The 144,179-nt window shown below is 35.8% G+C and overlaps 1 pseudogene; it reads right to left on the reverse strand.

Annotated features, from left to right (window-relative positions):
* Positions 1-2,164: 2,164 nt before the first annotated feature.
* Positions 2,165-3,226, reverse strand: LOC129024971 (actin, cytoplasmic 2-like; annotated as a pseudogene).
* Between the last annotated feature and the right edge of the window lie 140,953 nt (positions 3,227-144,179).

Below are 144,179 nucleotides of genomic sequence, written 5' to 3' on the forward strand. Positions count from 1 at the left end.
AAGAAGAAGAAAATTGTTATGTGGTCACCCTTAAGTTACTTTACCTTACCTTTTTATTTCTAATTATGTCCATTATTGGAATTTTCCAAATGCCAAAGAGACTGAGTTTTCCTATACTTATATACAGAATATGTAAGATTAATGGGCAACGAGAGTGGCAGCTGTCTGTCTTTTCCTATATATATATGCACTTTTGGCAACCCTCTTACCTTCATGTTTTATTTCCAAAGTAGTTTAAATCTTAGATCTAAGAAATAACTTCTTTCTGAATTTACACCAAAAACAGGGAATCTATTTAGACTAGTTCGAGCATGTAAAACGTTTTGAACTTTGATGAAACATGGAAGAGTTTCTGCTGTTTTCGCATTGATAAGAACCATGTGCATTGTACTAGCCTTCCTTTAGTATTTTGATACAAACTTTCCTCATGCATTCATTAAATATCAACATATAGCTTTTACACACTGGCAAAATAATAGAGCTGACGCTTAGCTTGGTGCTTCATATTTTTCTCTGAATTGAATTGAATTTTGATTTGATTTAATATTACAGTCCATTTTACTGGCATGTACTAAATGTGTAGTGTTCTATTTATTGTAATTGAGGACCTTGTTCTGTGATCATCTTTTTGAGCACTCAAGAAAGAACATGAGTAGGTATAAGTACTGCAAACACACTGGTCATCGAACATACCAATGAGTAAAAGGTGAGGGGGTTGCTGATAAAGGAAAAAGAAGTACCTTTGTTTCAATATTTATTGAGGATTGTTTTTAATGAAGTGTTCTGTCTAAAGTGGAAATACTGCTCTTTTTGTCCCTCTTCAAAATCTCTTTAGTAGGTCAAATTGCTGTTTGTGGCTGTATCTTCATCGTTTAGAGATCTTGGAAAAGGCTGAAGGCCTAAGCTTAGTTATTAATTAAATATTATATTGGTGTTTTGTTTATTATGACAGGACAGAGTAAAATCCATTAATATGAAAGAGGAAGAGGAATGTCGATCCATTGTACCACTTGGTGGGTTTGTGAAACTAATATTTCTGATAAAAATATGGAGAACATATTTGCAATGGGGTTTGGAAAATGCAATTTTGGTATCATATGCCATGATTTCCATATTGGAGAAATGAAAACTGTTGAAGCATGCCAGAGCTACAAATGCTTTCCCTTTCCCTGTGGGAAAAAAATCTTACTGTGTGGGATCAGTTTGGGGCATGATGAGTCTCAGAATAGCCACACCTAGCCTGAGCAGGCTTAAATTTGCCATCCTAGTTCTGCAGATTATGCTAACTTAATAAAATAAAAATAACCTAACACACACCTAACAGCACGTCACTGAAAACATCATTGTTTTAATAGTAACTGCATTTTCATTATTCCAATATATATGAAACCACTTTTCAAAGTAGTTTCACATCATTATCTTTTTTTTTTCTGGTTATGGCAGCACTTTCATTTTTTCTTACAGAATGATGTGTTGCTGGGGCCTCATGTTCTCACATAACAGTAGAAAACCAAAGTCTGTTATCATGTCTTAAAGAATCAAGAATTGTATACAAAAAGCCCTCACAAAAATTTAAAGGATGAATAAATTTACAGGTGTAAGTGCAAACTGCTTCCAACTCAAGGTAAGTAACAGTGCATGGTGTTCTGGCAGGAAAACATCAGGTAAGAAACGAAGCGGCATCCTACAGCTTGGACTTTTCCAATCCTGAGAGACTGGCAAGATAGAAATGACAACTGGTTCAGGAGCCCTTGCCAGCCTCTAGAGAAATCCCATGACAGCCATGACACTTTAATACCCTCTGCAGATTGGAGACTACTGGCTACTCAGGCTCACCAAGTCATGGACTTGTCTCTCACAAGCATGTTCTTTCCTCAGCCATGAAGTGACCCAGCCACATGTACTAAAGGTTGAAATCAAAGGTATGTACAGGGTATTAAACAAATGACTAGGGAATAGTTAACTTGAATACAAGGTTAAAATCAGCAAGAAGTTCTACAATCCAGTCTTGCTATCAGATATAAGCTTCAAGGACAAATTTGTTTTCAAAGGCTTATTACAGTTTTATGAGGCTAGCATGAGGTGTATACATGTGCCAGGGGCAAATTTATACTTCTGAATTAACCCATGCAGCAAATGCTACGAGCAACTGCCCGCAGTCCATTTAGAAGCATTTGCAGTGGATGATGGAGGGGCCTGACTCGTGGCACTCCTGCTTCCTAATCCACATCTACTGGAAAGTGGACAGCGAGGCCAGGATGGAGCCGCAGATGCACACCAAATACTTGCAGTCAGCGGGGAGGTGATCTTCTTGGTGCTGGGTACCAGGATGGCGATCTCCTTACGCAACCTGCCCATGATGCCTGGATACGTGGTGGTGCTATCGGACAGCACCATGTTGGCGTACAGGTCCTTGTGGATGTCATCATCATACTTCATGGTGGAGTTATTAGGTTATTTTTATTTTATTAAGTTAGCATAATCTTCAGAACTGGAAAAGCGCCTCCAGACATCAGAACCACTCATTGCTAATGGTGATCACCTGGCCATTGGACAGCTGGTAGCTCTTCTCCAGGAGAAGGAGGATGCAGTGGTGGCCATTTCCTGCTCAAAATCCAGGGTAACATACCATAGCTTCCCTTGATGTCATGCACGATCTCCCTCTCGACTGTTTTGGTGAAGCTGTAGCTGTGCTCCATGAGGATCTTCATGAAGTTGTTGGACAGGTCCCGGCCAGCCAGGTCCAGACACAGGATTGCTAGGGGAGGGTATAGCCCTCATAGATGGGCACTGTGTGGATGACCCCATCTCCAGAATCCATGATAATACCAGTGGTGCACCCAGAGACATAGAGGGACATTACAGCTTGGATGCCCACATGCATGGCCAGGGTATTGAAGGTCTCAAACATGATCTGAGTCACCTTCTTTCTATTGGCCTTGGGGTTCAGGGAGGCCTCAGCAGCACGGGGTACTCCTCCAGGGCCATGCACAGCTTGTTGTAGAAGGTATGGTACTAGATCTTCTCCATGTTGCCCCAGTTGGTGTCCATGCATTGCTGGATGGGGTACTTCAGGGTCAGCATCTGGCTTGCTCTGGGTCTTGTCACCCATGTACGAGTCCTTCTGGCCCAGGCCTACTATCACACCATGGTGCCAGGGGCACATGACGATGGAGAGAAACATGGCTCAGGGGGTGTCTCCCCCAGCAAAGCCAGCTTTGCACATGCCAGAGCCACTATCAATGATGAGCCAGCAATCTTTTCTTTCAGTGAGATCGGTGGAGGAGTGGGGAGGTGGAGCGTAGACCATTTGCAGCGAGTGAGCCACATCATTATCTTATGCTTTCCTTCCAACAACTTTTAGATAGATAACCGGGGCCCCACTGCTGGGCTTGTTTTAGAGGCATAGAGAAAAGCTCAACTCTTGTTCTTGATTTCCTTCTCTTACATTCTTGACTATTCCTTCTTTATCCTGCCCCTTCATCCTCTTCCTCTATGAAGGCTTTTCATATCTGTAACATAAAAAGGATTAACTCACTCTCGTTTTAAACAAAGGAACAAAAACATCATCCTATTCTTCAACAGCATCCTTCTTTTTTTCCCCGCAATATTCCCAATACAACCAGCCCTGTGCCTCCATTGCTCTTTACAGCCAAGCGTCAGGAGAGGGGGCCTCAGCCACTGTGTGAAGATTTCCCTCGCATTCCCTCCTTGAATTTCTCAGTCCCATTGTGAGTTCTCTTCAGTGCTGGCACTGAGATCCATCCCCTGCTTCTTCCAGCTCTCTCTTCCATCTTGGGCAGCTACTCTCACCTTTTCAGGGAGCTCAATCTAATTTGAGGCTTCTTCCTCCAAAACTGCATTTCTGTCCCAGCCTCTCTTATACAAAATCATACACAACTTACACACATATACACACACACCAATTTCCAATATATTCAAGTCAGCTTCCTGTTAAAAATGGATTACCAACTTTCCTTGATGACATGATGATCAACCTTGTTGCTCAGGCCAGATTTCTGGGTCAAGTCTGGGAATCTCATCAGCTTTCATCATGTTCATTCTTCAACAACACGTGTTTTGTTAATCTTATCCACTCAAATTCTGTCAATTACAATTTTGTTTTTAAAATTCAAATGTATTTCCTCGTTTCATCCTCACAGGCACTATGTTATTATAAAGTCTTATCTTGCTTGCATTATTGCAACAATGTTCTAACTGGTATCTTTGCTTCTAATTTCCCTTCTTTCCAAATATCTATACTCCTGCCAGAGTGGTAGTGGTGTTTCTAACACTTACCTGCTTAAAACCCACTTATTTTTTTCTTACCACCTTTCAGTGGAAAATCCGAAGTCTTTAATACCTAACAAGAGAAACTTTTTGATTTGTTTTAGCCTCTTTCCAACTCTTTCTCCTCATTTCCCTTGCATATTACCCTATAACTGCAACGAACAACCTGAAGTTCTTAGGATATTTTCAGTCATCTGGTATCCTTGCTTGAAATGTCCCTAAACTGGGTTAATAAGTGTCTTTCCTGAATTCATGTATATTAGGCACCTCAGAATGTTACCTCATTAGGAAGTAAGTCTTTTTAAAATTGCATATATTTAAGGTGTGCAACAGGATATTTTGACACACATAGTGAAATGATTATCACAGTCAAGCAAATGAACATATCCATCACCTCAAATAATTCCTTTTTGTGTGTGTAAGGTAAACTACCTAAAATCTCTCTTAGCAAGTTTACAGCACAAAATACAAGATTATTAACTCTAGTCCTCATCCTATCCATTAGATCTCTAGACTTCTCCGACATCATTGCAACTTTGTGCCCTTTGAGCTACTTCTCCCACTTTCTTCTCTCTCTTTGCTTCTGGTAACCACCCGTTCAGTTCTTCTGTTTCTATGTACTCAACTTAAAAAAAGAATTCCACATGTGATATCATGTGGTATTTGTCTGTGTTTGAATTATTTCACTTAGCATAATGTCCTCCAGGTTCATCGATGTTGTTGCAAATGGCATCCTTTTCTTTTTAAAGGCTAAATAATACTCCATTGTGTATATGCATGTGTGTGTTTACATTCTTACATATATAGGTCTCACAGTTTATCCAGTCATTCATTGGACACTTTGCAGATGTAATTAGTTAATAGGAAATCATGCTGGATTAGGGTGGGCCCTAAATGCAGTATCACTGGTGCCCTATAAGAAAAAGAAAAGAGACACAGAGACCCTGACACACAGGGGAGAAGGCCAAGTGAAGGCAGATGCAGAGACTGGAGGAAGGTATGTGCAAGCTGAGGAATGCCAAGGATCACCAGCAACCACCAGAAGCTAGGAGAGACGCATGCGGTGGATTCTCTCAGAGCCTGGAGAAAGAGCCAACTCTGCCAACACTTTGATTTCAGACATATAACCTCCAGAACTGTGAAATAATAAATTGTTTTTGTTTAAAGCCAACCAGTATGTGGTGATTTTTAAAGGCAGCCCTAGGACACTAAGTTACCCTCCCCCAATTTTCTCCCAATTCAAAAAGCCTTCAGGGGTAGGGCGTGGTGGCTCACGCCTATAATCCCAGCACTTTGGGAGGCCAAGGCGGGTGGACTGCCTGAGCTCAGGAGTTCACGACCAACCTGGGCAACATGGTGAAACCTTGTTTCTACTGAAATACAAAAAATGAGTTGTGCGTAGTGGCAGGCGCCTATAGTCCCAGCTACTTGGGAGGCCGAGGCAGGAGAATTGCTTGAACCTGGGAGGTGGAGGTTGCAGTGAGCCGAGATCATGCCACTGCACTCCAGCCTGGGCGACAGAGTGAAACTCCATCTCAAAAAATAATAATAATTAAATAAATAAATAAGAGCCTTCAGGACCTCCCACAGGTCAGGGTGGGGACCAGCTTCTGGGCACCATGTGCTTCTCTGTTCTATTGCCATGTGAAAGCCACCAGCCAGTGAGCTACTTGAGGGCAACACATGATCCTTAGCACTCTGCCTGCAGTGTCCAGCACAGTCCCTGGCATGTAATGGGACAGTTTTTTGTCAGTTAATTGCATCCGTGAAATGTCTTTTTAATCCTAGTATTTTGTTTTGCTGCATTTTGTCTTTAATGGCAGACGTAACTGAGGTATCCAGTGTGTCCTCAATTTTAACTTTCCTTTTGAGAGGCCCTAATGAATAGCTGGCTGTTCTTTAGGGACGAAGTGCTGCAGTCAATTGAAAATCCAGTGTGGCAGTTGGTTACTATTTCAGCAGAGATGAGTTTTTCTGATTCAATAGCTGGCTTTGTGGCAGGGGCATGGAAGAGGTGTAAATGTGGAGAGTGGACTGGGCCCCAGTCCACTAGAACTTGTGGACATATAGGAGCTTTCTGTTCTGAGTGAGTGAGAGTAGTGGCCACTTTAGGGGAAAAGAAACTTATTTTCATGGCTGAGGCTCCTACACCAAAAGACTGATTAATGAGATACAAGCATACAAATTTGCTTAATATAAGTTTTGTGTGACTTGGGAGCCTTCATAAGGAAAATGCCCAGAGAAACAGGTAAACTTGTAAATTTGTATGCTTAGGTTTGATGGAGAGTGAACAGTTGTGAGGAAGTATGCAAAGACAAAGGGAATGTGATCTAATGGCAATAAACTGGGGGGGAGCTTAGCAAGATCTGTTTGTTCTGATCCTTCTCTGTGTCCCTCTGTCTCCAGGAATAAGAATGTCCCTTTCCTCCAGATCAAGGGAGGATACTTTTGGAATTAGGGTCTTATGCTCTGCTTCAGAGGAGAAGTGTGGGAGAAGGTTAGAGAGCAACCTTCCTAGGCTTTATGACCTGCTGTAAGGGAGAAAGGTGAGAATAAAGTAAGGGTGACTGTCCTGCTTCTGCTTTCTCAAATGCCAAGGTGCCATATTTGGGAGAAGCATATCCTGAACCCAACACGGGTACATGATTACCTGCAATAAGTTCCTGGGAGTTGGGTACCTTTCTTCTTTCAGTGGTTTCATATCTATGGCCACCTTCCACTCCCCAAACACTCCCTACCCCTCCTCCTTTTCCCCCCATACACATACAGAACATTGATCTGCTGCTTCTGAATGTTCCTCAAATATGCCAATATATATATTTTTTACTATAACTGACTAATCTTTGGTGAGTGTCATTTCATTCTTCTCTTATGTATGACTATAAGTAAAAGATAAGAGATGAACATTTTATTTTCTCTGTTACTAAGTCCATTCCCTTTTGATTTATCACAAGATAAAATGAATCTCAAAAATCTTAACGAAGTTGGTAGTTCCAGTGCACATTAAGAGAAAATTGTCTTACAGAAAAAATACACATCAACTATTTGGTTAACTGATGAGAAACTAAAGGCCAAGTTTGGAAATTGTTCAAGTTTTCTATGAATATTCATAAATAATTAACTTGCATCTCAATTTAGAACCTAACAACAGTTCATTTCAATTTTTAAAAAAATCCGAGTTAATTATATGCTGAGGTCTCCTTGCTGGGTCCTCTCTCCTAGTGACAATTGAATAACTGCAGTTGGTGACAATAACCCTGTGTTTCTGTGGCGTTCACCACATTGCTGTGTAGCTGGAGGAAGATACATAATGAAACTCTTTGAAGGACAGCTGGCTTCCTAAGGGGTGCTCTCTCCCTTTCCCTACTCCCAATCTTTTCCTTTGGGGGTAAATTCCTTTTGTTCACACTTTTTACTGAAAGTGAAAAAAAAAAAAAAGTGTGCAAATTAAGAGGCAAGAAAAAAAGAACCTGCCCTAAAGTAAATACATGGTGAAAAACGAGATAGGTTTATCCTGTTGGAATTTTCCATGCCTTGAGAAGCAGATGCTTAGTCCTGTGAGGGATGCAGAGATTGCAAGCCTCCCAGGGTAAAAAAAGAAAAAGAAAAAGAAAAAGAAAAAAAATTCAGGAAGAACTCAGTCTAACCGGACGAAGGGACCCCTGTACTTTGTGAAAGAAGGCTGCATAGAAGAATCAGAGCCCTGGGCTGTCAGAGGGAGGCCATTCGGGGACTGCCCCTTTTGTCTCCTCGCCTTGTATGGGCTGGAGGATGGAAAAATTGTGGACAAAAGGCCCAAGGAGGGCGGAGGGTCGGGTCTGAACTCTCGAGGCGCAGCTCTCAGCGTTATTCACCATGCCACGTTTCCGCCGAATGCTCCTGTCCAGTTCCCAGCCCGGGCCGGGTGCCGACGGCGGGGTAACACTGCCATCTAGTGGCCATCTCTCCCCTGCCAGCTGGCTCTCAGTGCCCTCTTGCTGGCTCGGTCGTTCCCTCACTCCCCCTCTCTCCCTTTCTCTCTTACTCTCTCTCCTATGCCCCTGTCTCTCTTTCTAAAAAAGGTTTTTTATCCTGTCAAGGAAAAAAAAAAAAAAAAAACCTGGCTCTTGGAAAACAACCAACTCTGTTGGAACTCAGAGATAATAATCAGTTTCTCTGGGCTTGTGAAATTGGCTCATTAAGCGTGCTTTTTAACCGAAAATATTGGAAGCGATTAAGTCTGCTTTACTGAGTGGGCATGAAATGGCCAACCTTCGGCCACCCACAGCTCCTAGGTGCCTGGCGCCGTTTTATGCATGCAGCGTAATGTCTTTACTTGAAGTGCTGTTTATTCATCACCTGCTTATTTATCTCTTTGCATTTGGCAGGCACATCGATCAATGTTAAACTGTCACACAAGGTTATTTTTCTTTTACATAACAGTATAGGCCTAAGGTAGTGGCATATTAAAAGTAATAACTTTCTAACTTGTAGCTCAAGATGACAGCCCCATTTTTACCCGAATATATTACAGCAAGGAATTCCTCATTCCGTTCTCCCTCCCCCTCCCTCTACTTCACTAGTACTCAGCTCTTCCAAGGTCAAAGGCTTCATTCTGTCTAGCCTCCCTCCCACTTTGCATACCACTCAGCTTCCCCTTCACCTCCAGTTATCTCCACCTTTTAGGCTGATCCGCCCACAGAGAACATTCTGTGCACCTGGTATACACATCTTGCTTGTCCCTCTTTATGACGACATTTACCCCTTTGCATAAAGATGTGAGGGCCAGCTGATCTCTGGAAAAGAAGTAAAAAACGACTTCATATGATAGGGAGAGTTGTGATGGTCTCATTTCCATCTCCACAGACATCTCACTAAATGTAGTAATATATTTGGCTTTAGAGTTATAATAAGCAACAACAACCACAGACCCTATGAAAAGAATCGACGGAGAAACATCTGAAAGCAATGGTATTGCTTTGAAGCAACTGGTGTGGTTAGAGGCTGTTGAGTCCACTTATTTTCTTCCTCCTTTCTTTGGTTTTAGGTTAATTTGTGCCCAGTTTGTGATACTTCCTTTCTTGGCAATAGGCCAAGAAAATGTTCTTAGTGCAAACAGGTTTTCTTTTTCTTTTTTTTTTTTTCCCTCTCCAGTCCAGCCTAAAAATGCCTACAGATGGGATATCAAATCTTTTTAGTATCACATTTCAAAGTGGCCCTTAGAATTTCTTCCTGTCCTTGATCTCTCCTTTTGAATTTCAAGTCAGACTTAGATTCTGTTGCTAAATATGTTTCGGACAGTGGTTCTCTGATACAATGCTTTGATAATCTTGCGTACACAGCAATTAAGTGTCTTAGCATAGTAGACATTGTTGTGGTACAACTATTCTTGTGAACTAAGGTACCACATCCATTCTGATAGTCTCTCTCTGTGTGCACCAAAATAACTCATCTAGAAAGCAGGAGGAGGGAAGTGTAAGTGGTTAAACAAATGTGGTCCAGTAGACTACTGAAGTACCTGCTTTGGAGGCTCACAGGCTTGTCATTGAATCTGGCCCACCTTTTGGATTTGCTTATGCATTCCTATGCATAGAAAGATGGTGGAATACTGATCTATGGTGATGTATTTTATCACGGGTAGCACAGCCCCAGAAAAAAAGCATGTCCATTAAAAAAATGCAGCCCGGCCTGTGTCTGTGCTCCTACGATCAATATTTGCATTAAAATGGTTTAAATGTATGTGGCGCAGAAGCTGTCCATTCTTTCAACCTGACCTGCTGCATCGATTAGGGCTAGTGATAGAGGGAGAAAGAGCAAATCAGGCGAGGAAAAGAATTAAAAGGAAAAATAGAAGAAAATGAAAGCTGTCGCTATGAGTCCTGTAGGAGATACACTTTAAGCCAATCATGGATGCCATATTTACTCAGCAGCCCACTCTGCAGGAGAATGCACCCTCTCTGTATCTCTCATAGGGCTATTTTGTCTTTTAAAAACCAACAGAAGGATTTCTGGTTGTCTCTAAGACTGGGCAACTCAGCAGCTTGTGATTAAGAGCCCAATGTTTCCGAGTAGCTCTCTGGACTTAGCTACTTTTCTTACGTGTGTGTGTGTGTGTGTGTGTGTGTGTATGTGTATGTGTGCTTCAGCAGTCCATGTGTGTGAACTATAATTTGTTGGGCTAAAAATCTCTTTAATAAGAATTATAACCACCACTTATTAATTGATTATTTTGTACCAGGTATTGCTAAGTGCTTTGCAGGGATTGGTTGATTGATGGTAGCTATGTGGTAGCAATACATTGATTCTTTAAGGCTGCCTTATATACTGGTCATTCTGATCCCATGTTTAGTTGGCATCCAAGGATGGATTTGTAACTAGTCCTAAATCAAACCATCAGTAAAGGGCAGTAGCTCTTCAAATCTGGATCTCTGATTCCACAGCCCAGACTCTTAACCATCATGCTGGGTAATGTTCATTGTGGATGTCTTATCAAAGTAAACATCACACTTAACACTGTGTATGAAGAGATATAAGGCCCACTTTATAATATTGGGACCCATTGTCATATTACCATAGACACTTTCAATTATTTGGTGCACAAAATATTTTCAGTGGAAACATGGATGGAAATTATCTCCAAGAAAAGGCCAACGAATAATAAGAGCAGAGATGCAAGGTGTTAGTACTTTGTTTACCTTCTGTTGTGGCAAAGAAATAACCCATATATATCTTGCTTGTTGAGGTGAAGCAATCTCCAGAAATATGGAAGTTTCTAAAGGGAACCGCTTCAGGGAGCTCATTCGGGGGTTAACTGGACTGGAGTATGAGGACTATAATATATGTGTCTAGACACATAGTAATAGGCACTAAATGAATACTTGTTCATATAATATTCAAGACATATGTGTTAAGTAATTGCTGTTGAAACCAGTGCTGGATAAGCTATTTCATAATATCTAAAAGCTGATTCCATAGTTAAGGATAAAAGCAGACATGTGAAATAGTTAAATTCCTTCACAAGACGGTATGCGATCTTAAATTTGATCTTAAATTTCCATAATGAGCCTTATAGAAAATAAATTTATGAGGAATTTAGAAAATGGAGAGTGTTGGGAGGTGGAGTGTTTGAAGAAAGCCTTGTAGAGTAGGACTTGAAGATGAGTGGATAGAATGTACATAGGAAGATAGAGGATATTCAGAATAGAGAAATATGTAAGTACAGTTTGGAATTTTGGAATGAGTATCCCTGCTGAAGCTAATGTTTAGTTGTCATAGGCTACTGGATTAAGTTAAGCCAGACCACAAAGACCCTGAAGGTCAAGACTGGACAGCTGAATGCTTTTGAATTAAGTATTTTCTTTTATTGTCTTGGGGAATCAGGCAAATTTGTCTGCTGAAATTACAGCTTGGAAATTTGACCTACTTAGGGCATTGCTTGGAGCATTGGAGTTTCAAACAAGCCCTTCACTCTAAAGCAAGAATCTCTTGATACTTTCATTTTCTCAAGGATGAAAAGAAATTAAAAGTAACACATGTGAAAATTTTACTTATGAGGCTAACTTGAAATAGGAGAATTACCTCAAGAGAGCCACAAAAAGGTAAAAGCAATTTTCCAAATCTAAAATTGTTAGAGCAATGTGTTGACAAGTTTGCTTTTTACCAAAACTGTACATAAAAAGACAGCTTATCAGAGAGATCAATTTGTGTGCAATAGTCATTCACATTAGAAAAAGATTATCTGTATGTTTCCTTTAAATAGAAGTCCCTTTGTACATTTTAAATGTGGTTCGATGTACTAAACTAAGTACAGCCAGAAACAAACAAACAAACAAACAAAAACACACACACACACTGAAAACAATCCCACAAACAAACATAGTTTTTAAAGGAAGTCATAGCTTATCAACTCGTTCATAGAGCAAGGTATATATACTTACAAGTTGCTACCACAACTCAGATTGAGTTGGATAATAATGCCAATGCATTACAAAGTCACAAGTGAATTTCTGATTTTAGGAAGGCTCTACATGCTTAGAAAAATGGGTTCCGAGGGATATCCATGTGAGAAGCTGGGTTTGAAATAACAGTGAGAATAGTATCTCACCACAGGACACTTTAGGATGAGCCTTTGTGTAATAGGTCCATATAGGATCTAACATTGTCTTACCTTGTCTCATTTTGAGTGAGTCCCTTTGTTTGCCTCTCAGTTTTTCTGATTCTTCATTAAAGAATGAAGTTTTGTATCCTACTAGAAGGTTCTCAAAGAGCAGTTCCTGGAAAAGTAGCATCAGCATTACATGAGCACCTGGTAGAAATGCAAATTCTTGGCCCTCACCCCTGAACTACTGAATCAGAAACTTGAGGCGGAGCTCAGCATTCTGTGTTTCAACAAGTCCTCCAGGTGATTCTGATGCAGGCTGAATTTGGGAATCACTCTCTTAACTTCCTAAAGTTCATCTTCTTATGCTCTAACACTCAAAGTGTTATAAATACTTTTGATTTAAATTCATGGACAGTTTATTTCTACACAAATAATGCTAAAGGCCTTTGCTTTTATAGCTTTGCTTGATTTGCATAGCTTTTTTGTCTTTTGCTGCTGGTGGCACCTGCAGTGTCTCCCAGTTCTGACGTTTTACCCTCTAGCTTTATTTCCCAGCCAGCTGTATAGGGGGCCCCAGGTTACCTGAGCAGAACAAGATTGTAAGGGCTTGCTGGCTTGCTTGCTTGCTTTTTTTTTTTTTTTTTTTTTTCTTTCTTTCTTTCTTTCTGGCAATTTTTCATTTAGGGATTTTTTTAAGAAATGAATTTCTATATTTGAAGTAGTATTCTAGCTAGGTCAGATTGCTTGAAGTTTGATCGTCAGATAATAAGTTAAATGATATTTATCTATCACTTGAAATAAAAATTCTTTTTAGTTAAAGACTGGTAAGTCTCAAAATCATCTTTCTTAGGGATCATTTAATTTCAGTTGGCTTAAGATGGTATTTGTATTAAGTTAACAGGGTGCTAATTTAACATCAGTTTATAGTCATTTGAAGCCATTTTCATTCATTAAGAAAAATCTCTTTCTAGATTAGATTATCATAAGGGTTTGAATAGCAATAGGGATTCTTCTGTCCAGGCCTGAGGATTTTCCAGATGAATGCACACTCTTTTTTGCTGTACTGTTGAGAAGTGTAGTGTTTTTTTAAACTATACAGCAGGGCACTGACAGTGGTACCCAGCTTTGCCTTGGGCAGAAAAAAGAAAGAAATAAAACATCTCCACACATATTCTGCATTGTGTTCATATACTGGCTCTATAATATTTTATGATTTATATAATGCTAGTACATATGATAATTTCTACATCCTGATTTATAATTTCCAGAACATTTTGGATATTATATCCAATGTCAAAATTCTTGTTCACTTTGAAATTTTTAAAAATATTGAATCTAGTGAAATGTTTGCAGCCTGACTGCATTCAACACCAAAAAGTACATGAAAAAAAACAAAATATATGTATCCCCATTTAGTTTCCAAAAAGGCATGAATTGCAAAGGATCTTAGAATATTACTTAATTTTTTTTGAGGAAGAAGAAAGACATTTTCTGTTTAGAGCGCAGAACATGCCCCAACTGTTTCATGCACTCTCTAAACCAGGCTGCCACCCCAGTAGTCACTTACAAGCAGTTGGAGACTTTTACATTTCCTTCGTCCATCCCAGGTTTTTCCTCTCCCACATCCAAGTCTTCTAGTTTCCTTTGTTTCTCTGGCTTTGACTTTCAGGGCCATCTAAACAACTGGAGAAAAATGACCCTCTGGACACTTGGAATTCACTCATCCAAGTTTTGGCCTCAGAAGGCTGTACCCTTAGCCACTTGGACGATGCTCTTCATAAACCCCTATTTAAAGTGGTTTTCACTAGTTCAACCTTCAGAACAAATGAGGAAAATGAGAATATAATGATGAGTCAGTACTAACTGGACATGAAGGACCTTCCTGCACATGTAGGCCCTCCTAGTCTAGCAAAATATTTGCAAGTCTTTTAAAAGAATATATTCTTTTGCATATTATAATATTTAATATATATGATATGCAATATAATATATTTAATATTATATACAATATTGATATTATATTATAAATATCTAACATTATAATACTCATATTTGTGTAATTTTTACTTTTTGTGATAGAAGATATATCTGTGATTAATTATAGAACTTTAACTGTATAATACATTTGGCCACAGGTTTACTTGAGCTGAATTAGTTTCAAATAATCTTTTTTGCTTTACATTTGAAAGTAAATGAACTCCCAACCATTTAACAGAAATGGTTGAATTGGCTGAACTCTGTAAGCACCTCTTTCTCCGTCTGGTGGTGCTCAAGTGGAGAAGATTCTTGACTTATCAGAGAGGTTAGGAGGTAGAAGTGACAGATCTGCATGTGGATATTGTATTACTCTACTTTTCCTTGTGACATTCTAGGTTTTATATAATATAAATCTATTTCTAAAACTCAGCAACGTGTCATTAATATATGATGCTTTCAGCAACATTTCTGAAGGTTGAAGACACAACAGTACATTCCCTTAAGGAAATGAAAGCTTCTCTGAGTGGGTTTCTAACTTTCATGGAAACGTGAATTGAAAGTTTCAGGAGAATGCAGGGCCAAAATAATAGGTAAGATTAATGTGAATTGGAGATTATGAAAGCCAGGCAAATGATACAATTATAATAAGCCATGCAAATTAGGTTCAAAATTTAACTTTTCTGCAAATCTTGATTTTATTAGCTTAGTACTCAGAGTACCAATTTAATTCCTACCTACGTTTTACTTATTGAATAATCTGGACTGTGAGAAGAAAAAAATCCACCATTTTCTAGTAGAACAGCAATTAACTTACCTCTTTAATTTCTAAAGCTATTTTGAACAGAAAAATCTTGGGGACAGATAAAAGAAAATAAAAGATCTTCATGGAATGGAAACGCTTCTGAAACTTCTCCAGTTTGTAGTCTTTTGAAAGAAAAAAATCAGAAAATCCTAAGACAAAGCATACAGGATCTTAACCATTTTTCACTGTGATTTTCACCTGGCTTTTCAGGATGCAGGTTTTGTTGTCATTAAAATGTTTATCTCTAAAAAAAAAAAAAAAAAAAAAAAAAAAAAAAAAAAATCTTGAGAGACAAAGTAAGGCATTGCCCTAGTTTCTAACAGAAACAACAATAGTTAAGAGAACACACTCTGGCAAAACTGAGTTCAAATTTAATATTTTCTAACAGTGTAACTGGGATTGGATTTAATTGAATTTAAGTATATGTCTTATTTTTTATTTAATATACTCATAGAAGAGGAGCTGGCCAACTTCGGCTCATGGACCAAATTCAGTTGGCTTCCTGTTTTTGTAAATAAAGTTTTTTGGAATTCAGTTATGTTTACTTGCGCACATATTGTATATGGCTGCTTTCACCCTACCAAGGCAGAACTGAGTAGCTCTAAGAGACCACATGGTCCCCAAAGCTTAAAATATTTGTTCTCTGATTGGCCCTTCACAGAAAAAGTTTGCCAACCCCTATCAAAGATTGTATTTTATTGATCTTAGGATCCCACTCTCCACTTTTCTTGAATGAGGTTGGTTACTGGAAACTGGAAAAAATGTAGTCTCCTATCACAGGAGGACAATACATTGGTAGTCGGAACTTGAATTCTTTTTGTGTTCCTATCACTTCTCTCTTCCAGCTTAAGAAAATTATGTTACTGCTGTGTAATAGGAGAAAGTTGGTTTGTTTGATTTCTAAGGTCATTCCCTTCTTCTCTCCCTACTTTCCTTCATTACTTGCCTATCATTCAATTTGTTCCTCATTATATTCACTGAACACAGCCTTCCCTTACCACTCTTGCCCAAATTACCTCCTCCTTCCTCTGAATTCCATAGCATTGGAATGTAATCATAGATTACATGTTGGTGCTTGTTTCATATATGTGATACTATTATTTGTTCTTCTTTATTATTTTAAGTTATAGGTCCCTAAGAGTAAAAACTATATTTTTTCTTTTCATATCTTACCACAGTTGTGTTTGAAATAGCACTAAGTAATTATCCTTTTGTTTGTTTTTGGTATTACGGAACTTGCAGGACTTATAAACAGTTTTCTCACATGTTGTGAAATGACCTGAACCCAATATTATTTGCATTTATGTAAAAGCAGTTACGCTTTATTAGGAAAAGCCACTGTAGTTGACAGATTTACATGAATAGAGACAGGAAGTGGACTGACATAAATACTAGTCCTAAGAAGAGAAATTAGAGGATGCAGTGAATGGGTTATCTTGCTCGAGTAGGAAGAAATTGCAGAAACAGCCATGGAGATGATAGATCCGTATTGGAGATCTAGGATTTATATGCTTAAGTCAGACCAAAATGTTTAATTTTCATTATATTAGTGAGAGAGAAAATACAAGGTAATGCTTTGTGCAACATTGTGTACAAAGAAAACACACTGACTTATGATGGAATTGTTAGCTAATGTTGTTAATATTTATTGATTTCCTCCAATATACTTCAAGGTTGATTAGAAAAATACAAAATATATAGGTCTTTCTTTTATCCCATTTGATGGAGCCAAAATGGACCACTCTCCCCTTCACTTTCCTTCCTGGTTATTTAATTTTTAGTGATTTAACCATTGGAAGAAAGTTTGAGGTAAGGATTTATGCGGTTATTGTTACTACCTTTTTCTCATTGATATTTAAAATGAGGAAGATCATTTTATAGCTCTTGTGGTACCTTTGTTATTTGATTTAGATATCCTGGCTGTTTATTCGAGTGTTAGAGATAAGTGTTCCTTATTAGGCAAATGACTAGCTAAAGCATCAGCATGCAGGAGTTGTAGTTATTTGAACTACATACAACATCAAGAGATAGACTCATTAAATGGGAAGGTTTGAAAATACAGAAAACTACACAAATACCTTTTATTAATTTCAAGAATATCAAGGATTGATAGCAATTTGTGTATCTCTGTTCCACAAATGATAAAACATGTTTTAAGAAGAAAATGAATTTTCATATGATCAAGCAGAAGTTGCTTTTTTGACTCAGCAATTCCCTGAAATACCTACCAATAAATAATAAAAATGTACATTTAACTTCATTTTTAATTACTATTATCTGTGAACAACACAGATTTGAACTTTCCAGGTCCACTTGTTTGTGGACTTTTTCCCCTTTGGCCATTCGTGAGAAGGCAAGACCAACCTGAAGACCTTTATGACGATCCATTTCCACTTAATGAATAGCAAACACATTTTCTCTCATGATTCTTTTAATAACATTTTCTTTTATCTAGCTTAGTTGATTGTAGAATACAGTATATAATACATATAACATTCAAAATATGTGTTAACGTACTGTTAATGTTATTGGTGAGGCCTCTGGTCAGCAGTAGGCTGTTAGTAGTTAAGTTCTGGGGATACAACATTTATAAGTTGGGTTTTTGACTGCATGGGGAGTTGGCACCTTTAACCTCTATATTGCTCAAGGGTGAACTGCACTTGTTGGATTCATACAAGGTTCCACATATGGTCCAGAGCACATAGAAGAAATTACCCAGATCCCAGGAAGCTGAATGTATCCCTTAGTCTGTGAAAATAATACTCCATAAGATATACCCACAAGACCCCTCTCTATACCTACCCATTCTTGCCCAACCTGGATAACATTCAAAAGATGGGGCTGTGCATGGTATGTGTATATGTGTTTATTATAGCAGTACATCTTAAGTTTTTCAATTAAATTACCTCTTTATAGTGAAAGAAGTTCTAACTGAGTCTTTAAAACATTTCCTGGATGTCCTATATAAGTTTCTGTCTACAAGTGTTGTAGGTATTAAAGAATGATAGAGCTTTTTTTTTTGTCATAAAATGTTTAGGTTAAGTGCAATGTGTCATTTCTCTTGGTTTAGAAAATTGAAGACAATATGGAATGAAATAAACTTGTTTTATTTACATACTGGATAAAAAATCTTTGTCTAGAATTTAAGGATGCTAGGGATAATTGTCTAGAATTTAGGGAAGCTAGGGGTAATTGAATTAATTGAACATTCAATTAAAAATCTCATGCCAGTTAGAAAATGTCTTAGCAATTATTCAAATAAGAATACAAGCCAGTTAATATGACATGACTGTGGTTGAATAGGACAAAGAAAAAGTATGGAGGAAACAACATCTTATGACATAATGGCTACACATACACCAACATGCTGAATTAATTTTCCATTTGATTTCTGAATATAAGAATGGCAATTAGAGTAGCAGAGTAAATAAATGAATAAATGTATCATTTGTGAATTGGAGAATTGAGATAGTGTTTAGGAATTCTTGAGTAACATTTCATGATACAGACAGAAAGAAACTCTGCCTTTGAGCTGAGATGTGAAAAAATGTAGTGAACTCTCCTCATTTGAATCAGATTGATGATTATTCATCCTAGGATCAGAAACCAAATTCGAGGCCATGAAAGGCCAGATCAGAAGGACACACTTCCTTTGCCTTCTCCTTTTCTCACTTCTACTCTGATCTTCTCTTCATCTTTCCTATCACTCCAACACCCATGGAGACCAGGAGAATCTTGGAGCTTGGAGCCTTGTTCTCCCATCCTGCTCCATCCAGTCAAGGCCACTCTAGATAGGATAAACAATGACATGACTGTGTATTTTCCAACCTTTAGGGGAGCTGCGTTGGCCATGTCTGTCATGCCAGTGAAACACAGTTTTCCACTAACCTTACTTCAGTTGATGGAAGAACAAAATCATTGAGTCATAAAACTCATCTGGATTTCAAATCCGTCTTTGAGATAATGTAAACTGTTGTTCTTGGATGCACCCCAGGGACCACTGCTTAATTTCTCAGATCATTTTCCCCTCTTAGGTTGTGTATATACCAGTCCCTCTATAGTTCCCTTATGAAACTGTGCATTTTTTAATACTGCAAAAGCAGAAAAAAATCACTTTTTTGGTAAATATTCTTTCAGTAGAATTGCAATCAATGTAGTCAGAGCTAACAAGCAGATGGATGTATTTGAATGCCATTATCTTGTGTACAATGATATTATCTGTTTCATGAAAAATTCAGTAGTTTGGGCTGCTTTAGTGAAGGGAAGATGGAAGTAAAAAAATAGCAAGAAAAACATGATCAGACTCAGAATCCCTGAGGGGGTCCCATTGCATCATTTAGCAGGAGAATGAGCAATGCAGGAGGAGCAGTGATGGCGGAGTTACTGTCTGTGCTCCTTATGGCATTCTTGGCTTCAGGTCCCACTCAAGCCCCACAGCTGTAGGTGGGAGCTCCTGGGCCTGCTAAAGCATCACACCGTGACATTTTTATCATCCGTCTAAGAGAAGAAAATAAATTTGCTAACAGAATAGAGCTGGCAGGCTCATACTACCTTGTCATATTCCAGACACCTCCTGGTCTGGCCTGAGCCAGAGCAAAGTAAAGTGTGGGCCAGAAAGTGTATGATGGACACGGAGTAGACTTAACTTGTTGAGAGAAGAATGTGGGTTTTCTGAGAAAGGAATATGAATGTCTTTTATTGGAGATTTGAGAAATGAAAACACTTGAGCTGCAGGGAGGCTGTGACCTTAGTTTTGTTCTCTATAGGCAAAGATATATTGACAAAAACAAAATGGAGTTGAATACTGTCCTGATTTTTTTTTTGTATAATGTACGTTGTGAGGAAAAAATATTTCTATTGCCTGATGATTGAAATACAAACTCCTTGTAGACCTTATTAAAGGTGACATCTACCTAGTTCTCCAAATAGGCTTATCTTTTTTCTTTGAATATATTATATACCTTAATCCATGCCTTTAAAAAATTTGGCTTGAAAAATCCTGTCCCAATATCCCAGGATCTGGGCCCTTTGATATCCTGTCCTTCTATAAAACCATATTGCAAGTTTCATTATTTCAGTGAATGTTTCCTGGGTGATTATTTTTCTTTCTGAATGTCTATTACATATGGTTTATGTTGTGTATTTCTTACAGAGCAGGCACCATCTTGTATTGCTTATGACACTTTGCATGTCCCAAATCGAGCTATGAGACACTTGAGGTTAATCTTAGTGACTGCAGTATATAATAAAATGCCTCAAACACATAAGACACCTAGAAAGTGCAACTTATTGATATTACAGATGAAGAATGGCATAATTCATGTTTCTGTAATTAAATTCTGTGAATGATGACATGGATATTTGCAGGGAATGCAAAGTATTAATATCACAAGATTTCTTATAAATATGTCCCTTTTATCTTAATATGAAGAACTTTAAAAAAAACTTGGTTTTGTTTTTCTCCCTGGGATACTACAATTAAGAAAGATTGTTATGTGAATTAGGTTTTTCTAGGAAAAATAATACATGACTAACAGTTCAATGTAGGTACCCTCAGGAAATTTTAAGAGAAGCACAGAGCAAAAATACATGCCATACACAGATAAACACATACATAGCATAAATATAACATAGACTATAAGTAATAATACATATTTCTATTATAGTGATACTAGGCACATTATATGAATATTTGCTCTGGAGGAAAAATTACTGCACTGATTGTTGAAGTCCTTTTCAAGTATGAGCATGGGCAGGAGGAAAATTCATGATCTTTTCCAGTGGGCAGATATTTCCAATACCTGGATTCCACAGCCTTAATCTTCTCCTTGACCCTTTCTTTGTATACCTTTTCTTGTGTCTTTTCTTTTACCATTCCAATTTTGAGATTTTTCTCACCTTACTCCATCTCATTCTAACTTCTATCTTTTCTTCATTTTCTGCTCCTCTCTTATCTCTTAAAGAGTAATAAGTGTAAAATTTCATTGGACATAATTATTTAATAGTTTTATTAAAATAATAAGCAATTTTAAAATCATCCTGCTGATATTACATCCTTTCCTTTTTAACTGCTACATTAAAATGACAATGTCTTTATGTCTCTACATATTTCATTAGCAATGAAATTAACATGAATTTCATTCTAATATTAATAGCTTGAGTAAAGTATACTTTAATTTTTTACCTCTAAGTGATGCATCAGGAGAAGTGATGAAACAAAAGATTTTTCTTTATTATAAAAAATGTGGTCATTTTTATTAAAGAAAATCTCTCTCAGCTATGTGGTAAAAATGAGACTGGAAGTTAGATATTTTATAGCTATGTCTTTTACAATTTGTAGATAAATGAGTGTACTATATTTAAACTCATGTAAAAATTGAGTAGAAATGATCTGAAAAGCACAGTAGCTAAAAACAGGGTCTTTTTTTGTTTTGTTTTTGTTTTGTAGGATGCCAACTGGGTATGGTACTTATGCAAAATTCTAGCAAATGGAAAGAACCAGAAAATAAATATTAATAAATCACATTAAACTATGTAAGTCAATGGACTCTTTTATAAAGAAAGCATATTTGATACACTTATTGATTACAGATAACTTGAATATAGTAACAGAGATATACGTGAGCAGATCTGACAAATAAGGTATTTAATCTTCCTTTTCTGATTTCCTGACTTGTAAATATGTTAAGAACTGTGTCTTTAAATATGGCCTGGTGTATTAGATAGGATATAGAATATAAACTTCTTAAAATGTTGTTGACCAAACATGAAAAAATTTCCAGATTTAATGAGATTTATGTTAAGAACACTGGCCAGTTGTTGTAATGACAATAAATGACACCTGAGTATAAGATCACCAAAAACATGTCATCATATTTCTTGAGGCAAATTTTAAAGAAATATGCTCTTGTGGTTAGTATGACTGTTGGTGAGACTAAGACTGTCATTGTTCTGGCTGAGGAGGCAAAGTCTGTGTTACGTGTTTTGTTGTATCCAAGGTTCCCAATACAGTGGAGGGCTTTGCTAAATAGCCTTTTCAGGGGATGTGGACTTTAAAAATAAAGGTGAACTGTTTGCTCCTTTCCTGTGAAATATCAGCTACACTCTAAAATAATGTAGAGTATCTTTAGATCTTGAACCAAGCACATTATGTATATTATTTTAAATTCTCTTGTCACTATATAATAAATTGAGGAGACTATATTGACACTAATTTGCCATTCATTTAGCTCTCAAAAATGACAGCTTTCACTCCAAAGACTTGTAAGCAGTGTTATTCTGCCTGTCCTATCATTACAAACAAATTAAAATTCAAGATTGAAATATTGTTATCAGTTGAGAAAGCTGCCAGCTCTTAAAGAAGAGCCTATCTTTCATGATAAGGACACACTTGTACCCTTTGGAGCAAAAAACTGCAGCTATACATTCCTTATTTTGTATGATTTCACTGTTTTCCAGAGGCTCAAGGAAGGTTAGAAAGGAAGTTATGGGATTAAAAAAAATATTTAATCTAAGTTGTAAAGGAGCTTGGAACCATAACACAAGCATCATAATTAACTTTAATAATTATAAATGTAAATGCAGACAAGCCACAAGGTTTTAATGGTGTGCCACATGCTTCTGCTAATTATTTTAGAGTTTGGACACATTCAGTGCCAGCTAATTATAAACCCTGCTATGGAAATCATCTGTTTATATTAGACTTATTGATCTCTAGTGTTTAAGCAATATGAAAAGGGAAATCTACAATGCTGGACCATCTGCTTTGTATTCCTAATTGCTTTTAAGGAATCAAATATATAAATAGTCAGCTTTTTATATATTGGGCTTCTAACTCTTTCAACAGACATATAGTACAAACCCAAGTGAATTTTAAAAGCCTATTTGAAGTGTTGCTTCCCTGGCTCCTCTCAAATACCCTTCACCCCTTGCCCACATCATATTTTCCTCTGACCTTTCTGCAGATCTCCAAAGCACCTTCTTTTCCCCCAGATCTCACAAACTGGTCATGGTAACTGAGACTTGAGATGCTTACCATCTTCTAATTACACCTATTCTTTTACTTTCTATAAACAAGTCATTTTCCCATCCCCCATTCCCTTATAACCATGAATATTACATCATGAGTGCAGAAGAGGATGGCAAGGAAAAAAATGTCCAGGTGAATGTTTTTCTCTTCTGGGAAATATTTCACTTTAGGACAAATTAAATTTCCTGGTGTGTAGAGTGGATGCTCAGTGGGACCAGAGCAGTGTTACTTCTCAACCCTAACAGTCCTGGCAGGAAAGTCTGCTCTTAGGGTACATCTTGTGATTCTACATGGAGGTTGAGATTAAATGAAGAAAGAGTTGACTTCTTAGAATAAAGTTGTTCACTTCATCCATCACTGCCTACATAGCTATTATTAAAAAAGATTAAAAAAAAAAAAAAAAAAGAGTGTTCAACTCATTGGCTGAAAATATCCACACCCTGGAAAAGGTTGCCTGCTTGCTTTCTTTCTTTCTCTTTCTTTCTTTCTTTCTTTCCTTTCTTTTTTCTTTTTTCTTTCTTTCTTTCTTTTTCTTTCTTTCTTTCTTTCTTTTTCTTTCTTTCTTTCTTTCTTTCTTCTTTCTCTCTTTCCTTCTTTCTCTCTTTCTCTCTCTCTCTTTCTCTCTCTCTCTTTCTCTCTTTTTCTTTTCTTTCTTTTCACGGAGTCTCACTCTGTTACCCAGGTGTTGCATAATGCTCTAAATAAAAGAAGATTTAATTAAAAATGTATCTGCTACCATCAGTAATATGCAGTCATATGTCCTGGGCAGTACTTAGGTGGCAAACTCCTCACCCTAATGTTTGTTAAAATAGCTAGTTGTGTTAGAATGATTGTGACTTTTCTGCAAAGAATTATCTGTTAAAAATCTGCTCCTCTGAAGTATTTTATCTACCCCTCCATAAAGGCTATACTCATTCTGCTTTTTTCTGAAGTTTCGAATGGAAGTTCTATTACCTACCACTTAGCCTGGTACTGTTGACTACAAGATCTCTGAGTTTTAATCTTGGCACATATATAATTTTAAGGCAGGCCTTCTGTGTATTCTAAGTTCATTTTAATCAGAGTTACAGGTTCCATTCAGTTCCTCAGTGAAAAAGAGAATATTCAAAGTCAGAAAGGAATTAGGAGCTTTTTAAAAAGGTGCTTTAAACAGCTCATGTTCCCCAAGCCCTCAAAGAAAGTTACAAATCAAGAGAGCACAATTGGCAGCTACATTATCAAAGACCTTCTGATAATGCTACCATTAACATTGAATAATATTGTTTAATGGGCTTTTTAAAAGCAGCCATCCTTTGGATCTGACACTTCAGCATGATTATCTTCCATTCCCGTTTAAGGCTACAACAATCCAGTGATAATTATAACATCCGTTTCCATCTGGAGTTCAGGGGACTCATACATGTGAATATGGAGAGACAGCTGAGCATCTTTGGTTTAGAAAGTGGACATTAATTTGAAATTTGTGACAACTGCCATTTTTATTTTAGTTTAAATAGCCTATCTGAAATATCCTCTCACCAGGTCTTTTTTGCCACTAGCAGGTTGTGGCAGTTTTCTACATAAATTGGCCTCATGATTGTGCTTTTATGGACACTAAAAATATAAAAGAAAAATCATTATCACTCACATTTTCTTTCCTGTAAACTGAGATAATTTCAAAGACACTATTTGGTCATTTCCTATTAATTGTCATTTAACAAAAATCCAAACATCTTAGCATTAAATTCATTCATTTCCTAATATCTCTCAATTTGTTTCTAAGAAGCAAGCATTCTCATTACTAGTTGCATTTTTTACAAAAACAAAAACAACAACAACAAAACAGGGTCAATGACAGTGCTTGATGCATAGTAGTGCTTCAAAATTTTTCAAGTGTTGTTGAATGGATGGTTTTGCAAATATTTAAACACTCCATTAGGATTTCTATTTAAGTGAAGTTTTAATGAAATTTTTATTAGGTGAAGAATTACTAGGTTAAGCCATATGAAACTGTGTTTTTGTAGGTAAAGAAATCAAGTATCAACAATTTCGTATGTTCAGTTTAATACATTCGAAGACAATAGCCTTCTCTCTGATGTATCTTCTTGGTAAATAAGAATGTTTTTGTTTTTTTAAAATGGAATTAAATCATTTTTCTACCTTAACTATAGTAACGCAATGAAGAAAGCCAAAAATGGCGGGATCGGTCTAACTGAAGTAAAATATGAATTTTATTGATTAACTGTGTCTATTTTGTCAGCTACAAAGGGTGGAAAATTTACATGCGCTAAAACAAGTTTTTTGTTTTGACAATTATTAATCTAATTACAGACTCTATTACATACTTTAGCTGAGGATTTGATATCAAAGTCACGTTTCTTTCTGGTAAGACCTTTCACCGACTTGCATGGCATTTTCTTCCACTGGGAAATCCCATCTCAAGAGTTGGGTTGAATTGTGTCTGTTGAGTCAAATCTAAATCCTATAGAATTGTCTACCTGTATATCTTCGATATTTTTGGCAGTCCTCTTCTTAAGTTTATAGAAAAATTAGCATATTAATGGTGAGATCTATAACCTTTGCTTGATATCAGAAATTTAGACTGGAGGGATATACTGTGATGAAATGATCTGCAGTAATGATTTAAAGTTCTTGTGTGTTGCTCCTGAATGTTATAGCTAGCAATGGGTGCACTGATTCCTATAAGACATTTTAGAAATGTGCTTTCAATTGCGTTACATACTTTCTACCTTGACTTCAAGATGGACTGGTCGTGCTTAGGAATTCTTGGGGATTTATATTTATTAGCTTAAAAGGATATACTATCCCATGAACCCACACTTTCAAACTAGAATGGCTACCACTTTCTCACACATTCTTCATTTTGAATAAAACCTGAATACTAGTCACCTGAAGGAGGCTAAATATTATCAGAGTAGTAAATTTGAAATTCATTTCACTCTCTTATTTTTTCTTTATAAATCACATATACTGATTGTCTTTTATTTTTCATTTATATAGCTAAATATTTTAAACTTTTAACTCTGATTAGCATTAATAATGTTACTAATTTCATTTTTTATAGTGAAAACCATTGGGGGAAAATGAAAACTCAGTAAATTTCCTTCAATGAGGGCTGACTCTCCTAGTGTGAGAATGAGAATCCAATCAGCCCTTTGTGAGGCTGTGATGTCCTCTAAATATACAAAACATAGGATGAGATAATTGAATTTGGTCTCTGGGGTTCCAAGAATAGCACAACCTGGGAATGCTGGTGTCCTCAAAAGAGCAGGACAAAATTGCCACTCATATAATTCATATAATCCTCATTTTCAAACTCGATTCAAAGTTTTGCACTAGAATCCCACAAACAGCATTCTTTAGGTAGTGAGAACACATACACCTCCTTCCTTTTTTTTTTTTTTTTTTTTAAAAAGAAGGTACAATAAAGAAGGGATGGTTGTGCCATTTTACATTATTTCCTTTATATTACAATGGAAGCTCCCAAACTAAATTTTGAGTTTCAGGCAAACACATTGTGAAATAGCCAAGATATTAAACTCCCCTAAGTTAAGAGGATCTTGGAGTGACCTCCAACTGTAGTGTGGCTTCTGAGGAGCTATAATTAGGGTTCATGAGATGAAATCATGCAATTCTGGTTAGCGTTTGACTCATCGCAGAAGTCTTATTGCGGGGAACAAATGGGAATATTTTAGAGTCGTAAAGTGAATGATAGAAACTAAACTTTTATCTTCTTTGATTACATGGTAGAAAGGGTTAAAATTCTCTATGTAGATCACTGAAGTTTTATTATATAAGATGACCTTAGGAACTGTCATCTCCCTTGAATTTATACAAAGAATTCAAAGTAAAGGTTTTCTAGGTTACACTTCTTTTTTCAACCCTTTGTCCTGTCAGCTCAGTCCTTGATATCTTCATCTGCCGACATGCCCAGATGTGCAGTGAATGTTGATTTGAGCTGGCCCCTCAACCCCTCCCTGCTGGTGTCATTAAAACCAGGGAGGCAGCGGCTCCCCTGGCATCTTTGGCACGGCTTGGCTTTACACTGCGGACTAAATTATTGATGAAGAGCACTTCTGTCGCAGTGTGTTTTACCCACCTTTAAATGAAACAGTGCGGATTGAGCTGTCACTGCCTCCTCACTCCCTGCAACTTCTACATGACATTTATGATGTGGTTCAGATTGCACCGAAGCAATTAATTTCCAGTAGAGTCTGCACTCAGAATGAAGATCCCTGACAATTACTGAGGGCTGGTTTCTCAATGAGCACACGACACACTCATCAATACCGTACACAAAAGGAAAACATCAAAATATATGTAAAGATGTCTCTGGGATTTGAGATCCTTTTCTCCTCTTCAAATCTACTTGTGGATACTGACTTTGTGTCTGTATTGTGCATTTGGTTCCCCTCTGTCCTTTTCTGAAAAGATGGGTGGACTTACCTTCCCAGCACATATTTTAGATATGTCTGCCAAAATTGTTTAAAAATTGTGTTGGCTACTGTGTATGCTTATTCTATTTGAAGCTTTTGTCTGTTTTTGCTAATAAGGTATTCTATGATATTTGCATTTAGTTTCTCAAGTGATTCTGTGACCCTCACTTATTTTTCAGTTCATCCAATGAATGAAATAAGCAGCATATATATACATATGTGTCTCTGGGTAGATGTATACTTGAGTATGTGTACATATGCATGTGTATATACATACATAAACATATTTTTAAAAGAACACAATAAATATTTACAAATATATGAAATTTAATATTTGATCAATTATAATAATTTTTTGCCTGTTTCTTTTAAAAAATTGTAAAATATTCAGATTAACTTGGAGAAGAGTGATCTTCATTATATAACATTTTAAAAGACATAAATTTTAGTATTTTGAGAATGAGATGATGTCAACCTAGGCTATTCAGATCATTTTAAAAGTTCTTCAAAAGATTTTGTTGAATAGATTTAAAAATATTTGTAATTAGACTATCTATTCTTCTGAAGGCTTGAATATAAATTATCTTAAATATTTCCCCTGGCGTCCTGTTTGTCATTGTAATTTCTGCAGTTAACTTTTCTTTCATAGGTAGTCTTCTGTTTTGTCCGTACTGCTTCATACTCAGCAAAAGTGTATTCTAAATTAATGAGTTTTTAATTTTAAGTTTTCTCATTTAAATGCCTTGCTCCAGAGCCAGTGGTTAAAATGCGCATGTAACTTGGCGTCATTCCGTGCTGAGGTGCTTCTGGAAAGCAGCAGCATCATTGTCTTTATTACAAAGGCACTATACAGCTAAGCATTAAGGAGTGGAGACTTCCAGTGGACAGGAAATAACTTGTGTACCGGGAGATGGCAGTTTGATTAGGTATAACGTATCAATCAGTTAATGGAGGAATCTGGATAACCCCAAGAAACATCACCACAACCTTATGAAAATCCAACAGTGGGTTAGGAGGCACTTTGTATGGCAGTGTACTTTCTCTTATGCCTCCTGTCCTCAGTACAGCTACACTTCTAACATTTGGTGGCCAAAGGACGGGAGAATACTCGGTGTATTTTCCTATCTCAAATTTGATATTTTTCCAGCCCTGTTGAAATCAAGAAAGATGAAATATCTCTCCTTAGTATTCAGAATTTAATCTCATTCATTTTTATCTTTAAGACTATTTATTGTAACAAATCATTTTTTCAGTACTTCAAGAGATGATGGTTCAGAAAGATAGATTTCAGGGAAAAAAAATCCCATCTTAGTATTACCTACTCTTGCCTCAAATAATACCTATATTTCAGAGAGAGAAAGATACAGTCTATTTTGGGGTAAGTTACAAAACAACAATAAGCCCAAAATGATAACCCACACTGGTTTTGATCAAGATAATTTGGACACACTTGTATGTATACTCAAATAAGTCGATTATACTAATTAGTATTATACTAAATAGTATTATGCTAATACTATTTGGGGATATCTTTGAGTAAATTATACCTTATTGATCTAAGAAGTCTATGAGAAGACTCCAAAATTAGAAAAAAATTCTAATTATGATTTATCTAGAAAATGATAATCATGATACCTTTTTGGCGCTTATCCCACTTACTACCCACCAAGCTTTATCTCTTTAATTACAATGACTTTAAAAACAATTTTTGAATTTTTAAAATTTTTTTTAGAGACATGAGGTCTTGTTATGTTGTCCAGGATGGACTCAAATTTCTGTGCTCAAGCAATCTTTCCACCTAAGCCTACTAAGTAGCTGGGACTATAGATACATGCAACCATGCCTAGCTCACAATAACTTTTTGAGACATTTTATCATACTCATTTAACAGGTGAGGAAAGCAAGGCTTAGAGAGGTTACATGATTTGCCCAAGGCCACAGAGTCACTAGCAGGAAAGTCAGTATTCTAACCTAGGTCTTCCTGATAACAAAGTCTACCATTTACTGGTTTACTATACTAGATTCTTTGCATTTCTTTTAAGATTCACTTAAACGCCTTATTGTGGTGGGTATACCTTACTCAGTTTTATATGGTTCTTCATTTCTAGAGTTATTGATTATTACTTATGCAGAATAAAAATGGTTAAGCTATTCTAGTCACTAGTTTAATTTTTGACTTTGTAGTTTGAATCCAGGGCCCATTCTTCACCTTTCTCTCTCTCATGTAATACAGATAGTGGAGACTGGTTGCCTACTACCAATGGATACATAAAACCACAACCAATTGACTGTTCTAAAACTGCACAGTTCATGCTTCAAAGTGTTTGTTTATATAGAGAAAGTAAAAGCAAAAAGTTCTAAGCTTCCAAGCTTAGACTATGTATCTAATTATACAAATAATTTATACTAAAATGCCACTATTATTTAACATTCAGACAAAGTCTTTTCCTTTTAGTCTCCATATTGTATCTGCATCCCCAGTAAATCACGGATTTTAAGACTTTCATTTCTTCCTGTCATTTTAATTCCTTCCACTCACGTTGTGTCTCTGTAATTGGCTTCTTTTGGGCCACTGAGTCAGATAACTGGAAGTCTTCTAAAATGAATTTGACAAAGACTTTGGGCAACCCAGCAAATCATCTTCAAACTGTTGTATTTCTCATTGCCCCATGGACAAGAAGTTGTGAATAAAATGTTTTCTCATTACATTGGAGTTGTTAATATAAAGAATAAGTAAATAAATTTACTTGTTACAGGCTGAAAATCTGACTATATATTTTAAGAAATTTAACCTTGTGGGGAGGGGGACAGGTGGGGAATCTCTCTGATACTGCGATACACTTTAGTAGAGATAGAATCTGAGTTTAGAGACCTGAAGTCCACATCAAAGGTGTTCTATTTACTTGTTCTATAATCCTGAGCAAGTCAATTAGCATCTGAAACTGCTTCAACATCTATAAAACGAGGATAGTTTTGTCTTTTGAGGTTATTAGAATTTTGAAAGGAGGTAATATATGTGGGGAATATTTTCAATGGTAAATTGCTAGGTACATATTAGACTATTTAAAATGATCCATGCAAGATACAATTTATATATCTACCATGATATGTAAGAACAGAGGTGGCAGCCTAGGGTAGATACAGTGTCTCTATGCTCTGTCCTGGGACCCAGTCTCCTTCTGACTTTCTGCTCTGCCATTTTTAGCTCATGGCTTCGATCCTCAGTGTCATCTTATAGCCTAAAACTGACTGTTAGAGGTCTAGTCATTACATGTGCCTTTCAGGCAGACAGTAGGAAGGAAAGGGGAAATGACCAAAAGAGCCAAAAAGGAAGACCACGGGAAAAAGTATTTTCCTAGAACACCATCCTATGATTGCTGCCTGTAATTTGTTGTGAGGCTGGAGAATGTTTTCTTTTAGCTGGGTACATTACTGGAATTCTCTTGGTAAATGAGAAGATTATGGATATTGTGTAGACAACCAGTGCCCTATATCTTGGGATTATGTGTGATTTAGATTTTCTCTGCAGTAGACTATGTGGACTACAGTTCAAGGACTATATTTATTTGATACAATGGTGGTAATTAAAACAAACTGGTGTATAATTTTAGCCTATTAAATCATGTTACCCTAAAGATTAAATCATGTTACCCTAAAGATTTCCAAATTGGATGTTTTTCAGTTACCATTTGTAAATTTACTAGGAATGCTCTGATAATTAACATTGAGTGTCAACTTGATTGGATTGAAGGATATGAAGTATTATTCCTGGGTGTGTCTGTGAAGGTATTGCCAAAGGAAATTAACATTTGAGTCAGTGAACTGGGAGATACAGGCCCATCCTCAATCTGGGTGGGCACCATCTAATCAGCTGCTAGGATAAAAGCAGGCAGAGGATCTTGGGAAGACTAGACTGGCTTAGTCTCTGGCCTCCATCTTTCTCCCATGCTGGATGCTTCCTGCCCTCAAGCATCTGACTCGAAGTTCTTCAGCTTTGGGACTCTTGGACCTTTGACCACAGACTGAAGGTTGCACTGTCAGCTTCCCTACTTTTGAGGTTTTGGGACTCAGACTGGCTTCCTCGCTCCTCAGCTTGCAGACGGCCTATTGTGGGACCTTACCTTATGATCATGTGTGTCAATACTCCTTAATAAATTCCTCTTTATATATACATCTATCCTATTAGTTCTGTCCCTCTAGAGAACCCTGACTAATATAAATGCTTTATTTATAAAGATTACATATATATAGTATTATTTTGATCACATTACAGTCATCTTTGAGTTAGGGCAACAAACATGCACTATGAAATAAGATTTACTTCTTTTACAGAAAATGATGCCAATTTTAAAGAATAAATTTTAGCATGGGATACTGGGCAGTTCTAGATTCTTCTAGCATTTATTGAGGCTTAACGATGCTAGTAACTTTACTTGAAGTTTAAATGACTTATTTTTCCAAGTGATTTCAGAAACCCCTAGAAACTCTGCTAAATAAAATGAGTCAATAGAGTTAAATGAGTTAGTTAATATATGTGAAACACTTAGAACAATATTAAGCATAAAATTAACTTCTCCATAGCTATAGCTTTGTGCTGCATTAGTATTAGTGTTAAAATGGCTCTAATAAATATAGTAATGCTTTTTAAAGGCAGAGGGTTAAAAATGTTGAAGGAAATACTATCCTTCGTCCACATCTTATATAATAGAAAATATTAATTGATCTATACCTTATTTGATAAAAAAGTTTCAGAAAGATAATGTTCAATACATTTCCCTCTGTTTCATTCTCCAAATTTCAAAAATTAATATGCTTACTACACAGACATAATTATATGACATGTGAAGTATAATTTTCCTTGTAGCATGTGCAATGGATATTCATCATGCTTTTTGCTTGTCCAACATGTGAAGCCTGGATAGGGTGAATGTCTCCTTTGCCTGCGTCTTGGCAGACAACACTTTTCACTAAATACAATGTTAGGTTAAGTGTCTCCCAGTTCTCAGTGAGTGAAGCTGTAGACATCTGATGTACTATCATTGGATACTTCAGCCTGGGATTTTGAATCTGCGTGATGACACAAAGATGTTGGGCCTGTTGAGGGACTAATCATGGAGTTGAAGCAGAGTGAGAATGGGGCTATCCCAATGGCATGATATGGTGGTGGTCTCTGCTGCCTCCCACACACACTCTGTACGTTCCTGTGTACTTTCCCGGCTGTTTGTCCAGTAGGTCCATCAATTTTGTGAGCCTCCACATATCCTTCCAATAAATCCATTTTCTGTTTTAAGTTAGGCAAATCTGGCTTCTGTTACTTGTAATAAGAACTTTGATTAGCTCAATGTGAACCAAAAAATTGAGAAAAAGAAATATTAGAACTATATGAAACGTGAGAAATGAGAACCACTTCTTGGGTAGACATTGTCATTTAGTGAAATTATAATTCATTCCATTGTAATTCAGAGAAATGTTAGAAGTCATAACACTATGCATACTTTCCTTTATTTTTTCTTGTTACATTTTTAACAAAAATGGAACCCACAGTTTGGAAGTCACTTTTCCTTAAATTGCTTGGCATACTGAAGTGGCCATTATTCTTGGGTATTCAAGCAAACCCAAGGAATCTGGGCTTATTTGTTTTATGAATACTAGTGAAAAAAGTGACAAACATTTCCTCTTGGTTATACTGGTAATATGGCTAATGTTCATTACATGGTTATCTGTTTTTCAATGAGAAAGAGAAATGAGCTTCGGATATGAATGTTAAACCTTCTAATGACAGAGTTTTCTGATCAAGGCAAGTGTTCCCTTTGTAATCACTTCTGCTGGCTTTCCATAAAATACTAGGGAGATTACTATGGTACTGATATGGTTTGGCTTTGTGCCCACCCAAATCTCATCTTGAATTGTAGTTCCCATAATTCCCACGTGTTGTGGGAGGGGACCAGTGGGAAGTAATTGAATCATGGGGACAGTTTCTCCTATACTGTTCTCAGGATAGTGAATAAGTCTCATGAGATCTGATGGTTTTAGAAGGCATTTCCCTTCTCGCTTGTCTCTCACTCTCGTTTTGCCTGCCCTTTAAGACACAACTTTGTTCTTCCCTCACCTTCCGCCATGTTTATGAGACCTCCCCAGCCACATGGAACTGTGAGTCCATTAAACCTCTTTTTCTTTATAAATTACCCAGTCTCGTGTATGTCTTTATCAGCACTGAGAATGAACTATTACAGGAACTCAGTAATGTCTGACAGACAGATTGAACCAAATACCCAAAGAAATCAGAGGATTGTTCATTTGCTCCTAAAAAGTATAAGCAATGTTAGGAAGCATGTAGGTAATACTACTATACTAACAAATGTTTAGGGAAAATTTCTTATTTGATCCAAATTAGTCTATTTAGGACAATTTGTGTTATACTACCCTTCCAGACTGTACCCCTTGATGTGTAGGAAGATGTAAAGAAGTATGTGTGAAATATTACCTGTGAAGGGAGCAATGTGTTTCCATAGACCTCTGTTGTCTCTGAGTAAGCAACCACTAGGGAGAAATAAGGGTCATGTGTCATATACACAGAGCCAAAGTACAGAAGATTTATGACTTAGTGAATATGTAGATGTTGTAGTGTTCTTGGCCAAGCTGGCAAGCTGTCCTTGAGTACATCTGAGGTTTCATGTTAAAAACAAAACAACAAAACAAAATAAAACAAAACAAAAACTTCAAAAAGAGAAAGAGACAAACATATACATGCTGTTTCTGAACACAGGGATAGTCTCTGAATTCACAAAAATAATGACTGCTCATCCTGTTCTCTTGGGAGAGTGGGGTGGGAATTTCCATATTTTGCTTTTGAGACACTTTCAGAGCCATGTACAGCCATAATTCATATATCATTGGATTAAGAGGCATATGACTCTAGTATCAGTAAGAGCCTGTGTAGTAGATTTGCTGATTTAAGGAAAAGAAAAAGAAAGAACTTAGGGCCTCATTTGAGACAAGTCTTTGTACTTCAAAGAGCAGAATGACAGGACAGAGCATCTATTTGCTGCATCTTTTACCAAGGAGAGAAATAATATATCTCACACTGATTAACCTACTTGTGCTTGTTAAAATTTTAACTTTCGTTATGCCTTTATGCTGTTGTCAGGTTCTCTCTGATAAGGAGCATTTTAAAGATGTTTTGGCATTTCTTAGGAAGATGATTGATCCTGAAGAGTTAAGAGCTGATAGCCAGAGGAATATTTTGTTGAGGAATGGATACTGCAAAATGTCCTGGCAAGAGTTACTCATTTTATTTACAAAAGCTGACCACACTTAGCCATTGGTACCTACTATGCAGCAGTTTTATTTCCCAGCACTGGCATTCTACTAGTTATGATGTCTGTAGTATAATACTTATATAGCAATATTTTCCCTCTCTTGCTTCTCATGATCTTTGGACAAAGCTCATATTCCAAAATGTTCTGTTGATTTTATCCTTTGGAGATTCTTGAACCTTGTAGCTCATGACACCCACTTAGACCATTATATAGCTATGGGGTTCAAAGAGAGAATTTTCTGAAGTATGCATTGACTTCCAAAATATTCTGCACCATCCTTATATTGCTATTCTTGGAGACTGTCCATTTTTCAAAATATAAGAATTTTTGGCAGCATAGGTAACAAAGTTACATACCTTTGGAGTAATTCCCAGCTCTCCCTCATCACCTTCACATCCAAGTTATTTGCTTTATCCTTTTGATTTTACCTTCTAATGCCTCAAGCATCCCACCAATGCTTTCCATTTGGACACTGTTTCCACTTATATTTACATTACTGGTCTGGAGTACCACAATAGGCTCCTAACTGAGTTCTCCATTTTTCTTACTAATTCGAAAGCATATTACTGCTAGATTAAGTTTCTTAAAACATAGATCTGAATTTATTGACTCATTGATTAAAACTTCATTTATTACTGTCCCAGATGTTTCAGTATTCCTAACTCTTGCCTCATGCCCCTCCCCTTGAGTTTAATTAAGATATTTGCTTTTCTCTGAACATTTCCTGTCATCTCCTGACTCTATGCCTTTATTCATGTCTTTTCCTCAAAACTAGAGTGTTCTTTATCTTTATTGTTTCTCTTAAAAGTCCGGTCCAATTGCCAATTCCATGTAAATTGTAAGCTCTTTCATGAAGATGCCTTGATTACCATACCTGAATGCCACTTATTCCTTCTTGTTTGAATCCCCTTGGATTTGTTAGTAGTGATCCTATGCCATCTACTCTGTCATAGAGAAATTTGGGTACTTGTCACTCTGCTTTCTCTATTATGAGTTCTTCAAAGGCAGGAACTCTTTGTTCTTGTATTTTTCTCCTATATTTTCTAAACATGCATCTAATATTGTAGAAGCTTATTCATTGTATAGAATTTTTGATAATCTAGGGTAAAAAAGAACATCCTTTTAAAGTCAGCTGACCTAATATTAACACAAAATTCTATGACTGCTTTATTTTATGAGAATAAGTTTTCCACGAAGTCCATAAAGCAAAGGTATACAAAATGAAAAAATATTTTAAACAACAGAGACTGTGGATTCAGTTTATTTAACCCTGCATATACCTACCTATATTTTAGATTCTATTTATTTATGACCCACAAAGTAGTACGTCATTGTCCTTATAATAATTTTTATCATTTTGATCTCAGAGGCTTTGTTATGGAACTTTGTAAAGTGAGAAACATTTTCTCACGTATTACCCACATTTTCCTCCTGTCTTATGGAAGAAGAATCGTTCCTGTGTCTTTCCACAATTAATGCCACCATCTCTGTTTTCTTAAAAACTATTTTTTTCTGTCTTTTCTGAGATTCAGTACCATAAAGTCTTTCTTCTCTCATGTCTTTAAATTCTTTTCCTTACTGCTTCCTTGTAGTCTAAAAATGTGCTCAAGTCTTTACATACGTTAACCGCAGTTTTCTTTAGCTACTATTATATTTTCCTTTTTTTTTTCCAGCACCACCAAACTTTTCGAAAACAAAGTCTATCCTGAAGGCCTCAATTTCTCCACTCCCCATTCGTTCAATGTAGTTGAGTTCTAAGTTATCTCTCCACTGACACTGCTTTTAGAAAAAAATCTCACTTTTTTTTTTAAGATCTAGGCACCTCTTTTCAGTTCCAACTCAAATACTTTGTGTTATTTTGAGAAAGTCAGCAACGTCCTTCTTGAAACTCTTTTCTGCAATACTACTTTTGTGTGATCCTTCTCTTTCCTTCTTTTTCTTTCCAACTAGTACTTACATAATACTGCCTAAATACATTGTGCTTGACAAAATGAAGATAAAAAGGTATATACTATCCTTGTGTTAAAACTTAGTCTCAATGGATAGACAACATACATATTATGCATAAAAAGTTATATAATGAAATTTCAGAGTTAAAATAATCCCCATTTCAAATGAATTTCATATTTGAGCTAATATATAAGCATTTTAACTGGTATTACTTTATTCAGAATCACTCAACTTTCATACTTGTTATAAATTTTTCAAAATTTAACTTTAAGTTTGAGATACAGGTACAGGTTTGTTATATAGGTAAACTTTTGTCATGTGGGTTCATTGTATAGATTATTTCATCAACCAGGTATTAAGCCTAGTATCCATTAGTTATTTCTTCCAGATCCTCTCCCTCCTCCCACCCTCCACTGTCCAATCAGCCTTATTGTGTGTTGTTCCCCTCTATGTGTCCATGTGTTCTCATCATTTAGCTCCCACTTATAAGAATATGTGGTATTTGGTTTTCTGCTCCAGCATTAGTTTGCTAAGGATAATGGCTTCCAGCTCCATTTGTCTTCCTGCAAAGGACATGATCTTTTTAGTTTTTATGGCTGCATAGTATTCCATAGTGTATATGTACCACATTTTCTTTATCCAGTCTACCACTGATGGACATTTAGTTTGATTCCATGTCTTTGCTATTATGAATAGTGTTGGAATGAATATATGTGTGCATGCATCTAATAGAATGATTTATCTTCCTTTGGGTATATACCCAGTAATGAGATTGCTGGGTTGAATGGTATTTCTGTTTTTAGGTCTTTGAGGAATCACCATGGTGTCACTCTTCGCAGAACTAGAAAAAAACTATTTTAAAATTCATATAGAACCAAAAGAGAGCCTGAATAGCTAACGCACTCCTAAACAAACAAAAAAAAAGCTGAAGCATCACACTACCCAACTGGAAATTATACTACACGGTTATAGTAACCAAAACAGCATAGCACTAGTACAAAGACAGACATATAGACCAATGGGACATAACAGATAACCCAGAAATAAGGCTGCACACCTACAACTATTTTTGACAAATCTGACAAAGACAAACAATGGAAAAAGGATTCCCTACTTAATAAATGGTGCTTGAATAACTGGCTAACCATATGCAGAAGACTGAAACTGGACCCCTTCCTTACACCTTTACAAAACTTACTCAAGATGGATTAAAGACTTAAAACACAAAACTATAAAAACCCTGGAAGACAACCTAGGTAATACTGTTCAGGACAGAGGAACAGGCAAAGATTTCATGACAAAGACACCAAAAGCAAGTGCAACAAAACAAAAATTGACAAATGGGATCTAATTAAACTTAAGAGCTTCTAAACAGCAAATGAAACTATCAATAAACTGACAACCTACAAAATAAGAGAAAAAAATTTTAAACTATGTATATGACAATGATCTAATATCTAGCATCTATAAGGAACTTAAACAAATTTACAAGTAAAAACCAAACAATTCTATCAAAAAGTGGGCAAAGGACATGAACAGATACTTTTAAAAAGAAGACATGCATGTGGCCAGAAATCATATGAAGAAAAAAGGTCAGTGTCACTGATCATTAGAGAAATGCAAATCAGAACCCCAATGAGATACCACCTCCCACCAATCAGAATGGCTGCTATTAAAAAGTAAAAACATAACAGCTGTTGGCAACGTTGCAGAGAAAAAGGAACACCTACATACTGTTGTTGGGAGTATAAATTAATTCAACCACTATGGAAGTTGGTACTTTTTAATAAAATGAGTTAAATTTTACTAAAACATTCACTATGAATGTGGTGTTCATATATATATATATATATATATATATATATATATATATATATATAAAGAGAGAGAGAGAGACGGAGTCTTGCTCTGTCACCCAGGCTGGAGTGCTGTGGCGTGAACTCAGCTCACTGCAACCTCTGCCTCCTGGGTTCAAGCAATTCTTCTGTCTCAGCCTCCTGAGTAGCTGGGATTATAGGCACGCACCACCACACCTGGCTAATTTTTGTATTTTTAGTAGAGATGGGGTTTCGCCATGTTGGCCAGGCTGGTCTCAAACTCTTGACCTCAGGTGATCTGCCCACCTCGGCCTCCCAAAGTGCTGGGATTACAGGTGTGAGCCACCGTGCCTGGCCTCATGTAAACATTTTCAACATTACTCCAGCTACTCCATAAAATCAACTCTTTGGCAATATCAGAGCTCTCCATATTTGGGTGACATGTCCAGCCAACTTGGACTGCTCATCACTCCCAAATGCCCATGAAACATTTTCCCCCTTGTCTTTTGATCATATTATCATCATTACAGTGGAAGACAGTCTCTAAGAAGGCCCCAGATGATCCCTACCTCCTGATATTCACATCTATGTGTAATATATAGAATATGGCAGAAATGATGTAATGTCAGTTCTCGGATTAGGTCTTTTCACCTTGAGTGTTCTCTCTCTCCCTCACCCAGAGGAAGCCAGCTGCTTTGTCATAAGGCATCCCTGTAGAAAGGCCCACATGACTAGGGACTGAGGCTAGCCAATATGTGAGTTATCCTAGAAGTGGAAGCTTTCAGATGAGACTGTAGCCCCAACCAGCAGCTTGATTGCAATCCCATGAGAGACCTTGAGTCGGATTCCTAATCTACAGAAATTATGACATAATAAATAAAACGTTTGTTGCTTTAAGCTACTAAATTGTTGGATAATGTGTTATGCAACAAGAAGTAACTAAGGTATCTGCTTAAAATAGCCTTACATTTTTTTTTTTCTTGAGACAGAGTCTCACTCTGTCATCCAGGCTGGAGTGCAGTGGCACAAGATCGGCTCACTGCAACCTCCGCCTCCCGGGTTCAAATGATTCTCCTGCCTCAGCCTCCTGAGTAGCTGGCACTACAGGCGTGTGCCACCATGCCCAGCTAATTTTTTTGTATTTTTAGTAGAGACGGGGTTTCACTGTGTTAGCCAGGATGGTCTCAATCTCCTGATCTCATGGTCTGCCCACCTCGGCCTCCCAAAGTGCTGGGATTACAGGCATCAGCCTCTGCGCCCAGCCCGCCTTACACTCTTGTTTAACCATCAGTAATATACCAGTTCTAACACTTACTACTCTCTACCTACTTACTACTTGCTGAAAATGTTTCCTTCTTCGTCTATATTCCTATAATATCTAGTTGGTGCCCTTCATTGTCATGTGTCACCTGCTTCCTCATTTATGTCCCCAAGATGATAAATATCTTTAAGTAATAGCAACTGGTTCATATATTCCCGTAGCACCTAGAAAACTGATATTCACACCCATGTGACTTGAATGTGTGTGAGTTTAATGTCTATTTGTTGAATAAGTATAACAAAACTATGCTTGGTTAATCATCAAAATAAATGTAAAGAACAATAATTATCATAGGATGAGAAATAATTACCTTAATGTTTATGGTAAAATTGTTTTATCAAAAAATGATACGCAGAGAGGAGTGGCAAGATCATATGGAATGAATATGACTGAAATTGCAGAGAAACTGAAAAGAAGAGAGGATGTTGTGGGACGAGTTAACAACTGGTTGGTAGGCACGAAGAATTTGAATGAATGCATAGCTGAACAGAAGCCCAAGCCAGGTTCTGCTGGGTGTTTTAGTTTTCGATACAATGGTTGGTACTTCTAGGGTCTCCAGGAGGCCTGTACACATGGCAAAATACAGCTGAACTGCATTTAACATAGCACAGAGTACTTGTTTACTAAATATTTTATTCAACTTGAAAATTTAAGGTGCGAGAGTGATATTCAGCGTATTAGCTGGTAAGTGCTGAACTTTATAAGCAACTTGAAGGCCCTAATGTCATTGAGCAAGCATATAGCAAAGTTTAAGTCGTTTAGTTAGAGTATTCTGGTGGTGATGTACAAAATTAGATAAAGGGACACTGTTAACTGAGAATAATTAGGTAGCAACTAGTTAAGTCATGAACTTATAATAGACTTATATGTATTTATATTGGGCATTCTATTTCCAAAATCTGAATAACTCTCTTAGTTAATAGACTCTTTTAAAACACACCATTAAAATATACAATTAAAACTTAGTTGATCCTTGTAACTACAACTAAATTCTTTATATGGGCTTAAGGGAACAGCTGTATTATTTCTATCCTTTTACTTTTAGAAAGGAAATAATAAGTTAGTATATGCTTTTATTGCTGGCTCTTTAGAAGTTTTACATACAATGGGAAGTATGTGGAACCAGCTAATACCTGACCCATACTTATGCCATATAATAAACTTTTCAAAAATTCCAAGCACCTTCAAGACTTTTTTTTCTTTTTTCTTTTTTTTTTTGAGACGGAGTCTCGCTCTGTCGTCAAGGCTGGAGTGCAGTGGCGCAATCTCGGCTCACTGCAAGCTCCGCCTCCCGGGTTCACACCATTCTTCTGCCTCAGCCTCCTGAGTAGCTGGGATTATAGGCGCCAGCCACCGCGCCCGGCTAATTTTTTGTATTTTTAGTAGAGACGGGGTTTCACTGAAGACTTCTTGAAAGCTTACAGATCATCAGAATGTTGAGTGGAGGGATTTTTTTTTAAATAACATTTTTGTGGAGATAGGGTTACAAAAGAAGGACTATTCCAGATGGCAATAGTCTGTGACTTGAAGACATTTACTATCTTGTGGGAAAGGATTGGGTATGACCAATTTGATTTATCTACTTTCTGGTCTCAATAATGCATAACATAGGAGATAAAATTAAATTAAATCTATATCAATTCCGGTATTTCACCTATGCTTAAAAAATGAGGACAATGAAAAAGATAAATCTACAGCTACGAGATTAGTGTTAGGAGTGGATAAAGGAAGACTAGAAAGAAGAAATGAAAGTGAGAAAGAAGTGACTAAAGCATGGGAGGCGAAAAGAGCAAACACAAGGTTGAAGGGTAAGAGTGACTGAGGTCAATGTGGAGTCAAGGGCGAGAATCCAAAACGAGCAGGAAATATAACCAGTGAGAAAATTAGCCAGATGGGAGGAAGAATCAATTGATCTGTGATAAAAGAAGGAAATGAAAGAAGAGAGTGAAAGAAGAAAAGAACACACTTAGGGCTTAAACAGTACTTTTCATTTTCAGAAAGCTTTATAAATATTAACTAATTAACCCTCATTTCAGCCCTGGGCATAAGCAATATTATCATAGTTATTATTATTAATAACTGAATGTAAAAGGGGTCAGAAAGGGTTAGACACACAAAGCTTTAAATCTTGTACATGTTATTTTATTTCTCTGACATGAAAGCAGTAGCTAGAAGGAAAGTTTTGTTTCAGATTCTTGTAAATCCATTATTACTGGATGAGAACCGCATTTATTTTGCTTCTCCCACCTTAATAGGCCATAGGATCTGAAGACGTAGTCTGCATCTGACTATCAAGAATTCTTCACCTGCAACTCATCCTTGATGGTAGGACTAAACAGAGAGCGTTAAATTCAGTGTCAGGACTTAAGATTGACAGGATTGGTAGTATTATTTCTAAGAACAACGTGTAACTTCTCCCGATTACTATTCAATTGCAACACGGCAGTAGAAACCAGTTGCCAGTTTATGGTAGCAAATAACACTCATTGTGTTCGTTTTGGAGCCTTTCTCTTTTCTTTGATTCCACTGAGGCAGGATGGGAACTCTCCATTCAGGAACAGTTTAGTTCCAGCTTGCTGAACACACTCTTGCTTTTCTGGAGGGAAAAATATTACAAAATGGATTGAATACATCTTTAAATGTACATAGTGGAATTCATTTCTTATGCCAGTTAGAACAAGCAAACAGCCACATGCCTGTAATAATGTAAATTTTGCTTTCATTATGACCCTACATCCACAAGCTAATTACACTGCAGATACAAAGGCTGTCGACTTTCCTTCTCTGGAGTGATAAAGGAGCCTGCTGGGTAAAATAGCCACTACTCATGTTATTTCTGGACATATCCAAGCTACTGCAAGATGTTCCTTGCTTTAAAAGTGAATTTTAGCATGAATTCATGCAGTATTTAAAAAAAACAGTGACAGTTATTGTAGGGGGTGCAAATGAAGTATATGTTGGAGTTGAAGGAAGATTGTTTCACTCCCCTTATTCCAGTTTGCCTTTTTTTTTCTTTTTAGCAAAACAAATTTTCTACAGGTTGATTTTCTTTCCCTTTCGTGCACACTACATGCCACTGCGTTTCTTAAATAGGATTCCCTAATCCTTACAAAGGGTTTTTCAAAAACAATTATAATGTAAAATTCACATGCATAAAATAATTATGTAATTTATGATGCAGAAGTGGCCATCTCTTCTCTTTTATGTGAAACAAATCAGACAAATATTTACTGAATTTGAAAAGTAAAGATAAACTATTAATTGATCATTTTGTTTAGGTAAAAATATCTTTGGCTCCTTTGACATATTATTAGGATCTTAAAATTCTTTAAGACATGATACATAATTCTTAAATTTCAAAATAAAAAAACTTTCAATTCCACTTTCATTATTCTTTTACTTTAAAATAATAAAATGAATATGTCAAGGCTAACAAAATAAAACTTTAATAACATTTTTTTCCAAATTAACATAACTATTCTAGATCTAGTCATTACTTGACATATATATTGAAGCCTGCAAATTTCACCAAGAAATGTGTGTGCTGTAAAGTGACAAAATAATTTGGATTGAAGGACTATAGTTTGCAAATAACTTTTCACAATTTCTTGATATTACTGATACCATAACAAAATCACTGTGATTTTAAAAAGTATTGTTAGTATGCAATAAAATTTCCTAAAATAATTTATTTTGAACAAAAAACGATTTTGGAGGTCCTATTCTACACCTGTTAATTTTTTGAAAACTATAGGGATATATAAGAAGCAAACTTTTGTGAGTCTGTGCCCACGAACAATATGTAGTCTTCATAAACTGTAAACTGAAATATATGAAATGACTAGAAAATTGCTTGGAATGCCTAGCTACATGACATTACATTGTAGAGCTTGAGAGAAGAGGGCAATCAAGGTGGATTAGTGACATCTCAAAATACATTATGGAGCTACATCTAAAATTATAATTATATGATACTGTAATTAATTGTGGGAATAGTACCTTTTAGAATAGCACATGCTCTTAGAACCAGTAGACGAAACTATTTCCAGTGTCATAAACAGTATACATTCTCTACAAATATTTCTAATTAGGAGAGTAGGACATTTCCTTTAGATTTCTTTTAGTCTATCAGGTAAGGAATTTATGTCTTCTGAAATGGACTGATTTTATTTTGCTCAGGGAACTGCTACAGGAGCAATCTCTTAGGTTTTGCACATTACAGAACTTTACATAAAACACTTTAGTCTTTTATTTCAAACTCATATTTAATGAGATGTGAATTAAAAAGTCTATTTTTGATTAAATCACTACATTTGAGACTCTCTCTCCCCACCAAAAAAGGAAGGGCAGGGTAAGGGATGTTTGTGCCATAATCAATTACAGAGCTCATTATTTTAAAAATATATCTAAAATATTTCATAAAAATTTAAAGAATAACTTTAAGATTTATATTTGAATAAGAGCTTGAAATATATATAATATATATATGCACATTGAAAAGAAGAAAGGGACAGGTATATCATTAATGATATTTCTCAAATTATATGATTATATAGATGAAATAAAATTAACGAAGATCATTAATGACCTCTACTTAAAAAAAAAAAATGACTGAAAAGTGTGCATTTGCTTTCATTTAGGAGGGTACAAGTATATCATGACCCATCGTGGAATAGCTAGATGATACATTCTGTCATTTTTCACAATTCATGAATTGAGCATTAAAGACAAAATAAATGGTATATATAATATGCAACAAATAATTTTGCCATATTAGGAGGTGAATTTAGGGGGTTTCTTTAGTTTAGAGTAGCCCTCTCCCCAAAAAGAGAAACTACCACCAAGAAATTTCTAGAATTCAGTCTTCTAAACTGGTATGGTAGATGGAAATATTTTTGTTTCTGGAAAAAATGCATAAGGTGCTATTTCTCCTGGCAAAAATATGAAAACATGAACTGCATGATTTTTTTCCCAGCAAGCGACTGATCTCCACATACATCTATCATTATTCAGCTTCAAACTAAAAAGTCTTATTCTGAATACCAATTCCTATAAACTATGTAGCTCTCAATTATGGAATCTGAAACTGCTGGTTCCATGATGATAAAGGAACATGCTGTTTGAAAGACCACAATTTGACTGCAAGTAATCAATATACTATTTGGAAAGAAACCTAGATGTGCAGTTTTATTTAGAAATGCTGGGAGCACTGCACTGAAGCCTTCTCCACAAGTCTGGCGATGTCAGGTGGCTCTTTGTCAGTCTTCTTTACGCCTGTTCATTTTCAGAGACACCAGAAAATTTTCTTGTTCACTGCCATTAAGAGAAGATACCTCTTCTGTAATTTTCAGGGAAGAGGACAATAATTTGTAGCTAAATGTATTTTCACTTTTATTTTTCTTGAAGCTTCCTTACATTGTATGCTCTGAAATGGAGACAGTAAAATGAAGAATTTGAACTTCTAGGCCAGAAACATGCAAATGCTTTGGATGAAACTAACATTTGTCAATTTGAGTTTTACAAAATTGGTGTAGCATTTAATTCATTCTTTTAATCAAAGAGGAAATGTCATGTTTACTGAGCATCCGGGATTGTGGTTGAAACATGATTATGAAATGTGAATCCTTTTAATAGCCCTAGATTGTCCTTCTCTTTATTTTTATATCTGGGAATATGGAATATCAAAGAGGTTAAGTACTTCAGGTCACACAGGTTAAAACAACCACAAGAGACAGAATTTGAACCTGATTCTCTATCATCATAAAGCCCATAAAAGGGCCTAACTACTACTGCCAAGGCATCTAAGGTACAGTGCCTAGAATGACCTAAGAATCTATTGTATATTCTATATATGCCCCATTTTCTGAAGCTTGTTAAATTGCCTGAAGAAGGATATTACAGTGAGTTTCCTTCATTAGAAATTTCACCAGAATTTTGACAAAACCACAAAGTCAAGGTGACTTCATGATATATTAGTTAATATAGATTCATATTTGAATGGTTTTCTTTTTTTTTTTTTAGATGGAGTTTTACTCTTGTCATCCAGGCTGGAGTACAATGGGTCAATCTTGGCTCACTGCAACTTCTGCCTCCCAGGTTCAAGCGATTCTCCTGCCTCAGCCTCCCAAGTAGCTGGGACTACAGGCGTCTGCCACCACTCCTGGCTAATTTTTTGTATTTTTTTGTATTTTTAGTAGAGACAGGGTTTCACCATGTTGGCCACGCTGGTCTCGAACACCTGACCTCAGTTGATCCACCTGCCTCGGCCTCCCAAAGTGCTGGGATTATAGGTTTGAGCCACCGTGCCCAGGGAGTGGTTATTTCCTTGTGAGGCTTGGCTGATCTGGAAAGAATGCATGTTGTGTTGGCTGAAGGGGATAAGATGACAAAAATGGGATAGGGAAAGGGAGCAGCTAGGGAGAATAGAAAACAGGAAAAGGAGTCTTCCTTGGATGACCTTACAGAGAATTACCTGAACTCCTAAGCCATACGAATGGAGTGAAGGGAATCTCATATTAAAGAAAAAAAGAAAAAGTTTTATCTGGGCTTTTCCCTTAATTAAATTAGGGCCATTTGACTAACTACCTGAATAATGGCATCAGGAAGAAAAGAGCAGACGGTATGAAAGTTTTTTCTGTTTGTTATATTTAGAGAATGTTTTGCAATTCTTTCAGTGTCACGTTAGAAGGCAGCATCATTTGCACAATATGAATTAGCCTCAGAAATTTCTAGGCACATTCACATTTAAAGTAAGATGACTTTATTTTGGTCAGGCTGGTAGAGTCACTGCTTTGTCTTGTGTTTCCTAAACCTTTCCTGACAGCGTGCTAGGTAAGAGTCCTCCCATCCTATTCCCTCTGCTTGTGGGACTTTTATTGAGATGGTGGGACAGCTCAGCCAGGTGCCAGTTTGACGCTGTGTGGCTGTAACTTAATATTCCTCAGTAACTCTGCTTTGGAGTTAGGGGCTATGGGAGGTATTCGTTAATCCTTCACAATTTCTGCCACAGACATTTTTTAACTCTCTTTAGAATGTAAGAGGTATGAGAGGACCTGGTCAGGCCTAAGGCAGCCTGCAGTGTGGTGGGACTCCACCCTTTCCCTTTGCCACGGCTCCATTTACTCCTTTGGAATGTGCCGATAATTCCCAAGGAATAGTAATAGGTTTTCAGCGGAATATTTTGTGGAAACGGAGCTCTTTTGGTCTGGGGTTCATGTCTTGACGAGGCCAGGAAGATAAAGCGGACTGAGGGGCTGAGATGGTCTGTCTCTCGTGGAGTTGGAGTACCCTCTGCTGTTCAAGAGAAGAAGTGCACTTACAGATAGCTCTAGCCAGTGCTTTCTCCAGATAAAGAAAAACCTCCAAAATGCTTCTTAGAAAACCAGATAGGTGCCCTCAGAAGATCGCTGAGCTTCCGGCTTCATGCAATTGTCGGGGTTTTGACTCTTAAGGAAATTCCATTGAGACTGAGTATGCGATGAGACCAGAGCCTATGAGGAGGGTAGTTTTTCTTTGGTCATAAAGTGTGGTATAAGCAATAGTTCTAGAATGATAAGTATTTGGGTTATTTTTCATGTGTTCGAATGCCACCATAAAATATTCTTTTTTGTGTGTAATCAATCTTTTGATATCTGAGAAACCTGGATTTTGTAATTCTAGTTTTGGAGGTTTCTGAATATCTTCTTTTGAAGTGTTTTTACGTGTAAAGTCAGCATTGAAAATTGTTCTCGTGGCAAGTAGTTTCTTTTCTTTTCCTTCCTTTCTTTCTTTCTTTCTTTCTTTCTTTCTTTCTTTCTTTCTTTCTTTCTTTCTTTCTTTCTTTCTTTCTTTCTTTCTTTCTTTCTTTCTTTCTTTCCTTCCTTCCTTCCTTCCTTCCTTCCTTCTTTCCTTCCTTCCTTCCTTCCTTCCTTCCTTCCTTTCCATTTTTTTGCCTTACTTTCTAATGTATTTTGTTATTCTCTGCTGTGAAATAGCTTATTTCTATATAGTCCTGTAATTTATAAGCACTTTCACACAATCTCATCATAGCAGCTCTGCGATGCAAGCCACATAGTTCCCACTTTATAGACAGAGAATCAAGGCCAAGATCATGTCCAGATATGCAGGTGGCCTCAGAAGTGAGCACTGTGTCAGATTTTCTAAGACAGGAGTAATAGTGGTTAATTCTTTAGTGACTACAATTTGTCAGCATTATACTAAAGATTTTTAAGCATTACACATTTATTCTTCATGTCAACTCACAGGTAGGTATTATTATAACTGTCACTTCATAGATATGCAAATAATAATCTTTAAAGGTTAGCAATAGTTAAATAGCCAGTAAGTGAAAAAACTGAGTTTTAAATGTGGTGCATCTGACTCTGGAGGCTCCAATGTGTGGCGAACTTTTGACATATGGAGAAAAAGACATAAACCTTGACCTCAAGCAGTTTAGTATTTTTTGATTGTGGTAAAATACACATAACTTAAACTTTACAATTTTAGCAATTTTTAAGTGTAAAGTTTAGAGGCGTTACACACATTGACATTGTTGTGCAAGAATCACCACCATCCATGTCCAAAAAGTTTTCATCTTTCCAAGCTGAAACTCTGTACCCATTAAACAATAACACCCATTCTCCTGTCCCTCCAGCCCTGGCAACTACCATTCTGTTGTCTGTTTCTATGAATTTGACTACTTTAGGTACCTCATATAAGTGGAACCATACAATATTTGTCTTTTTGTGCCTGGATTATTTCACTTAGCATAATGTCTTCAAGGCTCATCCTTATTATAGCATGTGTCAGAATGTCATTCTTTTTAAGGATGTATAATATTCCATTGTATTTATATACCACATTTATTTATTCACTGATCAATGGATGTTGGGATGTTTCCAGATTTTCAGTATTATGAATAGTGTTGCTATGAACACTGATGCACAAATACTTGTTTGCTTCCCTGATTTTAGTTCTTTTGCGTACATACCCAGAAATGAACTAGCTGGATCATATGGTAATTCCATGCTTAGTTTTTTAAACATAGAACTGCCATACTGTTTTCTGTGGTAGTTACACCATTTTATACTCCCACAAACAATGCTTAAGGGCAGTAATTTCTCCACATCCTTGCCACTTATTATTTTCTATTTTTTTTAAAAAAAATAATCATCTTAATGAATGTGAAGGGATAGCTTGCTGTGGTTTTGATGTACATTTCCCTAATGATTAGTGATATTAAACATCTTTTTATGTTCTTAGTGGCCAACTATATATCTTATTTTGAGAAAAGTCTATTCGAGTCCTTTAACTGTTTTTAAATTGGGTTGTTGTTGAGTTCTATGAGTTGTTCATATATTCTGGATATTAAACCCTTATTAGAATATGATTTGCAAATGTTTTATTCCATATGTTGCCTTTTATACTCTGTTGATAGTAGCTATAGAAAGATAGATGTTGTTAGATGTGCAGAATTTTTAGATTTTGATGAAGTGCAATTTATCTCTGTTTTCTTTTGCTGCCTTTTGGCATCATATCCAAGATCTTTGCCAAATCCAATGTCATGAAGTTTTTATCCTATGTTTTCTTTTTACAGTTTTATAGTTTTAACTCTTACATCTCTTTACATGTCTTTAATCCATTTTGAATTAATTTTGTATATGGAGTAAGGTACGGGTCCAACCTCTTTCTTTTGCATGTGAATATCCAGTTTTCCTAACATCATTTGTCAAAAAGAGCTACACTTTTCTGATTGAATATCTAGCATTCTTGTCAAAGTCATTTAGTTATATATGCGAGAGTTTATTCCTGGGCTTTCTATACTATTCCATTGATCAATATGTCTGTCTTTTCCTATTACACAGAAATTTTGCTCTTATACAGTGCCAGTTTTTACCAAAATTTGTTCCGATTAGAGTTTTTTCTTGAAGCCCAAACATTCTGTCAGTAATGTAATTAATGAAAAAGAAAAATCAATCTAGTTTTTCCTTGTATTTATGTGTTATGCATATAGGTGATAAACCGAATAACTTAAAGTTTTAATTTACAAATAGATAAATTGGTTTGATGTGATATGGAAACAACTATATTTCTCAAAGTTTTTTTAACCTGTGTATAGAAGACTAAAATTTTCATCTATTCATTGTATTCATTAGGTCTAACAGCTGAATTCTCCTAGTCAGGTGGATTTGGGTAATGTAGTTTGTCCTATTTGTTTACCTATTGCTGTAGCTTGGATGTTTGATGCCTCCAAACCTCATGTTGAAATTTGATCCCGTTTTGGAGGCTGGACCTAATGTAAGGTGTTTGGGTCATGGTGGTGGAACCCTCCGGCATAGATTGATGCCTTCCGTTGGGAGTGAGTGACTTCTCACTCTATTAGTTCTTATGAGAGTTGGTTAAAAAGAACCTGGCACTTCCCCTGCCACTTTCTCTCTTGCTCTGTGGTTTCTGTAGGCACTAGTTTCTTCTTCCAATATAGTGGAAGTAGACTTAGGCCCTCACCAGAAGCTGAGCAGATGCTGGCACCATACTTCTTATACAGTCTACAGAACCATAAGCCAATAAACCTCTTTTCTTTATCAGTTGCCCAGCCTCAGTTATGCCTTTAGAGTAACACCAAATGGACTAAGACACCTATTCAGCTAGGTAATAGCCATGGGACAGGTTTAAAAAAATAAATTTTTAATACTTAAACAAATACTTGAAAAGAATAATACCAAAAGTAGACCAATTTTACCTATGACTATAGATGCACAAATATTAAACATAGTATTATCAAATTCTGATTTTTAAAATGAAAACTATACCAAATAAGGTTTAATCTAGAAATTTAGAGATTGCAATCTATAACCCTTTTTCATCACACTACATGATCATAAGAAAAAGACTGTGAAAACTTTCTGATAGATGATTTAAAGGCATTTATAAATGATTTAAAGGCATTTATAAATGTAACATATAGTCACGATTCAAAAATTAAAAAAAAATAAAAAACAACTTTCAATGCACTAGAGATGGGGACCCGCATTCCAAAAAAGGATATGTGTTTAAAAGCAACCGCCAATGCCTACTGAGTAGAAAAGGCAAAAGGGTATCTCTCATTACTGTCATTATCCGTCACAAAGAGAAAGTTCTAATCAATACATAATATCAAAATTAATACTAAGTATATTTAAATAAAAGGAAATAACCATAGCATCTATAAGTAATAATTTTGTTGACTTGGAAACTGAAAGATAATCAATTTAAAAACTGTTCAAAAATAATATTGAATTAAGGAACATGGCCAGTCATGATTTTAATGTAAAGAATATAAACATATTCTGTAAATACTGAATACTTACTAGGAATGGATAAACATTTTGGTCACAATAGTAATTTCTATTTTCATCCCTTTCTCACTGATTCTTTCACAAACATTAATTTCTTTTTCTATTTACTATTCTATTCTATTGTATGACTATATATTTTGGACCAGAACGACACTGCCTTAATTATAACTTTATCATACGTCTTGATATTTGGCAGGCAAAAGTCCCTATTCCCCCATTCACACCACTAAACTAAAGATTTTTTTTCTGGTATTTTAGGCAAGAGTATTTGGGTTGTTCTTTAAACTGAGTTTTAGAGTCACATAGTTCCATTAAAAGAATCCCAATAGGGGGCCGGGAGCAATGGCTCACATCTGTAATCCCAGCACTTTGGGAGGCCAAGGCATGTGGATCATGAGGTCAGGCGTTCAAGACCATCCTGGCTAACACGGTGAAACCCCATCTCTACTAAAAATACAAAAAATTAGCTGGGCCTGGTGACGGGTGCCTGTAATCCCAGCTACTCGGGAGGCTGAGGCAGGAGAATCTCTTAAAGCTGGGAGGCGGAGGTTGCAGTGAGCCGAGATCATGCCACTGCACTCCAGCCTGGGCGACAGTGTGAGACTCCGTCTCGAGAAAACAACAACAAAAATAAATAAAAATAAAAAACCTATTGGGATTTTTGGTCATAATTCTATACTCACAGCATTTTTGCAGTAGAAGCACTGTAGGCCTCAGCTAGTCCAATTTCTCTCATTGTAGACGTAAAGAAAAATGCCCTCAGACTCCGGATACTGAATCCTTCAGTGGCGCATAACAGAGTTTACTTCTATGCCCATGTTATGTCTCTGCAAGAGACAGATATGAAAATGGAACTTTTTCTCTAGAAACAGGATAGAAACAGTTGTGATATTCAAGAAGGTTGGATTCAAGAAAGGCAGTCCCCATTTACTGTTCTAAAGAAAGTCCCTTCTGTGGTTTCTAACACTATTCAAATCAGCTGAAGCTTTACATTGTGTTTGAATAAAAATGCATGATAATTGAAGGGGTGGGGAAACTGAAATAATGAGTGTGTACAGTAGATCCAGGGTTAGAGTGATTTCCATGAGAAGAATACTGTATTTTTTGGCCCATTCTGAGGTCCTCATAGACTTTTCTTTAGAAGACAAAGCAAGTATGACATTAAAAAAAATCATTTTACACCTGTCACTTTTGGTCCCAAGAAGATCGTTAACAGCATGACAGGGATATTGTAGTACAATAGTCAAGTAACAGTAGTAGTGACAACCGCATTAACTATCATAAGATCTTAATTTTACATCATACTTTTCTTACAAAAAGCACTCTTAGGAACTCTCATTTTTAATTACATTTTTTCTCAGATCATTCTTCTGCGGTGGTCAGAGGCAAATATTGCCTTCTTTTTACAGATGGTAAAACATGAGTTAGTGAGAAATGAAAAAATCTCCACAGGTCTCAGAGGCCACCTGGAGCGGCTTCCATGACTGCTTTTTTTCAGGCAACGTCATCCTTCCAAAATGATTGTAACTACTGGTCTTGTCCTTCCAGCCTCCTTATAATTCAACAAAAACTTGAAGAATGAAGTCCAATTTATTCCCTTATTGGAATATGTGCTAATGAAGGAATGAATACTCCTGCTGGAAAAGTGAAGTGTTTGCAAACGTTTTTCTTGCATCTGCTTTTAGAACAATGTTAGGGCCGTGGAGCAGCAAAACTCCACGTGCACCACTTTCGTTTTGGTGTATGTAAATACTGCTCTCTGGAGCAAAACTCCCATATGCAAACCTCTTCATCTAATTGTTTGGGGCAGGACCCTGGTCATTTTTAAATATTAACGCATAATTTTATTCTACTACCAGAGTTGAAAATCACTGTCCTTGTACACTGTGTTGTTTGATAGTGATTTTACTCTAGTTTCGAAGCACTTAGATGATGTAAAAAATAACGTAAATTTTATATTGTCTATTATTTTATTCATTGATATAAGGAAGCATTAGGTCTGTTTAATCTGTTATTTTTGAGATGTAAAATCTAGTTCTAAATATAAAATATAATGTCTTTCATGGAGCACTTTTCCAACTTCATGATTTTTGTTTCCTACACGCATGTTTTGTATATTTTGTTTGCTACACCCGAAACACAATCAGAAACAAACATTTTACCTAGAGCCGTCTACTAGAATGCAAGAAGTAGGAACATAGTTTCAGGCACAGAGAAGCAGTTGTTTCTTCTCTGGAATGAATGAAGCCCTAGGAAAAATAACTCTCAATAATCTCAGTCTGAGCATTCATGTGTTCATTGTGGAGTCCTCACATAGCCATAGGTCAGTGTTAAAGAAGAAACTACCTTATAAGATAGAACTCTGGTCAGAAAGCCTAAGTACTTGGTTTAATCATATCATAATATGCAGAGGGGAATCTCCCTATTGAACTTTCTATAATCTATGCTTTTAAAATCCATAGAATCATGAATCCATAAAACAGTAAAAGCAGGATTGGCATGTGGACTAAACTCTCCAGTAAAGGTGAGTAAATGGAGATTTACAAAAGCACCCAGGATCTTAGCCATATATTTGGGATAGACCAGGTCTCTGTAATCCCAGTTTGTGCTCTTTTGACTGGACTAGGTGTGGTTCTATGTGGTTCCCATAATTTGTGTTCTGTCTTACAAACCTCGCTGTACTTGGGTGAATGTGGAATGTCTTCTGCAACTTTTCTGCTTCTGCCTTCCACTCCCTCCTTTCTCCTAACCAGTGCTTCTCCACCATCTGCAAGGTTTTACGTGTAGAGTATGCCTCTAGATGAATACTTATTGAGTCTGAGCTGGTAGTCGACTGGCTCTCAGAATTACAGTGACCCATGATAATGTTTAGGTCAAAAGATTTATTTGAAGCTCATAGATACTTTTGGAAGCCATATGCAAAAACATTTCTTCAAATAAAAGTTTCTTCTTAAATTAGACTAGATCCTACGTCTTTTTGGAGTTACAGAACTAAAGTAAGTGATAGAAGTGGAGTAGCTCTAAGAAAGCTTTTGTATTATAGCAAACAAATTGATAGACTCTAGAATGGTGCTAAAATACTGTGCACCAAAGACAAGACAAGACAAAACAGATTATTTAGCAATGCTTTTTGTTTTTGTTTTTCTCCTCCACAGTATTTTCATAGCGTACCTCTTAAGGAAGAGATCCATGCCCTGGATTGCACTTGCTTTTAGAGAAGCCAGTGGTTGAGTCTTTCAGGAGCCAGAAACATTAGGGAATTTTTTTATTAGCCTGACCCCAGCAATTTGCCACATAACCTGATTCAATGGGTGATTTTTGAATTTAAGATAAGTTTTTATTGCATCCCAAATTGAGAAACAGTGACAGTCATTCTTTCGAATATGAAAAAGCTGCTTATGCTTTAACCCGAGAGAGTCTGTCATGTTAGTAAATTTTTAAACAATTTGGATCCTATCCTGATACTCTCATGATTTGATGTATATGCAATTTATTACAGTTTTGTAATATATTTACAAGTATGCTTGTCAAGGCTAGGAGATGTAATTTGGAGGCCTTGAAGTAAAGTAAAATCAACTGGCTAAGGCACGCATGGAACTCATGTGCTTGCCAATCACAACCCACCACGTAATTCATTGATCACAGTTTACCTGAAGATAGCCATTCACTTATCCATGTATTTAATTGATATAATGACATAGCTCATAGTTGTTTAGTCCTTTGTCATCACTAAAGGATATTTAGGTAAATTTTCTCACTTGAACTTAACAAGTCTCCAACGGAGTTAAATATTGACTCTTAGAAGTAAGAAAAAGAAAAGCCATGAACAGCCTGTCTTGCCCAAGTATACGTAGCTCATGAATGAGACCATGATGGTGCAAAATCAATTTTTTTTATTCCAAATACAATATTCTTTCCACCACACCTTGGCTGCAAGGCATTTTGTAGACAATCTGTCTGGGGAGAAGGTGACTTTCGTGGTGTGGTTCTGGAGGAATAAGGATGCTGAAGTGCCAGCCCTCTCAGGTGTTCCATATTAACATCTCAGCTTTGCAGTCAAGGTTTGGCATGAGACCATTGTGACAGTGGCACTGTAGAGCAAGAGAACTCAATGTTAAAAGATCTGAATTTTAGACATGCTGGATAACTACTTCATTATTCCAGACTTTTCTCCAACTTTATAGTAAATAGCTAGACTGCAAAATACTTTAGATCAGTGATCAGCATACAGCTCCCTGGGCCAAGCTCAGCTTCCTTTTATAAAAAAGGTTTTATTGGGACACAGCTACGCACATTTGCTTATGTTATTTTCCGTGACTCCTTTCACACTATAATGGCAGTGCTGAGTAGTTGCCACCGAGACCATATGCCCTGCAAAGCCCTTGACCGAGAAAGTTTGCCATCTCTTGTTTTTGGTCTCATCTGTTTTATTTTGTTATTTTATTTTATCTTATTCTGTTTTATTTGTCAGTGGGAGAATGAGCATTTTCTCAAAGAAGTATTTTTGAAGTACATCTTTAGCTAATGGGGGGCATTTGTTTTAGCCAGCAATGATTCAGCTGTCACTGTACAAGGTCCCTGGAGAAGCTGTCTTTCTCATTCCAGGAACCAAGAAAGGTGTTTTTTAGGTCTGTATCACATTTCCACAAATACAGGTTCAATTAAAGTACCTTTTCTTTTAATTTTTCCCATTCTTTATTGTCATTCAACCTTGGGTTGAGCCAGCGAGATTGGTAAGAGCTGCCCCCTGGAGACCTCCTGCAAATGCTATTCCATGAAGTAGTGGTTTCCCAATGTGCATCTCATACAAAACCAAACAATACAAATAATGCTGCTATTGTACCTTTCTTATGGCTGGTCTCAAGGGGGTGAGACTGTCATCATAAAACATAACAAAGCTGCTATAGAAATGGACAGACAGAGGAGAGAGTAGTCTGAGGGCCTCAGAACCTCAACAGAAACTTCCTCTAAACTGGCAGCTGAAAGCTGCAGGGTTTTTTCTTGGTTATTTATTGAAATGTGAAGATTTCTTATCTGAATGGGTAGTCGCAGAATTTTTTATACTGTTATCTACATGTGAATTATTGACTGGATTATCAAAGCCATTATACTTATAAATCTTGAAGTATTAACTGAGAAGCAGGAATAACTTTTTAAAACCCCAGATTGTTAGATAAGTAAGTGCTAACAGGCAACCTTATTTCTCCCATTGTCTTGCTAGATGGCTTTTGATGAAATCAACAAAATGCACAAGTTAGGTAAATGAATGTGGAGTTAGATTTACTGAAACTCATCATGGTATAGGCTCCCCAGTAGCATAGGTTATTCTGTATTAAACAAAAATTACTTGATTTTTATTTACTTAGGAACATTCTTTTGCTTAATCATATCATATACCTCTCCTATTTGTTTGTTAAATCTAGTTTTTCAACATTTGGTGCAAAGATGTATTTACATAACTTGTATGATTCATAATATTCCTATATCCAGAATTTGGTAGACAGATTGTCATATAGAGGGAAGCCAGACTGCAGGGAAAAATTCTTTCTATAGGACTCACTGCATAATCATGAAAGGAAGAAAAATCTGACCTATTCAGATTTCTGCCTTCAGCACCTACTTTTTGGTGTCCTCAGAACTCACGTTTTGCGGTCTGAATAAAAAGTAACAGCTAACTCAGCTTTCTGTAAGTTATAGTAATACTTCTATTAGACATGGGGAATATTGATAGATTCAAAAGATGAATAAGAAATCTCCAGGAGGACCAAACTGCATTGTGGAGGTTTGGAAATATTTATTTGCTTTTGGTACAGAAGGTGAAGCAGAATGATTTCAGTTGGAAAAAAAGATCTAAGCTTGGCAAGGCTACTCAGAAGCCATTATAATGTTAATTATAATGTTAATTAAAGAATGTTCATGAAAGGGAAAAAAACAAAAATCCATCTCTATAGTGGGTTCTAATCTATGGGCCAAACAGAAGCAATTTCCCCTCTTCCTAAACACCAAATCCTATAGCTGGATGTTTAGACCATATCTGATCTCTGCCTTGTTGATCCCCTGACCAATCCATCACATGAAAACAAACCTGTCAGGCAGTAGTGTCTCAGTATGCTGCCCTCTCAGATGTATTCCCCAGTTGGCTCACATCACACCAACTAGTGAAAATCCCACACTTGAGTGGTGCTCTCTGTCAGGGGTTGGGACGAGGAAAACAAGCGTGCTGGGGCAGACATCCTGTATCCATCCCAGAGTCTGAGGGTCTCTGAGGAGCAGCCAAATAAGCTGCTCACTTCAGAATACCTTATTATACATTTATTCTACAACCCCAAGATGGGAGTTGCTATCCCCATAGCACAACTGGCCTCAATGTCTGTATAGCCCAAGAAATCCACATAACTCATGCAGGCTACAGCAACTAACAATAGGACCTATGCTGTATTGAGCTCTGCTAACATTAAAATAACAATCTAGAATCCCCAGGATAGCTTTCCATAAATCTAATGCATGAGTTCTTTTTTCTTATTGAAGAGTAATACCAGCAGTTAAACCTTATAGGTATCCAAAAGCAATTACAAAATGAGGAGATTATGGTGGCAATATTGTAAATGGGAACTCACTTAAATGTCAAAGCACTTGCCATAAAAGTGGCAATAATGATGCTAAACACAATACACTGTTTTCAAATATTAATTTTTTCATTTTTTCCTCTATTAGACATGATGAGGTTCAAACAACCATCACCAAACTGATTGTGAAAATAATAATATCATCATTATCATGTGCTGGCAAAGCATGAATGGCTCTGTCATTCTGTCCTACAGACGCTTACTAATGGAACAAGAATCAGACATAAATCCCTAGAGGTAAAAATGGCAGGGCATTACAAGGCTCAAAGCATAATTGTAAACCTGCATGCTAATAAGCGTGGCTTTTAAAGATACCAATCATAGCAAAAATGGCGATAAAGATAATTTTTCAGGCTGTAATTATTTGCTGGTCATAAGATATTTTTAGCTTTGGAACATATGTTGTTACTATTTGGTATTTATTTCCAGCCTACTTGTTAATCCAATTCAATCTAATTCCTTAAGAACAAGCTGCATGCCTGCTTCTCTTTTCCTTCTTTCATGAGGACTAATCAAGTTCCTACTGTATATAGGTATTGTGCTAAACAGCAAGAGAAGCATACTGCATGGGCTTGGTCCTATAGCAATTGATTGTCGGGTTGAGGGAAATTTTAAAAGGGGGTATACATGCCAATTAGAAAAACTCAAGGCAAAAAAGTTAAATAAGTAAACAGGAAAACTTACATTCTTCTATTGGATTTACCAAAGTCCACTTCAGATGAGAAGAAAGCTATGACTAAATCAATCTTAAACTTATATCTGAAAATTCAAACAAGGAATTGCAGAATTGGATGGACTGATCTTTATCATATTGTGCTTAGGAATGTGCAAAGGGGTCAAATGACTGCTTGCTGAATATTCATAGTTGTTCAACAATCTCAAATTTTTAATATTTCAGAGGGATGATCAAAATGGTTCCAGAAGCTGGTAATTAAAGGAAAGAAATAAAAATCTTTTTTTTTTCAATGGGAAACTACAATACTGTTCTGCTAAAATTTCTGATTCCAAGGACATTTCTAGTGGTAAAAGATCTTAAGAAAAATGAAGGAGGTGAAGATGGGGCTGCTTCTCTTTTAAGTAGAAGCATATGTTTATACTTCTCAGTGGGAAACTTCTAGGCAGCAATCAAGGGACCTTACCTTACAAGTACTGTATAAGTGAAGAGTTTAAAATAGTTTTTAGTTGAAAAAAGAAAGGAAACTATTTCAAAACTGAAAAAGAATGATTTTTTATTGTAATCACGTAGCCTTGCCCATTTCCATATCATAATGAATATCAATCAGTAGAAAATGTGAGAAAATAAATTTTAATATACTAAAAAATTAGATACACATATCAGAAAAAGTATGAAAATGATGTGCTTTCTTCTAAGCCCTATCGTTACTTCCAGAATAATCAACAGATCTAATCTGCCAACTAACTTCCTTCCTTTCTGTCCCTCTCTCTTCCTTTCTTCTTTTTTCTTTTTAGGCTGTCCTAGAAGTAATTAAAGTTAGTGATGGGTAGTGGCCTCTGCTTCTCTTGGCTGTGGTTGTCAGACACAAGTTTTGTTTGTTTGCTTGATTTGTTGAAAAGACCATCCTATTTGGTGAGTGTAAAGTCACATCACTTTTTTTCTTTTTGAATAGCAGATTCTATGATGGTACCAAAAAGGTGAAAAACTTTTACTTGTGCATTATAAAGTAGGAGACATGTACTTTCCTGTCCTTTACCTCTGCCCTCTCCTCCCTCTTTTTTGTTCGTCCCTTTTTTCTTCCCTGATCCTCCTTTAGGGGTCCCACAGTGCTTTCATTTCACCCCTCTATGCCCAAAAAAGTCAGGCGTTTCCACCTGCATGTTTCATAGAACGTTAAACCAATATGTCTAGAGAGATTCACCATCATCTTCTCTCTACATGATTTCTGTTAACACTATCACCATTCATAAAAAAGTCGATTCATCAAGACTTCTCTTTTTCACAAGCCCTTCATGTTCAGATACTGGTGCCTCTATAATTCTTTGGCCAAACATTTCTTTCTTTTCTTCCCTTTCCCAGAGGTTTAGGTCTCATTATGTCATTACTGAACATTACAAATAGCTTTTTATTGGGTTTTCTCTCTAGCAAGTTTTAACTTATACATTTGATTAGTGATTACCAGATTTATATTCTGGTCATATCACGAGGAAGGCTGAAAACATTCACTATCAACCTGGTGTCTCCAGAACAGGGGATATGTAGTGATGATAAGCAGATGAATACAAAGTAGAGAAAAGTACAAATAATAATACCTTCATTTCAGGGTTGTTCGGAAGATTGGATATTTATAGCACACAGCATAATGTCACTCATCTAAATTGAGCTTAAAAATGTTATTATTGACCAGGCGCGGTGGCTCAGGCCTGTAATCCCAGCACTTTGGGAGGCCAAGGTGGGCGGATCACGAGGTCAAGAGATTGAGACCATCCTGGCCAGCATGGTGAAATGCTATCTCTACTAAAAATACAAAAATTGGCTGGGCGTGGTGGCGCATGCCTGTAGTCTCAGCTGCTCAGGAGGCTGAGGCAGGAGAATCACTGGAACCTCGGAGGCAGAGGTTGCAGTGAGCTGAGATCGCGCCACTGCACTCCAGCCTGGTGACAGCACGAGACTCCGTCTCAAAAAAAAAAAAAAAAGTTATTACTGCCTTCTTCTATTTGGACATTGCTGGAGTAATGGAGAAAAGAGATTATGTTTCCTCTATTCTGGATAAATTTCATAGAACACTACAGTCTTTGAGGTATAAATTTTAAGACAGTTTTATCAGCACATAGATTTAAAAGCTTGATTTGGAATTTATTAATCATTCGCTTGTGTAATTTATTTTGGAAACATTATAAAAACAAAAATTAACAAACCCTCACTCCTTTGCTGCAAAAACAAACAAACAAAAACCCACATTAGAGCCTCACAAATGGAACTATATTCTTTAATTTAAACTGGGCATTTTTAATACAGTTTAAAAAGTTACCTGGCTGTATTATTCAAATGAGAAAAGTAGTTGATGTGCCTTCAGATTAGTTCCTTTAATAATGCTTTTAAAAAACTCTATGGCTATTACTGACTCAGTAGTACAATGATAATTTGCAATGCCCCATTGGCTTCAATAAAAGGTAAAGAAAATGGTTTAAGTTATCTTAGAGAGGCTAGTATGAGGCAGTATAAAAAGTAAGGGATTTTTTTTTTTTTTAAACTCCGAAAATAAAAGGCACAAAGTGAAATATATGCATTCTACCCACTTATGTTCCCAAAGGAGCCTCCAGCTTCCAGGAGACCAGTATAAGCTGAATTTGTAACAGACAAGTTTCAACTCCTATTTACTCTTCAATCGTGAGTAGGCTAAGACTTGGATAAAAAAGTTCTGGAGCCCTAGAAGAAGGCACACGGCAAGATGGCTCAAGCCACAAGATAGAGAAAAAAGAAAATTCCTACCTCAGAAGAGGTTGTTAGAGGGTGATTTTATCCAAAAGTTCTTTGAACCAGAAGGAAAAGTTCTTAGATGTTTGGATCTGGTTTTCTGCCCAACCTAAATAACTCACCAGAAACCCAAACTGCTAGGTTAAAGAGGATTAAGATTAGGCTTCTTCTGAAACAGTATGACCTTGTGCTAAGGCTTCCACTGAATTTGTTGTCACCATACCTGACGTCTCTCAGATGTCACACTCACCCTATGAAGCACATATCTCTAGAGCAATTACAAGAGCCTCTGGACTCGGGAAACCCTCATGCTTGCTTTATTACCTGTGACCAATGGCTACAGCCAATATGCTGATACAGGACCTGCCTGCTGGTCTCAAAATTCCCAAGTCTGAGAATTGTTCGCCTTCACTGAGTCTATGACCTGTGATCACACATATCTGATGTCTCATTTGGTCTCTGGCAAAATATCTATCTCGATGAGGTTTCATTTTTTCTCTAGCAGAATATCTATCTCGATGAGGTTTTCCTGATTTTTCACTCTGTTGCAACTTTTCTTCTGTTTTCTCTGAAGGAGAAATGACATGTAATTTAGTACCTACTTAAAGGCCCACACTGATGCTGACAGTTATGCTATCTGGCCCATGCTTTGTTATCTAGAACTGATAGAATTAAATTTGATTTAATTTTTTCTGAAGCTCATCCATTTAATAACTGTCCTTCTATAGGCATGGTCTACTAATGGTAACTGTTATTAGTACAGAGGTAATAAAAGTCAACTTTTACTTTCAGCTTTGTACAGTGACCCACACATTTTGTTGTGTATGTCAACAGAAAGTGTATGTTTCTACAATCATTGACACTTGTTTATGGGGCTTTTAAACCCCATAAAAGCCATAATTTGGAGAAATTAAATCTAAGTAATAATATTTAGGCTAAGTGTGTCTGTGATGCTCAGTAGGATTTCAGTGCAAGATGCAAGTCAATTGGCTCCAGTTACAGATGATCAAAATGTGTTCTAGTCTGTCTTAATACTAGGACAGTTAATACAAAATGCACTCCATATTTTATTTCCCCAGTTTACATTTTCTGTCTGTGATTGGAAGGATTTTAAGTCACAGTGACAAAGTAAAAATTTTGTTCCTCAGAGATTTTAAATGCAGAAGAATAAGTCATAGAAAGAGAGAGATTAAATAAAGTGATTTTAACTCCAACTGTTACTTTTGAGAATACTCAAGCAGCTCATACAGTGTATTATAGTGATTAAAACACTCAGTAAAGCTAGCTATGTGGATTTGAATCCCAGCTCTACTTCTTGTTGGCTTGTGAGCTTGGGAAAGGTCTTTGCTTTAGATAACTTATTTGTTAAATTGAAATAATACTACTATTCATTTCCTAGAGCCATTTGGAGATTTAAATGAATTAATAGGTAATAAGTGTTTAAAATATTTTCTAGCACAGACTAAAAGCTCAATAAATATAATTTCTATGCAAGCTTTTACATGTTGTCAAGGTTCATAGGAGCCAAATTGCAGAATTCACAGATGAAGTTCAATTAGAACACACTTGAGATGCTACTTTAATCACAGAACATTTCGATAACATTTTAATAGAAGACATTTTAAGGCCTTTTGCTATGTAGGCCCAGAATGTTTTGAATGAGGGAAAACAGAAAGTTGGGAGGTCACAATTACTTTACAAAAAAATCTTTACATTTCTATATGTAACAAAATATGCCAGGTTTGTATATTTCATTTTGTATTTCATATTATTTATATTTCTCATAAAGTAAACATGTTATTGACTAGACAATCAAATTTACCAATAATTATATTTATTCTTATTTCAATGTGGACTACCAGAGTAAGACAGTCGTTAAAATGGAAGATAATCTTTTTATTTTATTATGCCACACCTTTTTTCCCACCTTTAAATTTTTCTAAAATTAAGGAATATTATAAAACTTTCCAAATTACATGAGATTATACTATAAGGAGAAGTATGGTATATTAAATATGCTTGCATATTTTACTCTTCTTTCAAGATGTGGATTCCCTTGAATTTGACCTTTTGTTAATGATTTAGTTGATCAATAGACTATTGTTGAAGTGATATTCTAGAATTTCTAAGGCTTAGTCAGCCTGTTCCTAGAATGTTTGTTCTTAGGAGGAAACAGCCTCTCTTTAACAAGTCCTACTATGTTGAGGCTGAGGCTACCATGCTGTGAAGATGACCAAGGCTAGCTATGTTGACAGGCCACATGGAGAGAGATGCACACACAGTCCCAGCCATTCCAGTAACCCAACCTAGGCGAGTAAAGAAGTCATCTTAAGGCTGCGTGCAGTGGCTCATGCCTGTAATACCCGCACTTTGGGAGGCTGAGGTGGGAGGACTGTTTGAGCCCATGAGTTCAAGACCAGCCTAGGCAACATAACGAGACCCTGTCTCTATAAAAAATTAGCCAGATGTGGTGGTGCTTGCTTGTGGTCCCATCTACTTGGGAGGCTGAGGTGCAGGGATCACCTGAGCCCAGAAGGTGGAGGCTGCAGTGAGCCGCGATTGTCCCACTATGCTCCAGCCTGGGTGACAGAGTGAGACCCTGTTTCAAGAAAAACAACAAACACACACAAGAACGAGAAACAAAGTCATCTTAGACACTGCAGTATTAGCAGACACAAAGTGGAAAATTGAAGAACCCGCCCAACAGACTGGAACCAAGACTTCAAACATACCACCCAGTGGAGCTGTCCCAGCCATCTTAATCTATTCAAGCCACCTTAGTTGAGAACTCAGATATTATGGAGAAAAGATTAGCCATTCTACTGTGCCTTATTCAAATTCCAGACCTACAAAATGGCAAAGATAACCAACTGCTTGTTGGTTATGTTTTAATCCCACTAAATTTTGGGGTGGTGGTTATGCAGCAATAAATATCTGGAACAAAGGGAAATAGTATCGTGTGACTGGAAGTCCATGGTCTCCTTTTAAAATTTAAGACGTTGTCTTCTTTTTTCTTTTATCTTTGCTCCTGTCTCCATTACTCCTCACTGAGAAAACAAAAAAACCTACCCACTATTCGTTTGCAGTCATTTAAATATCCTTGTCTCTGATTGATCTTCTACCCATAGGTCATCAAAGTCAGTAATACTTTCCCTGGCAAAGCGTGTAGATTTTGCTTAAAATTAAAAAAAAGTTTGCATACAAAGTAATCAATATTATGCTTTGGTTTTACTCTTCGAAGTTCTACTTTAATTCACCCGGTAAGCCTAGAAACAAAGAAGCTATTATGCGCATCATACCCAGGGTTTTTAATTTTAAATGACAACTTTATAGCTCAAGCACATGCCAAGCGAGGAAACACGCCAGGTACATGGCCACAGAGAGCCTGCTGAGTATGTGCGAACAACACTTGAGCACATGTCTAGAGGAGTGAGTCTGTTAGAGCGTTAGCAATGGCATTTTCTGTTTCCACTTAAATGGTGGTTCATTTAGGAGGTACTTTTCCCAAAGGAACAATCATTTTTGAGACTTTAAAATCTCTGAATATTATATTTTCACTCAACCAATTCTCATAGCCTTCTGTAAAATATCACAAAATCTCAAGGTTAGAGTTTATGAAGAAGGAATATTTTGTTTTGTTGCGATTTCCTCCAAGTAGAGAAAAAGTAAACACACATGGTCTTAAATAGTGTTGTGCTGTTTAAAACTCTAACTTACAACTAGTGAAGAAATATAGTTTCCTATAACCATAAAGCTTTTACCCATAGGTAATTCCATTTTTAAGTGTTTCGGTAGAGAACATCCCTCTCCTTTCCTTCAAATTTTCATCCTCCTTATCTTTTGATTGATGACCAAGAATGGCATTTAATTTAGGAATCCCAACTAATTACTATTTTTCAGACACCAGATACCATCACTTTTTTGGGTAGTCCTCAATTTTAAATTATATTTATTTCTAAAATTTAAAAAATTTTTAATTTTGGGGTACATAGTAGGTGTATGGGGACTTGTATTAAATATTTACTTTGATATTCTCTTGAGACTCCACTCATGCACACACACAATTTCTCTCTGCCTCTTTCTATATAATCTTTCTCCCTTTCAGCTATCAATCCATTTATGCATCTATGTACTAGATTGCTGGAACTTAGCACCCTCTTCCAAAAACTCAGTTTTTAAAAGCCTCAAGGAGGTTCCTCATGACTGTTCACAAATCAGTCTATCATCAAAAATCATCATTATGCATCTGCCATATTGTTTTCTTTTACTTAGGTTCTGATTGCATGTCTTGGAGTCTGAAGTCCAATTTAGGGAGTTTCAGAGTCACTATGGGGATATAGTTCTTCATGAAATGCCTGTGACTAGGCCATGGGTGTTCTCTCAATGTTTTGTTCTTCTGATGGCCCAGGTCAATGCCTATGCTGTCATCATTGACATCTCTCTTTCATGACATAAATGCAACCTATAAGTCAATTTTGATTGCTTTAGTGCAATATACCACCACCTTGGGACTGTAACAATAGCAGCTTAGCCAGTCTCCCTGCTTCTATTCACCACCAATCAGCCAGAATAACTGTATTTTATTTTTTAACCTAAGTGAGATCATGTCCTAGTTCTTTTACTGGGACTAGAAGGGGCTTCCAGCCATGCCTCTGCCTGGGACCAGGCCACTGACTGGTCTGGTGCTGCTCTCCCCTAGCCATATTGTGCTCCCTAGCACCAGGCCTTTCTGCATTTCCTCCAGCTGCCAAGTGCTCTCCCCTTAAGTGTGCTTTCCTCCAGGTATGAGCAGGGTTCACACTATCTCTTCCTTCAAATCTCAGTTAACATTTCTCTGTATTAGGTAGACGACCCCAGCTAGATGAGTTCTTTCACTACCACACCATTCCCTCTTGGATTTATTTTTCTTTACAGCATTTTTCATTACAGAATGTATTATACTCTTTCTTATAGTATAACATATTATGATATTTAAGATATACTATCATAACATATTTTTATATAAATATACATATGCCATACATATACCATATAAGATGATTACATACTATTTTTTTTTAACTTGGTAACTGCCTTAAGAACAGAAAAACGTGTCTTTTTCATTTTTATATGCCAACAGCAGAAACAGGGACTATCATAAAGTAGTTGCTCAATAAATACTTGTCAATCAAATGAGATAATAAACAAATGGAAGTCCCTGATCTTCAGAGTGCCAAACCTGGGCTCAGATGGGTGTTTAGATGAGAATGGCCCTCTTCTCAATTCCACATGGTGTCACTTGGGACCAACATGTTAAGTTGTTTATCCCAAGAATATCACAGTCTGTGATCTTTGCCTCTCCCAAACCAATAAGCAAACATTTACAAACAAAACCCTAGTTCTTTCATGTTTTCACACCCCCCTTGTCACACGAAGAATTTAAATCAGTTCATGTGATTCCTTTTTGTCCCCATACATTCTTCCTAAATTCTTTCACCAGTCATTTCTGCCTGCATACACATTCTTGTCAAAACTTCTCAGGCCTACATGTAAAAGAGAAGCCTCATATTTTACATTCTTTTGCACAGAAGAAACAGTAGGGGGTAGAGAGACATTTCCTTTTGGTAGCTGCCTCTGAATTTAAGCAGTTGCCCAAAGGAGAAGAAAAACCTGAGCTGTGGGGTTGGGGAGGCAAAATAGAATGTCTTTGCATTATTGGTTCACAAACTACTCATTACCTAACAATCTGCTTTATATCTCTTGAAAATATAGTACCAATGTTACCATGATGTTAGTTTTCTACAACACCTTCGTTATTAACAACATAGCATTTCATTTTCTGATTCCACAGTATAATTTATTTATTCAACTCTCCTTTTGCTGTTTGGGCTATTTTCAATTTATTACTATTGCAAACAAAATTGTCATGGATATCTCTGAGACTAATACTGGCTCAAGGTTTTAGCGCCTTGTTAAAGTTAATAATTATCCACCAGGATTATTAAAACAATTTGCACACTTAGCAACAATAGTTGAGAAGGCCCATATCTTGTTACTTGCTCAGAGCTCTTTTCAATCTTTTTAATCTCTGAAAGTAATAGGCCCCCAATGGCATCTCACTGTTTTTTAAAATGTATATTTCTTTCATAATCAAATTTTAACATTTTATATTTAATAAACATTCAGATACCCTATTTTGTGAGCCTAATTTACGCCCTTTGACCATTTTGACCATTTATCACTCTCTCTCTCTCTTTTTTTTGTTTTTTTTGAGACAGGGTCTCACTTTGTTGCCCAGGCTGGAGTGCAGTGGTGTGATCATAGCTCACTTTAACCTTGAACTTCTGGCCTTGAACGAGTGATTCTTCCACCTCAGTCTTTCAAGTAGCTAGGACTACAGGCACAGACCACCATGCACCACTAATTTAATTTTTTTTTTCTCTGTAGAAATGGAGTCTCCTTATGTTGTCCTGACTTGTCTTAAACTCTTGGCCTCAAGTGATCCTTCCACCTTGGCCTCCCCAAAACTGGAATTACAGGTGTGGCTGACTGCCGCAGTTACTACTTGAGACCATCATTACAACAGTTACTACTGATACCGCTTGAGACAGTCATTACGAGACTGAAGGAAGGAGGATGAATGTAGAAATAAAAACTTAAGACAAAAGTAACTATTTTAAAGGAAAGGGCTAGGGGAAGAAGAAGAGGGCTCCCTGCTTCTAGTAAGCAAAGGCAGCAACCTTGAGCTTCCACAGCCCTTTGTATTTATTGGGTAGAAAGAGCAGGGTGGAGGAGGTAACGACTGGTCAGCTGCTCAATTGATCACAGGTTCACATTGTTGCTAACAGGCTTCAGATGTGCCTAATTACAAGAAACACTTGTGCCTGAGTCGTGACTGCCCTCAGCATTCCTTCTGGGTGGCAGAGGCAGTTTGTTGGTCTGCCAATATTCTACACTTATGAGAACAGTTTGCTGTTTACTCATATAGCCTCTAGCGGTATACTGAGTTGATCAGCACCCTTACTCTTTTGGCCTTCAACATATAGGTGTGAGCCACTGTGTCTGGGCATTTTTCTCTTCTGGTATTTGCTTTTACTTTTACATTAAAATAAACAAATAATGGTCTTTATTAAGCATGTTAGATATGTACAGGTAGCAGACAGTTTATTCAAGTTTGATGTTTGTCCTTCTTGTGTCCAAGAGTGAGACGACTGTTTCCTGGGGTTTTGAAGGAACCGTGTATATGAACTGCAGGTTAGAACCTATAGTAGCTCATCTGATACCTAGGAATTTCTTTTGACGCTGTCCAGGGTTGGAATCTCATAACTTCCTCTCTCCTTGATGTTGGTTCATCCCTCAAAGAAAGTTTTTGGTAACTTTTCAAGGGATAATGGGTTAAAAGAAAAAAATATTTAAAAGGGCACATTGGATTAATTTTTCTCAGCCTTGAACATATCAAAAGATTTTCATTTTCTCCTTTTAATTTGGTTGGCAATTTTTAACTATGGCCTCATTGTTGTCTGACATCAAGTATTGCTGTTTAAAAAGCCAATTACATCCTGAGAAGACAACATGAAATGACTGGTCAATAAGGCAGGACACAGGCTTAATCGCTTTCCCCAATTTGTTATATCTGTGAAGAGCCAGCTTAGCTTCTGAGCTCCTGGTATAATCAGCTAAGGCCTCTGTTGTAACTGCATCTCAATTCAACTTCTTTATCTGCCAGATCTGCAACTTGCATTCCCTCCCAAGTGGTGTTTTATGAGAATATGCCCTCATAAACTTCCTGCATGCAAATCTGCACATGAGAGTCTTTCTCAGAGCACCAGACCTAAGACAATTAGTCCCAAGAGAGGATCAAGAAAACAGATCCTAAATTGGAATGTTGAATCATCAGTAAACGGTAGGTAACATCACTGGTGGTAGATGGAGTACAGATAGGCTCTGGCACACTCTGGTGATGCAGTTGTTAAAACTTTCACCAGTGGTGACCTGGCATGGAAAATCAGGAAAGGAATTAATTGGCAGATGCAATATTTTAGAATCTTGAGAGGTTCAGAGTAAGTAGTAATTATAAGTACCATAGAATCTTATGATTGTTGAATATAAGCTATGCTTTAGAGAAAGATGATGAAATATGAAGTGATTAATCACCAATTTAATGTAAAATATAAAAGTCAGAAGGGCTCCTTTTTAGCATACGAAAGGATGCTTATTTCTTGCAGCCAAGGACAGAAAAGACTGAAGGTGATGCATAGGACTTAATTTCAAAAGGTGGTAAAACTCCAGAGATTGTTAAGTTCTCAGTCTGGCAAGTATTCTGTGCTCTGACTTTGTTTGGAAAGTAGAGGGAACTTGAAAGCCTTGGGATAGGAAAAATGGGTTGATGCTTTTAAGGCTGTTGAAACTCCTTATTTCCCTGCATCCTCTGAGTCTGCTGAAGTGTCTTGCTCCTGATTGTTAAATGCCAGAACTTCACACTAGCTTAAATACAAGGCAGAGACTCTGTCTTACAAGGCAAGGTACCCTTCTCCCCTCCTGTACTTATCTTCTGCCTTTCGTTGCCACCAGACCAATGACTAGGGTGAAAGTGCACAACTCATATGGAAAAGTTCTGAGCTTTCCATGGGACAAAAGGAACTAACATCGAAAGATCTGAAGGAGCTAGCCAAGATATACTGGCAACATCCAAGAAAGTAGTTTTTGACTGGATCCTGAGAATTCTGGTTCAAGGAGGACAATAAAAAGTTGGACAAGAGAGTTTATTGACTTAGGAATACTTTTCTTTGTTAAGGGATTTTATACCCTAGCAAGGACCATATGAGTTAACACTTCTGTACTATTTGATAGGCATTTTGCAAAAACTATAGTCCACAATGAGTAAATTTAAAATGACAGAGCTCCATAGATGATACAATATGGGATCGAAGGCTAAGAGAAATAAACATCCTAGAGTAGATATATTAGGAAAATCCAGAAAAACTCCTGCCAACCATATTATGTGGGAAGGTCAATTCAAATAGGATAGACAACAGTACATATTTACATGCTTGCCTCAGGGCAATATTAACTCTTCCATCCTCTAATATGGTCCAATGATCTCACATAAATCTGGATGAGCAAGAAGTCACAAGTATATTCAAGTCATGGGTAATATATATGTGCCCCAGAAAGTGAGAGAAAAACCTATTGAGGTTCAGAGACCTATCACATTAGTGAAGTTTGTAGCAATTGATCGATCTGGAAAACGTTATGACATCCTCTTCAACATAAATACAAATTATTACACTTTCCAGACCCTACCACTAAGAGAAAAGCACAATGCCTGGTAAACCTCTTTAAATTAGAGAGGCATCTCATTCCACACTTTGGTAGAATACTTATCTACCAAGTAACACAGATGGCTTCCAGCTTTGAGTGTAGCTTACAGAAGAATAGGACTCTACAGAAGTTTTAGACTCTCCTGCAATTAGCTCTGCTATCTGGCCCATATGACCCAGCAGACCCTACAGTATTAGAGGCATCTGTGGTGGGAAAAGGTGCCTTGTGGAGTTTATAGCAAACCCCAATAAAAGCATCACAACTTAGATACATATAACATCCATAAGAGATACCAATGCACCATTCACAGCTCCTGGTATGCTAATGGTTCCTGGCAGAGATGGAGTGCTTGTCCATGGGAGATTAGGCCACTGTGCAGCTTGAACTGCCCACCACGAGCTGGGTCAAGGTTAGATCAGCTCACTAGCAATCCATTGTAGGATAGAAAAGTTGCATCCAGAATCAAGTACAAATAGCTAGGCAGAGGAGTTGCAAGAGTGGGAATTGGTTATATAATACACCACCTAGAAGCTACCAGATTGATTGAGTTGTGCAATGGCTCAGTTGTATCACCAGCGTCACCAGCTTGGAGATAATGCCCTAGGAGGATGGAGTGCCATGCTCTAAGCCACAGTGTAGAAATCAACAATTTTTATGTAATGATGTACTCCCCATAGATAGGAGACACCTGGATCCACGAAGCAGAAGTATCCCTGTTTACTATCATTCCCAGAAACCCACTTGAGGAATTTGTGCTGCTCTTCCCCACAACTTCAGGCATGTCTGAGATCTGAGCTCCCAGAGCAACAATGCTTTTGCCAGGGAACATAGCAATAGTACCATCAGACTTGTTTATGGCTGCCACCTGGTCACTTCAGATTACTTGGGCTAGGAGAACAGCAGGCAAGCAAATGTGTCCTGGCCATCAGGAGGATGTAGGTCTTCAGTCACACAATGGGTATAGGGAAGAATATTTGTCACATAGGTGATCCACTGAGTCTCTCTCAATACTCCTTTGCTTATTTTTATGCTAAATATAAAAATGCAGAAGCCATGGACTAAGAAGATGATGAAGACCAGGGGCTCAGACCCCTCAGGGATGATGGTCTATATCATCCCATCATCACCTAAACCAGGAGAGGTGCTAGCTGTGGTTGAGGAGAATACAGAATCTTAGTGCAGAAGGGGAATAATGAATATCACTTGTAGCTCCAAGAATAATTATAACAGTAGGGGCTTTAGTTAGTTCTAGTCACCTTCCTCATATAAGTTTTTCCAGGCAAGAGGATGACCAGAATTCTAGAGAAGATGCTCATAGATGGGGTACACTTATTATATGAAGCAAGTGCATCATAAACATGGTTAGTAGTGGATGATATGGTGTGTATACCAGACCCCTCTGGCAAGAGTAAGGCACTCATTCTCCCAGCTGCCAGGAGTGTTGCCTGTAGACTAATCAAAGTTGACTCCCTCCCTGAGCATTCTCCTCAGCCTTAGACAGCTGACTCATCCAGTGTTATAATCCCCCTTAGGTGAATTGAAGCTTTTATACCATGACTGGTCAATGCAGGAGTACAGAGGCCTTGTTCCAATTTGGGAAATCTTCGATGAGTTTTTTCAGCGCCAGAGCTTCCCACGAGTGAGGCTGAAGCTTCTGTTCTGCATCCCAGTTCAGCTTTCTCCATAGCCCAGTCGTGATTTTCTCACTCCATCATAGATGGTTTTTTCAGATAAACAATCCTCAATCCACCTTCAGTATGCAAATTTCCATCTCAGTGTCTGTCTACTGGGGGAACCCAACCTAAGACAGAATATCGAACAAATGGAAAGACATACTATGTTTTATTAATGAAAAGATTTAACATCATTAATATGTCCATTGTGGTTGAGTTTATTTTTAAGTTTAATGCTGACCCAATAAAAATTTGGATAAATTTATATTTAATTAGACAGGGCAGTTCAAAAGTTCATAACAAAAGAGAAATAAGCAAGAATAGCAAGGATTATGCAAAGATGAGGTTAGTTGATTCAGATCATCCTATATGTCAGAATATCTACTTTCTCCGACTTCACAACTGTTAAGCAATCATTTGGAGAAAAGTACTTTTTCTTCACAATCTGTTTTTAAATCACGTTTGTCTCATATTGGGGCAAAATAGCCAGATATAATCAGACAAAATATCAATGTCAGGGAATTTTTATAGTGTAGTGAAATTATGAAAGAATTTATCTATCACCAAGATGTTTTATATCAAATTTATGCCCTTATTACCACTGAACTCAATCTAGTGTACTGCACATTTTATAAACTTATAGCATAAACATTTATGGCTGAGAATTGATTTATTAATACTAATTTTTTGCTCATAGTAATATGTTCTACAATGTTAAAGTAGTTACATAAAATACACTGAATGGAGCCTCCATCATTAAGTTTAAAGAAAATATTAAGATGATCAACTTCTGAGGCAAAGGTTTATGTACCTCATCTGTACAGAAATTCAATTAGTAATTTTTTTCATGGTATATATTTTCCTGTTTTATAGTAGCAGTAATAAGCTTCAAGTAGTCTGTAAATGGCTGACAATATCTGACCTGTAAGCTCAGCTAAGAATGTATAGACTGTAACCTAATTTTGCTGTTTGATAATATCGGTGGTTAGTTTCTGTGATTTTCTTCACAGTGAAAAATGAATATTTGTTACATAGAAGACTGTCTACAAGTTCTATGGTATTTCAGACTGGATATTTCTGATGAGAATTTTGACTCATCACTAAAATGTTACTGGGAGTAAAACAATTGCTATTTATAATTGTTGTACAAGTTCCTTACACTCTCTTTTAATGCAAATATAATGTGACTATTTCAATAAAATCAATTGATAATATGAGGTGAGATAATTATTCTTTATAAGGCATCAACATTTCTTATTACTTTTTTTATTATTATACTTTAAGTTTTAGGGTACATGTACACAACGTGCAGGTTTGTTATATATGTATACATGTGCCATGTTGGTGTGCTGCACCCATTAACTGATCATTTAGCATTAGGTATATCTCCTAATGCTATCCCTCCCCCCTCCCCCCACCCCACAACAGTCCCTGGTGTGTGATGTTCCCCTTCCTGTGTCCATGTGTTCTCATTGTTCAATTCCCACCTATGAGTGAGAACATGCAGTGTTTGGTTTTTTGTCCATTTCTTATTACTTTTAAAAAGCTAAGACACCTTTTCCTTTGCCTCTCTCACTTCATATCCACTACTGAGACAGTTTGGAAAAAGATTGGAATGTACTTGCAAATCAATAGCTGCTCCAGCTGGAAAATCAGCACCTGTATAGATATCCTTGTGGATGAAACTTTAAGAGTAAACTTTTTCTAGGATGATGACTTTGATCACCGCTATGTTGTTTTTTCTATTCAAGGGTAGTATTATGCTTTGTGTCAATCCGGTATTTCTTAGTACCCCATAACTTTCTGTTTCACTTATTGTCGTTAATTCTTAACCAAGATTCTGCTTCAACCAAAAGAACTGATGGACTACTGACCTCATTTGGTGCTAATTACCACCTCAGTGGTTCCCTTAACTGTCCCTGTTTGTGTTCAAATACATCACTTCTTTCAAGAGCCAACTCCCAATTTATCTTCTTCCCACAAGACCTGCTTTAATTTTACCTTTTTAACAGCCTCCGTACATTTTTTTCTTTTTTGCTCACATTTACATAGAATAAAGTTATGTAGAATTGAGTTCTACATAACTCAATGCTTCATATTTTATCTATCCCATTTAAATTTAAGGAACATTATACAGTGTTTCCTTTTGTCCATCTAAATAACACAGTTATTTGCATTGTGGTTACTTAATACATACTGTTTAATTATGTATTTTTTTCTAGAGATAATTTTTAATCTTCTTTACCTTGAGCTGAAATGGATTAAAGGTAAAATCAAATAATTGTAAATTTCAGCTTGTTGAATAGGGTTAACCATAAAGGGATCATGATTATTTTTAGCTACTCTGGCTCTACTGTCTGATCTCCCAGTGTGTCTGCCTAAACTCCTCCATTTTCAACAGCAGTTTGTGTCGGTGCACAAGATTTAAATGCTATATCAAAATAACAGCAAATGAAAAATAAGTGTAGTTGGCTTTGCAAATAGTTTTGTTACCATGTTTCTTTAAATTGAAGTAATTGTTAAATTTAGGACAGAAGATGAGCTAAATATAAAATGAAAAGCAATATGTTAGCTAGTGGAGTTGTGCAAGGAGGCAGCAGTATTCACTGTGGCTCATTCAAACCAAATCACTTGATGCTCAATCTCATAGGAAAATGGAGACAGTGATCTGGGGATTGTGGTTAAAGTGGCTGCTGCTGTGTGGGGAGTGCAGTTCTGGAACTTCAAAAGCCCATTGACTGCAAATAGTACATGTTCAAACACATTTGTTGAATAAATAATTGAATGAAAATGAATAAATAAATGATCTTTGTAGGTTTTGTTTCTCAGAGGGTCAACCGTGTCAGAGAAAACAGGGGCAAACATCTGCAATAATACAAGCTTAATGTTGAAAACCACATTTTAAAACATTAGCAGGCAGGTCAAAGCACATTGAACAACATTAAGAATAAATGTGCACATAGCACCTTTTCTGTCATCATGTAATCTCCGTGCAACATATAAATATGACTATCTGCTCTCCCTTGAGAAAAAAATAACCAGTAATTTCCTAATGCAGGAATCAATTTTGTTCTCCTGCCCTTTTCTGCCTTCTTTTCTTTCACATTCCAAAAATTTCACATAAAAGATCATTTATATATAAAAAATGAAATCAATATGTTAAAGAGATAACTGCACTCTCATGTTCATTGCAGCACTATTCCAAACAGCCAAGATAGGGAAGCAATCTGAGTGTCCATCAGTGGATGAATGGATAAAGTAAGTGTGGCATGTATACACAAAGGAATATTATTCAGCCTTTAAAAATAAGGAAATCCCGTCACTGCAACAACATAGATGAATCTGGAGGAGATTATATTAAGTGAAATAAACCAGGCACACAAAGACAAATATACTGCACAATCTCACTTAAATGTGGAGTCTAAAACAGTGGACTTCATGAAAGAAGGTACAGTGGTTGTCCCAGGGGCTGGGAAAATGTTGGTCAACAATATAAAATTTCAGTCAGGTAGCAGAAATAAGTTCAAGAGATCTAGCCTGGTGACTATACTTAATTTTTGAAAATTGTTAAGAGAGTACATTTGAAGTATTCTCAGCACCAAAAAATGATAAATATGTGAGATCATAATATGTTAACTAGCTCAATTTAGCCATTCCACATTGTATACATATTTATTTCAAAACAACATGTAAATAATAAATATGTACAAGTTTTAAAAATTTCCACTTTTATTTTAGATTCAGGGCATATACATGCAGGCTTATTGTAAGGGTGTATTGCATGATGTGGAGGTTTGATATTCTGTTGATCCTGTCACTCAGATACTGAACATAGTACCCAGTAGAAAGTTTTTCAGCCCTTGTCCCCATCTCTCTCTACTTTCCTCTTTACTTCCCTCCTTTTAGAGTCCCCAGTGTCTATTGTTCCCATCATTCTGCCTGTGTGTACCCAAGATTCAGCTCCCACTTACAAGTGAGAACATGGGGTATTTGGTTTTGTGTTTCTGTATTAATTTGCTTAGGATAATGGCCTCCATCTGCATCCATGTTGTTGCAAAGGGCATGATTTTATTTTTTTATGGCTGCATAGTATTTCATAGTGTATATGTACCACATTTTCTTTGTCCACTCTACCATTGATGGGCACCTAGATTGATTCCATGTCTTTTCTATTGATTTTATGGCTTCGGTGTGATGAACACATGAGTGCATGTGTCTTTTTGGTAGAATGATTTATTTTTCCTTTGGGTATCTACCCAGTAATGGGATTCCTGGGTCAAATGGCAGTTCTATTTTTAGTTATTTGAGAAATCTCCAAACTGATTTTCACAGTGACTGAACTAATTTACAGTCCCGCCAGCAGTGTAAAAGCATTCCTCTTTCTCCATAGCCTCACCAGCATGTGTTACTTTTTGACTTTTTATTGATAGCCATACCAAAGATGTGAAATGGTATCTCATTGTGGTTCTGATTTGTATTTCCCTGATGATTAGTGATGCTGGGCATTTTTTACATGTTTGTTGGCTGTTTGTATGTCTTCTTTTAAGAAATGTCTGTTCATGTCCTTTGCCCACTTTTGAATGGAGTTATTTGTTTTCTTCTTGTTGATTTTTTAAAGTTCCTTATAGATTCGGGATATTAGCCCTTTGTTGGGTTCATAGTTTGTGAATATTTTCCCCCATTCTGTAGGTTGTCTGTTTAATCTGTTGATAGTTTCTTCTGTGAAGAAGCTCTTTACTTTAATTAGATCCCACTTGTCAATTTTTTTGTTGCAGTTGCTTTTGAGGACTTGCTCATAAATTATTTGTCAAGGTTGATGTTCAGAAGGATATTTCCTAGGTTTTCTTCTAGTATTTTTAGAGTTTGAAGTATTACATTTAAGTCTTTAATTGATCTTGAGTGAATTTTCATATATATACAGTGATAGATCAGGGTCCGGTTTTATTCTTCTGCATAGGGATAGCCAATTTTCCCAGCACCATTTACTAACAGAGAATCCTTTGTACATTGCTTATATTTGTTAATCTTGTTGAAGATCAGTTGATTGTAGATATGGTGCTTTATTTCTGAGTTCTTGATTCTTTCCATTGGTCTATGTATCTATTTTTGGAATCAGCACCATTATGTTTTGTTTAGTGTAGCCTTGTAGTATAGTTTGAAGTTGGGTAATGTGATGCCTTTGGCTTTGTTCTTTATACTCAAGATTGCTTTGGCTATTCCAGCACTTTTTTGGTTCCAAATAAATTTTAAAATAGTTTTTTCTAATTCTTTGAAAAATGATATTGGTGATTTGATAAGAATAGCATTTAATGTGTAGATTGCTTTGGGCAGCATAAATATTTTAACAATACTCATTTTTCCAATTCATGAACATGGATTGTTTTTCCATTTGTTTGGGTTGTCTCTGATTTCTTTCAGCAGTGCTTTGTAGTTCTCCTTGTAGAGATCTTTCACCTCCTGAGTTAGCTGTCTTTCCAAGTATTTTATTATTTTTGTAGCTATTGTAAATGAGATTGTGTTCTTGATTTGACTTTCAGCTTGAATGTTTTGGGTGTAAAAAATGCACTAATTTTTGTAGTTTGATTTTGTATCTTGAAATTTTACTGAAGTCATTTCTCAGGTACAGGAGACTTTTGGTGGTCTTTAGGGCATTCTATGTATAGAATCATTTCATCAGTGAAGACAGATAATTTGATTTCCTCTTTTCACATTTGGATGTCTTTTATTTCTTTCTCTTGCCCAATTGCTCTGGCTAGGATTTCCAATAATATGTTGAATAGGAGTGATGAGATTAGGCATTCTTGTCTTATTCCAGTTCTTGAGATCTTACCAACTTTTGCCTGTTCAGTATGAGATGGGCTATAGGCATGTGACAGATGGCTCTTATTATTTTGAGGCATGTTTCTTTGATGCCTAGTTTGTTGAGGTTTTTTTTTTTGTCGTAAAGAGATGTTGGATGTTATGGAAATCTTTTTTGTGTGTATCTATTGAGGTGATCATATAGTTCTATTTTTAATTCTGTTTATGTGGTGAATTCACATTTATTGGTTTGCATATGTTGAACCAGCCTTGCATTACAGGAATAAAACTCATTCAATAGTGGTGAATTAACTTTTTGATGTGCTGCTGGATTCAGTTTGCTAGTATTTTGTTGAGGATTTTCATATCTGTGTTCATTAGGGATATTGGCCTATAGTTTTCTTCTTTTGTTATGTCTTTGCTGGAGTTTGGAATCAAGATAATACTAGTTTCATAGAATAGGTTAGAAATAAATTTCTCCTTCTCATTTTTTTTTCTTTAGAATATTTTCAGTAGGTTTGGTACCTGCTCTTTTTTGTATGTCTCATAGAATTTGTCTGGGAGTCCATATGGTCCAGGGCTTTTTTTTTTTTTTTTTTTCTTGGTAGGTTTTTCTATTACTGATTAAATTTTGGAACTTGTTATTGGTATGTTCAGGGTTTCAATTTCTTCCTGATTCAATCTTGGGAAGTTGTATATTTCCAGGAATTTACCCATTCTTCTAGATTTTCTCGTTTGTATCCATAGAAGTGTTCATAGAAGTCTCTGAGAATATTTTGTATTTCTGTGGGATCAGTTCTAATGTCACATTAATCATTTCTGGTTGTATTAATTTGGATCTTCTCTCATTTTTTTCTTTGTTAATCTTGTTAGCAGCCTATGGATCTTATTTATCCTTTCAAAAAAGCAATTTTTCATTTTTTGTCAATGCTTTGTATGGTTTTTTGAATCTCAATTTCATTTAGTTTAGCTCTGATTTTAGCTATTTCTTTTCTTCTGCTAGCTTTGTGATTAGTTTGTTCTTGTACCTTTAGGTGCAATATTATGTCATTAATTTGAAATCTTTCTAACTTCCTGATGTAGACATTTAGTGCCATGGACTTTTCTCTTAACACTGCTTTCCCCATATCCCAGAGATTTTGGAATGTTATTTCTCTGTTTTCATTTATTTCAAAGATTTTTTAAAATTTCTGCCTTAATTTGGTTATTTATCAAAAAGTCATTCAGGAGCAAGTTGTTTAATTTCTGTTACTGTGTGGTTTTGAGAGATCCTCTTGGTATTAATTTCTATTTTGATTCCACTTTTGTCTGAGTATATGCTTGGTATAATTTTGCCTTTTTTGAATTTATCAAGAGTGGCTTTATGGTTGAGCATGTGGTTTATCTTAGAGTATGTACTGTGTGCAAACGAGAATAATGTATAATTTGTGGTTGTTGGGTGGAGTATTCTGTATATGTCTATTAGGTCTAATTAGTCAAGTCAATTATACCAGAATTTCTTTGCTAGTTTCCTGCCTTGGTGATCTAACTCTGTTAATGGGGTGCTAATGTTCTCCACTATTATTGTCTGGCTGTCTCAGTCTTTCTATAGGTCTAGCAGTACTTCTCTTATGAATTTGGGTGCTCCAATATTGGGTGCATATATATTTAGGAAAATTAAATTCTTCTTGTTGAATCGAACCATTTACCATTATGTAACAACCTTCTTTGTCCCCTTTTTTTTTACACTATTGTTAAAGTCTGTTTTATCTGATACAAGAATAGCAGCCCCTGCTCTACTTTGTCTACTTTGTTTTCTATTCGTGTAATTGATCTTTGAGCCTATGGGTGTCTTACATGTGAGACAGGTCTCCTGAAAACAGCACAAGTTTAGGCCTTGATTTTTATCCAAATTGCCACTCTGTGTCTATTAAGTAGAACATTTACATTCAAGGTTGCCGAGAGCTGAGAGCTCTGAGCAGAGATTTACCCACGTATTTATTAACAGCAAGCCAGTCATTAGCATTGTTTCTATAGATATTCGATTAACTAAAAGTATCCCTTATGGGAAACGAAGGGATGGGCAGAAATAAAGGAAGAGGTTGGACTAGTTACCTGCAGCAGGAGCATGTCCTTAAGGCACAGATCACTGATGCTATTGTTTGTGGCTTAAGAATGCCTTTAAGTGGTTTTCTGTCCTGGGCGGGCCAGGTGTTCCTTGCCCTCATTCCAGTAAACCCACAACCTTCCAGTGTGGGCGTTATGGCCATCATGAATATGTCACAGTGCTGCAGAGATTTTGTTTATGGCCAGTTTTGGGGCCAGTTTATGGCCAGATTTTGGGGTGCCTGTTCCCAACACAAGGCTGATATTGATATATGAGGTTTTATTTCTGTTGTGGTGGTGTTAATTGGTTGCATTGTAGTCTCAATTGTGCTGTTTTATTAATAGGGTCTGTGGAATATGTACTTATATTTGTTTTTCTGATAGCAGGTATATTTCTTTTGTTTCCATGTTTAAAACTCCCTTAAGCCTCTCTTGTAAGGCTGGTCTCATGGTAACAAATTCCCTTAATGACTGCTTGTCTGGGAAATATTTTCTTTCTCCTTCACTTATAAAGCTTAGTTGGCCAGATATGAAACTCTTGGTTAGAGTTTATTTTCTATAAGAATGCTAAAAACAGGCCTCTACTCCCTTCTCACTTGTAAGGTTTCTGCTGAGAAATCCACTGTTAGTCTAATTGGGTTCCCTTTTTACACTATATAACCCTTTTCTCTAGCTGCCTTTAAGATTTTTTCTTGTGTGTTGACCTTGGAAAATCTGATGACTGTGTGCCTTAAAATGTTTATCTTGTAGAGTAGCTTGCAGGGGTTCTCTGATTTTCTTGTATTTTCATGTTGACCTCTATTGTGAGATGGGGAAAATTTTCATGGATTATATCCTCAAATATGTTTTCCAAGTTGCTTACTCTCTCTTTTTCTCTGTCAGGAATGCCAGTGAGGCATAGAGTTGGTTGATTTACATATCCTATAACTCTTGGATGCTTTGTTCATTTTTTAAATTGTTTTTTCTTTATTTTTGTCTGACTGGGTTGATTTAATGGACCAATCTTCGAGCTCTGATTTTTTTTTTTTTCTGTCTGCTTGGTCTAATCTTTTGCAAGGACTTCTAATTATGTTTTGGAATTTCTGTGGTTAATTTTTCAATTCCAGAAGTTTACTTTGTTTTTTTTCTTAATGTGGCCATGTCATCTTTTAAATGTTGAATCTTTTTTTCTGGGTTCATTAAATTGGATTTCAACTTTCTCTTGGATCTTGTTGAGCTTCCTTGTCATCTAGATTCTGAATTCTATTATTGTCATTTCAGACATTTCAATCCGGTTAGGATTCATTGTTATAGGGTGAGTGTGATCCTTTAAAGATAATGAAACACTCTGGCTTTTTGAATTACTGGAGTTCTTGAGCTGACTTCTTCTTATCTGAGGGAGCTGCTGTTTCTTTTTCTGTTTCAATTTGCTGTTACTTGGATAGGTCTTTTTGTTTTTTATCTTATATCTCTTGAGGGTTTGACTGTGTGGATGCTGTTTATAGTCAATTGGTTTTGTTTCCGGGTACTTTCAGATGGCCATGTCTCTGTAAAGGTTTCTAGGCTGTAGATAGGATCCTGTGGTGGGTTTCAGATGCTTTGTGCGTTAGAGGAGTGCATATTTGTTTGGTGGTATAATTAAGGCTTCAGTCCACTATATAGCATGTAAGAGTAAGGGCTAGCAGATAGGATGTTACTCAATTGTGCACCCCTTTTGTTTTTCAGTGTGTATACAGCAGTGCTCTGAGGAGGGGAGGCAGGAGAGTGAGACATAAGTCCCTCTTAAGTCATTTTCCAGGCCTTGGTGATGTCCCCTTCAACTAATGGCACTGAGCTCACATTCCCTTTGCCCCAAGAGGAGCTTTGGTGGGTTGCCCTCCTTCCTCTTTTAGGTGCAGTCACAGATGAGGGTTAGGTCACCAGGAGATCTTCAACTTGCCGGTGTCCACTGGTCCCCTATGCTTGTGAGAGTCAGAGCAGGTTGTGAGGTTATATCTGTTAGTGGTACAGTGCGTCAAGGGCAGAGGATCCCTGGTTATGGCAGTATTACCATGGATATACAACTAAGAAGACAGCTGCAACTGGGAGTTTTCAGCCTAGCCACCAGCTGTGGTGCCTGCCCAACTGATGCTCCACCAACCCGACAGGTTTTCATCTGTGTCTACCCCAGGAACAGGCCCTACCATTTAGGCTTGTCCCAAGCCTTCTATGCCCAGGTTGCTGAGCCATTCCAGATGTTCTGGGCCATAGAACCCCCTGGGGAAGGAACTGCGGCTGGCTGTTAGGCCACACTCTTTCCAGACCAGTCTTGTGGAGGGATGGATGGCAAGTTCCTGCAATGGCATACAAACCTGCACCTCACTCCTCTCTCTTCTGAGAGTGGGGGCTCCTCCTTTGCTTGAGTTCTGGCCCCAGATCTCAAGTTGATATCCGTGGGTGGTGTGCTCAATTCCTGAGGAGTTGGTACTGGGCCCGTGGATTTGTCCTCTGGCCCCTGGGGGTTGAGCACTGGCTGTGCTGGAGGGGCCAAACTGCTCCTAGGCCACCAGCCAAAAACTCAGGTGGTACGGGGGTGGTGGGGGTGGGAACTGTGCTTTGGACACCGTCGTGTTAGAGTGGCCAGACAGGCACTCTTAGGAGGGGCCAACCAGTGAGGAAACTCATCGATTGGATGCACTACAGTCCTGCAGCAATGGCAACTCTGCTGTCTTCTGGCCTGGTAGACAGCAGAAGCTGCAGCCACTGAGTGAAAGATCAGGGGTTTGTGGGGATGGGTGCCTTATGGTGCTGTTTTGTTGCAGCTATACTGAGCAGTGAAACCGTCTGGGTTCTGCAAAGGTTTGAGCCGTGCCTCTGCCTGATCTCCAGGTGGCTCCACGTGCCAGTTTAAATGTCTATGGGGGTTGTGGGAATGCCACTAATTAAGATCCCAAAGGTCTGCAGTGAGAGTGTGGTGCTACAGAGTTCCTTCATTTAGCTTTTCCTTAGGTCCTGTTCAGGGCCAGAGGCCAGTCCTGGCACTTGGCATCTCTGAGTAGGCTTCCCAGTTTCTTCCTTCTTCAGCCACAGTGTCTGCATCACCTCCCTATTGATTTTCAGTGTTTTCAGTGGTTTCTCTCAAAAGATCTGTTTGAAGTGTGATGATTTACTTGAAATTTTGGTTCCTCTCAGTAGAAGAGGCATTTTCTGGCTACATCTAGTCAGCCCTCTTGCCCTGGCAAATGCACACGGAATTTTTATTTGTCAATTAAAATTAATTAATTAAAAAATATTAATATACTGACAGCAGACTTTTAAATACAAGCACACAGCTAAATGCACCTTTATTCGAAAGCTTTCTTTAGCATAAAGCTAAACACTGATCTATTTTGTATCAAGCTGATATCAAAATGGAAACAAGTGTTTGAGGTCACAAAATGAAACTGAGTTTGTTATATTTCCAGACTTTATATATTTCTTTCTTTCTTTTTTTTTTTGAGGTGGAGTCTTGCTTTGTCACCCAGGCTAGAGTGCAGTGGCGCCATCTCATCTCACTACAACCTCCGCCTCCTGGGTTCAAGCGATTCTCCTGCCTCAGCCTCCTGAGTAGGCAGGACTACAGGCGTGCGCCACCATGCCCAGCTAATTTTTGTATTTTCAGTTGAGACATGGTTTCACCATATTGGCTAGGCTGGTCTCGAATTCCTGGCCTCAGATTATCCGCCCGCCTCGGTCTCCCAAAGTGCTGGGATTACACGCTTGAGCCACTGTGCCCGGCCAGACTTTATATATTTCTTAAGCTCTATGAATAAAGTTCTGCCAGACACTATGGATTGATTTGAAAAGCAATATATTGAAATACCTGTCCTCAGAGAGAATGCCTTCTAAATAGGGAAAGAGCACACATACATGATAGTAATTAAACATGTATATGTGATCAAAATTATAATAGAAGCCAGTGAATAAATTCCATATAAGTAAAACAAATAACACAAATGCACAATTGCAGCTGATTTGTAAGAAGGATGACATTTTGTAGACAACTCATAGAAGCCTTGTGCCTTTGAGAGTAAAAATACTCCGTGCAAACAAGAACTGTAAGTTAGTCTCCTTTAAACACTATTTTGGCATATAAATAACAATATCAACTGCAGTTTCTCTGAATGAAAAAGGGCTTATATATGAGACATATAAGAACAATAGCATGATGGCAAAAATAATCATTCCTACTTATACATCATGAAGTCCACACTTGGTCAGAAGCGTAAATGTCAATGTAATTTTTATGTTGAACAAGCATAACTCAGGGAGTGTAATCCAAAAATGACTTTATATTAGTTTCCTTTCTCCCTTTAGATTCATCTCTGAGCCAACTCTTTCTCTGTCCTTGGCAGGCCTCATGGCATTTTCTTAAATAATAATAATAAATATAAAATGTCTTACAGTCAAGTTAAATCACAAAACACAGTCTCAGTTCAGTAATTAGCAAGATCAATAACAGGTAATATTCAAAACTCAAAATTTCTTTACAATTTGGACTCCTCTCCTTCCTCTGTAGCAGATGGGAAGTCTTACATCAGGGCAGGAGAGCTGGTTTCTCTTCTCTTACCCCATCTAAGGCTTATATGCTCCTCTCACCAGCTCGTTCACCATAGTAATTTCTGACCACTTAGAGCTGGTGTTTGGAAGAGATTAAAGAGGTCAGAAAATGTCCTACTGGATTAACACTGGCATGAACTGATGTTGGTGCTTTCTGAACACTGAAGATGTTTCTGGCAATAATTTTGCGTCTGTCTTTCGTCCAGGCATGTTTATGGCTTCTTTCGATAATTCACCTCTTTCTTAGAATTTTTCCCTGGAAGTTCATTTCGAAAGGTCAAATGCTTCTCCATTTTGGCTTGATAACTTACTGACTCCTCTACTTCTAGGAATCTAGTCATACTTCTAGCCTCTCTTGTTTTTCTTTCCAGTTTTTTTTCTCTAGGTATCCTTCTTGGATAGTACTTATGGAAAACCATGTGAATCCTTTTCCAGACAAGGCCTCTATAGCCCAAGAGAATCACTCACACATATGTGTGTGGGAAGTGGTTAAGAACTATATGTTGAACACTTTTCTCTTTGTCCATTCAGGATAACAAAATATCTTAGACTGGGTAATTTATAAAGAGTAGAAATTTAATGCTCATGGTTCTGGGGGCTATGAAGTCCAAGATCAAACCATGAGTGCATTCAGTGCCTGGTGAGGGTTCACTTTCTTCAAAGATAGTAACTTCTTGCTGCCTTCTCACATGGTAGAGGGGTGAACAAGCTTCCTCAGACTTCTTACATAATGATGCTAATCCCTCCCAAAGGCCCCACCTTCCAACACCTTCCAGCCTTCCAACACCACTGTACTGAAGATTGTTTCAACCTAAGAATTTTGGGGGTTGGGGGGTGATGAGGACACACTTAGACCAAGGCAATCTCTGTTGGAAAATTTTCACTTGATCTAATCCTTCTTGTGGAGGGATTATCTTTGAGCCATAGCTGATATTTAACATTTTAACATCTTTTTGTATCAGTATAGTAAGCTAAGAGAGTAAGCTATATAACTTTAATCAAATTAGTTAACTTCCAAACTCCAGGCTTCTACTCTTTTTGTTTGGAAGATTAATGATAATATTTATGTAAAGTACTTAGAACATGGCCTGTTTCATAGTATGTGACCAATACATGAGAGCTATTATTATTTATTATTTGTAGAAACATTATATTTGAGATGAAGAAAAATATTCATTTTTACATACACCCTCTGAAGATGTGTCATTCTTGTAATTGTTAGTATACCCTAAGATTTTAAAATAAGATAACATGTCTAGTGACTTGAGTATTTGCTGAAATGTTTGTTTTCTCCTGTAGAAGATTTGAATGCCTTCAATATTTTATTCAGTCCCTTAGTACATATTTTCCTCTTTCTTTTCTAACTGCTCACTGTATTTGAGGGAGAAAAGGAAGGGGCTTTATTAAAATGCTCTGATGTATATGTCCTTTCCTAACATTGCTTTTTACAGGAAAAATATCTTTTGGTGATAGAAACAGAGTGGTGTGAATAGGGCAACAGTAAATCTGTCCTAAAGCCACTTTCCAACTGTAAATCATCATTACAGGGGATTGGCTTTCTGCTCATGGTGACACTTTACCCAGTGAAGTGACCAGAAGGATTGGAAGCGATTTCTACAATATCAGCCTCTGGCATGATTCATTTCTGCTCTCATCTCAGCAAGTGGAAGCTTAGTTTCTGATACTGAGGATCAAAAGATGGCAGCCTCACTACAGTGAAATCTCCAGATATTGCTATATCTCCCACATTGTCAGCTTCCATTAGATAAAATATATTTTGAAGCAATTATTTGGTTTTCATCAATACTGGCTTAAATGAAATCTGTTTTTCATTCTTAGCTTACGGGTCTGATAGCCATAAAACATAAAAAAAAAACCCTAATTCTTTAAATTACTAAGAATTCACAAAAATACATATAAGTAACTTATATACTTATTTTTTATAGTGAGATGAATAATTTTAAACTAAAATTGGCATAAAATATCAGTTGAATATCAATAATTTTTATTTTAATTTAAACTTTTTATTATAAAATAAAATACAGATCTGGAAAACCAAATGTGCAGCTTAATGACTTAATTTAGGTGAACACCTCTTCGCCACCACCCAGGTCAATAATGAAAAATTTCTTCAGCCTTTCTACCTGTATGTGCCTTATCCTTATTTCACCTCCTACCTCTTCCAGAAGTAACCACTATCCTGACTTTTACAGCAATTACTTCCTTGAAGTTTTAAATAGTCTTATCATTTAAGTGCATGTTCCAAGAGGGGATAGTTTAGTCTTTTCCAGTTTTGCACTTGATGATTTAAAATTTTCTGTTAATCTGCAATTTACCCTCTCACTTTCTTTTCCTTGTCATTTATTTTCTGAAGAACACAAACTTTTTCTTTGCAGAGTTTCAAAGCCTGAATGTTGCTGATGATAAACTCTAGATGATTCAACCTGTCTTCTATATTTTCTAAAATTTCACAGCTGAATCCAGGGGATTTATCAGAATCAGGTACTAACCCTCTGACAAGATTTTAGTTGTCTTTTTTTAGGAGAGAAAAGTGTCTGGATGTTTCTTTTTCTGTGATTTGAATAGCTGTTAATATTCAATGCCTAGATTAATTAACTTGTGGGGTTGCAAAATTTGAATATATGCAAATTCCATAATTTCTTTTTCATTATTAGCTAAAATACCTTAAAAAGGAGATGGTTTCTCTCATTTGCTGTTTGGCTACCTAGTGTTTCAGTTTATATAAAAAAGCAGAATAATTGCTTAATTTTAAAAATCAATGATTAAGAAAATTAGATTCTTATTATCCTCCAAATGTAGCCATTTCTTTTTTCTAATACTTAGTATTAGCAATTTATAGTTTTAAATATTTGGATGAGTTTCACCCAGTTGTAATTATTATCACCATTGAAGCTCAAATTGTTCCACCTTGGGCTGGTGGGAGACTTCTCAGTTTCACTATGGAGTTATTTTGATACAACTCTAATAGACTTTTGATAGTTCCCTTGCAATCTAGTATGACAGGATGCTCCCGTTTTATGTAACTGTAACTGCCATTTTCTCACCAGCTCTGGGTTCTTTTAGTGTAAAATGGTACTTCAAGACCACAATATGCAGCCACCAGTGTTATTGTTCACAGATGTTTGTGTTTTGTTTTTAAATCTTTTTAGTGGGCAGAGATAGGTTATGTGGGTGTGTGTCTCTGTTTGTGACTCATAGGTTCATATAGCTACTTATAATTCAAATTCAGCACTGAAAATCTTTTGAATTTAATCACTTTTTAATTACATCTATATTTCCTCTCTGCCATGCCAAAAAGCTTGGTTCTTAAACATATAGGGGATGATAGAATGTTTCATTCTACACACACAACAGTATCAAAATAACAACACTAACACTACTGTTACTAATATGTAATTGAAAGCATATAAATAATTTCTTGCATATACTCTTATTACCACTTCTATCTTTTATAATTAAAGTTGTTTTTAGCATAACATTTACTAGAATTTTTTTCTAGTACACAGATAAAAAACACACAAGCTTGCATGCAACAGTGTTCCCCAATCGATACCCTCTAGTTGATATTTTAAAAATAATATAAATGAAAAATGTAGAGCACAGAATTATTTTTACTTTTAAACTCAGTACATTTCAAAAATCAACGAGGTACGATTCCTTTTCAAAAGCTCTCACAACAAATTTATGAGAAATGTTTTTGTTCATGTTGAAAACTTAAAAGGAACCGTATTTCATTTACTTTTTTACTCTTTGCATTAAATATATACAGACAGGATGTCCTATGTGTCATTTTTGAATGACACCATATATTTGTAAAAATAGACAAACAATGAGATGCGTGAGTACCTTAAAAACTTGTTACTGAGAGCATAGATGAATAAACATCGCCTTATGTGTCTTTTCTTTTGATTTTTGAGCCTAGTGTATTTGTTAAGTAGAGACAGCTTCCATTTGACATTCTGTAGTTTTTCTTAAAAGCCATCATCAACTCCTATTAGTTGCAGTAGGCTTGTAATAAATGCATATCTCAGACAATTGCCTTACTTTCAAAAAGTATAGCAGTTGTAAATGGGTTCTACCTAGTGATCCTATCTAGTGAATATCATCTTATAGTTGTGCCTGTAATACAAAAAAAGAAATTAGATTTTGATATCAGTTTCTATCCTAAAGTATTCCTAAGTGGGTAAGAAAATATTGTAAATCAGAAAGTTTTCTTTGCAATGCCCGGATGTTACCCATGCATTTTGTGTGGTTCTTCTCTGTGTAAGAGACTCCATTTTTAAAGAAGTTGCTCCATTTTACTAGTGTTGCCTATAATGTATTTTCATGTTTACAAATTACGGCCAGCATAGATTACGCTAAATGTTTCCTCTTTGATGACAACTGATAATTAGAAAGACCCTTATAACTTCTAAAGAAAAAATATTATCTCTAACTTGGAGAAGTTTGAGACATCAGTAAGGTAAGAATAACTGAGTTTGCACACTACTTTATTTAAATTGGAATGGGTGAAAAGTGAACATTTTTTTGCTCATTTGTCCCCAAAATATGCAAACTACTTATTTTTTCTTTTCATATTGCCACTGCCTGAAGAGTCCCATAGTCTCATTAATGAGATCACACTCTTTCCTGTATTCTTTTTCAACAAGGTAATTTTGATGCCTGGCCAACTTCAGACAGCAATTTGAAAGTTGACTTCTTCACTTGAGGGCTGATTTCTGAGAGCCTAATGTGTCTCAAGGTTTAGCTCATTGTAGATGAAGCCATTTCCTCAAACATGGGGATTACCCAGGAAAACTATGAGCTTTGGAATCACAAGGACCTTAGTTTAAATCTTGGCTCAAAGCCTCTCTAGGTGACCTGGGGCAAATTACCTTCCTTCCTGGTTCTCAGTTTCCTCATGTATAAAATAGACATAATAATATCATATGTACAGTGTGGTTCCTAGATTTGGAGTTTAGCATACTATATATTTTGAACATTTTATAAATGTGCCCAATCCTTTGTCATATGTAAAAAAATATATCTGCTAAGGTAAATAAAGGAAATATATATGATTTGAAAAATCTCCTTAGATGACTTCAATATTCTTCTATTACTCTTAAAGACTCAGTACCTTAAAGGTTTCAGTAATTTTAGCCTCGTCTTTAAGAAAAGTAAAGATGCCAGGAACTCATGACTGAACAACTATGCAAATCAATCTCTTGGATATAAGGCACCAAAAGACTAACTTTAAGTTAACTGTAATTCTCATGGGTATCTTATTTGTTTAAATTAATTAACACATTTATTTATTACCTATATACATTTTATATATATATATTTAAAAATCATAATAGGATTCATCTAAATGTCACCAATGCTTTTAAAAGGAAGCTGCATGATTCCGTTTTATAGATGAATATTTAAAAGTAAAGTATTTCTTATGTAAAGAACTGATTTATTGTTTTCACTTTAAGAAAACGCTTCCATTAGAAAATGTAAACTTACAGAAACTGAGATTTTTTTAAAAGCAAAGACTCACTGGGTAGGAAGACTACACATTGACATTATGCTAATGAGAGACTTGAATCACTGACACCTGCATTGCTTAGTGGGACACAATACCGATTCAAGGTCTCTGTCCTTTTGTTGATTTAAAATGTTATCCTTGAAATAGCAATGTTATAAATATTAATAAAAATACTAAGAGCTTGGCAAGTGGATTCTAAGAAGACTAATGACTTCCAGTTAAATATCAAGACATTATTCTAACAGACCTTTTACTAGGCAACAAAGATGGAACAACACTGTAAGCCCTTCATAAAGGTCTTGATAACCATTCAATTGAGACAAAAATTACATCAATTATTTGACCTAAATAGACCGATTGATGTTCCTGAGTGAATGAATCAGCCTTTGGTTATCATTTCACAATACTAAAAACTAGTCTGGCTAGTTATTTTGACTCCTTTAATTGGTTGTTTTTCTAGTTGGTGTGTGTATGCACATACATGCACACACTTCCTAAAATGTGTGAGAACCAATAACTCATATCAGTTTACTCTCAGGCAGTCTGCTGTATGTCAGCAAATAATCAAAAACATAACACTGGGCAAAAAAGTAAGATACATAAAGATATTTAGATAAAATATCATTTTATTGTTCATTTATCAGAACTATATTTACTGTTGTTCATGGATGCAAATATATGTACATAATAGAAAAGGCACATTAAGGGCACAAGACTTGTGCCGAAGAAATAGTGGGGTAAGTAGATGGGGAGAAACAAGAGTTCATGTTGTGGACAATTGTGGTGGTGTGCTGTAAAATGTAGAGTGAGATCGATCACAGTAATCCTATGTTAGAAACTAAAATCTAGATGTTTGTAGTTTATTTTTGTGTTAGAGTATGGGCATTTTTCAAATTGATTTGAACCTCTTCAGCATATAACATGACACAATTTTCTTCTATTCTTCCTGTGTGAAGTTGAACGTTGAGGAGGTAGGATTGAAGAGAACATCACATTTCCAGTTGTTCCCTCCAAATCCTTTTAATATAAGCTGGCTATCAGGCCAAATTATGCTATATATCTCGGTTAACCCAAATGTCTATGTTAGTGAGGAAAGTTTTCTTACTTCATTAAAATTTGTGTTATAAATGCCTTCCACCACTAATGAATTTTGGCGAAAATTCTATAGTTGCGACATCAACTTAGCTTCTTTATTAAAACAATAATTAATACAACATATTTTGCCTGGCAAACATAAAACAGAAAAAACTGTAACCAATATTTTAGGAATGCATTAGAGAATCAGACACATAGAGAACTCTCAGTGTGATAGTTTGTAAATAGTTATTTTTGTGAGAACTTCCAAAGATGAATGCAAATCCATGGAAGATTCACCATGTTCTGATTTGTTTCAAAATCAGGAAATCTCAACAGTCCAATTTGTCAATCTGACTTTCTCTATACTCACATTCTAAGCCATTGAGTGTTGATGTGATTACCTTACACTCATTTTGTTTGTGATGTACATATTAATCTGTAGCTGTTTGTATGAAACACCAGCTTTCAAGGGCCATTTTTCTTTTCTTCCTTTAAGCCTGATGTTTTGAATACAATACAAAAGAAGTGGAATGAAATTGTAGCCTATTCATGTATATGCATTCATTTCGCATAGAGGTCTTCCTTTGAGATTGATCAAATCAAGTAAGAGAAAATTCTCTGTAGTCAACAAAATACACAGTGCATGTCTCTGTTTCTTGTCAAGCACCTCAGATCTGCATGTGAAGATGACTTAAAACCCTATTAATAGACGTCCAGAAAGAAAGAAAACAGCATGAGTAAAAAAATTGTAAATAATTGCCCATTTCTATAGCAAAGTTCAAACTTCTCTCTTGAAATGGTGAACCAACTCAAATAACATTAGGAAATGTCCTTGTTTTGGGAATAATTAATGGCCCTGTACTTTATTCAGTGTTTGCTATGTACAGTCATATAGGAAAATAAAATGTTAAAAGGTCAAAGGCTAAAGCTGCAGTAAAATGTGTACAGCAGATTTACCTGTGTTAAGTTTTTGTTTAGAGAAAGTGCTAATTTTTATTTCACATGTTATTTCTATTGTGCAGAACAAAGAAAAAATACATTTTTTAAATAATTCAGGAGCTCTAGTCCTTTTTTAGGGAAAAGCTTTAAGCTATGTCAAACCTATTGGGGTATCTTTTATTTAATATACTCAAATGACTGTTAGTTTTACATTTCAAACTTTAAGGTGGGTAGGTATTAAAATAATGTTTGTCACTAATGACCCATCAACAACAAAAATCCACGATACATAGTTATGCACAAATATTCCAAATTATTTAAATATAAACAGTATGCTAGAAAATATTGTACAATATAGGGAAAATATTAACATTATTGTTACCTCAACAGTTGATGATAGCAATTGACTAGTGAAATGGCTTGCCCAAACTGCTTTTTTTGAATGCAATTTCAGTAATGTAGAAGTGCATATTCTAAGAAATATGGGAAAATGTATGAAATTGTTACATAAACTGCTTTCACTAAAGTAGACACTGTGATGAAGTATAATCTCCTCAAGTAAACAGTTATTATGTTAAGAATGGAGAAGTAATCACACAATTTAAGTGTTTGGCTTTGGCAGTTCCACTCATATTTTCCAACCCTGCGTTTCCCTAAGGTGATGCATTCCTGCTGGTCTGCAGCTTACAGAAACAGGCAAGGGGCCAGTACACACAGGAATCAAAATCTGCGTAGAAATTGCATTTTTAGAAAGCAGCTAAATGCACCTACGTCCAATTTTGTTACTTTGACTGAAAAGACCATCAATGGAAATTAAGTTCAGATGAGGCTTATCAGTTGACCGAAAAGATTTCTTTGACATAAATCACACTGTGCAACAGATATCAGCCCAAGAACCTCCTTTTGAAACATGAAAGGAGAGAAAATTATTGAAGAACCCACAGGTTAAATTTCCAAATAATTCTCTGGACGCTTGCGAAGCAGGCTAAGCATATTTCTCCAAACCTCTATACTGTATTCTTGTCCTCAAGCCCTCAGTTCATAGTCTTTCAGCTCTATATTAGATGGATGTCAAAATTTACTCACACTAAAGTAGTTAAGACATAACTATGAGATAATATCTGTATTTAAAAATCTCCTTAAATATCTTATGCATCCCAAAAAATATATAGGAAAGAAAGTAAATGTGCATCCCAAATAATAGTTTTTCTTTCATTTCAGTAGTTAACTGATTTTCTTTAGAATGTTTTGGGAATTTCATCCAGAATCTGGCATATATGTTTTTAAATGATCTTAAGTGGTGGTAAAAATTGAGTCTTAAGGGTAGAATTTGATTCTTGAGAGCAGAATTGAACTTGTTGAAGCTTTGTGATATTCTTCTGATTCATGAGGAAAGAAAAAAAGGATGTTGATGATTTTATTTTGCAGCTTAGAAACTAGTCCTAAAGGCAGTTCCCAAAGAAGTTTCCAGAAACATTTTGAGTAATCGAAACATTTGTAGAATACGCCTATGGACTTCATGTGTGACTGCTTGTAAAACAAGATGATGTGCTTGTCTTAGAACTCTTTGGTGCTTTCAAATCTCTCTAACAGAAAATTTCCGTTGCCCAGGTGTTGGGTTTATCACCTGGAAGATATGCTGATTCTCTGTTTGTTAAACTGTCATTCACATACACCAGATGAGATTATATCTTTAACTTGTCAGGAAACTACTGAAGCATGTTATAGCTGCTTTAGTGGTAAAGAAAGAATTCAGTCAACAAAGTATTTTTTAAAAACTTATTCATTTTTAGTATGAAGTTAGACATCTTGAGTTCAAATTTCAATTCCATTCACTTCTGGGCAATTTACCTCAATGTTCTTGGCTTTATTTTCTTCATCTATAAAATGGGGATAATAATTACAACTGCCTCTGAAGATTGTGCTGACAGAAAATTAAATCATATGAAATATTCAATCTTGGCATGTAAAAAGCATTGAATAAATATCAGATATGCTTGTTGCTTTTGTGGTGGTACTTTGTAAATGGCACAATTTAAAGCATTGTTCCTTCCACTTGGCTTTTAATTTTGGTAACATAATGCTTTTAGCTAAAAATGCATACATTACATTCAGATTTGATAAAGGCTTCATGAAGAATTGAGAAATAAATTTGAGGCAGAATAGTAATTTCTATCAAGACTCTTAGATACTTGAGCCTGGCCTTTACTGAAACTCCTCCTATCATTTTATGTTTTGGTTATCGCCCATCTGAGAATCTCTTATGTAACTGAGGGTCACTCCTTCAAATCAATATGAAGAAGCACAATTCTAAAGCATATTTTTTTCATATTTTTTCAGGTTTAGAAATAAGTATCAATGTGACTTCTCTCTTAAAAAGGGCTTTTGAAATATACTGCTTTGTTAACAGAAATTTTTATTCATATTCTGATTTTAATTGGAAGAACTCAAAATATACCATATTTTTATTTAAAAGATAAATTTTATATTCATTAGATGTCATGAGTATTAAACATTTTTAAACTGTCACATAAATTTGATATGAGATTTATAAATTAAGAAACGGAAGATAAACATCTAAACTTACAAGTTAACCAGATAAGTTGTTTCATCAATTTAAGCTAGGCTTGATGGTGCCCAAGCTTTTCTAGTGTATCTTGGCTTTTAAAATGTAGATACAACCCAAATAGTTCCAGAAGGAATGTAAAGGGATTACATAGTCTTAAATTTTTTATTTTCTGATTTAGAAAGTATGAGGAGATATTTTTTCCTGGATAAACATGACTGATTTAAAGGGTGGGAAAAGATGGTTGAAATTTAAAATAATTGTGTAATGAAGATGTTTTTGAAAATTATTAGCAGAAGTAGATTTTCTTGATAATTGCATGACGTAGTGATATCTGTGAATGATTACAAACACAGAATACAGGAATTTATTGTCTTAGCTTTGGTTTCCCAGAAAGTAGAGTCTGAAGCAGAGGGCTTAACTGGTGCTAATCTAATGGGGTGTGGGTGGGAGGTGATCCCAGGAAGAGAAGTAAGGGACAAGGAAGTGAACAGGAGAGGAGGGAGAGTTAAAATGATAATGCGTTATTTAGTTAGCTACCCGCAAGTACAACTGAGAGCTAGATCCCGCAGCAATGTTCCCAAGAATCCACAGAAGCTGTGTCTCAAGACAATTCATCAGAGGAAAATAATGAATCATTTGTGAACCTGCTTCCTTCTCTCAGTGGTCAAAGGTTCACCTCAAGAGTGTAACAGTTTAGTCCTGGTTCCCAGGGGAGAAAATGAAAAGTTTATGAAAACAGTCTGTGATAAAGCATGGTCAGGATACGCATGTGTGAAATGGCTGGGCCAAGAGACAGATGAGGCATTAATTTCTGAATTCTAAACATTCAGATGAAAAATTATCAACCATACTTATGCAAACCAGGAATCACTCCTTGTTAATTTTTTAAAATGTAATTTATATCACATTTTTTATGCCCAGTTTGAATTTTTTATGTAAATATGATCTCTTCTAACCAGAATTATGGCTTTATGTAATAGAAACTCATCTGTAAAGGAGATTTATCATGCACAACACAAAGTTTAAGGATAAGCATATGAGGACTAGACAGGCAACTCCTCCATGCCACCAAGAACCAGGCACCTCTGTTCCCTGCTCCCACTTCCTACTGAAGACTATTCCAGGTCGTTCCTCCTGACCAGTTTTTAGTCAAGAAAGACAAAGTAAAATAAATAGCCCACGTGTTATGTATGTGTCCTGATGGACGAAACTGAGGTACATGAGATAACAAAGTATCTATTACATGAATCTATTATATATATAAAATTTAAAAATTAACATGATAAAATAAGCACTTTTAATCATACTGAAAGTGTATTTTACTAAAGAGTTTAGTTCAAATATTAGTGGCTATGGAGAAATTTCCTGCAATTGAAATCACTTTAAAATTTATTTAGCATTCTACAATCAATATACATAATTCACCAGATTAACAGAGTAAAGGATAAAAAATACGATTATCTCAATATATGCATAAAATGCACTTGATGAAACCCAATACCCATTCTTATTTTTAAAAATGTCCACAAACTAGAGGGAAATCTTTTATCTGGTGAAAACTATCAATTTTTTTAAAGCTGCCATTTTAACATCATACTTAAGAGTAAAATATTCAACATCTTCTCCATGAGTTTCACAGCAGGGCAAGGATGTCCACTATTGCAATTTCTATTCAACACTTAACTGAGCATTTTAGTCATTGCAGTAAGGCAAAACAAGAGAAAAGTTATGAGAAAATGACATAAAGTTGTCATTAATTTCAACTAACACAACTGTGCACATATAAAATCAAATGATATAGAAACTATTGAAGTTAAGTGAATTTTAGTAATTTTGCTAGAATCAAGGTCAATAAACAAAAGTGTGCAAATTTTTATAGACTAGCAAACACGTAATGAAATTTTAAAATATCATTTACAATAGCGCTGAAAAGCATTAAACTCTTAATGAATAAGTCTAATGAAAGCTGTGCAAGTTCTTTACACTGAAAACCACAAAACATTGCTGAGAGAAATAGAGAGCTATATAATGTTCTAGAATTAGAGACTCAATATTGCAATTCTTTTATTTGAGCAAGATAGTGCAAATGCAATCAAACTCCAAGTAGGATTTTTGTGGAAATTGACAGGAAAATTGTACAATTTATGAGGAAATGCAAAGAGTATAATACTCAAGGCAATATTGAAGAAGAAAAAGCCATGGGAGTCACACTAGTATATATTAAGACTTTGTATGGTGTTACACTAATTACTACCACGTGGTATTTAAATAAGAGTAGAAAAATAAACCAATGGAATAGAATAAAAAGGTCATAAATAGATTGACAAATATACACATCTGTTTTACAACCAAATTGCCACTGCAATTTAATGAGGAAAAAATGATTTTAAAATAAACAATACAAGGTTCCAATTCTATTCCTAGATATGTAACCAAGAAAAACAAAGAATAATACATACCATATGACTGTGTTTATAACAACTTTAAGAACAAGCAAAACTCATCTATGATTACAAATGTTAGACTGTCATTACATTTGTTGAGGGCAGGCCCTTTGACTAGAGAGGAGCAGGAGGGAACTTTCTGGTAATGGAACAGCTTTTCTATATTTTGATTGCATTTGGTTACATGGGGATATAGTTTGTCAAAAGTCATGGAACTGTGCCTGAAGATCTTAAGTTATACTTCATATAATGGTGCTAGATACAATGGATACTCATATCAGAAATGAACCTCAGTATTTATTTCACACTACACACAAAGTTAAGTTGAGAAGGGTCATACAAATAAAGATAAGAAGTTAAATAATAAAATTTCTAAAAGTAAACACGGAAAAATATCTTCATGACCTTTGAGTCAGCCAATATTTCCTAAACAGGACATAGAAAGTACTATTTACTTAAAAAAAAAGAAGTTGAGAAGTTAGATTTAATGAAAATGAAGAACCTTTAATTTAAAAAATTCTTGAATGAATAGAAAAACAATGCACCAAAGGTAGAAAATATTTGCAATACTTCTATCTGACTAAATACTCTTGCATAAGTCCAGAATATGTAAATCCTGTGAGTAATAAGGAAAAAGAAAGATAGCCCGAAAGAAAGTGGTAGGAACTTCTAAATGGCCAGCAAATGTATAAAAAGTCACTTGGCATAATTAGTTAACAAATGTAAATTAAAACAAAAATATAATATGACTAGACTCACACTAGAGTGTATAAAATTTTTTAAAAATCCCTGAAAATCCAAAGATTTGGTGAATGTATAGAGCAACTGGTACTCTCATGATTGTTGTGGGAGGATAAATTGGTATAGCAATTTTGAAAAACTGTTTGCCAATGTCTGCTTAAACTAAACATGTATATAAATTATTATCCAGTTATTTTATTCTTCAGTAATACTGCAATTATTATCTTGGCATAAGTTTTTTTTAGTACTCGGAAGATACTCTGTAGTTATCTTCTGATTCTGGTTTTCTTTCTTCAAACCTATAAATGTTTGTAATAAGACTCCTACTACTTAATTTTGAAATTTACCTAGTCTGTAGGCTGAAGTAATGACTTCATGTTTACATTTTTTAATTATATAGAAATGAATCAGATATAATCTTTATTGTGTATGTTGCAAGGTGAGATGGGAATTCCCCAACCATATGCAGCCCTAGTTAAAATAAAAAATCAACCACTGCCCAAAAGAGTCATGTAAAACATGTCAGTTTAAAATGATGACAGGAAAGTAAATTGATAATAATATTTTCTCCAAGCATTCAATTTATTCCTTGGCTTTTGAAATACAATTCTGATAGTACACTGAAGAAAAGAATAAAATAGTTCAATAACGAAGCTAACTAAAAATAAGCTTTTGTTAAAAGAAGGTAATACTTATTTTGTTTTTACAGGTTCAAGGAAAAGTTAGTGGAAGCCGTTATCCATGTCAACATTGAACCAGAAGGTAAAGAATTTTATAATACATTAACATTTCACCTAGAGATTATTTTTATTGATTCCTCTAAGGATATATAATTATTGTTCAGTAGCTTTTAATGAAAGAAATTCAATTGCAAAATCATAGTATATACATATATATATATATATATATATTTTTTTTTAAAGTTCTGGGATACATGTGCAGAACCTGCAGGTTTGTTACATAGGTATACATGTGCCATGGTGGTTTGCTGCACCCATTATCCCGTCACCTACATTAGGTATTTCTCCTAATGCTATCCCTCCCCTTGCTTGCCACCTCCCAACAGGCCCCAGTGTGTGTTGTTCCCCTCCCTGTGCCCATATGTTCTCATTGTTCAACTCCCACTAATGAGTAAGAACATGTGGTGGTTGGTTTTCTGTTCTTGTATTAGTTTGCTGAGAATGATGGTTTCCAGCTTCATCCATGTCCCTGTAAAGGACATGAACTCATTCTTTTTCATGGCTGCATAGTATTCCATGGTGTATATGTCCTACATTTTCTTTATCCAGTCTATCACTGATGGACATTTGGGTTGGTTCCAAGTCTTTGCTATTGTGAATAGTGCTGTAATAAATATATGTGTGCATGTGTCTTTATAGTAGAATGATTTATAATCCTTTCGGTATATACCCAGTAATGGGATTGCTGGGTCAAATGATATTGCTGGTTCTAGATCCTTGAGGTATTGCCACACTGCCTTCCGCAATGGTTGAACTAATTTACACTCCCACCAACAGTGTAAAAGCATTCCTATTTTTCCACATCCTCTCCAGCAAAAAGTGTTTCTTATTGACTGTCAAATACCATAGACAGTGCCAGTCACAATTGAATTGCTAAAATTAAATGTAATTTTTAATAAAAAATAAGATATAAATTAAGATGTAGATGAAAAGTTTGGAGAGGTTTTGGAATAATTCATACTTCCATTAGGTTCTCTGCAGTGACTGTTTGGGAAACCAATGGGTTTCTCCTTTCTTTATTCTCCCTCTCTATTCATCTTCCCTTCACTCCTTGTCCTTTCTTCATTTCCTCATTTTTATAAGTCCAAGTAAGCAAAATTTCAGCCCTATTTCATGAAAATTGTCTCATGCAGCACTTCCCATTATTAAAATATGTTTATAAACCTTTAATACCATCAGTCAATTTATAGCAAATTCTCAAATAAGGAAGTGGTCCTATCTGATACTTTATTTGGATGTCAATCATTTTCAGTCTTAAACAAGTTTTCATATATATGCAATATTGAAAATGTCAGTTTGTCTCCCAGGCCAGCCTATACAATCCTATTTAATTCATAGCATAATTTCCAAATCTTATTTTACAATAAAATTTGGAAAAGTAAATGTACTCTAACACTTCTAATAAAACAAAACAGTAAAATACCAAAATAGAATGATGATTTTTATTAAAAACATTGGAACTAGAGGAAATTAGATTTAATGGAACAGAGATAAGATAAATCTACAATTTAATAAACTCTCCTAGCATTTGTCAGGTACTCTGTATTTTACCTAGAATTCTTAGCCTTATAACACCCTGTAAAGTAGCTATTATTCCTGTTTTGCAGGTAAGTACTCTGAAGCTCAACAAGTTTAAGTAATTTATCTAGGGTCAAAAAACTGAAAAAAAGAATCTGAGGATGGGTCTAGCATGGTGGCTCACGCATGTAATCCCAGCACTTTTGGAGGCCGAGGTGGGTGGATCACCTCAGGTCAGCAGTTTGAGACCAGCCTGGTCAACATGGAGAAATCCCATCTCTACTAAAAAAAATACAAAACTTAGCTGAGTGTGTGGGCATGCACCTGTAATCCCAGTAACTTGGGAGGCTGAAGAATGGGAATCGCTTGAAGCCAAGAGGTGGAGGTTGCAGTGAGCCGAGATCTGGCCACTGCACTCCAGCCTGGGAAACAGAGTGAGACTCCTATCAAAATAATAATTAAAAAAAGAATCTGAGGATGAATCTTCTTAACCTGAGTATGATTAGCTTGAATTCTTTTTACCGTCCCATGCTGTGAGGAGTCCAGGTAGTTTCATTTCACTTTCAAATATTTCACACTGAATATTCTTCACAGATTTCCTGACTAGGAAGGAACACTTGAAATGACTCTTTTTCAAATGCATTACTTTAAAACTGAAAAAACTAGGCAGGGCGTGGTGGCTCACGCTTGTAATCCCAGCACTTTGGGAGGCCGAGGCAGGAGGATCACCTGAGGTCAGGAGTTCGAGACGACCCTGGCCAACATGGTGAAACCCTGTCTCTACTAAAAATACAAAAAGTTAGCCAGGCATGGTGGTGTGTGCCTGTAATCCCAGCTACGCAGGAGACTGAAGCAGGAGAATCGCTGGAACCCGGGAGGCAGAGGTTGCAGTGAGATGCGATCATGTCACTGCACTCCAGCCTGGATGACAGAGCAAGACCGTCTCAAAAAAAAAAAAAAAAAAAAAAAGAAAAAGAAAAACCTGAGAAAACTAAGGCTCTACTTACATGCAAGGCCAATCCCAAATTCTGTTTCTTTAGATTCTGGTGACTGCTTTCCTATTTCTAATGATAGTGACAAAATTAAAATTCTCATTATGTCTTATCTAGATTATTGCAGTAGTTTCCTCATTTGTCTCTCTGGCCCCAGTTAATAATCCTATATACTTCTATTCCAGTAAACTTATCAAATATAAATGCTTGAATAGATTCATAACTGAGTGGTTCTTCGGTTGGGACTAGGAGTGAATTCAGCAAAGGAGACTAAAAGATGTAACTCTCAAGGTATTTAGTACATTATTAAGCATATTACAACTAACAAACCGAGCATAGATGATGAGTATCATGAAACAAAGATTAGGTTTCATGCAATTCTGTGCCCATTTGCTATTTAAAATGAAGAAAACAAAAATTATTTGATTACTTGCATTTTATTTCAGTAATTTTTCTTCATTACTATGCTAATTATTTTAACTTCTACCCTTTGAAATCCTCTTCCCAGCCAAGTTCTGAAAAAACTGAATAAAAAAGTGTCAGATGGAGGCCAAAACATCAACTTCCTTACTAATAAAATGCAGGTTGGAGGATGTAGCTTAGTATTAGGTAGATTTGCCATTTAGTTGGAGGCAGCCATAGACAGCCAAGGCCTCCCTACTCCCTAGCCTCACTAGTATTATAATTTTTCATCTCGAATTCCTCTTTTTTGTTTATTTTTATGGACCACATAGCAAGGGTTGCAACATTTATAGAAGTCCATTAAATAGCATCCCACTTCCTTGCCAGCTTTCTGAAAAATTGAAATAATAGAAAAGGATTACCAACAGAAATCAGAATGTCAATTTTACTGTTGACAAATGCTAAGTTGGAGGGCTTGTTCCAGAACCAAATGGGCTTACTGAACATGCTCAAAAATTAGGTAGATTTGCCAACTGTCCTAGTCTGTTTGTACTACTGTAACATAATACCATAAATTTATAATTATAAAGAACAGTTTATTTCTCACCGTTCTGAATGCTGGGAAGTTGAAGATCAAGGCACCAGCATCTGGTAAGGGCCTTCTTGTTGCTTCCTCAAATGGCAGAAGGACAAAAGGGACAAATGCTCTTTCCTCATATGGCAAAAGAGTAAGAGAAAACTAACCCAGTGCTTTGTGGTTTCTTTTATAAGGGACTTAAATACTACTTATGAGGGAGGAACCCTCGTGGTTTAACCACTTCTTAAAGACTCCACCTCTTAATATAAACATACCTCATTTTGTTGCATTTTGCAGATATTGTATTTTTTACAAATTAAAGGTTTGTGGCAACCCTGCATTGAGGAAGTTTGTCAGTACCATTTTTCTAATGGCATATGCTCGTTTTGTGTCTCTGTGTCACATTTGGGTAATTCTTGCAATATTTCAAATTTTTTCATTATTCTGTTTCTTTTATGGTGATCTGTGATTAGCAATCTTTGATGTTACTATTGTAACTGTTTTGCACTCCATGCACCTGCCTGTATAACACAGTGAACTTAATCCATAAATGTATGTGTTCTGACTGCTCTACCAACTGGATGTTTCCCCATTTCTCTTTCTGTCCCTGGGCCTCCCTATTCCCTGAGATGCAACAATAATGAAATTAGGCCAATTAATAACCCTACAATGGCTTCTAAACATTCAAGTGGGAGGAAGAGTTGCACATTTCTCACTTTAAATCAAAAGTTAGAAATGATGAAGCTTAGCGAGAAAGACATGTCAAAAGCTAAGATAAGCTAGGCCTCTTGCTCCAGACAGCCAAATTTTGAATTCAAAGGAAAAGTTCTTGAAGGAAATTAAAAGTACTACTTTAATCAACATAATACAAATGATAAGAAAGCAAAACAACCTTATTGCTAATATGGAGAAAGTTTTAGTGGTCTGAATAGAAGATCAAACCAGCCAAAACATTCCTGTAAGCCAAAACCTAATCCAGAGCAAGGCCCAACTCTCTTCAATTCTATGGAGGCTGAGAGGTGAGGAAGCTGCAGAAGAAAAGTTTGAAGCTAGTAGAGGCTGCTTTATGAGGTTTAAGGAAAGAAACTCTGCATAACATAAAAGTACAGGATGAAGCATCAAGCGCTGTTGGAGAAGTGACATCAAGTTACTCAGAAGATCTAGCTAAGGTCATTGATGAACGTGGTCACACTAAACAATAGATTTTCAATGTAGATGAACCAGTCTTCTATTGGAAGGAAATGCCTCTAGAAGAGAAGTCAATGCCCAGCTTTAAAGCTTCAAAGGATGGGTAGACTCTCTTGTTAAGGGCTAATGCAGCTGGTGAAGCCAATGCTTACTTGTCATTCTAAAAATTCTGGGGCTTTTAAGAGTTACGTCAAATTGGCTATCTGTGCCCTATTAATGGAAAAACTAAGCCTAAATGACTTTGTTTACAGCATGGTTTGCTGAATATTTTAAGCCTGCTGTTGAGACATACTGCTCAGAAAAAACAAACAAAAAAAGCATTCCTTTCAAAATATTACTGTTCACTAACGATGCTCCTGGTCACTCAAGAGCTCTAGTGGAGATGTACATAGAGATTAATGTTTCCTTTCCTGCTAGCACATCATCTGTTCTGCAGCCCATGGATCAAGGAGTAATTTTGACTTTGAAGTCCTGTTATTTAAGAAATAGGTTTATTATTACTATTATTATTATTTTTGAGACGGTGTTTCACTCTTGTTGCCCAGGCTGGAGTGCAATGGTGCAATCTTAGCTTACTGTAACCTCTGCCTCCTGGGTTCAAGCGATTCTCCTGCCACAGCCTCCCAAGTAGCTGGGGTTACAGGCATGTGCCGCCACAGCCGGCTAGTTTTATATTTTTAGTGGAGACAGGGTTTCACCATGTTGGTCAGGCTGGTCTAGAACTCCTGACCTCAGCTGATCCACCTGCCTCAGCCTCCCAAAGTTGTGGGATTACAGGCATGAGCCACCACGCCTGGCCTAAGAAATACATTTCATAAGACTATAGCTGCCATTGATTGATAGGGATTCCTTGGATGGATCTGCCCAGAGTAAATTGAAGCCTTCTGGAAAGGATTCAACAGTCTAGATGCCATTAAGAACATTTATAATTTATGGTAGGAGGTCAAAATAGTAGCATGAATGAGAGATTGGAGGAAGTTGATTGCAGCCCTCATGCATGACTTTAAGGGGTTCAAATCTTCAGTAGAGCATATGACTATATATACACTGAAAAACAAAAAAAATTGTGTGACTTGCTTCATTTAGATATTAGCTTTATTGTGGTGGTGTGGAACCAAACCCACAATATCTTTGAGGCATGCCTGTACTATCACATTGGAAACAACTACATTTTGGAGGGAATATGTTAAAACCAGAGTGCCAACAAACAGATGGCCAGCAGTGCTGGACTTGGGCAGGCCCTCAGTTGGTGGAGGCAGGCAAAGAGCTGTCTTGGGAGAAAAGTGGAGAATAATTGTTTTTATGGGTAGTTCAGTCTCAAGAGGAAGAAAGGAAGGTCTGGCTATGTAAGTCCTGTTTTGTCTTCCCAAATTACATCCCCAACCAAGATAGAGTGAATAAAAGTGTATAGGGAAACCAAGGTGTATACCCATATGGAAAAAAGCATCAGGAATGGGGGAAAAGGGGTGCCTCAACAAATCCTTAGGATTTTTGTTCAGAAAGGTGTATTATTGGTGGTATTTTACATTTAGCTGCTTTTTTTTTTTTTGACAAAAAAGGAATCAATAGTAACATCTTCTAGGGACAATCAGAAGTCTTAGAAGAAAATTATTATAAAAGCTACCTTTTTAGCCTATATTTTCATATGCCAAATAAATGAAATAAAATTTTACTAATGTGTGTGTTGGAGGGATATTTGGGAATTGAAGAGGGAACTTGACTGAAGGACAAAGCACATGGCTTCAGCTTGATTCTGCTGAGGTGGATAAAAGGAAGTGGTGGAGGAGAGACTGACTTAAAAAGTTCCCTGAATAACCATGGTGGAAGAGTTGTGTTGCTGTGCGGTGTGAAACGTTAGAGTATATAGAGAAACATACAATGTATCTCAATGGTCACAAGTTGAGTGTTCTTACACTGGAGTGAATGGCCCAGCATCGGGCATGGGACAAGCAAGCTTACCTTACCACCACCTCTTCTCCTTTGATGTGATGCACACCAGTGTTATGAATCTGCTTTTGTTATTTTTACCCCTGGAGAATCAAGTAGATAAGTGAATTCTAATGTATCCCAGCAAATAAATAGCAATCCTGTCTAATCTTTGCCCTTACCACACTTAGAATCATCCTTCCAATGCCCATGTAAGTAGTTCTAGACTGACAGCCTCTCTTCTAGGCAATCTAAGTCAACAGTCCCTGAGTAGCAGGCACTCTGGAGGGGAGTCCCCAGTACATGAATTGTGGGATCAAGGGCACACAGAAATTATTTTTTAGAATTCCGCTAGAAAGGAAGTTCAAGGATATATACCACCTCCCTCTGGATAGGTTAACTTTTTTTAATGATGTTATCTGATATCTTAACAATGTACACAGAGCAGTAGAGCCTTGAGTTTGTTGTTTAAATATCTTTGATGCTGTGTCATAACAAATTAATTTCTAAATGTTGCCAATTTGGCAGACGAAGCTGATTATTTCCCGCAATCGCTCTGCATATGTGCACACAATTATAATTAATGATCAGGGATGCCAGCCATACTTTAATAATGATCCTTCAGTGTTTAGGAGCCGAATAGAGCAACTGGCATTTGTGCCCTCTGTTGGGACAGAGGCAAGAGAAAGGAGGCAGTGAATCTAGATAGATCTATCAATGTCAGAGAATCAATAGTTTGCTGACTTCTGTTATAAATTTGAAGATTCTGAGGGAGTTATTGACAAAGCTGCTGCTGTGAATATTAACAGAGTGTTTATGTAGCCTTCAATGAAGCACTGCAAGTTCTGATTAGATTGAAATTGGTCTTTTGGCAACTTTGCAATTTGTGCTTCCTCAACATACCAGTATGCCACACAAGGACTCTAAGAAGATTAGTGATAGATATCAGAGGAATTATGTGAGCACAAAATGTCAGGATATCAAAGGTGTTTCATCATAAGAAAATGAGATTTATCAACTCTCACTGACCGACATTTACACATTTTTATAGACTATTTTTTCCATTTCTTCATAAAAATGTGACCAACAAGTGAATGTTCTTAAGTATATGATAGCATCAAAGATTAAAAATAAGAGGGAGAGAGAGGGGAAAGGGGGTGAAAGTAAATATAAATCTGTACAGAGAGTATTTTAATAAAATTATCTAAAATCCTAGGATTTCAAAGTAATTAAAGATCAAAATGACTCTGTTTAATTAAATAATTTATCTTGAAGTATTTTAGATTTTCTAGCATTCCTGTAACATTAAGAGTTTGATTTGCTTACCATTTAGGACCATTTCCTGCACAAATTATACCTACAGTCCCACAGACCCTTTAAAGATGCTGCTTACTAGAATTCTAAAATGCTTTGGATGACCTTAATTTTTCTTCTACCATGTCTGATAGTACTATAGTACATCATTCCAAAGCAAATTACCTTCTCAGTGAAAGAACTGAGATGATTGTATTCTAAATAGGGCTAGCTAGAGGTACTATCTTCAATTGCTCAATAAAACCTTTTGTATCAGTAGAAAAAAAAATGCAAGGAAATGACTTCTGATGTCATGACACTACTTGTAAGCATGATAAGAACCAGAAAGCCCTAATTTCTTAACCGTGACTTGAATAGTACTTTCCTCTGATTATTAATAAGTGGATTCTTAAATTAGAGAAGTTATCTTTCATCTCGTGTTTGTGTGTGTGTGTGTGTGTGTGTGTGTGTCTATTTTTAGTGTGGAAAGACTTTGGTGTATGTTTGATCTTCCAGGTTGATGAAGAAGTCAAAGTTAAAGACACTTTCCTGTCACTCATAGTTACATTGAATAAATACATAGAGGTAGACAGGAGGAAAAAGTTAACTTGAGGATAACCACAATAACTATGTATCCCTTGAGGACTCTGCTGGCTCCTAAGGCAAGAAAAGTCATCTTTCTAGAGTTCATCAATGCCTTTTTTAAGGCATTCTTTACTCTTGGGAAAGAGAGATGAGACAGAAAGATGTAGATGACATCAGCGGCCTCTGAACAGGATTTTAAGAGGCTCAAACTTTTTGAACTTTAAAAAACTTATCCTATTATATTTGATCAATTTTAATAATGACCTATTTTATTGAAGAATAATTCATTTAAAATGTATAATGTGATAAATTTTGACAAATGTATGATGAAATTCTAAAAAATGCAAATTAATATATTGGAAACCAAAAGGAGATCTGTTGCCGGGCTCAGAGGCAGAAGGAAAAATGGACTCTAATGGATAAAAATGGAAATACTTTCTATCTTGATTGTGGCAATGGTTTTACAGGTATAGTACTTTTTTTATCCAGAACTTTCTGAGGCTCTGCCTTTCTTATCGACTGTGTATATGTTTAGATCCTGTTTTTGTGTATATATTTTCTGGGATTTTTGCTTTCAGTTTCTTCTGACTTTTGAGTTGTAGACATTTTCAATTAAAAAACTCAAAAAGGGCTGTGGAGAAAGGGGAACACTTATATACTGCTAGCAAGAATGTAAATTAGTTCAGCCAGTGTAGAAAGTGGTTTGAAGATTTCTCAAAGACCTTACAACAGAACTACCATTTGACCCAGCAATTCCATTATTGGATATATACCCAAAGGAATATAAATCATTCTACCATAAAGACACATGCATGTGTATATTTATTGCAGCACTATTCACAATAGCAAAAACAGAATCAACCTAAATGCCCATCAATAGTAGACTGGATGAAGAAAATGTAGTATTATACACCAAGGAATACTATGCAGCCATAAAAAGAACAAGATAATATCCTTTGCAGCAACATGGATGGAGCTGGAGGCCATTATCTTAAGCAAACTAATGCAGAAATAGAAAAAAAACCACTGCATGTTCTCACTTGTAAGTGGGAGCTAAACATTGAGTAACCATGAACACAAAGAAGGAAAAATAGACAATGAGGCCTTCTTTGAGGGTAGAGGGTGGGAGGAGGGTAAGGATCAAAAAACTATCTATTGGGTACTGTTTTTATTACCTGGGTGATGTAATAGTCTGTATACCAAACCCCAAAATGCAATGCATTTACAGAACAAACCTGCATATGCATCTCTGAAACTAAAATTTTAAAAAAAGTTCAGTCTAATCTCAATGGACTGGCATTTGCCATTCAAAAGTTCCTCTCTGGAGTTAGATCCCAAAATGCTTTGAACAGTGAACAACATATTAAATTGATTTTTCAAATGACCCCCCCCCGCCAACAAAAAAAGAAAAGCTCAAAGAAGAATCAAGCTGAGTATGATCTGGAAATTGTTTTAGAATGAGTTCACTGTGTCAGCTTTATTAAATTGACATTTACAGGAAGTTTAATGTAAATACTTTGCATAGTTAAAAAAGTAAAGGCAACATATTGCAAAATAAGGCATATATAAAAGTATTAAATATCTCATAAATGTGATTAGACTTGAATGCTTCTACTGGGATTGGGGATCAACGTCATCCTCATTGACATGGATATTTCTGCTTTGGAAATGAAGTAGAAACACTATTGTTTTAATTTCAAAGAGATACGTAATTATCTTTACAACACACCTTGTACAATAACTTTGCCTAGTGTTGATAAAGTCATTCTCTCACTTTATATCATTTTACCTTTTAAATTTAGTGCAATTTTTTCTTTGAAGAAAGTTTTTATTTTATTGTAATTACCATACAGAGCTGTGCATATAGTGGGCATTAAGCAAATTCTAACTACATTAATAGAGTAAAGTTAGTTTATTCTGAGCTGATGTTCAAATAGGAGCTCTAATTAACATTACAAGAGTCAATTTGGGGACATCTATTCTCTGAAATCGCCATATACAAAATTATACTTTGAGCTCTTTGTTCTGTATTCTTACACTTGTATCAAACTATATCTCAAATTTTTCATTCACACTTAACAGATAGACTACTATTAATACATTTTAGAAATGTTCCCCCCTCAGGATTATTTGAATTTTAATAAAGTCAATGTGTAAAATCTAAAAACATGAAGGTCAGAAAAGAGAATTTTATGTCTCAATTAATGGATGGAAGAGGATTTGAGAGTACATCACAGCTTTTCCAATGCCTTGGTTTTCAAGTATGAAGCCAGCACAGGATGTGTATTATACAGTTACTTAATGGCCAAGAAACCTTGACGAAAATTTCAACAGGTAACTGGTACCATATGAGACTATTTTTGTAAAAAGTATAGCATAAGATTTCAATCACATGCAAGTTGTATAAATTAAGTAGTAGCATATATAACCATCCCGTTCATTTTTCCTACAACATCTCTTAAGCCAAGTGCTTTTCAATGTCTGTATAATATTTGAAATATATTTGAACACTATTTAGCAAGTATTCCTTGAAGCTTGTATCACCTTAATCTTTGCTCAAGAAATATGAAACACAGCTCTTCCCTTATAAAATTTACAGTGGCAAAAACTAAAGAAACTTTAGTATGGAACTGCGTAAAATGTAAGAGAAATTAAAAGAAAGAACTGAAAAACTCATTTTGGAAAGTGAGGTTTCCTAAACTATGTACAAAGGACAGGTATTTTTTTTTGTGTGTTTCAAATTTTAATTTTAATTTTAAAAGCCAGAAGAAGTGAAAGCATATAATCATCAGGGTCAGCTGAATCCTGTTATTGCCCTCTGATGTGCTTCATTTAAACCATATTTCTGCCTCAAGTATCTGGAATTTGTGTCACTGGCAGCTGTCACCACCTAGGGGTGGGGGGAGGGGGGAGGGATAGCATTGGGAGATATACCTAATGCTAGATGACGAGTTAGTGGGTGCAGTGCACCAGCATGGCACATGTATACATATGTAACTTACCTGCACATTGCGCACATGTACCATAAAACCTAAAGTATAATAATAATAATAATAAAAAAAAAGAAAAACATGAAATCAGACCTTTTGTGTCCTGTGGCACTGAGGCATTGTTTAATTTAGAAAATAAAAGTGTCTACAACTTATAAGGACAGGTATGTTTTTGCAATAATTTGAATCTTAGCAAAAAAAGTCTGTGGAGGAGGAGAGAGTACTTTAGTAGAAATTACTGTTCTCTCCTTTTTTTCTGAAACCAATCTAAAATGTACTTTGAGTATTATTAAACAGAAGTGAGTAGTTTTTATTTATGGCCATTATTTTTGGTGGTGGTTCTAATTTCTGTAAGTATCTTGTTACACAAAGTGTACTCCAAGCACCACCGTCTTTGGCATTACCTGGGACCTTGTAAGAAATGCAGATACGTATGTAACAAGCCTGCACGTTGTGCACATGTACCCTAAAACTTAAAGTATAATAATAATAAAATTAAAAAGAAATGCAGATTCTCAGGACCCAGTCCAGCCCTACTAGATCAGAATCTGTATTTCGACAAGATCTTAGTTGATTCATATGCACAGCAAAGTTTAAGAATTACTGTTCTAGATAAATTTTGATACATCCTAGAATCACTTGGGGAGCTATTAAGATCCTGATATCGAAACCATATTCCATATCCAGTATCCATTAATTCAAACTCTGATGAATGGATTAAACCTGGGCATTAGAATTGTTTTTTGTAAAGCTGCCCACGTAGTCCCAGTGTGCACCCAGGTTGAGCATCAGTGCATGAGCTATTACCACCATGGCACTTAGAGCAGCAGCAGGTAGAATTTAGAGGCATTCCTCAATACTTTATAAATTCTGATTGTCTAAGTTGCTTTACAAAGCTCACTGAGTGCACACAAAGTATTAGCATATCCTTTTAACATGTGTGTGAAAATTTAATTAGGTATCATTTGAGCAGCTGCTCTTGAGACTGGTTTTTCCTTTCCCAAGATTTCTCTTCAGACAGGTTTGGCTGCATAAAATGTAAAAATTTGAAGTTTTTTGGTTCCCTTAAGGAATATGCTGTAACAACATTTGATCAAAGATAAACATGATGAAGTGAAATAGGATGTACTGTAAAAGAGTCATTTTCTCCCTATATGAGAATTCATCTGAAATTCCCTTTTGCTTGCGCAACTTCCCTAATGAATAAAGATTTTTTATCTTTTAAAATAATTACTTCATTTTATAGTTCTTGAACCATAAATAGTAAAGTATTATTATTAATCATTCTTAGTGATAAAAATAATCATGTTTTCTAAAAACGATAAGCATTCGAGACAGTAAAATGTTACATGTTAGAAATTTAGGAAGATCAAAGAGAATCAATAAACAAATTTAATGTACCTTTTGTCCTTTCATATAAAACTTACAAAAGAGATATATAAAATACAAATTTTAAATGGAACTAGCAGAATCAGGTCTCTGATTTCCTACATATTTCTGTTGTGAAATAATTTTATGGGATGTTTATCAGCTTTACTAACAGGTACACTTAAATTAGGCTTCACTGACTTAAGTATTCATAGGTATACTTAATTACACTTAAGGCCAAAAATGAAAAATAAGATAAAAACTCATTATAAAGTGTCCTAAAGTTATATTTGGAGATAAGCCCGATGAATATAAAAACAGTTATTTCATAGATAAGATTTTGATATTTTCTTCCCCAAGTATCATTGTTTGTAGCTGTGATTGTATATGTATTTTAATTCTTTATTTTATAACAACTTAGACTGACATAAATTAGAAAAAACAGCACTAAAGGGGCAGAACTCCCATAACAGTAAAGAACTCTGAAAAATGACTTCTAAATAAAAGCAATGAAAACACTAGCAAAATTTGTCAAAATCACCTTTTTCAGAATTTTCAAAATAAGCTAACTTTGCAAAATCTGAAGAGGGTTTATTAAAAAATGACTGAAACTTAGTACAAGGAGCTTCATGGTATTTCAATTTGCCTCATTTTCATCCCTTTTGTAATAATTCAATGGTATCCTTGAAAACCAGCTGAATAGCAGCCCCTGGAAGGGGAAGTCCAGATTTGAAGTTCCTCAAGATGCTCCATCTCTAGAGAATTGTATCTCTAGTGCATTTGCTGAAACAATCAGCAGCAATTTCCTAACACTGTTGCTGCAGAGGTGATGATATTGGTTGAGGCAAATAAGTTGTGAAACATTTATTTTTTTCAAATCTGTAGAATACAATGTTAATAGGAGACTTTGGAAAGTTCCTACTCGTTGCCAAGAATCTAGAATACCAGGTGCACACATAAGTGTTGCACAGGTGTAGGGCTGTGTACATGCTAAGGAAAGACTTGAGAGAGCCGTAATCTTTCACCTCTGGCCATCCTTGGGACCTTGCAAGTGAAGGTCAAAAGTAAATTAATGGAGCATTGAATCTGTGCCCCAATGCACACACAGGCCTTTTGACAAAGGGAGGAAGACTTAGTGATTTAAGGTATTTAAGAAAATTTCTGTATAATCATTAGCTGAACATTAAGCTAACCAGAGACCTTCATGACTGCACGCAACAAGGAATACAAACTTTGCATACTTAGTTCAGGAAAGTCACCAAATAAATAAAAAACAACAAAAGAAAACAAAGCAGATTAAAAACAATAATACTAACAACAAATCCTGGACAGGGGATCTCATTTCCAGATTTGTTCATATTATATTGAAATGTCCAATTGATAGTGACAGTAGGCAGTCAAATGCCTAGGCAGATAGGGGTGGGTCCCTATTGAAACCTTACCTCTAAGCCAAAGACAGCTTAAAGCCTGAAAGCCAAGCTACAAGTCAAATCCTGGGACCAGATTGAGAATGTTTCTTCCCATTTGTCATGCTTTCCTCTGATTGATCCCCATCCTTCACCTATTTTACATATACCTACCCTTTCCTAATTGGTTTTCTACACTGCCATGCCCACCTTTGAGTGTTGCCTTTGCATTAGCCTGTCTTTGCATACTCACAAATAAATCAGCATATGTTCCCCTATACTGAGCCCATAAAAGCTCAAGACTCAGTCACCCTGGGAGAGAAACCATCCTACTCCAGGTGGAGGATTTCCCTTGCATCCCCTCTTTGCTGAGAGCTGTTTCATTGTTCAATAAAATTATTCTCTGCCTTCCTCACTCTTTGATTGTCAGTGTATCCTCATTCTTCTTGGACATGGGACAAGAGCTCTGGTCTCACCAAATGTATGCTTGGCCCTCTGCCATTCACCAGGGGAGGGCCGCTGCTCCAGATGACAGAAATGGCGGTGGGGCTGAGCCACCCCTGAAGCCATGGGCTGAGGCAGGGCAAGGGTGTTGCCACCCAGTTGTCTCCAGCTGGCAAAAGTGATCAGGAAAGATCCTGTGTTGCAATTTTCAAAAAAAGTTGTGAGATGCATAAAGATATAGGAAAGTATGGCCCATATACAGGAAAAAGCAATCAACAGAAGGTGTTCCTGAGAAAAGTTAGATGTCGGATTTATAAGCTGTATTATTTTTCTTTTGATGCCATATCAAATTACCAAAAACTACTAGCTTAAAACAATATAAACTTATTATCCTACAGTTTTGCAGCTCAGAAGTTCAACAGGATCACTGGGCTAAAATCTAGGAGTCAGCAGGACTGACTTCCTTTCTGGAATCTCTAGGGCATGATTTATTTCCTTGCCTTTTCCTGCTTCTAAAGCCCCCCTGTGTGTTTCTTAGATCATTGTATTATTATTCTCTCTTCAAAGCTTGAAATAAAGGATTGAATTTTTCTCACTTTGAATCTCTCCAACCCTTCTTGTGTATTTGCATCTCTTTCTGACTAAAGACAGGAAAGTTTCTCTGCTTTTAAAGATTCATGTGATTGAATTAGGAATGCCCAGAGAATACAGAATAGTCTCCCAGTCTCAAGGTCCATTAATTTAATAATCCTGTAAACTCCTTTTAACCATGTAGTGTAGCATATTCACAGATTTCAATGATTAAGAAATGGACTTCTTTGGAGAGTCATTATTCTGCATATCACATAAGATAAAGACTAAACCAGCTACTACAAATAAGTTTTTAAAAATCTAAAGGAAACCATGTATAAAAAAGTAAAGTACAAGTACTATGTCACCAGAAAATATCATTAAAAATAAAAATTGTGAAAAGAAATCAAATAGAATTATTGATGTGGAAAAATACAATAAGTGAATTGTAAGTTTCACCAGAAGGACTCAACAGCAGACTTGAGTTGGTAGAAGAAAGAGTAAATTAACTTCAAAAGAAGTCAACTATACATTGTGAAAATAAAGAGAAAAGAATAAAGAAAAAGAGGAGAATAAACAGAGCTTCACAACCTGTGGAGTGCTATTATGTATACCAACATAAACATAAGGAATACTCCAGAAAGAGAAGACAAATGAAAGGACAAAAAGAATATTTGAAGAAATAATGGCTGACAATGTTCCAAATTCAATAAAAACATTAATATACCTATTCAAGAAGCTCAGTGAACTCCAAGTAGGACAAACAAATAAATCTATCTTTAGACACATTGTAGGTTGTTAAAAGTGAAAGACTGAGCATCTTAAGAGCAGTGAAAGAAACATGATTCATAATATACAAGGCTATTTACTTGATTAACTGTTAAATCCTTGGTAGCTACCATAGAGACCAGAAGGCAGTGGGAGGATATATTTAAAGTGCTATAAGAAAATGACTGCCAACCAAGTATTTTATATCGAACAAAGCTATCCATTAAATATGAAAATTATAGTTAGACATTACTAGATTAAAAAAAAAACAGAAAATTCATCCTTAGAAGACATATCCTATAATAAATACCAAAGACTAAAATGAAATGACAATAGATAATTAAAAAGTACACAGAAAGAAATAAAGAGTACTTGTAAAATAGCTTAATAGGTAAGTATAAAACCAACTTTTTGTAATCGTTTTTTGTTTGTAAACCTTTTTTTTTGTTCTATATGAGTTACAAGACAGCTTCATAAAGCAATAATTAAAAATATGTATTGCTGGGCATACAATGTATAAAGATTTAATTTGTATGACAATAACACAAAGTAGTGGGGAGAAAATGGATATACAGGAGCAAAGTTTTTGTATATTATTATAAGCAATTGGTTTTAACTGGAATTATACTTTTATAAATTATGATGCTACTTGCAATTACTAGGGCAACTACTAAAAAAATGAATAAAAATAAAAAATGACAATAGAATTGAAAGTCTTAACGATTGTAAACTTATCTACACACCTAACAAAAGAGCCCCAAACTTCATGAGGCAAACACTGCTAGAACTGAAGGGAGAACTAGACAGCGTAACAAAAATTCTTAGAAAAGTCAATACTCCACTTTTCATAATGGATACAACAATTAGGCAAATGATCATCAAGGAGATAGAACACTCACATAACACTATAAACAAACTATATGTAACAGACATCTCTATAACACTCCACCCAATAACAGTAGAATACAAATTCTTCATAAGTTCCCATGGAATGTTCTCTATCATAGACCATATATGAGGCCTTAAAATAGCTTGAATACATTTTAACAAATTAAAATTATGTCAAGTATTTTCTCCAACCACAATGAAATTAAATTTGAAATCAATGACAATGAAATTTTAAAAATTCATAAGTACGTAAAATTTAGACAACACACTTCTAAATAACTATTGGGTTGAAAAGATCCATGAGAAAAATTAGAAGATACTTTGAGACAAATTAAAATGAAAACATAATAGACTGAAACTTATGGGTCACAGCTAAAGAGGTACTTATAGAATTACAAAAATAGTGGTAAATGACTATTTTAAAAGAAAAAAAGATTTCAAATCAGTAACCTAAACATTTGACCAAGAAACTTGAAAAAGAAGAGAAAACTGAACTCAAAGTAAAAAGGAAGAAAGAAATAATAAAGATTAAGGTATAAATAAATGAAAGAAGGGATAGAAAAACAATAGAGAAAACTTTTAGAAAAGTTGGTTCTTGGAAAAGATCAACAAAATTGAGAAACATTTAGCTAGAGTGAGCTGATAAGGCAAAAAGAGAGGACTCAAATTACTAAAATCAAGAATGATAGGGCATTACTACTGCTTTTGCAAAAAATAAAAAGGATTAGAAGGAAATACTCTTTGAACAATTTTATGCAAAAAGTTAATATATATAAAATGGAAATATTTATAGAATGACATAGACTCTTGAAACTGACTCAAGAAGAAACAGACCATCTGAATAGACTTACAAATAAGGATGTTATATTAGCGATTAAAAAAACTTTACACACACACACAAATACTGTCCCAGATGGCTTCACTAGTAAATTATACCAAGCATTTAAAAAAGAATTATCATCAATCTTTCACAAACTCTTACAAAAAAAAGAAGAGGTGAAAGTATTTATCTACTAATTCTATAAGGTCAGAATTATTCAGATACTAGAACTATAAAAAGATTTCACTTGAAAATAAAAGACCAGTATAGACCAATATCCCTTTTAAATACAGACACATAAATCCTCACAATACTAGGCAACCAAATCCAGCAACATATTTTAATAAAAAGGATTACCTACAATAATTCAGTGGGATTTATCCAAGAAATAAAAGGTTGGATAACACCCAAACACCAATCATTATAATACATCATATTATTAGAATAAAAGATAAACATGACATGACCATCCAAGTAGATGTAGAAAAATCATTTCACAAAAGCCAACACCCTTTTAAGATAAAACACTGACCACATTGCAAATAGAAGAGAGTATCCTCCCTTGTGGGCAATAATCAAGATTCCAGGTCCTTCCTGTGTCTGTATGATGGCCAAGATGCCTCTTCCATCAGACATAGCAGACATAGCAGAACTTCACTTTAATAATTAAGGACGTTATTTAATGCAGAATTGAATAAAAGCGGGTTCCACCTTCTCTCTCCCTTTGGCATCCCAATGGTTTTATGGACCTCGGTTTCCTCATGTGCTTTTTGAAAGGGTTGAAGGAAGGACAGAAAAATCTGACAACATCTGAGGTAGCTTCCACTTATGTCTTACTCTAAAACACCTCGCTCTTTAGACTACCAGGTCATAAACAAGGCATTACCATGTGGCTGCAGGAAGCAGTCACATGCAAACAGGGAGCTGCTTAGGTGTTGGCCAACCTATGAAAGGACAGAAAGAAGCGGGAACCCCTTCAGTCCCATCTCTTGTCTGAGGCTGAAACCTGGGCTGATGCTGTCTAACTCTGCACATTTGCCATGACCCATGCCACTCCTCCTTGTCACACTCTGAAGGTTTTCACAGGGGCTTCTCACCCCACCTGCCATATTCCTCCCAGCTCCCCAATATAATGCAGCCAAGATCTCAGCCCATCCCCCAGTGCTGTTTTGTGAGGCCTGAACATTCACCGTGGCTCCCAGCCACAGCCCACTTACATGTCTCGGCTCTGCAGTCCGGGGGAGCCAAGGCAGAGCTGGGCCTCCTGAGCCAATACTGGCAAGAACCAGGAGATGCCAGTTTTGTCCCTGAGTTTCCTAACCTTTAGCATTATGTGCTGTTTTTTGAGGACCCACAAGTTATACCATCCTCAGACTCCCCATTGCCTCTGTCTACACTGCTCTTCCTTTTCCCTCCTAAGGGCTTGCATCACCCTCCTGCTTCAGTGGCCCATCAGGCCCATGCTCTGTCCTTGTCAAGGCAGTAACTACCTAAAGGATGAACTCTATGTCCATGCCAGGCAAGGATCAACTGACCTCAATTCCAGACGGACCATGGGATAACCCTGACTTAACTTCCCTTTTCCCTACTTCATCCCATATTTCTCTTTCTTTCATTCTCCCCACCTCCTGGGACTTCCAGTTCCTTCTTACCCCATCCCCATATCCAAAATACAGAACACCCTCAACCTGATAAAAAAAAAAGTATCTACAAAAACCCGCAGTTAAAATCATACTTAATAGTGAAAAAATGAATGCTTCCTGCTAAGATGAGCACCAGACAAGGATGTCTTCTCTTACCACTTCTATTCAGCATTATACTGGAGGTTCTAGCTAGAGCAATTAGGAAAGAAAAAGAAAAGGCATGCAGATTGGAAAATGTTTTGGTTTATTCTCACACTGCTATAAGGAAATATCTAAGACTGGGAAATTTATAAAGAAAATAGGTTTATTTGGCTCATAGGCTGTCCAGGAAGCATGATGCTGGCTGGCAACCTGGGGAGGCCTCAGAAAACTTTTACTCATGGTTGAAGACAAAGCAGAAGCAGTTGTCTTCACATGGCTGGAGCAGGAGGAAGGTAGGGGAAGTGCCACCCACTTTTAATCAACTAGATCTCGTGAGAACTCTAGCAGGAGAAGAGCACCAAGGAGGGAAATCTGCCATCATGATCTAATCATCTCCCACAAGGCCCCAGCTCCAACATTGGGGATTACAATTTGACATGAGATTTGGGCAGGAACACAAGTCCAAACCGTAACAGAAAAGAGGTAAAATTATTTCTCCTTGCCAATGATATATTTTGTGCATAGAAAATCCTATGGAATCCAAAATAAATTATTAGAACTTATTAATGATTCAGGAAGTTTTCTGGATAAAAACTAGTATATAAAAATCAGTATATATTTATACAATAGAAATGAATAATCTAAAAATAAAATTATAGAAATAATTCAATTTACAGTAACACCAAAAAATAAGAAATAAAAGAACTGTAAGACTCATATACAAAATTCTACAAAATATTGGAGAAAGAAAAAAGAATAATTGAATGAAAGAATTCCTAGTTAATGGATTGGAAGACTTAATGTTGTAAAGATAGCAATACTCCTCAACTTGGTAAACAAATTTAATGCATTCTCTGTCAAAATCATATCTGCTATATGTACGAAAATTGGGAAGCTGAATCTAAAATAAACTCAAGATGGACTAAAGACTTAAACCTAGGACCTGAAACCAAAAAAAAATTCTAGAAGATAACGTTGGAAAAACCCTTGTAGACATTGGCTTAGGCAAGGATTTCATGACCAAGAACCCCAAAGCAAACACAATTAAAAACAAAAATAAATTTGTTTAAGCTTATGTTTGTTTTTATTGCATTTGGTTTGGGTTCCTGGTCATAAATCCTTGCCTAAGCCAATGTCTAGAAGGGTTTTCCAATGTTAACCCCATTAAAAAGTAGGTGAAGGATATGAACAGACACTTCTCAAAAGAAGACATTTATACGGCCAACAAACATATGAAAAAATGCTCATCATCACTGGTCATTAGAAAAATGCAAATCAAAACCATAATGAGATACATCTCACATCAGTTAGAATGGCGACCATTAAAAAGTCTGGAAACAACAGATGCTGGTGAGGATGAGGAGAAATAGGAATACTTTTACGTTGTTCGTGGGAGTGTAAATTAGTTCAACCATTGTGGAAGACAGTGTGGTGATTCCTCAAGGATCTAGAACCAGAAATACCATTTGACTCAGCAATCCCATTACTGGGTATATATCCAAAGGATTATAAATCATTCTACTATAAAGACACATGCACACGTATGTTTATTGCAGCACTATTCACAATAGCAAAGACTTGGAAGGAACCCAAACACATGTCAATGATAGACTGTATAAAGAAAATGTGGCATATATACACCATGGAATACTATGCAGCCATAAAAAAGAATGAGTTCATGTCCTTTGCAGGGACATGGATGAAGCTGGAAACCATTATCCTCAGCAAACTAACACAGGAACAATAAACCAAACACCACATGTTCTCACTCATAAATGGGAGTTGAACAATGAGCACACATAGACACAATGAGGGGAACATCACGCACCAGGGCCTGTCGGGAGGTGGGAGGAAATAGGAGGGAGAGCATTAGGACAAATACCTAATGTGTGAGGAGCCTAAAACCTAGATACAGGGTTGATAGGTGCAGCTAATCACCATGGCACATGTATTACTATGTAACAAAACTGCATGTTCAGCACATGTATTCCAAAACTTAAAAAACAAAAACAAAGATAAATAGCTGGGACCTAATGAAACTAAAGCGCTTTTCCATTGCAAAAGTAACAGTCAGCAGAGTAAACGTCAAACCAGAGTGGGAGAAAATCTTCACAATCTATACATCTGACAAAGGACTAATATCCAGAATCTACAATGTACTCAAATCAGGCAGATAAAAACAAACAATCCCATCAAAAAGTGGGCTAAGGACATAAATAGACAATTCTTAAAATAAGATATACAAATGGACAATAAACATATGAAAAAAATGCTCGACATCTTAATGATCAGGGAAATGCAAATCAAGACCACCATGCAATACCACCTTACTCCTGCAAGAATGGCCATTAAAAAAAAAAAAAAGTAGATGTTGGCATGGATGCAGCAAACAGGGAACACTTCTACACTGCTGATGGGAATGTAAACTAGTACAGCCACTATAGAAAACAGTGTGGAGATTCCTTAAAGAACTAAAAGTAGAACTACAATTTGATCCAGCAATCCCACTACTGGATATCCACCCAGAAGAAAAGTAGTCATTGTTTGAAAAAGATACTTGCATGTGCATGTTTATAGCAGCACAATTCGCAATTGCAAATTTGTGGAACCGACCCAAATGCCCATCAATCAACAAGTGGATAAACTATGGTATATATGTATGATGGAATACTACACAGCCATAGAAAGGAATGAATTAACAGCATTTGCAGTGACCTGGATAAGATTGGAGAGTATTATTCTAAGTGAAGTAACTCAGGAATGGAAAACCAAACATCGTATGTTCTCACTGATATGTGGGAGCTAAGCTATGAGGACAGAAAAGCATATGAATGATACAATGGACTGTGGGTACTTGGGGGAAAGAGTGGGAGGGATGAGGGATAAAAGACTACAGATATGGTGCAGTGTATACTGCTCAGGTTATGGGTGCATCAAAATCTCCCAAATCACCACTAAAGAACTTACTCATGTAACCAAATACCACCTGTACCCCAATAACTTATGGAAAAAAATTAAAATAATAAAATAAATAGGGAAAGGCGGCTGTGCATAGTGGCTCACACCTGTAATCCAAACACTTTGGGAGGCCAAGGTGGGTGGATCACCTGAGGTCAGGAGTTCAAGACTAGCCTGGCCAACATGGTGAAACCCCATCTCTACTAAAATTACAAAAATTAGCTGGGTGTGATGGTGTGTGTCTGTATTCCCAGCTACTCAGGAGGCAGAGGCAGGAGAATCTCTTGAACCCAGGAGGCGGAGTTGCAATGAGCCGAGATTGTACCACGGCACTCCAGCTTGGGCGATAGAGCATAACGTTGCCTCAAAAAAATTAATTAAAAAGTTAATAGGGGAAAGGGAAGGGACCAGAATAGCCTAAGCAATCCTGAAAGAGACCAAAGTTAGAAGACTCATACTTCCAGATTTCAAAACTTACTATAACCATGATACTGTACCATATACTATAACCATGATAATACTGGCCTAAGAATGAACACTTTTCAATGGATAAGAATTGAGAATCCAAACAAAAACCCTACACTTTTGGTCAAGGATACCAAGGCAATTCAGTGCATGCAAGAATAGTGTTTTTGACCAATGGTGATTGGACAGCTGAATACCTATACTACAAAGAATGAAGCTGAATGCCTACCTCATACTATATAAAAAGTAAAGAAAAATGGGGCATAGACTTACATGTAAGGGTTAAAACTATAAAACTCTTATAAGAAATTAGAGGAGTAAATCTTTATGATTTTAGTTTAGGCAATGGTTTCTTAGTTATGAACCACAATTGCAAGTGACGGAAAACAAATAAATTGAACTTCATTACAATTATGATTATTATTTTTGCTTTAAAGGGCACCATTAAGAAAAGTTAAAAGGCAATTCAAAGAATGGGAGAAAATATTTGCAATTTTCATAATATTGCAAACTATATTCTCTTGTATTCAGAATATATCAAGAAATTTTATAACTTCACAATAAGAAGACGAATAATTCACTCAAAAAATGAGTCAAGAATTTGAATAGACATTTTCCAAAGGGGATATACAAATGGACAACAAGCCCACAGAATGATGTGAACATCATTAGTTAGCAGAAAAATGCAAATCAAAATCCCAGTGAGATACTGTTTTGTGCCCATTAGTATGGCTACAATTTTTAAAAGACAGTAGCAAAGTATTGGCAAAGATGTGGCGTAACTGGAACCCTCAGACATTGCTGTTGCCATTGTAAAATGATGTTGCCACTTTGGAAAACAGTTTTTCAGGTTCTCTAAATATAAAATGTAGAATAATATTATAATGTAGTTATTCAAATTCTAGGTATATACCAAAGTGAAATGAAACAAATATAAAGAGCCCCCCCAAAAATGGAAAAAATCCAAATGTCCGTCAACTGCTAAATGAACAAAGTGTGGTTTATCTATGCAATTGAATATTATTCTGCAATAAAGTAAATGAATGAAGGATACATGCTGCACCATAGATGAACCTTGAAAACACTGTGCTCAGTGAAAGAATCCAGTCACAAAGGACCACATGTTGTATTACTCTACTTATATTAAAGGTCCAGAATAAATAAATCCATCAGACAGAAAGTAGACTTGGATTGTTAGGGGTTGAATGGAGAGTAACTGCTAACGGGGTGATAAAAATAGGAAAATTAGAGTGGTGATGGTTGCACAATTCTGGGAACATTCTAATAACCACTCAATTGTATATTTTTAAATTGTAAGTTTTATGATAGGTAAATTATATCTCATTGCTGTTATTAAAATGTACTAAAATTATCAAATATCTTTTGCCTACATTCTGCAAATTTACCCCATATTTTCCCAATGTGCTTCTTTCTCACATAGATAGATATATATTCATTACAGGTAATGCCAACTTTGATTACTTAAGGGCAAATTTCCCTACTTTATTATTATTTTTCCCCTTTATACTTAATAAATATCTTAATAAATATATTTTGGATAGTGTTAATGTCCCATTTTTTTGCATAACAACTTTACTTAGTTTTAGCTTGGGAATGTGTGTGTGTGTGTGTGTGTGTGTGTGTGTGTGTGTACCTGTGTGTTAGTAGAAAGGATTGGAGATAAGTTGTCAAAATATAGGGGATAAAAAAACTAAATGTCCAAACCTATTTTTTTTTATTCTGATTAGGCCTTTACTAAATTGAATTTCATATGACTTTCAACTCTGGGAAAATGAATTATAGTAACTCTGGATAGTGGTTTTAGCAGTAAAAATGCTAAGAGAAATATAAAATTGAATAATTGATACCATGGAATTACAAAGCTAAGCTAATATCTTATTTAACAGAGTTCTGCAGCTTTCTTTTTATTAAACTCCATGTTTATGCTTCTTAAATATGGTGTGTTGCTTCTTAGGTATCTACATACACTGAGTACTTGGCAAAGATTATATCATATGACATTTAATTTATGTCCACATGTATTTGCTGAAAGCTTAAAATTTAGTCACTTCAAAATGTACAGAGATACATCAGTCTGCTTGTTTGATCTTTTAAATGATTGATAAATTAAATATACAGCAAGCCATTGTACCAAATCTAGACCTTAAGATACCTCAATGTTTCCGTAGCATTTGAAACATGAGATGAAGAGAGACCAGAAGATGCAGGAAAACCGTTAAATGCACTTTCATTCTCATATTTCTGATTTGCTCTTCCAGAAGAGACTCTAGTTTCATGTGGACCCAATTTTTAAGGAATTCCAGAAAAAAGAATGTCCTGGTTTTCTGTAATCCGTGAACTAAGTAGGCTAAAATTATGCTATACTTCGTAGAAGTTTCTCTATTTTTGAGTGAGATTCATCCAGGAGAAAGAATTACACAGTTCACTCAAAACTTAATTCAGAAAGCAGAAAACTCCTCAAAGTAAATCCTTAAAAGTATTTTCTTCAACCTGAGCTTTCTATACACACTCAAAAGAATCAAATGAACAGCTCTTTTTAAAGTGATGTTCTTACCTTGTAGATAATTGCTTTATGTTCAAATTCAGTGTTTCTATGTACACATTTTAATTTTAAGTTCCATTCCTAACAACCTTGCTCTCACATATGCTCATTTTATGATAATGAGAATGTCCACTTTATATTTACCTGGGTTTACATCTGAACTTGTAGCACATTCTTTATTTCCACCTATATGTCCTTATCCATATTTCACCCTATTTTCCCTACTTTAGAAATTAGGGAACTGTAACTTAATAAAAATATTTCTAATTATGCTTGAAGAGAAATTCAGGTCTTGTGAATTTGATTTACATACTCCTTCTGTTAAATCATACTTTTGTTCAACACTGAATGAATGTGATGATTTTGAACACCGAGGAATATGTGTTGGAGTAGTTTCCATGAAAAAAATTTTCTTTTGTAAGCAGTTATAGTGTATGAACCCTCATTTACACAACTCTGAAATTCTTCAATCATGTAAATCAAAATTCATAGACATGTTTACTACATTTTAATATATGTTGTCTTTTACATAAAAATGTACTGGAGCTGGCAAGAGAGCCTTATAAAGCAATTGGTTCTTATAAACCACAAATCCAGAGAACTGACCACTAGATAAATGGAGTTGTAAAATATATATCAGTCGCTAGAATTTGTGTGTGATTAGTTTAACATAAATAGACTAAACCTTGGTGCTATCCTTTGGATTTGTTCTTAATATTTAGCAATTCATGTGTAAAAACAGTTAAAAAGACCCAAATTGTCTGCACATTAAACAGCATAACAGATTTTAAACAAATTGCCATCATCCTGCTTCATTTTGCTTATCTTATTGATGTATTTGTCTCTTTGATGTTTGATTTATGCATTTTATTCAGTCCACCTTTTGTTTTGAGCTAATAGTAAAGCTAGCTTTACTATTTTTACTGTGGACATGTAGAAAAGTTCACATAATTTTTTAGTAGTTGAAATGGCACCTTTGAACTTGAAAAGCATAAGACCAATGGGGATTCACTTTGGTTTTAAAATTTATGCCCTACAAAATGGAAGACATGACATGCTGAGTCTCCAACTCATTTGGTTTGGTTGAATATAATTCTTATACCATTTTTTGTGGATTAATTAAAACTCTACTTTTCATTTGAAAGTATATAAAATATTTTGTCTTCAACATCAAAAATAAAACAATATTCTGGCTGCCTTGTGTGGAAGCTCATGAAGACAAGAGCAATGGACCTATGAATCTCTCATTTATCCTCAGGGCCTGATATACAAGAAGTAGTCAGTACTTAATTTCTTAAATGAACAAATGTTTGAGTGAACACAATCTTTCTGGTTTGACACAGACCAAATTTGGGAATGGAGAGTGGAGACTGCACACAGTGGGAATGTGGCTTACTAAATAAGTCATTTTGATGAATTCAAACTAGACAAGTTTGAAGATTTTACTTGATTTTTGCCATTTAATTATTTCTAAACTTCTGCCTGTGATGTACAAATGGCACACATTAATTTCTCACTGTCACATGATTTCACAGGTTGGTTCCTAGCTCTACTAGTCAATTTTCTATAATACTTTCTAGAGTATCACATTGTCTTTTGACAGACTGGTAATTAACCTAGGTCTTCATTAGAAAGGGAGGACAATATATTGGTTTTAAGCATTCTTAATAATGAGATGATTTATTTATTCCTAACCAAATTGAGATGTAATACATCAGTGATGAGTATTACAAAGCTTACTAATTTCATTTACATTCATTCATTCAACAAACATTACTCACAATTTCAGGCACCTTATTATGTGCTAAGCAATGTTTACTAAGTTATTCCAGTGACCTTTTAATACATTATTATTTCTAGACCTACTGGAAATAAGGTTGAATTTAGCTTGACATAAATGTATTTACACTTGCTGTTAGCATAAGTGTAGGCATTTAAAATTTTCCAACATCTATGTTTGTTAGACAATAAGTAATTAATAAATAACTTTTAATTGATACATTGATAGATCCTTTCTATCTGAGGTAGTTAATTGCATTAGAAAAGATGGGCTATGTTATGGTGAAGAAACAAACAGTAGGTTATATAGATTATATTAGTATTTCCAATTATTTGCTCTCCTTCAGCTCAGATCATCCATCCCCATTGGTTTCTGTGTGACTTGTAGTGCCTCCTTGTAGAATAATGTATATTCCTACCCCATTGCCATGGGGCAAAACCATTTGTCTTGCTTTTGCCAAGGGAACATGAATGGGCATGACGAATATCACATTCAAACAGACACTTTAATGGCCATTGCATGGTTTCACCCTCTTTTCTCGTTAGCATTAGGGCAAAACAGCGGCTGCTTCCTAAGTCTACATCCTTGGATGGAGAGTTCTTCTAAAGTAGAGATTCAGAGTTGGGGCTGACCCAAACCATCATGTAACATGAAAGAAAAATAAGCGATTGTTATTGTAGACCACTAAAAATTTGGGGTTCTTTGTTCTTGCACCCTTATTTAACAAAAGCTGATCAATATAAATAACAAAGTTATTTCTCACTCATTCTACCTGTCTGTTCTATGTGGTCTATGCTCTGTTCCTCATTGTCCTCCCTCAAGGACCACATTTCATAGAGCTGTTACCACATTGGCAGGTAATGTGGCAGAGAGAAAGTAACATGGCAAACCTTGCTCCAGCAGTTGACGTTTCCTCCAGAAAAAGACACACCTCAAGTTTCAAAGACCAACACAAGTGACATAATTTACTTTAATTAAAGGGAGTGAAAGGAAGAAAACTGGCAAACAGTGAAAGATCACCACAAAAATGAACACTCCACAGTTTACAGTCTTTTTCAGAACTGATTGAGTATATCAATCTTCTTTTGCAAAAAAGGATTCAGGTTTGGCTTTGAACGTTCTCACAGAAAAGACCTTTATACATGACACTTTTTAATTGCCAGTACTAATAAAGAATAAAACAGGACTGAAGACGTCATAGAAAAAATTCTACATTTTCATTTGAATGAGTTCCTCACTTATAATTTGGTATTTAAGAACAAAAGCTAAAACAATCCTGTTCATTAATTTGCAATACATTTTCCTGAAGATAGAGTGTTCTATATCTGTGCTGTCCAATATGGCAGCCACTTTCAACAGGGGGCTGCTGAGCCCTCGAAAGGTGGCTAGTGTAAATGTGGATACCCAAAAGTGTATCCTATCAGAGTTCAGGTTTAGAAGCAAATCTGTTTTCAGAGAAAACAGTTTTCATCTGTTCTCAGAGAAAACAGTTTTCATCTGTTCTCAGCTTTGTCCTAGGAAAGTATCCAACTTGTACTTTTTTTCCATTTTAGGTTTTCCTTTCTTGTGGGCAGATTTCCTAAAGATTGGGACTATCTGCCACCATTTTTGGAATAATCAGAAATACACTGAGGTTGTATCTTAAGAGCAATTACTGCCATAAAGCTATACTCTGGAGAAACATACTTTAAGGATCCCCGTAGATTTCATGATCAAGAGAATGGATATGAGTACCTTCAGAAAATTTCCAGTAATTTCAAATTATAAGGTAGACAATAGGCTTCATCTGTAGACCAAAGATCATTTGCTTTGCTATTTTTCCTAAACTTCTGTTGTGCATATACAAGCGTCCATTTCACTTCTTTGTGTTGGATGATTAACAGGCATCTTAAACTTAAGGTATTCTACAATTGAAATCTTTATTTTCTTCCCCAAATTTTAGCTGCCCCCAGCACAATCCATCTCAAAATAATTTTGCTCTATTTTAAATGCAAAAAATGGAAGTCATTTCTAATTCCATTGTCTCTCTCACAACCTCATCCCATCCATCATTAGCACATTCCACTCCTCAAAATATATACAAATCCAAGTCCCCATCATTGCCTCCACTGCTACTTCCTTAAGTTACATGACCATCACCTTTGTCCAAAACTGTTGTGTGCTAGCTAATGGACCTCTTACTTCCTAATTGGCTTCCTGTCTCCTTACTGTATTTGTCCCAGTAAAAACTTAATTCTTTGAAAACATAAGACAAATTTCAACACCCCCCTGCACAAAACCCTTTAAAGGTTTACAAGGCCCTTATTATTTGGTTTCCGGCTACCCTCTTACCTTAACTAAATAAAATTCTTTCCTCTTCCTTGAACACATGAAACAACTTCCCACCTCAGGCCCTTCGCACTTGCCATTCCTTCTTCCCTAAATGCTTTTTCTCCAGAGATCTGTAGGGCATGCTTTCTCTTTTTATTCAAGATTCTACTAAAAAGCATCTCTTCAGAGAGGCCTTTTCTAACTCCATTATCTAAAATAACATACCCTTATTTTGTATCTTCTCACTTGTTTTTTTTCCACTAATTCCCACCTGAATTTATCTTGTACATTATTTGTTTAGATTTTTTGTTTTAATCAGTTGTTTTTTTTTCCACAGGAATGTAAGCACCATAAGGTCAGCCATGTTAATTTACTGCTCTATTCATATTTCCTAAAATAAGGTTGGGAACACAGTAAAGTGCAAATAAACATTGTTGAATGAACAAATGAATCTCTAAATAATTATGCAAACGTTAAAGATGCTCTTTTGTAAAAGGACTTTGCAATTTGGAAGTAGGTTGCCTTAGACAAAGTCCATTAAGAAATCATTAGTTCCCTGCTTGTCTGGTAATTCCAAAGGCAATTAATTATAAATTGAAAACAAATTCATTTTATGTATAATGTATTTTTGAATAATAATTCACTAACACTTCAGAAACATGAACACAAGCAGTTATGGTTTTGTGACTAAGTCAATTTCCATCAGACTTTTGTGCTATGGGTTTTGTTGTAAAGTTGTCAAGCAATTATATAGCGGTTCATATTTTGTCTGAGAAGCTAGCTTTTAAAAGACATTTACTGATTTTAAGAAATGGCCAATAGTTTGTGGCCAACTAACAAGAAAATTTTCAATTACTTAAATTATTATTTTCTGATCCCAGAATGCTTTACAAGCTTTATCTAATAAAGCTTCAGTAACTGATTTCTAAGGAAAGCATTGGTAACATTCCACACTTTCATTGCTCTTTAGGGCATTTTGTTATTTAAAAAGGGAGAATGATTTCAGGGGCTCATAAAGCCTTTTAAAGACTGCACGGCCTGAGTGCTCACCTGGACTTTTCAAATGATCCAAGGCAGGTGTCCTCCATGTACTTAAATAAATTGGATTCCCCAACATCTTGTTCCATTGACCTACCTCCTTTTCCTTCATCTTGTTTTTCCATTTTCTCATCCTTGACGCCTGTTTCTGAGCCATGACTCTGAGGCTGGTCTTGCCAGATACATACCTCTTTTGTTTAGGTTTCCTCTTCTAACTATCTGAGGATCTCATGTAAATATTCTATTTCCAGTCTCTCTTCTGACTGCAACTGCTACATATTCTTTTCTCTAAAATTGACCTTCACAATTCATGAGCTTCAGTTTTGTTATGCTCAAATTATACTGTTTACAAAGAAAATTACATAGGTGTGTCTGTTTATTTTATTAGATTTGCTAGCTGTTGAATCATATAAAAGAAGCTCTATTCTTACCAAGACAAAACTGCAGAGGATATTAATAGAAAACCTTAATTAATCCCCTGAAATTCTAGTATTTCCCATTTCTCAGAAGAGAAAACTGAGGCTCTAAGAAATTAAACGATTTTTCTCCAGTTTTACTGAGGTAATAACTAATGAATTAGGGGTTCAAAACAAGTCATACATTATTGTAAATTCCCTGCTATTTCTGCTATATTATTGAGGCAAAACATATATTTTAAAAAGCAAATTTTAACATGCAATAAATGGTAAAAAGAAAAAAGACTCCACAAACTTAAAAGCCTTGTATCAGACTTTGAAACTTGCTCTAAAGCCTTAAAATTAAATTCTACTTTCAATGATCCTGGAAGGAGCCTTTGGCATTACATCATTATTCTTTCAAAATTTAACTAATTTAAAGGTGACATGAATAAAATATTCATTAAAACTACAATAGCCATCTATCTATGACCTTTAACAAAGCTGCTATTAACTTTCCATTGACTCACAGTTGTAGATTGAACCTTACCTAATAAAGTATCCATTCCTTTCTAAACCTTCCTGGTAGAGTTTTGATTTACATCCAAAAACTGTCTATAAATATTGTACCTTAGCCAGCTCCATGCTTCCTACTTCTTATTTCTTAAATCACTGTAATGCTTCAAGCCAATATTATTCCTAGTATTTTAGTAAAGAACATCTCCATTAAATACATCTGAAGCTCTCTATTTTAATTACTGGTTTCTTTAATCTAGTTTTCCTTATAGGGAATTGCAATGCCATGTGATTTTTTAAAGATTCAAAAATGTTCCCAGGTGAACTAATTATGCCATTTTATTTCCATAACTATTGGAGTAGAACCTTCTGAGGGATCTTTCTGATGGATTTGTGTCCCTTGACTGTCCCCAAAACCTCATTCCTGATATTTTATATGCACAAGATACAAATGTGTACTTACTGTAGAATTAAATACTCATCATCTATCTGAATGAAATCTGCCTAAATATCCAAAGCCTAATTGATTTGAAATTATATTTTAGTGCATAATAATTAAACATGCAGAAGGAGGTAAAGGAGGTAAAGATATGATAGCAAACAGAAATTCCAGGTCTTTTTGCTCCAGATAGCTGCCACTCTCCACCTTTCTCTACCTTGCTTTGCTCCTTTCCCAGAGAGATTAACCTGGTATCCACCCAAACAGTGGTTTCCCACGTTCTCTGATCTCTGGTTAGGTTTGGTTAATGGGGGCTTAGAAAGAGGAAAGGGGATTCATGTCAGGGTATTCTGGGTATTTATTTTGCTAGCTCTTTCCCTACAGGATTGTCTTGGGTTCAGTTGTGACCCTCCAACTAATATTACTGTTCCTTCCAAAGTGATTTTCTGTGTATACCTCTTGTCTTCTAGTTCTGGTAATGGTTCCTTTCTCTGTCTCTTTAGCTCTAAAGAGTTACAGCAGCCTCCCAGCTACTCATGTCAGATTACTGCACTTTTCCTTTTGGTTCTCTTTTACTCACACAGAGTGCCTTTGTAAATAACTCATTCTTGGTTTACTACAATTTAAGTGTACCATTTCTTTCCTTTTGGGATCCTGACTGTTACATACACTTTTGAAGCCTAGAATTTTTTTTTTAACTGTATGAGTTATATTCGCCTGAAAGTCAAGAGCGATGACTTGGTCACTAAGCATGATACAAATTTGTTCCAGATTTAATCAACATCGAGTGACTTCTTTTTTGCATAATAATATACTTCCAAATTTATATTTCTTATGTCACTATGATGCTTCAAGTCAGTCTTATTCCTTACATACTTGTATATGTTAGAAAAAAGATATCTTTATTAAGTACATTTAAAACTCTCCATTTAATTAAACATTTAAAAAAGTTGTTTTAAGTGTTTCTAAAAAATTTTCTAAAACTAAATGAGCAAACATGGTATTTTATTAATTTTATTTTTTCACAAACTTTATATGATCTTTAAGAAATGATAGACATACATTAGTTATGATACAATACAAGGAATTAGAAGTAATGTGGAAGCTCAGATTGTATCCTCTCTGAGTTGCTGGCTTAGTGTGTATTTCCTGACAATGAAAATATTATACTTAAGTTCCTTAAGGGGCCCATTTTTAAAGTAAGTGAATGGTTACTTTGGAGACTTCCACTTAGGGGCACCCATGCTTGTGGCAGACAATGCTTTTGCCGCAAGTAGCTAAGAAAGATGGATGAAATATGATAACCATCTACTTGGAGATGGTGGAGAGCTATTCAGGTTAATATCCTAGAGAGGAAAGAATCACAGAGGAAAGATTAGAAACCAGTAGACAATGAAATGACACCTTTAAAGTGCTGAAATAAAGTAATTGTTAATCTGTACACATACTATGCCATTCTATACACAGTGAAAATATTCTTTAAAAGTGTTGGTGTAATGAAGACATGTTCACATAAAGAAAAACTGATAGAGATTTTTCACTGGCAAACTCATACTCAAAGAAATAGTAAAGGGAGCTTTTCAGGCTGAGAGTAGGGAATTTAACCCAAAAGTAGGTGAAAGGAAAATAAAGGAACCGATCAGGTGAGAAAAAGAGAAAACAAATATTAAGATGGTGGGATATTAAACTAAATATATCATTAATTGCGTTATAAATAAATGGAGAATAAACCCCAACTAAAAAATTGTCAGGATAGATGAAAAGGTAAAACACAACATATGCTGCACATAAAATATAAATATAGAAATGATAAAGAAAAAACAAAAAGGTAACAGTTGCTGTAAAAGAAAGGTAGTATACTTATGTTTTTATATAGTAATACATATTTTAATATTTTTATATGGTTATAGATAAACATTCAAAATCATAATGGTAGACTTTAACATAACTCTATTAACTGACAGAGCACGTATTTTTCATGTGTATATAAAATTTTTACCAATACCAATTTACCAGTATGCTGGGTCATAAAACAGGTCCCTAAAATTTCAAAGGAATGATATAATTTGAAGTATATTTTTTAAAAAATCTGAAAAGTTAACTAGAAAATTAAAAAATTTTTAGAAATTTAAAATGACATTTCTGTAGTAACACAAAGGTCTAAGACTACATTATAAATTGATAAATATTTTGAGCTGAACACTAGTGAAAATCAAGCAGATCGAACTTGTAGAATGTAACTAATACTGGGCTTAGGGAGAAATTTATTACTTTAAGCTCGTATATTAGAGAGGAAGGGTTAAAATTTATCCAATTATCTCAAGAAAATGGAGACACACAGAATATTCAAAACTGAGGAAATTAAAATAAAGGAAATCATAAAAATAAGAACAGAAAATACTGAAACACATATCAAACATATAGCAGAGGAAAGCACAAATCCAAAAGCTAGTTCATTAAAAAGATTAATAAAATTAATCATCATCTAATCAATTTGTTCAAGGAAAAAAGAGAAAAGGTACAATTTACTAAAGTAAGAAATGAAAAAGGCTAACCACAATAGATTATACAAAAATAAAAATATAATAAGAAAACATTACAAATTTGTAGCAATGAATTTAAAAATGCAGAGCAGTAGACAATTTCCTGAAGGTAGAACACATATTAACAAAACTGACAAAAGAAGAAATAGAAAATTGGAATAGTTGTATCTATAAAAATATTTAATACATTATTAAAAGACTTCCGATAAAGAAAGTGTCAAGCTAAATGTTTTTGCTAATGAATTCTTACAACTGCTTAAAAAAGAAATAGCTCCAATATTGAACAAATGCTTTCAAGATACAAATAAAAGAGAGGCAAAACTTGTCAATATTTTAAAAGACCATCATAACCTTTATACCATAACCTGAGTTAAATCAGATCCAGTGATGTAAAGGAAAGATAAAATATTCAAAAGCGATTTTATTCTAGGAATTAAAGACTGAATTAACATTTGAAAATCAATAAATGTAAACCCTACTTTGACGGCATAGAAGAGATATATCTTAAGATAAACCCAGTAAATACTGTAAAGCTTTTGATAAAATTCAACACCCATACATTATAAAAAATGCTAAGCAAATTATTAATAGAAGTGAACTTCTTTAATATCATAAGAATATTTGCCAAAACAAACAAATATGCAATCCGATAAAAACATCTGCCTATTCGTGAGTTGTCAACAACTTTTCCTTGGAGATGTGGAATGAGATGTTGGAGATGTGTCAACAACTTTTCCTTGGAGATGTGGAATGAGACAAAGATGCCTGTGCTACCAATTCTATTCAATATGGTGGTACTTGCAATAAAGCAAGTAAAAGAAAAGCATAAGAATTAGAAAAGGAAGAATTTAACTATCTGGAGATAATATGATTATGCCCATAGAAATATAAAAGTATTTAGAGACAAGCTATTAGAAATAATGCTAAGATCATTAGATTATATATATATATATACACACACACACATACATACATATATATACAAAAATAAATTTTATTTTTATATACCAGCCATAAATAATTGTAAATGAAATAAAATGATACAATTTACTAAAGTATAAAATTTCATATACTAACCTTGACTTATATTTCATACCGTAAAGACGTATGGTTTCTAACTGGATCAGTGATCTGTGAAAGAGAAACCAATCAGCCTTCTATAAAAAAACACAACAGAGTATCATCATGACTTTGAGGTATACAAGGTTTTTTTTAAACAGGACACAAAAATACTAGCTGTAAAGAGAAAAAAAGATTAATTGTGCTACATTTAATATTAAGACTTTCTATTTATTGAACAACGCCATTAAAATAGTGAACATTTAACTCACAGAGATAGGATAAAGGACTCATTTTTTAAAAATGATGAAAAACTTAAATCAATAGAAAGATCACCCAATAGAAAAATGGTTAAACAACTTAAAATGTCACCTTATAAAGGAAGATATCTACATAGCCAATAAATGTAGGAAAAATAACTTATTCTTATTTGTCATCAGGGAAATAAAACTTTAAATTGCAAATAAATAACCATTACATATACATCAGAATAGCATTGCAATTAAAGGACTTACAATACCAAATATCATAAGAATTTGGCACAACTGGGATTTTTTTACACCGCAATGGAGCCCAAATGGCAAAACACTATTGAAATCACTCTTGTAACCAGCTTTAACCTTAGCGATATATACTAAAGTTTATCATGTGTACACTTTGACACATCAGTTCCACTCCTGGATATATGTCCAAAGGAAATATATATAGTAGTTCATCAAAAAATCTTTAAAAGAATGTTCACAGCTGTGTTATTCATAAGAGGTAAATACAGGAAGTAACTTAACAGGATAATTAAATAACTTATTTAAATACAGTATGGAATATTTTTACAGTAGATTATTATAAAACAAGAAGAATAAAAGATGTTTTATTGCTACGCACGACAACATGATTTTGAAAGTTATAAGTTAAGGCAGTGATTACTTTTGGAGGGGTTAGTGACTGACAGTGGAAAGTGAGGGTTTCTAAGATGCTGCTAATATATATTTTTTTAATTTGAAGCTACTTAGAATGGGTGAATAATTATTGAGCTGGTATGTATGTTATACTTTAAATAAAATCATTACTTAAAAATATCTTTTTTCAGAAAAATATTAGCACCTGTTATAATATAAAAACAAAACAAAAAAATAGCAAAACATTACATATTCTGAGTTACCCGTTATCACAAGTAGACTTAGTGTATTTAGCTAGGTGATATATACAGGGTCCAATAGTTAATAGACTGCTACATTAAACAGACAATCTTTTAATCAAACACCATTTATGCTTGAGGTAGTAGTGCAAGAGGAAGAATTTCTTTGGTTCTTTGGATGGCTCCAATTCTCAGAGGCTTTTTTTGGAAGAAGTTATTTTTCCATAATCATCTCCTTTATACCTTTTTTCCTTCTTTACCTGAAGGAGCAGTTCAGGGAGAAGAACATGAGAACCTTGAAGGCAATTTCAGAAACTAGTCTTCCTCCTTGTTTCCCCCTCCCTTCTAGTCTCCATTTTCAGAAAGTATGAGTGTTTCTTTTTGCAGTTTGGGGACAAAATTTAGCATTAGAGTACATTAATATTTCATCAAGAGCTAACATACATTTAAAGCAATTATTTTGTGACCCAAAGCTTAGCAGTGGGCTAATGTCTCATAGCAATTAACAAATTGACTGTACTAATACCTTAAAATAAGACATATGAGTTTTCTTAGTCATCTTTGGCCATAGATTTTTTGGATTCATGCCATTACTATCAGATGCCTACTTTCAGACAACTCTGTCTGAAGTCATATAAATCTGCTAAAGATTCTTCATTTATGAATAACCAGAAGACTGGGAGATTCTGGCTCCATGGAGCTGGGGAGTTTTTAGTGACAACTACAAAAAGCTTTCTAAAGGGATTCTATGTTTCCACTCTTGCTCCCTTCCTGCCCCCTCCACTGTCCTCATGGTCTGCTCTTAATGAAGTAGTCAGAAAAGATATTTTTATTGCCATGCACACAACTGTCTTAATAGTTTCCCATCGAATTTGTAATCTATGTTACTATGCCTATTGATATGGTTTGGCTCTGTGACCCCACCCAGATCTCACCGTGAATTATAATAATCCCCACATGTTGTGGGAGGGAGCCAGTGGGAGGTAACTGAATAATGAGGGCAGGTTTTTCCCATGCTATTCTTGTGATAGTCAATAAGTCTCATGAGATCTGATGGTTTTATAAAGGGGAGTTCCCCTGCACATGCCCTCTTTGTTGCTGTCATGTAAGACGTGCCTTTGCTCTTCCTTTACCTTCCACCATGATTGTGAGGTCTCCCCAGCCATGTGGAACTGTGAGTCCATTAAACCTCTTTCCTTTATGAATTACTCAGTCTCAGGTATGTCTTTATAAGCAGCATGAGAATGAACTGATATACCTGTGAAACCCTAGTGCTTTGGGTAGTGATGTGTTGGTAAATGTTTAACAACCCACTCTCTGGGGGTAGAAGAGTCCTGATTTGTAGCATTTACTGATTTCTATGGTGTAAATACTCCTACCATGGCTAACTTTAAGATACAAAAGTTCAAAAAGGGGTTCACAAAATTCCTGAAAATTTAACAGTAAGGCTGTGTAACCCTATTTGAACTTGCTCCAGTACACCCCTTGATCTCAGCTACCCCTCTGCCCTAATTTCATTCTATCTCCCACCTTGATTATCCCATTTCAAGCTTCTTGTTTCTCTCCTCTTACTCTTTAGTCTAATTTTTCTTACAATTCTCTACTTTTTTATATTAGAATATAAACTGTGTGGAGGCAGGGATTATATCCCAGAATCTGGGAGGGTATCCAGAGCTGTGAGCCAAAGATGTGTCTCCACAATTGCTTAGCAAGGATAGCATGCTGTTATGCATCAGTTTTTGTTGTCACACATGTCACTCAGAAAATTTCAATAAAATATTAGTGAATAGAGAAGATTAATTTTTCCCAAACATTTTTTTTTTTGCAGAATAGGTCCTGTATCATTATTCTAAAGAATGAATACCTTTGAAATGTTTCCAACTTCTAACTGAGCTTAATTTGTTACAAATGAATGAGAGAGATAAATGAAAAGAAGGCATACTTGCTGATTAATCAAAATAAAGAAGAAGCATATATTTTAACTTTGTCTTAAGGTAGCTTATCATCTTAGCGAGCAGATTAATAGCTTTTCATGCCATTAGTTATTTTGGCTATGGTGGCTCTAAAATATTGATAAAAGAAGAAGACTGACCTCACAGCCATGAATTGCCCATATAAGTATATATGTGCAGTTAGAGAATGTCCTTCAGCAATGTATTTGTTTTAAACTTATAAAAATACATTTAAGTCACTATGGAGTAAGGGCACATGTATTGCCTGTCAGAGAGCATGGACAAAAGAGATAAAGACAGAAAGCAGATGAAAGAGAAATAATTTCGTCTTACTGCCTTTGGAAGCAGTTTTTACATAGTTAAACATCTATTTATGGATTACGAAGTAATGTAATTTCTTTAAGAGGTATAGGTATTACCCATTTTTAGATTCAACTGAATATGAAATGCTCAGTGGTTTATGACTAAAAAACATCATCTCATCTTTTCTTATCTTGGAATGTAAGAACCACTAGTAATTAGTTCCAGAAATGAACAAAAATGATGCAAAGCAGATATTAGTTAGGATAATCAATACATTCAAACATTTCTCTCTTTCCTTGTACATGCTGGTTGCTTTGTGATCCATACAGATTGCCCAACAAGATACCTAGGCTGAGATGTGGAGTCTATCTTTTCTTCACCATATCCTCAGTGCTGACTCTTGAAAATGTGGGATGTATTTTCATGTGCAAAATGAGAGGTTCTAATTTCATTGCCTACTGTTTACAAAAAGCTAAAATGGAAAAAATGATTTTTATCTGAATAGATATATTCAGATATATTCTTTTCTCTCTCTCTTTTTTTTTTTTTTTTTTTTTTTGAGATGGAGTCTTACTCTGTTGCCCAAGCTAGAGTGCAGTGGTGCAATCTCAGCTTCTCGGCTCACTGCAATCTCTGCCTCCAGGGGTTCAAGCAATTCTCCCTCCTCAGCCTTCCAAGTAGCTGGGACTACAGACATGTGCCACCAAACCCAGCTAATTTTTGTATTTTTAGTAGAGATGGGATTTCACCATGTTGGCCAGGTTGGTCTCGAACTCCTGACCTCAGGTCCTCCTCCTGCCTCAGTCTCTCAAAATGCTGGGATTACAGGCATGAGCCACCATGCCTGGCCATATTCTTCTCTATGTTGTATATTTCAAAATAGCTAAAAGAGATTTTAAATGTTCTAACCACAATAAATGATAAATATTTGAGGTGATGGATATACTAATTATTTGATCGTTCCACAATATACACACGTATCAAAATACTACTCTATACCCCACAAATATATAAAATTATTGTCAATTTAAAATAAAATAAATCTTACCAAAAGCTGTATCTGCTTTTTGATTTATCTGCTTTCTGTTGACGTTCTGGGAGGGTATACAAGGTATGGGTAAATGGCTACTATTCATGCCATCCTACCATTAAAACAAAGGGACAATATCTTATGTGTCTCCAGGCTAGAGAAAACTATTATTTTCCCTCCTTTCTTCTTTTGCTCTCTTATCCTCTATTTTCCTTGTAGTCTAAACTGTCTGGTGTCTTGCTAAGAGTGTACCCAAAGAGAATGTTTCTCTTTCCTCTCTTTGCTTTGTGCATTATAAGCAAAAGAGTTGGGGATTAGCTTCCAAGTTGTGTACAACTTGAAAGCAGGTTCTTCACTCTCAGACACACTGATGTTTATAATTTCTATGTCACAATGTCCTATGTACCTTCTTATGGCAGCCACCTGGGAGTTTATTACCAGGTGAACTTGGCTACATCCAAACTGATTAAACCCTGAAGCAGGGGGCCCACATTGCATCTGATTTCCATCTGATACTGAACAAACAGCTTAGGAGAGAATTATAGAAAGAAAGAGGCTCCATAGCCTGGAAGTGGTCCTTTGACTCTTCTGAATATTCACATAATCTCTTCCTCGAGATGCCAGTTTTCTAGAAGGCCTACTATTGGTCTGGTTGGAACCACTAGCACCAGAATGATCAATACTGCCTTAGCTCTTCCAGTGGCCCCTGTGGGACATTTCTTGGTCTTCTATCACTCCCCTAGATAGGGAAAATATGTCTTACCTGTTCCCCATAGTTTATTTTTCTAGCTTGCCCTGATTTCAGAGTCACTTAGTTTACCTTGCCTCTTTGTTCCCCGTGATAACTGGTTTCTAAAAATAAAGGCACCTGGTGGAATGCACGTTCTTTTTGATCTAACTGATTTAAATCAGTCAGCAATTTGCCTAGCTATTTGTTATATTAGCATCTCAGCTCATATTTTAGTCATTTGGGTTGCTATAACAAGCAACAGAAATGTATTACACACAGTTCTGGAGTCTGGGAAGTCCAAGATCAAAGAGTCAGCAGATTCGGTGTCTAGAGAGGGCTCTCTCTCTGCATCAAAAATGATGCCATTACCTGAGTCCTCACTAAGTGAAACGGACAAAAGTTCCGTGTTGATGTTGCACTATATCTCATTTATCAGTAAACCATTTTTCCCTAGTCTATATTTGAGACCCCTACTAAATATCTATATTCTCTCAGAAAGATAAGAAACTCAAATTTATATAAAACAAAAGTAATAGGTACGTCTTAACCCTTAACTGGTTACCAACCAATTCCTGGCTCAAATGATCAGTTTTACTGACTTCTTCAGATTTGCTCCAATGAGTCCTAACTCCCATGTAAAAATGTGAGGGCAGAAACTATTATAAAGTATCTTAAATAAATCCCTATACATAATATTTTAAATGTTAAAAGAGTAAAGTATCATTAAAATATAATACTCTGTGCTGGCAATTGTATAATGAAACAGATAAATCTATACCTGGATGCTGGCAGTGAAAATTAATACAAATCCTTATAAAGAGATTTAACAATGTATATCTTAATTTGTAAACATTTAATTTTTCCACCTGACAAGGTAATAGGACTTGCTTGCCTAGTTTATGTACAAGTACTGTTGACAGTTTTGTTTAAATAGCAAAAATTGGAAACAACAGGTTAGATGCAAAAGCTGTAATACTTTAGCACAATGATATTATACAGCCAATTAAAACAAAATGTTGCTAAAATGTTAATGATGAGGGAGATATGTTTTATGAACATAAGATATGACTCAGTATAAATACATAATCTGTATTCATATGGGTCACCATGACCCTCAAAAACCCAGTTGAACTTAACCTGAACCTTTTGTCTATGGTCCTATGGGACTCCAGAAGCCAGATAGCATGTTTGCTATCTTTGAGACTGCACCTTACTTCTTCATGCTTGTTTTCAACCTTTTGCTTTACATCACCTTGACTCAAATCTCAGTGCCTTCACTGGTTTCTAGAAGAAACCCACTCACAGAAAATAGTTGTGTTTTCTAAAAGTCTATGTTGAAGACTTAGGTGGGCAGGGGTGGAGGCAATGGCTGTATTACTGGATGTGAAAAATTATAGAGAAGGTTATAAATTGTAATATGATGTTCTGCTGTCTCCTGGCTCCACTGTCACCTTCTCTTCCTTCTTCCTTTCTTTTCTGTCTCTCACCACTCACTTTAAAAAAAAGAAGGCAGGGCGCGGTGGCTCACACCTGTAATCCCAGCACTTTGGGAGGCTGAGGCGGGTGGATCACGAGGTCAGGAGATCGGGACCATCCTGGCTAACATGGTGAAACCCTGTCTGTACTAAAAAATACAAAAAATTAGCTGGGCGTGGTGGCAGGCACCTATAGTTCCAGCTACTCGGGAGGCTGAGGCAGGAGAATGGCGTGAACCCAGGAGGCAGAGCTTGCAGTGAGCTGAGATTGCGCCACTGCACTCCAGCCTGGGCGACAGAGCGAGACTCGGTCTCAAAAAAAAAAAAAAAAAGAAAATCCTTTCTTGGTCCCATGCAGGGTTAACCTAGCCATAGTCAAGCCTTTTTATCCCAATCAGATTGGATAAGGACTTTCTTCTAAATAAGTATAGTCTGTTCATGACACCTTTTCAGATTTAAACATTTTTTCCATTAAATTGCTTATCATCCAATCCCTATTTAGTCCAAACAACAGATATGTTCCTCTATATTTACCTCTTTAGCTGCCTGTCCCTCCTTTCAAGAAACATTTCCTGCTCTTGTTTGTTAGCATATTTGTAGTTGATCTTATCTGCCGGGCAAGATCTCACTGTTTCATTTTGTATTCACTCCCTCTAGAAGGATGTTGTCTGTAAAGAATAAAACTGTTCTTTGATTAAGGATATAGAGGTTGTTGTAAACCCATTTGAGCATCTGCAAAATATTTTACAATTCCTTTTGTCAGAGCAAAATAAGCTATCTGTATATAAATAAAATACTGTAAGGAAACACATTCAAATTAGTAACAGTGGCTATTGGTGATTGATATAATCATTAATGGTTTTTATGTTTTATTATATACTCCATATTACATGTATATACACAAACATATATTATCTATTTACTTTCTGTTACAACGAATACAACTCAACTAACTACATAAGCTATAGCATATTTTATTATAGCGTCATACATGTACTGTTAAGTTATATTCTGATGGTTATTTAGAGTAATCGCGTATGTTTTTCTAAATTCAGAAGTATGCTTACCCAGAAATAAGTATTTATTCTCTTGAAACATGAGAACTTTCAATAAGCATAAGGAATAAAAAACTTAAGCTACAAACACCTTGGCATATTCCAAGATAGAATGCAAATAGCAAATGTTCCAAGGTAATTTTCACATTCTCAAGTAAATGTATTATTTTTCTTGATCTTTCTCTTATGAAATCTTTCTGTAGCTGAATGCCTTATGGACTTATGCTAAGCTTTCAGCTGCTCTGCTCCAATGCCATAATATTTGCAAGTCTCTTCCAAGCCCAACCATCTATATTATGCTGTATCACCGCACATTAAGTGTCATTAAATATCTATTTCATTTACTACAAAATTTGACATGTCTGTCTTAAATCGAATACCTGGTTTAAAACTGCTCAATACGGGACTGTTACTTAGTATTAGACTAAGGAAAAGGCTATATGCTAGCATGTAAAGACCTTAGAAAACAATTTTCATCTGTTGCTAAAAAAACAAAAGTTGGCTTTCATGTTGTGAATTTTAATGAAAAAAATTATGTGGACTTTGCTTCACAAAGATATTTATGGAACGGGAGAATTCATTTCTACTTTTTCCTACATGCTGTCATTTGTTAACTCTCCATATCAATCTAAAAAGAATTTTGTAAGGTATAGAAATGCTAAAAAAAAAACCAAGCCTGAATACGTTAGTTTAACTTTTTACTTGCAATAGAAAAAAGGTTGTGTGGTAGGAGAATATAATTAGATGTATCTTGTTTAAATTTTGCACTTGCAACATTGTTTTTTGACAGTGGTCAGAAATGATTAGAAAGGTTTGTCTAAATTTTTCTATAGGCATTTTGGCCATCAGGTTGATAACTAGAGGAATGCTATTAACAACTGAAAAGTTTCTTTCTCTTTGATTATCCCATATTAATTCCTACCAGTTATTCTCCATTCACAAAGCCAAAAGGAAAAAAACAAATGACATTTGTTCATTATGACCACTACACATTAAGCTAGGAGTTCCCACTGCTTGAAACATTCCCCTCACTGAACTTTATTTAAGAAAACCTCCTTATCTTTCAAGACCTAACTCAAATCCGTTAGTTTCAGGATATCTGCTCCACCTCCAGGTGATGTCTTGAATTATATATATTACTTTTTTCAAGCCCATTTCATGTGTCTTTGTGTAAATGTGTTTTCATTTAAAAAACTTTAAAGTTTTCAAAGATAGGAAATTATGCCTTATATTTATTTGGAACTCCTGCAATACACTTTAAAATGGGAATGAGTATTTAAAATCCTTAATCATTGATTCAACATGGGTTCAGAACCATCAAAACAAATGGTGGCTGCCAACAACCAGTATATCCTTACCATGTGCACAAGTTAAATAGCTCTGCTATAAGGTACTTATACATGTGTAATTTTTGGTGTAAGAAAATAATAATTAAACAAGGAACAAAGTAGTAAATAATTTCACTAGTATGTGTCATTAGACTATAATTTAATAAAACTTTATGCCTGATAAAATTAGAAAGACATAAAACAAATGACCACTGTTTCTATCTTCTACAACAAAAGAAGATATTGTTAAGTTCCATATTATTAGAAGACAGACCATCTCCATATGATATTTTGAAAACTGAGCTGGCATTCCTGTTATTAGCATAAATCAGAGGCAGTCAATATGTATGTATTTGATTGTTAACAACAACAAACAAGAAATATTAATTGTATGTCCAATTTGTGCCAGGGGCAGTGACTGCTAAGGGTTAGGAGGGATATGTGATGTGGAATCTATGATTACAAATCTCCACAAGTCCTTTCATACCATTTGAAGCAAGGCAGCCCAAAAGAAAAGCTAGAACCAAGAGATATTACACTCGAGTAATAAATAACTCTACGAGCCACTTTATTAGAAAACCAAACGATAGTACTGTTTGTTTTTGGTATCTTTTGCTTTTCCTTATTTTTCATGTAAAAGCTGAACTTGTGCTGTTGGTTTTTTTTTTCCTCTCTCTCTCTTTTTTACTTTGCAGCAGTGACAATTTATGGATGCAATAATTTCTCATATTCTACTT

The sequence above is a fragment of the Pongo pygmaeus genome, chromosome 12 (genome assembly GCF_028885625.2).
Source record: "Pongo pygmaeus isolate AG05252 chromosome 12, NHGRI_mPonPyg2-v2.0_pri, whole genome shotgun sequence".
Classification (NCBI taxonomy): Eukaryota; Metazoa; Chordata; class Mammalia; order Primates; family Hominidae; genus Pongo; species Pongo pygmaeus.